The 144,179-nt window shown below is 43.9% G+C and overlaps 1 protein-coding gene across 1 annotated transcript; it reads right to left on the reverse strand.

Moving 5' to 3' along the window:
* Nucleotides 1-28,926: 28,926 nt before the first annotated feature.
* NOD2 (nucleotide binding oligomerization domain containing 2) lies at nucleotides 28,927-114,844 on the reverse strand. Its single transcript, XM_088471951.1, is given in 13 exon segments — nucleotides 28,927-29,626; nucleotides 42,278-42,361; nucleotides 45,540-45,623; nucleotides 48,573-48,656; nucleotides 49,964-50,047; nucleotides 50,133-50,216; nucleotides 50,588-50,671; nucleotides 56,392-56,475; nucleotides 72,366-72,504; nucleotides 72,507-74,156; nucleotides 95,892-96,000; nucleotides 97,101-97,617; nucleotides 114,760-114,844. Coding segments are annotated over 12 exon segments (3,021 nt in total). The 5' UTR covers nucleotides 97,560-97,617; nucleotides 114,760-114,844; the 3' UTR covers nucleotides 28,927-29,550.
* Nucleotides 114,845-144,179: the final 29,335 nt, after the last annotated feature.

Here is a 144,179-nt window from a genome sequence, read left to right on the forward strand (position 1 = left end):
GATGCATACTGGTAACAATGTGCACCTGGTAGGCTGTAGATGACACTGGAGACTGGTAACAATGTGCACCTGGTAGGCTGTAGATGAGACCGCAGACTGGTAACAATGTGCACCTGGTAGGCTGTAGATGAGACCGCAGACTGGTAACAATGTGCACCTGGTAGGCTGTAGATGACAAAGCAGACTGGTAACAACGTGCACCTGGTAGGCTGTAGATGAGACTGCAGATTGGTAACAATGTGCACCTGGTAGGCTATAGATGAGACTGCAGACTGGTAACAGTGTGCACCTGGTAGGCTGTAGATGAGATGCATACCGTTAACGATGTGCACCTGGTAGGCTGTAGATGAGATGCAGATTGGTAACAGTGTGCACCTGGTAGGCTGTAGATAAGACCGCAGACTGGTAAGAATGTGCACCTGATAGGCTATAGATGAGATGCTACTAGTAGCAATGTGCACCTGGCAGGCTGTAGATGAGACTGCAGACTGGTAACAGTGTGAACCTCATAGGCTATAGATGAGACTGCAGATTGGTAACAATGTGCACCTGGCAGGCTGTAGATAAGACTGCAGACTGGTAACAATTTGCACCTTGTAGGCTGTTGATGAGACCACAGACTGGTAACAATGTGCACATGGTAGGCTATAGATGAGATGCATACTGGTAACAATGTGCACCTGGTAGGCTGTAGATGAGATGCATACCGGTAACAATGTGCACCTGGTAGGCTGTAGATGAGACTACAGACTGGAAACAATGTGCACCTGGTAGGTTGTAGATGAGACCGCAGACTGGAAACAATGTGCACCTGGTAGGCTGTAGATGAGATGCAGATTGGTAACTGTGTGCACCTGGTAGGTTGTAGATGAGACTGCAGATTGGTAACAGTGTGCACCTGGTAGGCTGTAGATGAGACTGCAGACTGGTAACAATGTGCACCTGGTAGGCTGTAAATGAGACCGCAGACTGGTAACAGTGTGCACCTGGTAGGCTATAGATGAGATGCATACTGGTAGCAATGTGCACCTGGTAGGCTGTAGATGAGACTGCAGACTGGTAACAGTGTGCACCTTGTAGGTTGTAGATGAGACTGCAGACTGGTAACAATGTGCACCTAGTAGGCTGTAGATGAGACTGCAGATTGGTAACAATGTGCACCTGGTAGGCTGTAGATGAGACTGCAGACTGGTAACAATGTGCACCTAGTAGGCTATAGATGAGACTGCAGACTGTTAACAGTGTGCACCTGGTAGGCTGTAAATGAGACTGCAGACTGGTAACAATGTGCACCTGGTAGGCTGTAGATGAGATGCATACTGGTAACAATGTGCACTTGGTAGGCTGTAGATGAGACTGCAGATTGGTAACAATGTGCACCTGGTAGGCTGTAGATGACATGCATACCGGTAACAATATGCACCTGGTAGGCTGTAGATGAGTTGCATACCGTTAACAGTGTGCACCTGGTAGGCTGTAGATAAGACCGCAGACTGGTAACAATATGCACCTGATAGGCTATAGATGAGATGCTACTAGTAGCAATGTGCATCTGGTAGGCTGTAGATGAGACTGCAGACTGGTAACATTGTGAACCTGATAGGCTATAGATGAGACTGCAGATTGGTAACAATTTGCACCTGGTAGACTGTAGATAAGACTGCAGACTTGTAACAATGTGCACCTTGTAGGCTGTAGATGAGACCACAGACTGGAAACAATGTGCACATGGTACGCTATAGATGAGATGCATACTGGTAACAATGTGCACCTGGTAGGCTGTAGATGACACTGGAGACTGGTAACAATGTGCACCTGGTAGGCTGTAGATGAGACCGCAGACTGGTAACAATGTGCACCTGGTAGGCTGTAGATGAGACCGCAGACTGGTAACAATGTGCACCTGGTAGGCTGTAGATGACAAAGCAGACTGGTAACAACGTGCACCTGGTAGGCTGTAGATGAGACTGCAGATTGGTAACAGTGTGCACCTGGTAGGCTATAGATGAGACTGCAGACTGGTAACAGTGTGCACCTGGTAGGCTGTAGATGAGACTGCAGACTGGTAACAATGTGCACCTGGTAGGCTGTAAATGAGACCGCAGACTGGTAGCAATGTGCACCTGGTAGGCTGTAGATAAGACCGCACACTGGTATTAATGTGCACCTGGTAGGCTATAGATGAGATGCTACTAGTAGCAATGTGCACCTGGTAGGCTGTAGATGAGACTGCAGACTGGTAACAGTGTGAACCTGATAGGCTATAGATGAGACTGCAGATTGGTAACAATGTACACCTGGTAGGCTGTAGATAAGACTGCAGACTTGTAACAATTTGCACCTTGTAGGCTGTTGATGATACCACAGACTGGTAACAATGTGCACATGGTAGGCTATAGATATGATGCATACTGGTAACAATGTGCACCTGGTAGGCTGTAGATGAGATGCATACCGGTAACAATGTGCACCTGGTAGGCTGTAGATGAGACTACAGACTGGTAACAATGTGCACCTGGTAGGTTGTAGATGAGACCGCAGACTGGAAACAATGTGCACCTGGTAGGCTGTAGATGAGATGCAGATTGGTAACTGTGTGCACCTGGTAGGTTGTAGATGAGACTGCAGATTGGTAACAGTGTGCACCTGGTAGGCTGTAGATGAGACTGAAGACTGGTAACAGTGTGCACCTGGTAGGCTGTAGATGAGACTGCAGACGGGTAACAATGTGCACCTGGTAGGCTGTAAATGAGACCGCAGACTGGTAACAATGTGCACCTGGTAGGCTATAGATGAGATGCATACTGGTAGCAATGTGCACCTGGTAGGCTGTAGATGAGACTGCAGACTGGTAACAGTGTGCACCTGGTAGGTTGTAGATGAGACTGCAGACTGGTAACAATGTGCACCTAGTAGGCTGTAGATGAGACTGCAGATTGGTAACAATGTGCACCTGGTAGGCTGTAGATGAGACTGCAGACTGGTAACAATGTGCACCTGGTAGGCTGTAGATGAGACTGCAGACTGGTAACAATGTGCACCTGGTAGGCTGTACATGAGACTGCAGATTGGTAACAGTGTGCACCTGGTAGGCTATAGATGAGACTGCAGACTGGTAACAGTGTGCACCAGGTAGGCTATAGATGAGACTGCAGACTGGTAACAATGTGCACCTGGTAGGCTGTAGATAAGACCGCAGACTGGTAACAATATGCACCTGATAGGCTATAGATGAGATGCTACTAGTAGCAATGTGCACCTGGTAGGCTGAAGATGAGACTGCAGACTGGTAACAATGTGCACCTGGTAGGCTGTAAATGAGACCGCAGACTGGTAACAATGTGCACCGGGTAGGCTTTAGATGAGATGCATACTGGTAGCAATGTGCACCTGGTAGGCTGTAGATGAGACTGCAGACTGGTAACAGTGTGCACCTGATAGGCTATAGATGAGACTGCAGACTGGTAACAATGTGCACCTAGTAGGCTGTAGATAAGACTGCAGACTGGTAACAATGTGCACCTTGTAGGCTGTAGATGAGACCACAGACTGGTAACAATGTGCACATGGTAGGCTATAGATGAGATGCATACTGGTAACAATGTGCACCTGATAGGCTGTAGATGAGACTGTAGACTTGTAACAATGTGCACCTGGTAGGCTGTAGATGAGATGCATACTGGTAACAATGTGCACCTGGTAGGCTGTAGATGAGACCGCAGACTGGTAACAATGTGCACCTGGTAGGCTGTAGATGAGATGCATACTGGTAACAATGTGCACTTGGTAGGCTGTAGATGAGACTGCAGATTGGTAACAATGTGCACCTGGTAGGCTGTAGATGACATGCATACCGGTAACAATATGCACCTGGTAGGCTGTAGATGAGTTGCATACCGTTAACAGTGTGCACCTGGTAGGCTGTAGATAAGACCGCAGACTGGTAACAATATGCACTTGATAGGCTATAGATGAGATGCTACTAGTAGCAATGTGCATCTGGTAGGCTGTAGATGAGACTGCAGACTGGTAACATTGTGAACCTGATAGGCTATAGATGAGACTGCAGATTGGTAACAATTTGCACCTGGTAGACTGTAGATAAGACTGCAGACTTGTAACAATGTGCACCTTGTAGGCTGTAGATGAGACCACAGACTGGAAACAATGTGCACATGGTACGCTATAGATGAGATGCATACTGGTAACAATGTGCACCTGGTAGGCTGTAGATGACACTGGAGACTGGTAACAATGTGCACCTGGTAGGCTGTAGATGAGACCGCAGACTGGTAACAATGTGCACCTGGTAGGCTGTAGATGAGACCGCAGACTGGTAACAATGTGCACCTGGTAGGCTGTAGATGACAAAGCAGACTGGTAACAACGTGCACCTGGTAGGCTGTAGATGAGACTGCAGATTGGTAACAATGTGCACCTGGTAGGCTATAGATGAGACTGCAGACTGGTAACAGTGTGCACCTGGTAGGCTGTAGATGAGATGCATACCGTTAACGATGTGCACCTGGTAGGCTGTAGATGAGATGCAGATTGGTAACAGTGTGCACCTGGTAGGCTGTAGATAAGACCGCAGACTGGTAAGAATGTGCACCTGATAGGCTATAGATGAGATGCTACTAGTAGCAATGTGCACCTGGCAGGCTGTAGATGAGACTGCAGACTGGTAACAGTGTGAACCTCATAGGCTATAGATGAGACTGCAGATTGGTAACAATGTGCACCTGGCAGGCTGTAGATAAGACTGCAGACTGGTAACAATTTGCACCTTGTAGGCTGTTGATGAGACCACAGACTGGTAACAATGTGCACATGGTAGGCTATAGATGAGATGCATACTGGTAACAATGTGCACCTGGTAGGCTGTAGATGAGATGCATACCGGTAACAATGTGCACCTGGTAGGCTGTAGATGAGACTACAGACTGGAAACAATGTGCACCTGGTAGGTTGTAGATGAGACCGCAGACTGGAAACAATGTGCACCTGGTAGGCTGTAGATGAGATGCAGATTGGTAACTGTGTGCACCTGGTAGGTTGTAGATGAGACTGCAGATTGGTAACAGTGTGCACCTGGTAGGCTGTAGATGAGACTGCAGACTGGTAACAATGTGCACCTGGTAGGCTGTAAATGAGACCGCAGACTGGTAACAGTGTGCACCTGGTAGGCTATAGATGAGATGCATACTGGTAGCAATGTGCACCTGGTAGGCTGTAGATGAGACTGCAGACTGGTAACAGTGTGCACCTTGTAGGTTGTAGATGAGACTGCAGACTGGTAACAATGTGCACCTAGTAGGCTGTAGATGAGACTGCAGATTGGTAACAATGTGCACCTGGTAGGCTGTAGATGAGACTGCAGACTGGTAACAATGTGCACCTAGTAGGCTATAGATGAGACTGCAGACTGTTAACAGTGTGCACCTGGTAGGCTGTAAATGAGACTGCAGACTGGTAACAATGTGCACCTGGTAGGCTGTAGATGAGATGCATACTGGTAACAATGTGCACTTGGTAGGCTGTAGATGAGACTGCAGATTGGTAACAATGTGCACCTGGTAGGCTGTAGATGACATGCATACCGGTAACAATATGCACCTGGTAGGCTGTAGATGAGTTGCATACCGTTAACAGTGTGCACCTGGTAGGCTGTAGATAAGACCGCAGACTGGTAACAATATGCACCTGATAGGCTATAGATGAGATGCTACTAGTAGCAATGTGCATCTGGTAGGCTGTAGATGAGACTGCAGACTGGTAACATTGTGAACCTGATAGGCTATAGATGAGACTGCAGATTGGTAACAATTTGCACCTGGTAGACTGTAGATAAGACTGCAGACTTGTAACAATGTGCACCTTGTAGGCTGTAGATGAGACCACAGACTGGAAACAATGTGCACATGGTACGCTATAGATGAGATGCATACTGGTAACAATGTGCACCTGGTAGGCTGTAGATGACACTGGAGACTGGTAACAATGTGCACCTGGTAGGCTGTAGATGAGACCGCAGACTGGTAACAATGTGCACCTGGTAGGCTGTAGATGAGACCGCAGACTGGTAACAATGTGCACCTGGTAGGCTGTAGATGACAAAGCAGACTGGTAACAACGTGCACCTGGTAGGCTGTAGATGAGACTGCAGATTGGTAACAGTGTGCACCTGGTAGGCTATAGATGAGACTGCAGACTGGTAACAGTGTGCACCTGGTAGGCTGTAGATGAGACTGCAGACTGGTAACAATGTGCACCTGGTAGGCTGTAAATGAGACCGCAGACTGGTAGCAATGTGCACCTGGTAGGCTGTAGATAAGACCGCACACTGGTATTAATGTGCACCTGGTAGGCTATAGATGAGATGCTACTAGTAGCAATGTGCACCTGGTAGGCTGTAGATGAGACTGCAGACTGGTAACAGTGTGAACCTGATAGGCTATAGATGAGACTGCAGATTGGTAACAATGTACACCTGGTAGGCTGTAGATAAGACTGCAGACTTGTAACAATTTGCACCTTGTAGGCTGTTGATGATACCACAGACTGGTAACAATGTGCACATGGTAGGCTATAGATATGATGCATACTGGTAACAATGTGCACCTGGTAGGCTGTAGATGAGATGCATACCGGTAACAATGTGCACCTGGTAGGCTGTAGATGAGACTACAGACTGGTAACAATGTGCACCTGGTAGGTTGTAGATGAGACCGCAGACTGGAAACAATGTGCACCTGGTAGGCTGTAGATGAGATGCAGATTGGTAACTGTGTGCACCTGGTAGGTTGTAGATGAGACTGCAGATTGGTAACAGTGTGCACCTGGTAGGCTGTAGATGAGACTGAAGACTGGTAACAGTGTGCACCTGGTAGGCTGTAGATGAGACTGCAGACGGGTAACAATGTGCACCTGGTAGGCTGTAAATGAGACCGCAGACTGGTAACAATGTGCACCTGGTAGGCTATAGATGAGATGCATACTGGTAGCAATGTGCACCTGGTAGGCTGTAGATGAGACTGCAGACTGGTAACAGTGTGCACCTGGTAGGTTGTAGATGAGACTGCAGACTGGTAACAATGTGCACCTAGTAGGCTGTAGATGAGACTGCAGATTGGTAACAATGTGCACCTGGTAGGCTGTAGATGAGACTGCAGACTGGTAACAATGTGCACCTGGTAGGCTGTAGATGAGACTGCAGACTGGTAACAATGTGCACCTGGTAGGCTGTACATGAGACTGCAGATTGGTAACAGTGTGCACCTGGTAGGCTATAGATGAGACTGCAGACTGGTAACAGTGTGCACCAGGTAGGCTATAGATGAGACTGCAGACTGGTAACAATGTGCACCTGGTAGGCTGTAGATAAGACCGCAGACTGGTAACAATATGCACCTGATAGGCTATAGATGAGATGCTACTAGTAGCAATGTGCACCTGGTAGGCTGAAGATGAGACTGCAGACTGGTAACAATGTGCACCTGGTAGGCTGTAAATGAGACCGCAGACTGGTAACAATGTGCACCGGGTAGGCTTTAGATGAGATGCATACTGGTAGCAATGTGCACCTGGTAGGCTGTAGATGAGACTGCAGACTGGTAACAGTGTGCACCTGATAGGCTATAGATGAGACTGCAGACTGGTAACAATGTGCACCTAGTAGGCTGTAGATAAGACTGCAGACTGGTAACAATGTGCACCTTGTAGGCTGTAGATGAGACCACAGACTGGTAACAATGTGCACATGGTAGGCTATAGATGAGATGCATACTGGTAACAATGTGCACCTGATAGGCTGTAGATGAGACTGTAGACTTGTAACAATGTGCACCTGGTAGGCTGTAGATGAGATGCATACTGGTAACAATGTGCACCTGGTAGGCTGTAGATGAGACCGCAGACTGGTAACAATGTGCACCTGGTAGGCTGTAGATGAGACCGCAGACTGGTAACAATGTGCACCTGGTAGGCTGTAGATGACACTACAGACTGGTAACAACGTGCACCTGGTAGGCTGTAGATGAGACTGCAGATTGGTAACAGTGTGCACCTGGTAGGCTATAGATGAGACTGCAGACTGGTAACAGTGTGCACCTGGTAGGCTGTAGATGAGACTGCAGACTGGTAACAATGTGCACCTGGTAGGCTGTAAATGAGACCGCAGACTGGTAGCAATGTGCACCTGGTAGGCTGTAGATAAGACCACACACTGGTAATAATGTGCACCTGATAGGCTATAGATGAGATGCTACTAGTAGCAATGTGCACCTGGTAGGCTGTAGATGAGACTGCAGACTGGTAACAGTGTGAACCTGATAAGCTATAGATGAGACTGCAGATTGGTAACAATGTACACCTGGTAGGCTGTAGATAAGACTGCAGACTTGTAACAATTTGCACCTTGTAGGCTGTTGATGAGACCACAGACTGGTAACAATGTGCACATGGTAGGCTATAGATGAGATGCATACTGGTAACAATGTGCACCTGATAGGCTGTAGATGAGACTGCAGACTTGTAACAATGTGCACCTGGTAGGCTGTAGATGAGATGCATACCGGTAACAATGTGCACCTGGTAGGCTGTAGATGAGACCGCAGACTGGTAACAATTTGCACCTGGTATGTTGTAGATGAGACCGCAGACTGGTAACAATGTGCACCTGGTAGGCTGTAGATGAGATGCAGATTGGTAACTGTGTGCACCTGGTAGGTTGTAGATGAGACTGCAGATTGGTAATAGTGTGCACCTGGTAGGCTGTAGATGAGACTGCAGACTGGTAACAGTGTGCACCTGGTAGGCTGTAGATGAGACTGCAGACTGGTAACAATGTGCACCTGGTAGGCTGTAAATGAGACCGCAGACTGGTAACAATGTGCACCTGGTAGGCTATAGATGAGATGCATACTGGTAGCAATGTGCACCTGGTAGGCTGTAGATGAGACTGCAGACTGTTAACAGTGTGCAGCTGGTAGGTTGTAGATGAGACTGCAGACTGGTAACAATGTGCACCTAGTAGGCTGTAGATGAGACTGCAGATTGGTAACAATGTGCACCTGGTACGCTGTAGATGAGACTGCAGACTGGTAACAATGTGCACCTGGTAGGCAGTAGATGAAACTGCAGACTGGTAACAATGTGCACCTGGTAGGCTGTAGATGAGACTGCAGATTGGTAACAGTGTGCACCTGGTAGGCTATAGATAAGACTGCAGACTGGTAACAGTGTGCACCAGGTAGGCTGTAAATGAGACTGCAGACTGGTAACAATGTGCACCTGGTAGGCTGTAAAAGAGACCACAGACTGGTAACAATCTGCACCTGGTAGGCTGTAGATAAGACCACAGACTGGTAACAATATGCACCTGATAGGCTATAGATGAGATGCTACTAGTAGCAATGTGCACCTGGTAGGCTGAAGATGAGACTGCAGACTGGTAACAATGTGCACCTGGTAGGCTGTAAATGAGACCGCAGACTGGTAACAATGTACACCGGGTAGGCTTTAGATGAGATGCATACTGGTAGCAATGTGCACCTGGTAGGCTGTAGATGAGACTGCAGACTGGTAACAGTGTGCACCTGATAGGCTATAGATGAGACTGCAGACTGGTAACAATGTGCACCTAGTAGGCTGTAGATAAGACTGCAGACTGGTAACAATGTGCACCTTGTAGGCTGTAGATGAGACCACAGACTGGTAACAATGTGCACATGGTAGGCTATAGATGAGATGCATACTGGTAACAATGTGCACCTGATAGGCTGTAGATGAGACTGTAGACTGGTAACAATGTGCACCTGGTAGGCAGTAGATGAAACTGCAGACTGGTAACAATGTGCACCTGGTAGGCTGTAGATGAGACTGCAGATTGGTAACAGTGTGCACCTGGTAGGCTATAGATAAGACTGCAGACTGGTAACAGTGTGCACCAGGTAGGCTGTAAATGAGACTGCAGACTGGTAACAATGTGCACCTGGTAGGCTGTAAAAGAGACCACAGACTGGTAACAATCTGCACCTGGTAGGCTGTAGATAAGACCACAGACTGGTAACAATATGCACCTGATAGGCTATAGATGAGATGCTACTAGTAGCAGTGTGCACCTGGTAGGCTGAAGATGAGACTGCAGACTGGTAACAATGTGCACCTGGTAGGCTGTAAATGAGACCGCAGACTGGTAACAATGTGCACCGGGTAGGCTTTAGATGAGATGCATACTGGTAGCAATGTGCACCTGGTAGGCTGTAGATGAGACTGCAGACTGGTAACAGTGTGCACCTGATAGGCTATAGATGAGACTGCAGACTGGTAACAATGTGCACCTAGTAGGCTGTAGATAAGACTGCAGACTGGTAACAATGTGCACCTTGTAGGCTGTAGATGAGACCACAGACTGGTAACAATGTGCACATGGTAGGCTATAGATGAGATGCATACTGGTAACAATGTGCACCTGATAGGCTGTAGATGAGACTGTAGACTTGTAACAATGTGCACCTGGTAGGCTATAGATGAGATGCATACTGGTAACAATGTGCACCTGATAGGCTGTAGATGAGACTGTAGACTTGTAACAATGTGCACCTGGTAGGCTGTAGATGAGATGCATACTGGTAACAATGTACACCTGGTAGGCTGTAGATGAGACCGCAGACTGGTAACAATGTGCACCTGGTAGGCTGTAGATGAGACCGCAGACTGGTAACAATGTGCACCTGGTAGGCTGTAGATGACACTGCAGACTGGTAACAACGTGCACCTGGTAGGCTGTAGATGAGACTGCAGATTCGTAACAGTGTGCACCTGGTAGGCTATAGATGAGACTGCAGACTGGTAACAGTGTGCACCTGGTAGGCTGTAGATGAGACTGCAGACTGGTAACAATGTGCACCTGGTAGGCTGTAAATGAGACCGCAGACTGGTAGCAATGTGCACCTGGTAGGCTGTAGATAAGACCGCACACTGGTAATAATGTGCACCTGATAGGCTATAGATGAGATGCTACTAGTAGAAATGTGCACCTGGTAGGCTGTAGATGAGACTGCAGACTGGTAACAGTGTGAACCTGATAGGCTATAGATGAGACTGCAGATTGGTAACAATGTACACCTGGTAGGCTGTAGATAAGACTGCAGACTTGTAACAATTTGCACCTTGTAGGCTGTTGATGAGACCACAGACTGGTAACAATGTGCATATGGTAGGCTATAGATGAGATGCATACTGGTAACAATGTGCACCTGATAGGCTGTAGATGAGACTGCAGACTTGTAACAATGTGCACCTGGTAGGCTGTAGATGAGATGCATACCGGTAACAATGTGCACCTGGTAGGCTGTAGATGAGACCGCAGACTGGTAACAATGTGCACCTGGTAGGTTGTCGATGAGACCGCAGACTGGTAACAATGTGCACCTGGTAGGCTGTAGATGAGATGCAGATTGGTAACTGTGTGCACCTGGTAGGTTGTAGATGAGACTGCAGATTGGTAACAGTGTGCACCTGGTAGGCTGTAGATGAGACTGCAGACTGGTAACAGTGTGCACCTGGTAGGCTGTAGATGAGACTGCAGACTGGTAACAATGTGCACCTGGTAGGCTGTAAATGAGACCGCAGACTGGTAACAATGTGCACCTGGTAGGCTATAGATGAGATGCATACTGGTAGCAATGTGCACCTGGTAGGCTGTAGATGAGACTGCAGACTGTTAACAGTGTGCAGCTGGTAGGTTGTAGATGAGACTGCAGACTGGTAACAATGTGCACCTAGTAGGCTGTAGATGAGACTGCAGATTGGTAACAATGTGCACCTGGTACGCTGTAGATGAGACTGCAGACTGGTAACAATGTGCACCTGGTAGGCTGTAGATGAAACTGCAGACTGGTAACAATGTGCACCTGGTAGGCTGTAGATGAGACTGCAGATTGGTAACAGTGTGCACCAGGTAGGCTGTAAATGAGACTGCAGACAGGTAACAATGTGCACCTGGTAGGGTGTAAAAGAGACCACAGACTGGTAACAATCTGCACCTGGTATTCTGTAGATAAGACCACAGACTGGTAACAATATGCACCTGATAGGCTATAGATGAGATGCTACTAGTAGCAATGTGCATCTGGTAGGCTGAAGATGAGACTGCAGGCTGGTAACATTGTGAACCTGATAGGCTATAGATGATACTGCAGATTGGTAACAATTTGCACCTGGTAGGCTGTAGATAAGACTGCAGACTTGTAACAATGTGCACCTTGTAGGCTGTAGATGAGACCACAGACTGGTAACAATGTGCACATGGTAGGCTATAGATGAGATGCATACTGGTAACAATGTGCACCTGATATGCTGTAGATGAGACTGCAGACTGGTAACAATGTGCACCTGGTAGGCTGTAAATGAGACTGCAGACTGGTAACAATGTGCACCAGGTAGGCTGTAAATGAGACCACAGACTGGTAACAATGTGCACCTGGTAGACTAAAGATGAGATGCATACTGGTAGCAATGTGCACCTGGTAGGCTGTAGATGAGACTGCAGACTGGTAACAGTGTGCACCTGATAGGCTATAGATGAGACTGCAGACAGGTAACAATGTGCACCTAGTAGGCTGTAGATGAGACTGCAGATTGGTAACAATGTGCACCTGGTAGGCTGTAGATGAGACCACAGACTGGTAACAATGTGCACATGGTAGGCTATAGATGAGATGCATACTGGTAAAAATGTGCACCTGATAGGCTGTAGATGAGACTGCAGACTTGTAACAATGTGCACCTGGTAGGCTGTAGATGAGATGCATACTGGTAACAATGTGCACCTGGTAGGCTGTAGATGAGACCGCAGACCGGTAACAATGTGCACCTGGTAGGCTGTAGATGAGACCGCAGACCGGTAACAATGTGCACCTGGTAGGCTGTAGATGAGATGCAGATTGGTAACAGTGTGCACCTGGTAGGTTGTAGATGAGACTGCAGATTGGTAACAGTGTGCACCTGGTAGGCTGTAGATGAGACTGCAGACTGGTAACAGTGTGCACCTGGTAGGCTGTAGATGAGACTGCAGACTGGTAACAATGTGCATCTGGTAGGCTGTAAATGAGACCGCAGACTGGTAACAATGTGCACCGGGTAGGCTATAGATGAGATGCATACTGGTAGCAATGTGCACCGGGTAGGCTGTAGATGAGACTGCAGACTGGTAACAGTGTGCACCTGATAGGCTATAGATGAGACTGCAGACTGGTAACAATGTGCACCTAGTAGGCTGTAGATGAGACTGCAGATTGGTAACAATGTGCACCTGGTAGGCTGTAGATGACACTGCAGACTGGTAACAATGTGCACCTGGTAGGCTGTAGATGAGACTGCAGATTGGTAACAGTGTGCACCTGGTAGGCTATAGATGAAACTGCAGACTGGTAACAGTGTGCACCTGGTAGGCTGTAAATGAGACTGCAGACTGGTAACAATGTGCACCTGGTAGGCTGTAAATGAGACCACAGACTGGTAACAATGTGCACCTGGTAGGCTGTAGATAAGACCGTAGTCTGGTAACAATATGCACCTGATAGGCTATAGATGAGATGCTACTAGTAGCAATGTGCACCTGGTAGGCTGTAGATGAGACTGCAGTCTTGTAACAATGTGCACCTTGTAGGCTGTAGATGAGACCACAGACTGGTAACAATGTGCACATGGTAGGCTATAGATGAGATGCATACTGGTAACAATGTGCACCTGATAGGCTGTACATGAGACTGCAGACTTGTAACAATGTGCACCTGGTAGGCTGTAGATGAGATGCATACTGGTAACAATGTGCACCTGGTAGGCAGTAGATGACACTGCAGACTGGTAACAATGTGCACCTGGTAGGCTGTAGATGAGACCGCAGACAGGTAACAATGTGCACCTGGTAGGCTGTAGATGAGATGCAGATTGGTAACAGTGTGCACCTGGTAGGCTGTAGATGAGACTGCAGATTGGTAACAGTGTGCACCTGGTAGGCTGTAGATGAGACTGCAGACTGGTAACAGTGTGCACTTGGTAGGCTGTAGATGAGACTACAGACTGGTAACAATGTGCACCTGGTAGGCTGTAAATGAGACCGCAGACTGGTAACAATGTGCACCTGGTAGGCTGTAGATGAGATGCATACTGGTAGCAATGTGCACCTGGTAGGCTGTAGATGAGACTGCAGACTGGTAACAATGTGCACCTAGTAGGCTGTAGATGAGACTGCAGATTGGTAACAATGTGCACCTGGTAGGCTGTAGATAAGACTGCAGACTGGTAACAATGTGCACCTGGTAGGCTGTAGATGAGACTGCAGACTGGTAAAAATGTGCACCTGGTAGGCTGTAGATGAGATGCATACTGGTAACAATGTGCACTTGGTAGGCTGTAGATGAGACTGCAGATTGGTAACAATGTGCTCCTAGTAGGCTGTAGATGAGATCCAAACCGGTAACAATGTGCACCTGGTAGGCTGTAGATGAGATGCATACCGGTAACAATGTGCGCCTGGTACGCTGTAGATGAGATACAGATTGGTAACAGTGTGCATCTGGTAGGCTCTAGATGAGACTGCAGATTGGTAACAGTGTGCACCTGGTAGGCTGTAGATGAGACTGCAGACTGGTAACAGTGTGCACCTGGTAGGTTGTAGATGAGACTGCAGACTGGTAACAATGTGCACCTGGTAGGCTGTAGATGAGACTGCAGACTGGTAACAATGTGCACCTGGTAGGCTGTAGATGAGACTGCAGACTGGTAACATTGTGCACCTGGTAGGCTGTAGATGAGACTGCAGACTGGTAACAATGTGCACCTGGTAGGCTGTAGATGAGACTGCAGACTGGTAACAATGTGCACCTGGTAGGCTGTTGATGAGAACGCAGACTGGTAACAATGTGCGCCTGGTAGGCTGTAGATGAGACCGCAGACTGGTAACAATGTGCACTTTCTAGGCTGTAGATGAGACTGCAGATTGGTAACAGTGTGCACTTGGTAGGCTATAGATGAGAATACAGACTGGTAACAGTGTGCATCTGGTAGGCTCTAGATGAGACTGCAGATTGGTAACAGTGTGCACCTGGTAGGCTGTAGATAAGACTGCAGACTGGTAACAATGTGCACCTGATAGGCTGTAGCAGGGAAGCTCCGAATACAGAGAGTTAATGCAGGGAATTGGAATTCAGAGGAATCAGTTACACTGATGTGCACAGTAAATTGTGCCTTGGGCAGACAGCAGTAACTTTAGATGGAGCAAACTGCTGAGCTGGAGAGTACAGTTAGGAGGATATAAAATGGAAATTACATCCAGGAGGTGCAGCAGTCTGGGAGCAAACTACTGACACAGTAACCAGGAACTCCCTGAAGACAAGTTGAACTGGAACTGAGCAAATGAGAGGTGTATATAGGGCACTCTAAGTGTTCATAGGCTGACCGGGTCATGTGAGCAGTGCAGCTGTAGTGTGATTTTGGTGAGACGATTTAGGTTACCTCATGGATGAGGATTGGAAAACGACGCTGCAGTTAGGCACCCTGCGCATGCTTCTATGTCTGTGCTGTTTCAGCAGATACAGATTTGTGTTTTACATATACATTGTCACTCCCTCTAGGATGGCTACATTTGGAGGTGGACAGACTCCAGCTTGCAATCTAATGTGCTGGCATGGCGGGCATCTTGTCTGGGTGGTTCCTCTGGTACAGACCTTTTGGGACAGGGTGAGATTATGTATTTACAGAACAGGTATCTCATCTCCACACTTGTCTCTAGCTTCTTTATTTGGTCTGAATCACTCTGTTCAAGAGAGAAAAACACCTATATATTACTGATTTGATTTGGATTGCCTTTGTTAGCCCATTGGGAATGTGTTTCCTTAGTAAAGGACACAGTTGGGCATGTGAGCTTTTGTCTATGCGAGAATGATCTTCCAGGGGTGCCAAGAGGGATTGAGATCGGGTACAGATTACTTCTGTAGGGGCCCAGGAGTGCGGCAAAGGGGTAATCAGGCCCCTGTTTGTGATGCCGCAATTATGCCCCCGATGCGAGCACCATCATTTATTTATTTTATTATTTATTAACAGTTTCTTATATAGCGCAGCAAATTCCATTGCGCTTTACAATTTGAATCAACATTAACATTATATTGGGTTGTAAAAGACATACATACATACATACATACATACATACATAAAGACATACATAAGGGTAAGAGGGCCCTGCTTGCAAGCTTACAATCTATAGGGAAAATGGTGTTGATACACAAGGATAGTTGCTACATATTACAAATTGGTCCAGCCCGATTGCAGATGTTCTTGGTGGGCTGTATAATCCAATCACACTGGAAAGTTGGCCTAGGGTTAGGAGGATGTTAAATTGAAGAAAGAGAAGATGTGATCGGTGTTTACTATAAGAAGAGAGTTAGATAGGGAGCTATAAAAGGTTAGGTGGGCGGTCCTGGAATCTGATAAGCTTGTCTAAAGAGGTGAGTTTTCAGAGAACGCTTGAATGTTTGGAAACTGGTGGAAAGTCTTATTGTACATGGGAGGGCATTCCACAGGGTGAGCGCAGCCCAAAAAAAGTCCTGTAACCATGCATGGGAACAAGTAATGCACAGGGATAAGAGACTCAGATCTTGTGCAGAGCGGAGATGTCGGGTTGGAAGATATTTTGAGATAAGTGAAGAGATCTATGTTGGTGTGGTTTGGTTAATAGCTTTATGTGTGAGTGTATGTATTTTAAATTAAATACGGTAGAAGACCGGCAGCCAATGGAGGGACTGACAAAGCGGATCAGCAGACACTGAATGTTTGGTGAGAAAGATCAACCTCGCAGCTGCATTCAAAATGGATTGTAGTGGGGAGAGCCTGTTTTTGGGAAGACCAATAAGGAGACTATTGCAGCACTGAGGTCGTTGGTTCGATACCCACTATGGCCCTAACTGTGTGGAGTTTGTATATTCTCCCTGTGCTTGCGTGGGTTTCCCCCGGGTACTCCGGTTTCCTCCCACACTCCAAAAATATACTGGTAGGTTAATTGGCTCCTAACAAAATTACCCATAGTGTGTATGTGTGTGCACATGTGGTAGGGAATAGAATGTAAGCTCCACTGGGGCAGGGACTGATGTGAATGGCCAAATATTCTCTGTAAAGCGCTGCGGAATATGTGTGCGCTATATAAATAACTGGTAATAATAATAATAATAATAATAATATTGCAATAGTCAATGCGGGAAATAATGAGTGTGTGCATTAGAGTTTTTGCAGTGTCTTGCGTAAGATATATGGTCGAATTTTGGCTATGTTTTTTAGATGGGGCAGGGATTGATGTGAATGACTGAGGTACTGTATTCTCTGTAAAGCACTGCAGAATATGTGTGCGTTACATAAAAAACTGTTAATATATAACTCCTGAAATTACAATACCATTATTTCTCCCATCTTCAACAGTTACAATATGTAGTTAAGTAGTTCATTGGTTATAGGTTATTATTTTTATACAGAGCACAAAAATTAAGTGCATAAAAGGTTATTCTTCTATAGTACATCTGCAAATGACTGAGGCCAGGAATGCCCTTCCTCAAATGGAAGAGCAAATGGAGACAGAATATCTGATATAAATGTGGGTGAAAACCTGGGATCCAGTGATCATCAAGCAGTATGGTTCAGAATAAAGACAGATACTGACTCACCGCATACAAAAGCAAAGGTGTTAGATTTTAGGAAGGCTGTGCAGGGATGGGAAGATGTGTAAGCAAATCTTTGGCAAAGTGGCGGAACTTGAAAGGAGTGTAGGAGAGGTGGGAAAATGTAAAGTGCAATATTAAAGGCAACAGACCTTTGTATCAAAAGAGGTAGGAAAACCACACGGAAAAGGAAGCCAGTGTGGTTTGGGAAAGAGGTAGCAAGTATTGTGAATGCAAAAAAGATGGCCATTAGGAAATACAAGCAGACGCACAATAATGAAGACAAAGAGGAGTATCTTGTAAAACAGAAGGAGGCTAAGAAAGTAATCAGATGTGCAAATGCAAAAGCTGAGGAGAAAATGGCACAGTCAGTGGGTAAAGGGGACAAAACTTTATTTAAGTATATAAACGAAAGGAGAAAAACAAATGGTGGAATAAAAAGACTAAAGACAGAAAGAGGGAATCTTGTTGAGGGAGACAATGTAATAGCTGATCATCTTAATAATTATTTTTGTTCAGTATTCACTACTGAGAGAGAGGGCAAGGGGGCACAGTTAAGTTGCAGGTGTAATCAGAAAAATGAGGTAGGAACAAGCACATTTACAGAGGAGAAGATCCTAACAGAACTCTCAAAACTGAAAGTGGATAAATAAATGGGGCCTGATGGGATACATCTAAGGATACTAAATGAGCTTAAAGGGGTGCTGGTAACACCATTAACAGAATTATTCAACCAGTCACTAGCTACTGGAGTAATTCCAGAGGACTGGAAAAAAGCAAACGTTGTCCCACTGCACAAAAGTGGAAGCAAGGAAGAGGCAAGCAACTACCGACCAGTGAGCCTTACATCAGTAGTAGGGAAATTGATGGAAGCACTTTTAAAAGAAAGAGTCATAGATTATCTCAAAGCCAGCAATTTGCAGGATCCCGAATGGCATGGATTTACTGGGGGGAGATCATGTCAAACAAATCTTATTGACTTTTTTGACTGGGTGACTAAGGAAATAGATAAAGGGGGGGGGGCATAAATATAGCAGACTGTTAAATAAACTGGAAAGCATGGGATTGGATACAAAGATAGTTGAATGGATAAGATCATGACTGCAGGATAGGAAACAGAGAGTTGTAGTAAACTGAGTGCAGTCTCAAGAGAGAAATATTACCAGTGGTGTACCTCAGGGATCTGTACTTGGACCGGTGCTTTTTAATATCTTTATTTGTGACATTGCAAATGGTATTGAAGGGAAACTATGCCTTTTTGCAGATGACACAAAGGTATGCAACAGGGTAGACACACCAGGAGAGGTAAAACAAATGATTGATGATCTAGGTAGACTAGAGGAATGGTCAAGAACGTGGCAACTACAGTTTAATGCCAAAAAATGCAAGATCATGCACTTGGGTCTCAAAAATCCAAAGGCTAAATATAGTATTAATGGTACTATACTGGAAACTACTGAAGAGGAACGGGATCTAGGAGTCACTATGTCAGGTGACTTAAAGGCAAGCAAACATTGTAACAAAGCAATGAGGAAGGCAAGTCAGATGCTTGGTTGCATAGGGAGAGGAATCAGTAGTAGAAAGAAAGTAGTGATAATACCACAGTATAAGTCATTGGTACATCCTCATCTCGAATACTGTGTTCAGTTCTGGAGGCCATATCTCCAGAAGGATATTAATACATTAGAGACTGTTCAAAGAAGGGCAACTAAAATGGTGCAAGGTCTACACCACAAAACGTACCAGGAAAGACTAAAAGATCTTAATATGTATAGTTTGGAGCAGAGAAAGGAAAGGGGGGACATGATAGAAACATTCAAATATATAAAGGGTTTTAAAAAGGTAAAGGAGGGAGACATTCTTCAAAGAAAGATAAGTATTAGAACAAGAGGACATATTCTGAAACTGAAGGGTGGTAGGTTCAGGGATAATTTGAGGAAAAATAACTTCACAGAAAGGGTAGTGGACAAGTGGAATAGCCTCCCACCAGCGGTGGTAGAGGCTAAGACAGTAGAGCAATTTAAACATGCATGGGATAGACATAAAGATATCCTTCAGAAGAATTAGGGATCAGTAAGGGTTGAGGTAACAATATGTTTAAAAATGGGGCAGACTAGATGGGCCAAGTGGTTCTTATCTGCCATCAAATTCTATGTTTCTATGTAGATTAGTTTGTCAGTTCATAGTAATTCAGAATGCAATATGAGTTTACACCAGTAGGTGGTGGTGTTGCTTCACATATAAGATTATGACAGGGTTGATATATGCATTAAAGTTCCCCAGCACACAAACAGCAGCAGAATTACATGAGAAAGCAGGCAGCACATGGATATTGCTATTTTTAGAACCTTGAGCAAATATGGGTGTTTCAGAGTTGTACAAATCTCAGCTGCCTCTCCAATTGCAACTGAGTGGACTGGGCAGAATCGGTATGTAATGCCGCCGGATCTATTCCCAGCAGACCAAATACCAACACCGTAAGCCCAAACAGTGAAGATCCTGACTAGGGATGGTAAGTACCCTAACCTCCCTCTGTCCCCCCTTAACCCTCCCTTAGTGGTGCCTAACCCTAACCTCCCCGGGGTGTGCCTAACCCTAACCACCACCCAGTGGTGACTAGCCCTAACCCCCGGTTTCCGCATCCTAAACCTAACCCTCCCCGGAGGTGCCTAGCAACAACCTCCCCCCAGTGGTGCCTATCCCTAACCCTCTCTTCCCCTAGCCTAACCCTCCATGGGGAGGGTACCAAACCCTAGGTTTCCCCGGGGGTGCCTAAAACTAACCCCCCCTCCCACGGCTAACAGCTAGAAAGCCCCAGCTTACCTTCGTTTGGAATGCCGGGCATCGGGATTTCGGCATCGGGCTAAAGATAGGCGTCGGGATTTAGATGCCTATCTTTAGTCCCTGGTCGAGCTCTCAGCATCAGGATTCTGATGGGTGGCATTCCGGGAGCGGTATCTTAACCGCATCCTGGCTGGACAGCATCCATATGTCCAGGGCCAGTGCTAGGGTGTTTGGCGCCCCCTGCAAGCAATACATTTTCACCATCCTACAAATGTGTACTCTTGACATCAACTCTTTACGATATTTCATATTTTGAAATATAACACTTTGGCCTGGGCCAAATACACAGGCTTACTCACAATGGTTATGGGTCCTGTGGTCGCCTATCTGGGGTCCTTTACTTTAAATAGCCTGGCCTAATACCCAGGCTATTACCAGTGGGCATGGGCCTAGTGCCCACCTGACCTTTTACACAGTGTCCTGGGCCTACTGCCCAGTGTCACTTTATTTAATGACCTAGTTTTAACAAGTCACTTGAGCCTAATGCACAGGGTTACTAACAGGGGGCTTAGACCTAGCACCTGCCTAATTGCTGTACAAACTAAGTTACCTGGGCCTAATGGCCAGAGTCACGTCATCAACGTGCTCAGACCTTGGGCCTGCTTAAATATAAATAAAGTGACCTGCCCATAATCACTTACCCCTGTGGCTCAGACCTGAGGTCTGCTTAATTGCTACACAAGCCTGGGGCCAGACTGGTGCCCCCAGGCCTAACGCCTGACTACCCTGGTGGTCTAGGGGTTAATAATACTGGTGGCCCAAGGTCCCCTACCTGTATGATGGAAGGTGCTACATTGGGGAGCTTTTCTAGCTCTTTTACTTTCCTCCACTGCAGCACTCTCTGGTCCTCAGCGTCTTGGCCAGCCATGCCGCCTCTTCTTTGCCACGTCCAGCTGGCCCTGGGCATCTTTCTTCTTGACCACAGCATCTTCTGACCTCTTCTGCAGCTCAACACAGCATCCATCTTTGCTTCACCGAAGTCCCCAAGCTGGAATTTTTCATTGTCATTGGAGTATAAGACAATGCACACCAAACTAGTCTTACTTTTCTTTCTAAGGCCCATTTGCACCAGATTTGTTCCTTCTAATTCACATACACGAACATGCCAACAGTCACATATGGAAACTAGGGACAAACTTCTCCCCAAATCAACCAATCTACACTATTATGCTCCCAAATTAGGCCCATTTACTATAAGACCACACAATATGTCTGGCAAACCACGACCATACTTGCCAACTCTCCCCGATTGTCAGGGAGACTCTCTGAAATAGTAGCAATCTCCCTGACTCCCTGAATAGTCTAGCAATCTCCCTGATTGCACCTTACCCCATTAGGAAGCTGTTATATACTTAGAAAAAAATAATTCCAAGACATATACATTCAAATGGGCTCGTCAGTGCCATTTCCCTGCATTGATTTTATAAGGCACAATGCTCCCTATGGCTACATGCATTTTCATTAGAGATGTGCGGTTCGGTTTTCCAGAAATCCAGATCCACCCAAATCGCCTGAATCCGGGTAAATCCATGTCACGGTTCTGAACTTTTAGTGGCTCAGATTTCAAATTTTAAATCCGAATTTTGTGTTTTGGATTGCGTAAATTACATGATTTTAGCTGTTTTTAAAAACTTTTTATCTATTTTTTTTGTTAAATCCACATCCAAAACCAAAACCAAAACCAACACATTTAAAGGTGGTTTTGCAAATCCAAAACCAAAGCACAATGATGAATTCAGCTCCAAATCAAAACACAGGGGTCAGTGAACATCGCTAATTTTAATATAAGGGGCCTCATTCAGACCCACTCGTGAGCGGCTGTCCACTCGCAAGTGGGTCGATGGTGTGCACTGCGCATGCGCATGATGGAGGGAGCTCCGTCGTGCGCATGCGCGAGACGCGACGAGCGAAGGACTTTCCTTCGCTCGTTGTGTCTGATCAAAGGGGGCGTGCTGTGTTGATTGACAGCACGCCCCCTTTGGTGGGCGTGCCGGGGGCGTGCCTGCCAGACGGAGGCGTTCCCAAGGGAACGCCTACCGTCAGAAGCCGGCCCCACTGACATCACTAGTGATGTCAGTGGGAGTGATTTTGGCTCTGATAGAGCCAAAATCACTCCTGGCCTTGCGGTTGAGAAACTCAACCGCAGGCTTCTGGTCGCACTGGCGATGGTCGCGATGGTCAAGACCATCGCGACCATCATCCTGCACGCTCGTATAGGCTGTGGGTAGTGACCCACAGCTATACGAGCGTCCAGGAGGACGCTCCATATTAATGGAGGTGGGCCCTGATTCAGAGCGAGCGCTCTGGTCAGAGCGTCCGGCTCTGAATCAGGGCCAAGGTTTCTTTCGGCCACTTATATGGAACCCTTTGTAAAACACAATACATGAGCAAGCACTGAAAAGTTTCATTGTGATTTCATTAACAAGTAGAACTTACAAATTTCTTTGGGGCTTGTTTACATGTGGATGGAAGTCACTTTTATAGCACGCCTCCCAGATGTAGCTGTACACGTCTACTTTACCACCGTGCTCATAGGTGCTGCTTTCACAATCTCCCTGAAATGCTTTGGCAAAAGTATGACCACAACCCTATTGATCACTAAAAATCAGGACTGGTACGCAAATTTCAGGACTGTTTTCTGGCAATCATGCATATTTTGTGGTCATTCTATTTAGTCTAGGTTAATAAACTAAATTAAATATGTGGAGTTATATCTTTAACTAACTCTGAACTCATAATCTAATTATCATAGATTCCATAATTGAGTGACTAAAACAAAGCTAGCAATACTAATATGTAACGAAACATGTTACGCTAAGACATACTGAAAAATGAATAGTAACTTAATTTTTTTAAAATATTATAAAAATGCATCACTTACAGCTTGATTACATGACCACCTGGTCTCCATCATTTACCGGTGAAGAGACGTATGTCGAAACACATCTCTTCAGTGTCCAAGTGGTCCTGGCTCAGTCAAGTTGTTAGTTTGCCAAGGCTGGGACTCTACTGGAGAAGAGATCCGACCTGCGCCAGGAGGTTGGTGATTATTTAATTATATTTTGTTAGGGAAACCCTCGGATCACTAATGGAGGGGGACCTATCAATAGGGAGATGGTAAGTATGTGTGAGTGTACTTACTGTTTAATAAAATGTTACTATCTACGGTGTGTGTGAACTGTGGTATTTTTACAATTTTTTTTTTTTACAGTGTGGGTATGGGTGCTGGCCCCCTGCTGGCACTTGTAGTTCCACAAGTGCTAAAGGGCAGGCATGCTGGCACCTTTAGTCCTACTGTAAAAAGCAATAGTAAACATCTATGATTCTTCCCTGCAGGAAAGAGCCCCAGGCTTCAGCCTAGGCCTGGGATGCTTTGGAGAGGGGGGACCCTTTTATTGGGGAGGGGTCCCCACCTCCCCTGAAATCCCTGGCCTGGGCTGACTAGCTAGGGGTGTTAATGATTTGGCCAGGGTGACCCATTGAAATGGTACCCTGGCTGCGGTGTAACACCCCGACTAGTTTGAGTCCGGTGCTGGTTTTAAAAATATGAGGGCGCCCATGCTGTTTTTTCCCCGTGTTTTTAAAACCAAGACTGGCTCACAGAGCCCAGTGCTGGTTCATAAAATATGGGGGAACCCTACACATTTTGTCCTCTATAGTGTTAGAACCAGGACTGGCTCAGGAGCCCATGGCTGGTTATGCTTTGGGGGGAGGGAACCTCACGTCTTTTTTTTTTTTTTCATTTATCCCTTTTTAGGTTAATTACAGGCAGAAACATTCACAAATCATACTGATCTGTGTCTGTTTCTGCCAAACACGCAGCTCAGGAGGTAGTCTCTTTGAAACTTCTATTTAGGGCAGAGTTTGCTAAAATTACACCCATGATTATAATCACGATTCTTGGTAAATTCCCGAGTTGTAAAAGTACCTGCGAGTTTGGACGATGGTGTATTTATTTCTATTTCTCTTTTCACCCCTGTTTTAAAAAGAGTTTTTTATGATTTCTCACCCGAGTTTGCCTTCAGTAAATTTACGAGTTTTAAACAATGGCCAAACACACCCGTGATTGCAATCACGACCAGACACGGAGCTTAGTAAATTTACCCCTAACTGTCATTTTTCAAACATAGCCTGTAAACTGACATTTAGGAGCTGATTGGTTGGTACTTTATCACACTCCATTTATCACTCTCCAAGGTTTAGGGGGTCAATCCAATTAGGTGCGAATTGCGAGTAGCGAGTTTGTTTCTTGAAACTCGCAGACTTCGCACTAATGCGCACTCCCGAGAAGTCTTCAATCCAATTAAAAATGCCTATTTGCAGTACTCGCAACGGATGGGTGCGAATTGACTGCTAAATGAAGTGAGAGAAGTGAATAAAAAAGTGGGGAGACCAACCTGGACCCCTTAAAATTGATCATTTCATTAGCAGGACCGTATAAAAGGCTGTTTGTGGGCATTAGGAAGGTACTGCAGATTTTTAAATGGTGTCAAATGGCTGATTTGTGCTTTTTTTAAGAAATGCCAAAAAATTATAAAAAGCAAACTCTTTTCTTTTAATCTCAAACGAATTAAATGAAAAATGCAAAAAAAAATACGAAAAAAGGTGATTTTGGGGTATTTTGAGGGCGTCTTGAAAAATTGTAATAAAATTATAAAAAAAACAATTATTTTTCCATTAAAAAAATATTGTAATTAAATTTGGGGTGCCTAAACTAATGAAAAAGTTGATTTTGGGGTAATTTGAGGACATTTTTTTTCACCCTCAAAAAATGACATGTAATTATTGGACTAATTAAGCTAATAGGAAGTTTCCAGTTGCCTAATTAGTCATTAGGGGGGGGTGTCCAAGGGGTTCAGCACAGTGGGCTTCATTCAGAGGCGGCCGTACGGTCTACGACTGCCTCGATGTTTGTCCAGTGAGCATGCGCACGAGGGAGCCGGCTCCTTCGTGCGCATGCGTGAGACCCGCTACGACCGGCGCTGTCAGTCGTAGCGGGTCTCTTTCCAAAGGGGGCGAGCTGTCGATGTTGATTGACAGCTCGCCCCGTTTGGGAGGTGGGCCGTGGGGTGGCAGCCCAAACGGAGGCGTTCCCATGGGAACGCCTGCCGTTTGGGGGAGGCCCCACTGACATCACTAGTGATGTCAGTGGAGAGCTTCCGGCTCTGACAGAGCCAGAAGCTCTCCGGGGCTTACGACAAGTGAGACCCTACCCTAGGGTCTCGTCGTAAGCCCCGATGGTCGCGATGGTCTATGACCATCGCGACCATCACCCTATCGGTCGTTAGAGCTGTGGGTGTAAACCCACAGCCTAACGACCGAAACAGAGGCGGCCGGTCAGGATGCAAGCGGCCGCCCAGTTTCTGTGCGACCGCTTGCGTCCTCCGACGGCCTCGGAATGAGGGCCAGTTTCCCGACATTTTAACCATAGAATAAAGATTTTCCTTTCCATCTCACCCTCAGAGATGCAAATGGAATAATGCAAATTCTGTCTCACTGGTTCAGTGCGAGTTGCTAATTGGATTGCAAAATGAATTCGCTGTGTGAAAATAGCAACTCACACCTCGCAATTCGCACCTAATTGGACTGACCCATTAGTGAATCACGGAATGATGATGATGATAATAATAATAACAATAATAATAATAAGCATTGTGGTGAGTTAGAAATCACAATCATTAAATACAATACATGATTGCAAGAAAACTCAGATAACAGTATGAACTAGCAGCTGAATATTAAATGGCTGTGTATAAAGAATTGTCCATGACTGATGAAAGCCTTAAGCTGGGTACACACCTAACAGATATATCTGCAGATGATGGTTTTCACACTGAACAACCATCATTCCCTCCCCGTGGCCTTCACTGCATGTGTACGGATGGACGGCTGATCGCCTGTATACACGGCATGATGGACAGATATATTTGCAGATGTATATGCCATCAGCTGAGCAGCACAGCCAACGTGATATGTTTGTGAATGATGTCGTTCACAGACATCTCGCTGGTACACTGGCCAACGGGTACACAATATATTGGTTGATCAATTGATTAGCCAATGTACCTGCCAGTGTGTACCCAGCATCTCACTTCTTTGTGGACTACTACAGCTTTAGTAATGTCTTGTATATGGTTGATGAGTTTGTTTGTTTTGTATTTATATTCAAAGTTTTTGTATTATTGTCCCATAGTACTATATTTTGCTTTTTCATCAGGTTTTATATTTTAGATCTTAAATAAAATGGAATTACACTGCAGAAAGTGGAAACTAAATTCAGATTTGTTATTTTGCCTTTTATTTTAGAAAATAATACACATATATAATTCATTTTGCAAACCAATACAATACATATATATAAAAAAAACCTAATTGCAATTTCAAAAGTTCTTCAAACTAAACTATCTAATACACTGGATATCAGATGGATTGTGCTGAGAAAAAGTCAATAGGACATATTCTTCAAAACAGCTGGTACATGCTACATGGCATTTCCTGGTATATAAGGGAAGTCACTGCCCCATGGCCCTTGCTGAGGTCTAGCAGGGTGTCTGGAACAGCACCCTGCCGCCAGTATTGCAGCTGCAGTGCCGCCCAGAGCGTTCTTTGGACCCTACGTTCTGTACGGAACCGTGGCCGGCGGTTCGATTCCCGGCAGCCCGACAGGAGCAGAGTGCGACGTAGCGGAAGCCCGACAGCGCTGGAAATCCTGATCGTGGATAGGTAAGTATCCACTAACCTAACCTAACCCCCCTAACCCTCCTTAGGGGTGCCTAAACCTAACTCCCCCCCCAAGTGCCTAACCCTAATCCCCCCTCTAAGTGCCTAACCCTAACCACCCCCTTCCCCGCTACCTAAACCTAAGTCCCCCGGGGGGGTGCCTAACCCTAAGTCCCCCCCGGGGGTGCTTAACCCTAACCCTCCCTCCCCCTAGCCTAACCCTAACCCTCCCAGGGGGGTGCCTATCCCTAAGTCCCCCCCGGGAGCCCTAAACCCAACCCCCCCAGCAGCTGTCCGCTCGCGGCGCCCGGCAACACTACGATCGTGATGCTGGGCGCCGGTTTCCCAGCGTCGGGGAAATGCGGGCGTCTACATCTAGACGCCCGGCATTTCACCCATGCCGGGATAAGACAGTCGGGAAGCCGGCTGCCGGTATATAGGCAGTCGGCTTCCCGATTGCTTCCCTTCTGTACAGTCGCTCAGGATGCTCTGGGTAGTGCTGCCGGCCCACCCCCTCTGCATGACATCATGTGCTCACGGGAGTGACATAGGGCACACTGCAGCCATGTTACGCCAAGGTATGTAGAGGCTGTTTAATCATCTCAACCATGGAAAGCATGTTTGTGTTTTAATATGTTCAACAGTACGTTGTACATCTAAGGACAGGTGAAAAGTTTTTGATAAAACAAAACTTTAAGACTAGACTTACAAGAAGCAGGCTCAGAGTTATAGGAAACAGGCAAACTATCATGAAAAAGCTACTTCTCTGTAGCAAAACTGTTTTATCATGTTGTTCATTATGTATAATAACTACTTTTCTCTATTGATTGTGCCCTTCCAGTGAGCAAAGGGGGCAATAGGAAATTCCTTCTGAAAAAAGAAGAATCTGTATTGACAGGCCAGATATGACATACCCAAAGCATAGTAATAAATTATCATTTTATTCTAGTTGTTTTCAAACTGCCAATGGTTTGTTATACAATTGAATTCCTCCCCTGCTGTTTTTGACCGCACTTTAATTGACCTGTCCCCAGTTCCTCCCTGTCTGCACTCTGAGCCTGATTCAGAGCCGGACACTCTGACCAGAGCGCTCGCTCTGAATCAGGGCCCTCCTCCATGAAAATGGAGCGGCCTCCTGGCCGCTCGTATAGCTGTGGGTGACCACCCACAGCATATGCGAGCGGCCAAAAAGATGGTCACGATGGTCTTGACCATCGGACTTGCGACGGAGACCCTGCGGTAGAGTCTCCCTGCCACAAGCCCTGGAGTGATTTTGGCTCTATCAGAGCCAAAATCACTCCCACTGACATCACTAGTGATGTCAGTGGGGCCGGCTTCAGACGGTAGGCGTTCCCATGGGAACGCCTCTGTCTGGCAGGCACGCCCCCGGCATGCCCACCAAAGGGGGCGTGCTGTCAATCAACATCCACAGCACGCCCCCTTTGGTGCGAGACCCGGAGCGATGGAAAGCCCGTCGCTCCCCGGGTCTCGCGCATGCGCATGACGGAGCTCCCTCCGTCGTGCGCATGCGCAGTGGGGTACATCGACCCGCTTGCGAGCGTACTGCTGCTCGCGAGCAGGTCTGAATGACCCTCTCTATCCGATGTAACGCCCCACACTCTGCTGCTCCATCCACCCACCCCCGCTCCCCTCCACTGCCCATACTTACCATAGTCCTCCATCTAAGTTAGGTGTGTCCCATCTCCTTTGCAGGGTGATCCATTGGGGCAAGCACCCTGGCTCCCACTGCGCATGCATATTGGAGACGAGACAGACCTTAGTAAATTGTTATATATATTCCGGTCTGGCTTCTCACAATATGGCACCAGATATTCCCACCTTCTTCTAATACATCCGATATGCCGTGCCGCTACAATTCTTGCACGTTGGGTGAACTCAGATTGTAAAATAGTCTTCTACAATAAGAACCTTGTGTGATCTGTGTAATTTATGTGAGTCAATGTAATTGCTCCACTGCAAGTCACAAACTAGCAATATGCTTTCTGTAAATGTTATGAAAAAGGCCTAACAGTATTATAAATAAAATATATATATATTCATAGGACACAATTTAAAAGTTATAAAAGTTCTTTCACAATTACTTTTTGTGACGGTTACGCAAAATCAGTACACATTTCTCTTCTGGGCTATAAAAACAACAAGAGCAATATCTGAGCCATTAGTTGGCTAAAACTGATCTGTAGTTTTTCTTGTAGTCAGTCACATTTTTGTTATAGGCTGGGTCAGTAGGATTGTTACAGAACAGTTGATGATTTCTTCAACCCTTTACAAATAGGCGATCAAACTTGTCAAATGTCTCCATCTCGTCCAATGTGAGGTTAGTTCCTTTGAGCCTAGTGAGTGAAGATAATGACACATAAGAGACAACATATTTTACAAGTTGACAAACTGACTCTACCGCCTCCAACACAGACATAGAGGGGGATTATTCTTTTTTTAAACAGATTAATCTTTCACATCCTAATCATTGCAAAAGAGACACTAACATGCACATACGGGAATAATTATGACATGAAAGATTCATTTATTCCGGTTACAAAATAACGACTACAGTTGTTGTAAAAAATGTAGCCAGCAGATGCTTGGTACATTTTTGGCCTCTAGTATGATTTGTTTAAAGATGTTATTAAGAAACATCCATCATATATGGAATTTATTTGATATCTGCTTACAGTATATTCCTTTAATAAGTATTTAGTTCCTGGAACTAAACATCACAGACCACTGAAACAGGATCCTAGGACTGTAGCAGACATATTTCTGATAACAATTCACAGTAATCTGACTAAACTATTACATCTGCACAGTAAACGGGAAGTTTGCATTAGCTCTTCAACCACATGAAAAATTGGGTAACTCTGTAATACCAATGTTTATGGCTTGTTCAATGAGGCTGAGGTCAAGGAGGACACAGAGTACTGTGACCGGTCTATTGGAGACATGAAGCTTATGTTATAGCCGATCAGTGACATCTCTGAAACAGATTGCAAAAACATGTATTTGTTTTACTTCACAGTGAACCAATCTTATCTGCAAACCTGTATTTGTTCATCCAATGCCTGAGTGTTTGCTCGGCTCAATGTATAAATAAAGTATAATACAATAACTTTAAAGTGACAAGGGCCTAATTCAGCACGGATCGCAATTGCAACCATGTACTTAGATCAGCCGATTGTTGCGTAATGCGCATGCGTATGCACGGCGATTACGCACACAGACAGGAATCCATCGCAGAGTGAGTGACAGGCCATAAGCATTTGTGAGTGGTGAAGGGGTAGAAGCAGGGCCGGCCCTAGCCCAAATTTTTTGGTAAGCGAGTATTTTTCTGGCGCCCCCCCTATGCAGCGCCCTCGGTAGTGGTCCCCCCAGTGCAGTGCCCTTTGTGTCCCCCGTAGTAAGCCCCTTATATAGTGCCCCAGTAGTACTCCTCCCCCCCATGCAGTGCCCCCAATAGTGGTACCCCCCTATGCAGTGCCCATTATATAGTGCCCCTAGTAATAGTCCCCCCTCTTGTAGTGCCCCCTGTAGTAGCCCCCCTTGTAGTGCCCCAGTAGTATTCCCCCCTTGTAGTGCCCCCAGTAGTATTTCCCCCCCTTGTAGTGCCCCCAGTAGTATTCCTCCCTTGTAGTGCCCCCAGTAGTATTCCCCCCCCTTGTAGTGCCTCCAGTAGTATTCCCCCCCTTGTAGTGCCCCCAGTAGTATTCCCCCCTGTAGTGCTCCCAGTAGTCCCCCCCTTGTAGTGCCCCCAGTAGTATCCCCCCTGTAGTGCTCCCAGTAGTCCCCCCCCTGTAGTGCCCTCAGTAGTATTCCCCCCTTGTAGTGCTCCCAGTAGTCCCCCCCATGTAGTGCCCCCATTAGTATTCCCCCCCTTGTAGTGCCCCCAGTAGTATTCCCCCCCGTAGTGCTCCCAGTAGTCCTCCCCCTTGTAGTGCCCCCAGTAGTATTCCCCCCTGTAGTTCTCCCAGTAGTCCCCCCCTTGTAGTGCCCCCAGTAGTAATCAACCTCCCCCCGCAGTAGAGACATAATAAAAAAAAAACACTTATCTGACACCCGCTCCTGCTCCCGCCGCCGAGATCAGCTCCTCCGTCCGCCGCTTTGCATTATGGGAGTGACGCGTCTGTCTGACTCATCAGCTGCTAAAGCAAACACACAGCTGCCGGCGCCGTTGTGTTTGTGCTGTGTAGCGCTGACCGAACTCCGTCCGGTCAGCGCTACACACGCGGTGCAGCTGTGTCACAGAGACACAGTCTGCACCGCGGCCCGCATGGTACGCAGCTGAGGCGCCCTTCACTATGTGGCGCCTTACGCAGCTGCGTACCATGCGTAACGGGAGAACCGGCCCTGGGTAGAAGTTGCTGAAACGTAGGCGTGCCTGTCCGCTTGAACGCCGTTGCATGGGCGTGAATAAATTAGCCACTGCGGTTGCCTACACAGTACTCACTGCGTGCGACCAGACTTGCAATTTCTGAGACAGGTCAGACCTGCTGTAATTGTACGTGACGGGCCCATGTTCTCCGATGTCACCGATGTATACGCAGGACTGCGAGGCATTACGGATGTGAGGAGGCAGTAGTGGGTGTCTCTATGCTGGCTTTGCGGTGGCAGACAACATATTTTTGTAGCTTCATTGCGTGCGATTACACAGTTGCGATCCATGCTGAATCAGGCCCCAAGGCTCCATGAATGCTGGGGATGCTGAACTGCCCTGTTTGCCTGTAATTATGGTTAGCTTGGAGATCTCCATGATTTTGGAAGAGGGGAGATTGTGTAGGGGCATTTTACAGAAGTGTCAGTGTCCAATACAGCTCAGCTTGCTATTGATTCACGAGGAAGTGTCTAATGTGATGTCAGCATAGAACTCAAAGTTAAAACATAAGCAGTAATGGGTAATAGTGGCCAGTAGTCATCAACAGAGCAGGGATCCCTGGCGTCATGTGCTGCCCCCGCCCCCAAACAGCTGACATCACATATGGGGATAGGGCTGCCGGCAGGAGAAAGTGTAAATGCTCTGGGTGTTCCTATACCCTGCATGGCGTGTGCCTGGAGCATCCTTTGGATGATCAGAGCAGCACTGCAGCGGCTCTACGTGCTACAGGGTGCTGTTCCAAGCACACTACTAGCCAGATGCAGGTGCTTTGGGGCAGTGATGGTGCCGCCCTGTTTTGCATACTTACATGAGTTTAAAACATGACATTTCCTTTCTTAAGGTATCCATACACGGTGTGATAAAGCAGCCGATCCGATGGATTGGTACGATTTGGCTGCTCTATTGTACCGTGTATGGGGATATCGGACAGAGTGCACACCCGTGGGGTTGTACATCGCACCCCCAGACTTGACTACAGGTTCAGTTGATCTGGGGATGCGATGTGCAATCCCATGCAGCGCTATGCATGTGGGGGAGGGGGGAGCCGGCATATCGGGCGGTCAGCCACCCGATCGCACCGCGTGTGGGGACAGTCCGATATGTCGGATCCCCTGTCGCGTAGCATGCTACATATCGCACAGTGTATGGCCAGCTTTAATGTAGATATATGTTGAGCCTTGGTAAAATGTGTTTAGTCATTGTTTCTATTGGACAGTACAGCCCAGAGATCAATGTTTCATAAAAAAGTGCGCAAAACCTATATTCAATTGTAAATGATTAACTATAAAGTCACATTTATCACATCTTGTTTTACGTAGTCAAATTATATATATACTCAAAAAAGCAATAAAATTCCAATCATAAAGGCTGACGCCTTAATGGACGTGTTCCTTGTGCAGTACAGATAAGGTATGCCATCACACCCTGTGATTAACTGCAGATTCAGCACTCTCACAAAGTGAGATTGTTGTCACTCACAAAATTGTGGAGCTGCTAATTCATAGAATTGTGTGCTCATTGGAATACACACATGCAGTCTATGCAACTGAGGTCTGAGCAGTTACAGTATGTGGCACCCACATCCCACTCAGTGCCCACAATCATCCCATTCGGGTTACCACAACAATCCCACTGAATTCCAACATCCTTCTCACTCCATACATCCATCTCATTCAGAATACACATTCAGCTCCCTAATTTCTAAAACTATCATACTCTGTCTATGCATGTACACTATCTGTGCCTCCATGCTGCTCTATCTTCCCCAATCCCTACAGCTGTGTAGTCTCCTAACTGTGCTATTCTTTATTCTCTCATCCACACAAATCTGTCTTTCTACATCCACGCTGCCCTGTCTTCTTGCATCTGTGCCACTATGTTTCTTTCCACCTGCACACTACCTTCCCCCCAGCCACACCACTTTGTATTCCCCCCACCCGCACCAATCTGCCTTCCCCAATTCCTAATGATGAGTGTTCTCCCATTGTGCTAGTTTGTATTCCCTCATCCTACCAATCTGTTTTTACCCATTGGCGCTGTTCTCTCTTACCGCATCCATGCCACTCTGTACCCCCATCAACATTGCTTTATTCCCCGAAAACATGCCACTCTGTCTCCCCTGCATCTGCACCACTGTTTTTAACCCATCTGCATCACTTTGTCCCCCTCATCTGCACCACTGATTTCCACCCATCTGCATCACTTTGTCCCCCCTCATCTGCACCACTGATTTCCACCCATCTGCATCACTTTGGATCCCCTCCATCTGTGCTGCTTAATCTTCTCCCCCTCTCCACGCCTTTCTGTCTCCCCCATGTACACCACTCTGTCTCTTCCCCCATCCACCCCATTCTTAGTCCATCTGTGCAGCTCTATCTTCTGCTCAGACCTAAGTTGCATAGACTGCATGTGTGTATTCCAATGAGCACACAGTTCTATGAATTAGCAGCTCCACCATTTTGTGAGTGATAGCAATTTCACTATGCAGTTAACCACAGGGTGTGATGGCATACCATATCTGTATTGCACAAGGAACACGTCAATTAAGACATCAGCCTTAATCATCGGAATTTCATTGCTTTTTTGAGTTTGAGTGGCTGAAATTCAGTAGGTTTTGTGACTTGTTATAGCCGGCACTCTCTTGCTGTAATTAAACAACTGCGTCCGGTGCCTTCCTCATCTATACCACTCTGGGTAACACAATAGGTAAGATCTAAAGGAAAGAGGCGGCTCCCAGGCGACTTTCAATAAATCACAACACATCCCAGTTGTATATCAACGTTTCAGAACTTAAATTTCTAGTTCTTTCATCAGAATAACTCACAGATTACAAAAAACACCTTTTACACATAACACCATGTGACTTCCACTGACATTTTTGTAATATGTGAATTATCCTGACGAAAGAACTAGAAATCTAAGTTCTGAAATGCAGATATACAACTGTGTCATGTTGTGATTTATTGAAAGTTGCTTGAGTGCTGCCTCTTTCCTTTGGATCATATCTATATATATATCTATCTCTATATATCTATCTCTATATATATATATATATATATATATATATATATATATATTAGGGGTGTGCACCGGCCACTTTTCGTGTTTTGTGTTTTGGTTTTGGATCTGGATCTTTCTTCGTGTTTTGGATCTGGATTGGTTTTGCCAAAACCACCCTTCCGTGTTTTGGGTTCTGGGTTTTGGATCTGTATTTTTTTGAAAAAAAGCATAAAAACAGCTAAAATCACAGAATTTGTAGGTTTTTCAGCTCCTATGCTATTATTAACCTCAATAACCTTAATTTCCACTCATTTCCAGTCTATTCTGAACACCTCACACCTCACAATAGTGTTTTTATGTCCAAAAGGTTGCACCGAGGTAGGTGGATGACTATGCTAAGCGACACGAGTGGGCGGCACAAACACGTGACCCATCTAGGCGTGATACTGCAGTGGCAGACAGGATGGCAGTTTGAAAAACTAGGCCCCAAACTGTACATAATGCAAAGAAAAAAAAGAGGTGCAAGATGGAATTGTCCTTGGGCCCTCCCACCCACCCTTATGTTGTATAAACAGGACATGCACACTTTAACAAACCAATCATTTCAGCGCCAGGGTCTGCCACACAACTGTGGCTGAACTGATTGGTTCGTTTGGGCCCCCACAAAACAAGCTGGCAATTAATGTGTCCCTGCACAAACTGGCTCTACGGAGGCAAGATGTCATCCTCATCCTCCTCATCCACCGATTCCTCACCCTCTTCAGTGTGTACATCCTCATCCTCACAAAGTATTAACTCGTCCCCACTGGAATCCACCACCACAGGTCCCTCTGTACGTTCTGGAGGCTGGTCTCCCTGGAAGAGCTGATAATTCATTTTGATGAACATCATCTTCTCCACATTCTGTGGAAGCAACCTCCTACGCCTTTCGCTGACAAAGTTCCCGGCTGCACTAAACACTCTTTCGGAGTACACACTGGAGGGGGGGCAACTCAGGTAAAATAGAGCCAGTTTGTACAGGGGCCTCCAAATTGCCTCTTTTTCCTGCCAGTACAGGTATGGACTGTCTGACATGCCTACTTGGATGCTGTCACCGATGTAATCCTCCACCATTCTGTCAATGGTGACAGTATCATATGCAGTGACAGTAGACATGTCAGAAATTGTTGCCAGGTCCTTCAGTCCGGACCAGATGTCCAAACTTGGTCCTGCCTGCCCTGCATCACCGCCAGCGGGTTGCTTAGAATACCTAAGTTTTTTCCTGGCAGCCCCAGTTGCGGGAGAAAATGAAGAACGAGCTGTTGACGTGTCACGTTCCGCTTCAGCTGACAGTGTGTTCACCAGCAGGTCATTGCACCTCTGCAGGCTTGTGTCGGCCGGAAAGTGAGACACCACATAGGCTTTAAACCTAGGATCGAGCACGGTGGCCAAAATGTAGTGGTCTGATTTCAACAGATTGACCACCCTGGAATCCTGGCAAAGCGAATGAAGGGCTTCATCCACAAGTCCCACATGCCGAGCGGAATCGCTCCGTCTTAGCTCCTCCTTCACTTTCTCCAGCTGCTTCTGCAAAAGCCTGATGAGGGGAATGACCTGACTCAAGCTGGCAGTGTCTGAACTGACTTCACGTGTGGCAAGTTCGAAGGGCTGGAGAACCTTGCACAACACGGAAATCATTCTCCATTGCGCTTGAGTCAGGTGCATACCCCCTCCTTTGCCTATGTCATAGGTGGATGTATAGGCTTGAATGGCCTTTTGTTGCTCCTCCATCCTCTGAAGCATATAGAGGGTTGAGTTCCACCGCGTCACAACCTCTTGCTTCAGGTGATGGCGGGGCTGGTTCAAGAGTGTTTGCTGGCGCTCCAGTCTTCGGCACGCAGTCGCTGAATGGCGAAAGTGGGCAGAAATTTTTCGGGCCACCCAAAGCATCTCCTGCACGCCCCTGTCGCTTTTCAGAAAATTCTGCACCACCAAGTTTATTGTGTGAGCAAAACATGGGACGTGCTGGAATTTGCCCAGATGTAATGCCCGCACAATATTGGTGGCGTTGTCAGATATCACAAATCCCCAGGAAAGTCTAAGTGGGGTAAGCCACTGGGCGATGATTTCCCTCAGTTTCTCTAAGAGGTTGTCGGCGGTGTGCCTCTTACTGAAACCGGTGATACACAGCGTAGCCTGCCTTGGAACGAGCTGGCGTTTCTGAGATGCTGCAACTGGTGACGCTGCTGCTGTTGCTGCGTAAGGTGATACATCTACCCAGTGGGCTGTCACAGTCATATAGTCCTTAGTCTGCCCTGTTCCACTTGTCCACATGTCCGTGGTTAAGTTCACATTGGGTATAACCACATTTTTTGGGACACTGAGGACATTTTTTCTGACGTTTCTGTACAGTCTCGGTATTGCCTGCCTAGTGAAGTGGAATCTAGACGGGATTTGGAACCGGGGACACACTACCTCCAGCAATTGTCTAAATCCCACTGCACTAATGGTGGATACCGGACGCACGTCTAACACCAACATAGCAGTCAAGGCCTCAGTTATACGTTTTGCTTCAGGATGACTGCTGTCGTACTTCATCCTCCTCGCTAAGGACTGTTGGAGGGTCAATTGTTTAGTAAAAGTAGTGGTGTTCCTACTTCCTCTCTGGGATGATGAACGACTCCCAGCAGCAGCAACAGCAGCAGCGGCAGCAGGAGGCGTAGCAATGCAGGATCCTCCGGAGGAATCCGGGATAGGAGAGTCAGTCATGCCTGTGACATGGCCTGCAGGACTACTTCCGATCCTGACTAAGGAGGAAATTGACGAGGAGGGAGTTGACGGTGTGGTTTGCAGGCGCTTGGATACAACAGGACAACGGGATTTAGGTGTCCCTGGACTGCTTACGGTCTTAGCCAAAGTTTCTGAACTTGACAGTAACTTATTATGAACGCGCTGCAGGTGCCGTATAAGGGAGGATGTTCCTAGGTGGTTAACGTCCCTACCCCTACTTATTCCACCTTTACATAAGGTACATATGGCAAGACAGTTGTTGTCCGGATTTGGATAGAAATATTGCCAGACCAAAGAGGTGGAATGTTTGGTCTTCTGCCCAGGCATGACCGTGATGGGCTTTTTCATCCCACGGACAACAACTGTCTCCCCCGGAGCCTGATTTAAACAAACCACATCACCATCAGAATTCTCCTCGCCAACTTCCTCCTCAGCGCCAGCTACACCAGTATCCTCATCCTGTTGTACTTCAACAGTGACATCTTCAATTTGCATATCAGCAAGTGGACTGTGGGTGCTCCTTTCAGCACTTGCAGGGGGCGTGCAAATGGTGGAAAGAGCCACCTCTTCCCGTCCAGTGCTGGGAAGGTCAGGCATCGCAACCACCACCACACTTGGACTCTCCTTGGGGATTTGTGATATCATCTTAGAAAGCACAGTTCTTCGCTGTGCTTTTGCCAGCTTAACTCTTTTGATTTTTTTTAGTGGGAGGAGGGCTTCCATCGTCATGTGAAGCTGAACCACTAGTCATGATCATACTAGGGATCGACCTTAGCCGTTCCTTGCCACTCCGTGTCGTAAATGGCATATTGGCAAGTTTACGTTTCTCTTCAGCTGATTTAAATGTTTTTTTCAAGGTCATTTTCCTGAACTTTGTCATTTGGGATTGTATGTGCCCTCTATTATGACATTGGGCATCGGCCTTGGCAGACGACGTTGATGGCATGTTATCGTCTATGTCATGACTAGTGGCAGCAGCTTCAGCACTAGGAGGAAGTGGTTCTTGATCTTTCTCTATTTTATTTTTATCGGAGAAAGTTTGGTCCTCCATTTATGTTATATCGATTTGATATATACGTGCGGCTAAACACAGAAAATATTTCTTTATTTTTGCTGGAGAGTAGTGCACTTTGTGGGTTACACCAGCCTTTAAGAAATGAGCCAGCCGGCTCATTACTTACGGGACACAGGCGCACGCTTGGCGCTGCTCCTTTGTTGATGCACGTGCGGCTACTGCGCACACAATTCACAAACACAGAAAATAATTTTTTTTTTGGTTTGGACTGGAGTGTACTTTGGGGGTTACAGCACCCTTTAACGGTCAAGCCAGCCGGCCCTTTACTTATGACACAGGCGCACGCTTGGCACTACTTTGTTGATGCACGTGCGGCTACTGCGCACACAATTCACAAACACTGAAAATATAATTTTTTTTGGTTTGGACTGGAGTGTACTTTGGGGGTTACAGCACCCTTTAACGGTCAAGCCAGCCGGCCCTTTACTTATGACACAGGCGCACGCTTGGCACTACTTTGTTGATGCAAGTGCGGCTACTGCGCACACAATTCACAAACACACAAAAAATATTATTTTTTTAGCACTTGGGGGGAGCACCCCTGATGGACAGAGCACCCCCTGGACAACACTACAGCACCCCTTTAGGACTGGGACACTGCACAGGACTTTGGAGTGGACACAGCCCCTATGGAGAACTGACTGCACAACACAGTCCAGCCAGCCCCTATGGACTTTGAAGTAGTGGACACAGCCCCTATTAACAACAGCAGCACAGCACAACACAGCCAGCCCCTATGGACTTTGAAGTAGTGGACAACAGCAGCACAGCGCAGCACAGCACAGCAAAACACTACTCTGCACTACACTACACTACACTAACAGCCCAGCCAGCCCTAACTCCCACCCTCCCTCTTCACTGTCCACAGCCGAGTGAGAAAATGGCGCCGACGCGGGTACCTTATATAGGTTCCAAAACCCGCGAGACTCGGAAGGCGGGATGATGACGTTTTGCCTCGATTTCAGATCCGAGTCAGGCGGGAAAAGTCGAGCCTGACTCGGATCTGCCTCGGATCGGGGGGGCTCGGGGGGGTTCGGATTTCAGAAATCCGAACCCGCTCACCCCTAATATATATATATATATACATATATATATTGTGGCAAGAACAGGATAGATAGATAGATAGATAGATAGATAGATAGATAGATAGATAGATAGATAGGGGTGGCTATTCAAATCAACCGTTCGCTCTTTGCGGTCTGCTCACGCCTCTAGGTCTGAACGAGCGAACCAAACTTGCGGTCCTTGGCCGCTCGCATCCACTGTCATGTCCACTATTTATTAGATTAATCGAGTACATCGACCAGGGCATGAACTGCTCGCTATTCTTGGGGTTGGTTTTTCCTACCACAATTTTGCGAGCAGTTCTGACTATAAAATAACCCAGTGACGTGGTCAATGACGCTGCTGTTTTAATTATGCACACCCATAAAACGCCCGTTTTGACCTTTAAGCACGCCTGCGTTCGGATCTCCACTCCCCATTTTCAAGCACCTTCCCCCGTTACCACCCACATACGCCTCTTTCTGTCACTCAAATTATCAGGCATTCGCTATTTTGCGAGCACATGAATTTCGACCGCACTGACTGGTTCGCGCATGCGTATAACGATCCGTACGCATGCGCAGTTGGGCAAACATCGCTCGGAGCGAACGAGCGTCCGCTTACGAGCAGCTCTGAATCAGGCCCAAAATTCACAACATAGCTGAAAAAAGTTGCAAAGAGCAGTGTGATTATATGTTTTTGCAAAAGAAGCTCTAATAATGTTCTAGTAAAAATACAGAGTAGTCATATTTTCAAAAAGAAAATAGGTGCTGAGGATATTTAGCATACAAATCATAAGAAAAAAATTGGTTACGTGGAACAGTGCACTCTGGTTCTACTATTTAAAAAGTGTTCACTCTATTACTTAAATTTGTTGATATAATTAAAAAATATATGTTTCTTTTAAATAGGACCAGGGTGCACTGTTCCACGTGACCGGTCTTTTTCATGTGATATGTGTTATCATACAAGTTACTATAGTAGCACTCAGGGGCGCTGAGAGGGGGGGAGCGGGTACAAATTACCCGGGCCTGGGCTTGCTGGAGGGGCCCGGTGGGGTCCTGGGTCCGGCACCGCCTCCCTCCCTTCTACAACACAGCAGCCTGGGGCAGTCTCCTATGCCTATGGGGGGAGCGATCATGCTGATCGCACCCCCCATTGGCCGTGTGCCGGGCTCAGGGGCTCACGGCACCCCGCTCCCAGCGAAGTGGCACTGCTAAAATGTTTTTTCCTGTGTTTTTTCCTAAGGGGGCATGGCCACACCTCCAGCGATTAGGCTACGCCCCCTGTCACCTGAGCTCGGCTCTTGGCGGCCCTGGTAGCACCATATCCTCCTCCATACTGAATAAAAGATAGATATGGAGCTTGGGTCTTAAACATTTTGGTCTAGAATAAGTTGACATAAGGAGATCTGCAGTAAAATAATGATAGCTGTGTTGAGAATACAATTTTCTAAAGTGGGACACCTAAGGGCCTGATTCAGCAAAGATCGCTATTCTGCTTATACGCACGCAACGCAGTTGCTAATATCAGAGGTGATATGTAAATGTTTACAATCACATTGCGAGCACAGCCTAACATAAGGACGCCCACTTCCCATTACCCACATGGCCAACATAGTGAAACAATCGGTAACATAGAGTGACATTGGACCCATACGCACAGTTAAGGCAGGTCAGCCCTCATTCCATTCAGGAATTGCTTACTTCAGCGCACGCTATGAGGCCTAAAGCTGGGTATGGTAACGCTGTGGATAATTTATGCACGCCCCTGCAATGCCATCCCAACTCACTGGCACGCCTGCGTTCACCCGATCACACCCCTGTTACCGCCCACAAACGCCACTTCCTGTCAATCACTCTGCCATGGTTCTGCGTAGCTTCTGCTATCGCAGTCCCTATCACAGTGGCTAGTTTGCGCACACGCGCTGCGATGCTTACTCATGCACAGTACACAACAATCAGCCAATTGCATATGTATAAGCAACTGCATTTCTTGCTGAATCAGGCCCAAAATCTTTCTGCTGATATTTAGCAAATGTATGCTGCACCCAAGCCTATACTTGCTGATAACTGCTCATGTTTGCATTTAATTTGTACATTGCCTTTTAAAATACCATCATAGTATTTATGTATACGTTCATTATTTTATATAGAGATTAACTTTCACTTTTTAAAACAGGACATCATCTTGCAATGTAACTGTGTTTTGCATGCACAGAACAAGAATTTCCACTTACAGGTAAATCAATAAATATAAGTGATAAGTGTTTAGTAGGAGCCATGAAATAATAATTCACATCATGATTAGCTAAGGCGACTATAGAAACACATGTCGGAGTCATCTCACTGCCATTTTGTGGTATTAAGGTTCGTACACACGGAACAATATATTTCAACGATATGACCGATAACAATATTGTTCACATCGTTCCTTGTGTTTGCAATGAACGACCAACGGTGTGCGCTCCCGCTGGATGATAACGATATCGACCAGGCCAACCTGGACGATATCGTTATCTCTCCATAGGGTCCATGATCATTGATCGTGGGTCGTTGGTGGTTTTTTGGTGTGTGGATGAACGTTCATCCAGCACACCAGGATTTTCAAAAGGGAGATCGTTCAGCGATATCGTTATCGCTGACAATCGTTCCGTGTGTACCCAGCATTAGGGGTACTGTTATGCAAGTTTAAATTAATCATTTAACTGATGAGTGAATTAATAGTTACCAGACTTCAGTAAGAATGTGGTTGTGCTTCAGAGTTTCAGCCAGGGCAGATACACCAATTTTACTGAAATTGTTGTTAGAAAGCCTATGGAAATGAGACAAAATAAGGCACACTGTTGAGGTGTCTGCTAACAGAGAGTGACATTTTCAAAATGGTTCTCCAAAATATTTGCTCAATTATGCATTTTAATGACAAATTCTGCACAATTTGCAGTCAGAACAACACACTCTGGGCCTGATACAGCAGTGCACGTCAAGTGACGGAGAATTCCTGGGCTCTTCCTCTAAACCATGGCGGCCGGCTGCGGGACCCCATGGGTCACCGCAGCTGGCTGATGGTACGCATATTAACCAAAGCTGCGGTGGGCAACGCAGCTCGGTTAAGTAATGCACAGGAGGCGTGATGCCACCTGCTGCATTACCATATCTGCCTGCGTGCACCTTTGCAATTACAATCCTTACAGAATCAGGCCCTCTATACGATCATCTACATTAAGCTACATATTATGTGCTGTGATGTCTGTCTCTATAATGAGGTACACTAAGCACCTCAGGCAGCAATATGTAGTAAATACATTGAAATATGATAATATTAGTGCTGCAATAATGTAAAGTAAATGTTTTATCCATCTTTGATAACCATAATAAACTCACAATACAGATGGAGTATACAGTATTTGCCTTTCTAACACAGCACTTTCCTAAGTAATATCTATATAACAAGCGGGAAAGCATGTTTGTCTGATTGTCCTTTAAGCATGGCCAGAGTTTTGGACCTAGCTCCACCAAATTGGGCATGGTGGTGTAGTTAGGGTAATACACTGTCACACAATCCCTTAAATGTGGGACACCCTTCAATTACACAGGTTCTAGGGCTGACTCAAGTGGAAATTGGCAGTCTGACAAAAACCTGTGTGAAAGCTTCAAAAGTATCCTTTTAACCTCACCATCTAATGCCGCGTATCCACTAGCCGACAGTGAAGGACTGTACGATAACGATATTGTTATTGTGCAGTCGTTCATTGTACTGTGCAGTGCCCACACTGAACAATATGTCGTTCAGTGCAGGCACCCTCCCTCATCCCTGAACATGGCCAACCTGATGATATCATCAGGTTGACCGTCATGTTCGGGTGATGAGCAGTCGAAAACGACCAGTGGGAGCATGCATTGCAGGTCGTTTACAACATTTTAGTGAACGATTAATGAGCGATTGAGTCATAACGATATCGCTATCGTTCAATCACTCATTCTAATCGGTAAGTGGATACGCGGCTTTAAGCTGCATACACACTTGCCGATATTATGAATGATTCAACGATAACGATATTGTTGTATGATTTCCCTTGAACTTCCCAGTGCGAATGACGAATGATATTGGGCATACAAAGTGAACGATTTTACAAACGTTGAACGATACGATATGCAGTATAACTTCAACGACATTGGAGAAATTGGGCTGCAAGTACGGGCGATGAAAACTATCATCAATGAGCAGTGGGGGTGCGCATCGCTGGTCGTTGATGGCGTACAAACTGGCCGCTATAGTGAACGATTGAACGATAATATCGTTATCGTTCAAAATATCGACAAGTGTGTACGCAGCTTAAGCAAGTGTCAAACTTTATGATTCATGTAAGTTCATATTAAATCCAGAGTTATTTCTTTTTAAAGTGACCATATATATTAGTCAGCCCTAGGTGCTTGCATGAAAAGGCACAACTAGAACTTTGGGGACCACATAGCAAGATCTTAAAAGGCACCCCCACACAGAGCCCATTCATGTTATATGCAGCAGAGCCCACTTAGGTTCTCCCACACAGTGGTACCCCTTATACACATTATGCCACGCAGTAGTAGTGCCCCTTATACATTATGCAGCCAGCAGGTGTGGATTTGGAGCTGGGCCACCAACTAATTACAGCTTCTGCTCCGGCAGGCAGCTGCAGATATGGGCAGACAGCGCTGGCTCAATATGAATCTGGAGACAGTTGCTAGCCAATCGGAGCTCGCGGACTGGCATCCAATCAGGAGCCGCCACTGCTGATTGGCTGCTGGTCCGCCAGCTCTGACTGCCTCGTGACCGGAGGTGCTGTCTCTCCATGTTTGCCTGCCAGTGCGTCAGCTGTAATTAGGCACCAAATCAACATCGCTACCACCCGGGTCCCCCTCGACGGCCCTGACTGGACCGGTCCACCTTGTGTGCATGACTGAGTGCAGGGGGAGCAGCAGGCCACAGAGGCAGCTCGGGCACCATAGCAGCTACACCTCTTGCACCCACAGTAGTTAAGCCACTGTTTGCATGCATGTTAGCAAACAGTGGGGTCCTTTTCAGGATCAATGGGATGGGGTTATAGGTGAGCACAATGTAAGCAAATAAAGGCTTCAGGTGTACTTCAGGGTCCAGTCTTCAACCCGGGCAATGCCGGGTATCCCAGCTAGTATATAATAATGATGGATTTCTTTCCATATGAATGGAAAATGCAGATGTAAAATGCTTTATAAAACAAAAAGATGCAACTATGCATATAATGTAAGTTGCATGTATCAGCAGATGTGTGCGACTCCGCATTGTATGTCAAATGCGTCTGAATGATGAAAGCATGAGATATGCTATAAGTGATTCATTCTGCTGTTGCGATAACAATCATTATCAACCTGATATAGACAGGTATTTTATATAGAATTGAAAACTAAATAAAAAGAAGTTGTGACACTCTCCCTATAAAAAAGTAATAATATTAAGAGTCATGGGTGTGCTTGCACTTATAGTTCTACAAGCGCTAGCATACCCAAACATAATCATCAGCACAGAATTTAGCAGTAGTTATCAAGCACACACGTAAAAGTATGCCACCTGTCAGATCTGCTGCTTCCCAAAGTAAAGCAAATGTGCTGGATAACAAGGGTATGTAAATAGCAGGTGGTACAATCTGTATAAAAAAATTGCGCAATCTGCATTTATGTTATGCTATACCTATGCAGTGTTTATTGTAGATTATATAATTTATAATACCATGAGGAAGCAGAGTGGTTAAGATATCTCTTGTGTTGGCAGTATCCAGTTTTCAGTTGTACAAAGCATGTTCTGGCTGACCAGGAATCCATTCTACAAGGCCTCTGCTTCATTGTAAGTAACAACAGCATTTATAGGTAGTAATATCAGTAGTAATAACAATAGGCTGCAGCCACTGTGTTATAGAATAAGAGTGGCGGGTTAATTAATAACACTTCAAAGATGCATGTACCAAAGTTATATATACTTTAAAATCTTCAAGGTGCGGTTTATCGTAAGACTTTCTGCTAACAGCATGGCGTCGCTATCCTGGAGTTTGTTTTCATCAAGCCTGCAGGAGACAACAGTTTGGCCATAATTAAACGATTCTCAATAATTTTATTAAACATCTATAAAGGATCATCTAGAGTGTCCTGAGGTATACTAGAGACACTTGTGATAGGCACATTGGCTCAAATGTTCAAAAAAAACCACAATAAATTCTCCACATATACACAGTCTATGAATTCCTAAACTAAATTTCAATAAGTTTAATCTTGTTTGAATGTAAATGGCTACATTGTGTAGTATTTTTAAAATGTAATCCATAAGAACTGCAAACTCGAAGGATGCAATCTTATTCTGGGTACACATTGTACCATATATAATTGATATAGCTTACAAACGATACATTGTCCAGTGCATCAGTTCATGTGTACACACAATATATCTGTGAATGACATAATTCACAGATATATTGTGTTGGCCCTGAGGCACAGCAGATGCCATGGGGTCTATGTACTAAGCATTGGCAAGCAATAAAGTGGATGGTGATAAAGTACCAACCAATAATCTCCTGTCACTTTACAGGCTGTGTTTGAAAATTACAGTTAGAAGCTGATTGGTTGGTACTTTATCGCCATTAAGTTTATCTCTCTCACAGGTTTAGTACATATAGACCCCCAAGTATCTTTCTGATCTATTGTGAGCATTTGTTGTTGTGTACTGCTGACCGACCGACCAATCCATTATGCTGGCCGCAGGAACCGCTGAAATTGACATCACAACTGAGTGGGCAAATCCAAATTCCCGTCCAGTTGTGATCTATCCAGACATGTAGAGTGGCCGATTGGTAAGTATGTATGCTTACCAAATCGGTCGTTCGGTCAGCCAGCCCCTGGGTGATTAACTGTAAAATCATCCCACAATCAGTGACCTCAGCTGAGGTATTTGATCCCCAAATATGAGTAAAAGTTTCAGGCCCTGCAAAGACCAAATTTTAAGTTCAACAGGTTCTAATAATTTTACCATCTAGAGCAGGGGTGTCAAACATACAGCCCTCCAGCTGCAGTAGAACTACACATCCCAGCATGCACTGCCATGGTTTTGCTATTAGGGCATGCTAAAACTGTGGCAGGGAATGCTGGTTAAATTATTCAAACTTTTTGAAATTCAATAAAATTTGGCCTTTGCAGGGCCTTAAACTTTTACTCATATTTGGGGACGACCCTGATCTAGAGTATATAATTGTTGTGTATGAAGACATACAGTCAGGTCCATAAATATTGGGACATTGACAGAATTTTCATATTTTGGCCTCTATTCACCACCACAATGGCTTTGAAATGAAACAAACAAGATGTGCTTTAACTGCAGACTTTCAGATTTAATTTGTGGGTAATTACATCCAAATCAGGTGAAAGGTGTAGGAATTACAACGGTTTCTATATGTGCACTTTTTAAGGGGCCAAAAGTAATGGGACAAACTAAACAATCCTAAATCTAACTTTCACTTTTTAATACTTTGTTGCAAATCCTTTGCAGGCAATTACAGCCTGAAGTCTGGAACACATAGACATCACCAGACGCTGGGTTTCATCCCTGGTGATTCTCTGCCATGCCTCTACTGCAAATGTCTTCAGTTCCTGCTTGTTCTTGGGGCATTTTCCCTTCAGTTTTGTCTTCATCAAGTGAAATGCATGCTCAATCGGATTCAGGTCAGGGGACTGACTTGGCCATTGCATAACATTCCACTTTTTATGCTTAAAAAACTCTTAGGTTGCTTTTGAAGTATGCTTCGGGTCATTGTCCATCTGCACTGTGAAGCGCCGTCCAATGAGTTCTGAAGCATTTGACTGAATATGAGCATATAATATTGCCCGAAACACTTCAGAATTCATTCTGCTGCTTTTGTCAGCAGTCACATCATCAATAAATACAAGAGAACCAGTTCCATTGGCAGACATACATGCCCACGCCATGACACTACCACCTCCATGCTTCACTGATGACGTGGTATGTTTTGGATCGTGAGCAGTTCCTTCCCTTCTCCATACTCTTCTCTTCCCATCACTCTGGTACAAGTTGATCTTTGTCTCATCTGTCCATAGGATGTTGTTCCAGAACTGTAGTGGCTTTTTTAGATGTTGTTTGGCAAACTCTAATCTGGTCTTCCTGTTTTTGTGGCTCTTCAATGGTTTACATCTTGTGGTGAACCCTCTATATTCACTCTTGTGAAGTCTTCTCTTGATTGTTGACTTTGACACATATACACCTACCTCCTGGAGAGTGTTCTTGATTTGGCCAACTGTTGTGAAGGGGTTTTTCTTCAAGAGGAAAATAATTATTTTGTCATCCACCACAGTTGTTTTCCGTTCTCATCCGGGTCTTTTGGTGTTGCTAAGCTCTCCGGTGCATTCTTTCTTTTTAAGAATGTTCCAAATAGTTGATTTGGCCACACCTATTGTTTTTGCTATCTCTCTGATGGGTTTGTTTTGATTTTTCAGCCTACTGATGGCTTGCTTCACTGATAGTGACAGCTCTTTGGATCTCATATTGAGAGTCGACAGCAACTGATTCCAAATGCAAATGTCACACCTAGGATGAACTCCAGACCTTTTACCTGCTTAATTGATAATGAAATAACGAGGGAATAGCCCACACCTGTCCATGAAATAGCTTTTGAGTTGATAGTCCCATTACTTTTGGCCCCCTAAAAAGTGGGAGGCACATATAGAAACCGTTGTAATTCCTACACCGGTCACCTGATTTGGATGTAATTACCCTCAAATTAAATCTGAAAGTCTGCAGTTAAAACACATCTTGTTTGTTTCATTTCAAAGTCATTGTGGTGGTGAATAGACGTCAAAATATGAAAATTCTGTCAATGTCCCAATATTTATGCACCTGACTGTATATAATGGAAAACATTGTATATAACAATAATTACAGAGGATGATAGGCAGCCATTTCCTTATGTTATTTTGTTAGTGAAATTCCATTTGCTCAGAAAAATACTTACCAAAGTTCCTCTAATACAGTATTTTTCTCCAACATGCCAGCCAGTGCCTGTCCTCCCACACTTCCAATGTTGTTGCCCACCAAGCTGGAAATCAGCATAAAGAATAAAGTTAAAATATTGTAAACAGTATTGTGACAGCACATGGATGAAAGAAAAGGCAACAGGCAGGAGTGAGTACATATGGGATTTATTAAACACTTTAATGAATGTTATAGTACTATATTAGCTATTGCACAAATTAATCACAAGTTCTAATACTAGATGGCTAAACAGCCTGTAGAAAACACATCTTATGTCTGAGAAATACTGTAAGTAACCTTGCTAACCTCGTAGCTAGACGGGCGACATAGCAGGGAAATGTTACGGAAATCGAGTATCAATATGGAACAGGCTGTTTTGTAAAGATGTAAATTTAGATAATACAAGCTTGAAGACTCATTATCCATTGCCCTTACTGGAAATTCCATTCTGCACTTTATATGTAAATTAACATTTCATAGAATTAATAGAGTGCGACAATGACCAATTTGATCTGTGTGGTATGGTCGGGATTTCGGTGCCGGTATGAAGACCGTCAGCATCCAGCACGATGGAATGCCAACTACATACAGGTTGGGTTACTACTCTGAAAATGTAAGGCTAAATTTCATGGTCAAATGAGGAAAGAGACAAATCATTTGCTTAACAGTTTTGAAAAATGAATTAACCTCTATTTGTACTCCTTCACGATAGCACCGATTTTTGTAACTCTTGGTAAATGAATACCATTGTTACTACTGATATAATAATAAAAATAATAAGACAAGAAACGGTAGGAAATAAAAAACATTAAGGTCTCATTCATACAGTTCTGCTGAAGTGAGCTGTGCATGCCGTATGACTCTACAATGCTGATCGCATTCACAGTGCAATGAAAGTAAAGCAGGTTCTGAAATCTTCGTCCCATATCCCAGGGCAAACCGCAGATCAGAGCTCTCTCTGGGGCCCATTTATCAAAGTATATTTGAGGTATAATCCCTGAAAACACCCGTGACCTCAGGGCTTGTAAGTCAGCAATGCTAATTACTTTGTCACTCTGCTGCCCACATGGAAGGATTGTACTGTTCTAAATGCAGACAAAAAACAGCATACAATATCAAATATTTTAAAATCGGTCACAGTATGGAACTTTGCAAGCTCCTTTTATTGGGTCAGATGGCTCTTTTTAGGCTTTTGCCTTTTAAATGTAGTGGTAAGGACATGCAGACTGCACTAGTTCTTCTGTGGGGAAAGTTTGTCAGATGAAGTGATACAAATGTGGTCATTTCCCTCAATGTAAAAACTGTAACATCATCTGCTTTTCTACAATGTATAAAAATACAACTATGATACAAGTCTCTACTTTACTGTACCTGAGCCATACCATACTCTTGTTGTTTTGTAACACATCTGCAATAGCTTTTGCCCCGAGATCGCCCACTCGATTACCCCAGAGCCTGAAAATGAAGCAGTTTATTAGCAACAAGGTATATAATCTACATAAAAAAATCTCCATTTGGTTTCATGATTTCTCTTCCTTACCCTAGGTATTTTATTGATTTATGTTCACTTAGCCCTTCTGCTAATATCTGTCCACCAAATTCATTGATAAAGTTATTCCCCAGCCTAAGGAAACAAAAAGTGCATAACTAATACCACATTATATATTACCAAACTGGGACGAGCTTGTACAACATAGATGGCTATCTTTCCAATGTGCTAGAATCATTGTATGCAGAAATGAAGAGAAAAGATGTTGAAACATGAATTGAAAGAAGACGTTTATTAAATTGTTATAATGGAACAAAGATGGAATTCCAAACCTATCAAATGCAATTGTCATTTCTCTAGTGTGGTCTAGAACAAGAAGCATAAAACACAAAGGCTATAGAAGTACAAAGTGGGAGCGGTAGAGAAGACAGGGAGAGAATTGCCTTAGTAATGTCTATGGAGTACATAAAAAAATTAAATCATACAGTATATTTTTTTTTTTTTACCTCAATGACAAAAAGCTTTGATTGTGCTTCAATAGGTTTGCAATAGAATTCATGCTTTCACTAGTCAGTTCATTGTTGAATAAACTAGAAAAATCAGAAGCAGTGATTACAAATTGTAAATACTGATTACTAAAGAGCTTTGTTATACATCACATTGAATAAATAATGGTATATTTACAAAGTGTGCAACAAGTCCAACATACATGTACAGTAGCATTTTTATAGGTGCTCTATCTGCATAGCAGTCTAATTTCCAAATGTTTGTCCAAGGTAATGCCCTTAAGGTTTTAATACATACCAAATGCTTAGTATGAACCTATTTATTCTGTATATTTCAATTCTGACACAGCGAGGAGGATTTTAAAAACAAATGTAACATTTTTGTTAAACATTTTTTTTCATGCAAAAAATACATTATTATTAAAATCGGTTATCATGTATTGATGGGGATTAGAGTGTAACCATGGTCAATCTAGGCAAAACCAAGCAAGTGCATTATACAGAATAATTCACACCCTATTGTAAATTATTAATATTAGAATTCCCCTTACATTTTTGTGAACGCCATAAAAGTACTCAATCCCCAACAAAATGTTTTAATATTTTCCCAGAATTAGACTGTGACTTCTCACATCATTATAAAAGTAGTAGGCACATTATACCATATGCATTGCGTATATTAAAATATATGGAACTGCAAGATTTTGCCCTGCACCTACCCAGAACAGGAGGTGGGCACGTATGCTCCCATGCAGTTTTTCTTGATTCTGCCATTTATACTTGCTGGCTCCTGGATGGGTGGTAACCGTATGGGGTTGTTCTAATGTAAATACATGTTCTTGCAACTGCGAACACACGCAGACCGGAACAAAGAGAAAGCCGTATTATTTGCTGGTGGTCTGAGCAAAAGCAATAATGACTATGGTCGTCAGCACTAGCAAACCACTGTGATTGGCTGATTGCGTATGCTCGGGAACAGAATATGCTTTTGTTTGTGTAGTTTTTTATTATCCAAAGCAGAGAGTTGTTTCTGATGTTTTATCCAGGCTTTTTTTTCAGTTTTATTGCTGCCTAGTGGAAAATGTGCATAAGTGTAAGTGCTGTATGCCTATCTACAGATTGTAAGCTTGCGAGCAGGGCCCTCTTACCTTTATGTATGTTTTTTATGTATGTATGTCTTTTACAACCCAGTAAAATATTAATGTTGATTCAAATTGTAAAGCGCAACAGAATTTGCTGCACTAAAAATAAACTGATAATAAATAAATAAATATGCCTGCTACATATGATGCTCATTCACATCACTGCATATGGGTGGTAATATGCTTTTTTTGCATGCACTTTTTGTGTAGCATCATATTTGTAACAAATTGTGCAAGAGTCCCAATTCACTTAATTAATCTATAACGAGTACAAAGAACCCCTTTAACTAGCACCCCACTAAAGACGCTGCCTAATATTACCTTCAGTGCCCAAAGTAGAAAACTAATGACAAAACAAAATAGGCACTGCTGCTTCCACATATAAATAAATATAAAATAATGGGTAGTTGGGTACTATATTGATTAATGTAGGTAGCAACTGTAGTGGATATTTTTATTCTTCCAATCTGATTTGTATATGCTGGGTCATTTATGAATGCTTTTTTCAGTATGGGTTTAACAAGAACTAATGTTTTATTTGAGGAGTCTAGAGCTAGACTTTTTACCATTTTCACAATTTGTTGCTGATTTTACTCAACCGATGTTGGTGCTCATATAGATTTCACCCTTCGCCATGACAACTTCCTCTTTGTGTTCCAAGGCTACAGTACTTCCGGCTTGAGTTTCAAGACCAGTATGGTGGGAAACAAATGACACATACTAAGCAACTAAGAAGTTGATTTTTATTTGTGAGCTATTTTGTAGTTTGGAAGACACAATGGGCGAGGCGCACTCAAGAGTTGTCAGTGTTTCATTCTACATAGAAAGACTATAGTCCAATTGGATTGTACAACCATAGACATAAATAGTCACTTTTCTAGGATGCTTTCCACCGCCTTGAAAAATAACTATTTGAAAACACGTTGGTGGATGTGACAGAAGGCAGTAAGTCCCACTAACAGGAGGCATTAGACAACTGAGATTAAGCTACAGACTTTCAAGGAGACTTAACTACAGTATCTTTAAAGACTGATGATTGACAGTCCTGTAATACTGGCATTCTAGTAGAAGGTTTGTTACTCCCTTTTACATGCTCTTTGTCATTCTATGTTTTGTAGGCGCAATGGTTGAATATTTCATATGCAAGTTTGATTAAATACAACACAATGGCTGCATCCTGTGTTTCTACTTGTATTTCAAAGCAACCAGTACAGGAAACAGAACAAAGAAAAGAAAAATTCCAGCATTTGTACATTACAGAATCATAGGAGGTCGGATGCTCTAGAACACATTCTTATGGCGTTAATCATGATGTCAGTGCAATAACACCTCAAAAAAGCTTTCCAAAAATCGCAGAGCTCCACTATAGTAGCTTTCCTTCTATTCTTCATTGTTGCTATATTTTATGATTTATTCAACAATATTCTGACATGTTACTTTCTGGTTCTTGGTTCTGAGCCAAGGGGGCTGATTCTGAGTCAGTTAAAATCTCGGCTTTCGGGATGCCGGCTTTCAGAATGTCGGCACCAGAATCCAGACACCAGTCAGAATCCCGGCACTGGCATTCTGACGGTAAGTACTGGGGTTAGGGGGAGGGTTAGGGCTAGGCACTAGGGGAGGGTTAAGGTTAGGCACTAGGAGGGTTAGGTTTAGGTGCTAGGGGGGAGGTTAGGTTTAGGGTGCAGGGACGGAGGGTTAGGTGTAGTGTGAGGGGTAGGGCTAGTATACTTACCAACAGGTGTCGGTATGTTAACCCTGTCCGATGCCAGCATCGGAATTCTGACCGCCGGGATCCCGAGCATCGGCATCCCGTACCCAACCCGCTGCTGCGACCATGTTAGTGTCTTTTACCATAGTCATGTCTGCGACTTTATGCTAATACTAGTATCAGCCCTTCCCTGGAGTACAGCTGTGCGTCTGAATTGGGAAGGGCTGGGATCCCCACTTTGAGCGGCTGCAGTGACAACCATGAGTAGCAGAATCCAGGCATGCGCCAGCCCCATGCTAGATGCAGAATCTCTGTCAGGATATGGCCTCCAATGTACGCAATAAAGGGTCTGATTCAGAGGTGCATGCAGTGTTGAGTGGTTTTCACTCAGTTACCAAAGGAAGTCACAGAATGAATTTTGGATGCAGAGAGAAGCAATTTCTGTGGGTGTTTCTGGGAGGTAACTGACACCGGCGGCCATGTTCAGATGGATAATCTGCGCCTCAATAGGGCTGGTGCAATGTTCGATGGTGCGACAGATGGTGTGTCTTAATGCGCTGAGTGTCGGATTAGCACCACAGTGAGTTGGTGTCTCTTTATTATGTCCATCGGCCACAGCATTAGCATAAAGTTGGAGTCACGATGTGGTAAAAGGCACCTGCATTAGCATCCACCTCTGAATCTGGCCTAAGCATCTGAGTGTGAGACCATTGCTGCGTCATGCCTGCGACCCCTCATTACACGCCCATCGGACGGATTCCTTTTTCCAATAGCAGATTTCAGCCCTTCCATAGATTTTTATTTAGATTGAGATCAGGGGATGCATTTACTATGTGTCAGTTTTTTTTTTTTTTGGCAGAAACTGATGGAAAGCCGACCAAATGACCGACTTTAGAACATCAGACCAACTATTGATGACTTTACATAGACAAGTATACAAACAGGCTCGGACTGGTCCTCCAGGGAGATCCCCGATGGGCCCCTGGGATTCATAGCCACACCCACTATAGCACTGACTGTTCTCAGTAGCTACCCCCCCATGCTAAGCCACCAATGAGCTATGTTTATCTCTCCTAGAGCCACTACCTCCTCTCCATGGACTGCAGTAGGGATGGCCATCGGTATGGTTACCATCGATGGTTACAATCAATGACCAAATAGCAAATGACCATCAATAATAACCAAATATGCAATGGATGACCATCGATGGTTTCTCCAGCCGATGGTCATCCCTGTTTCTTGACTGATTGGCCCGTGGGCCAATCATAACCAGGTGGTGGGGCTTCCTAGGCATTGGGAGCGGAGCTTTGCTCCTTGTTCCGCCACGTTGTTAAAAAATATATTCAGTTATCCTGTTCCATCGATGGAAGGAAACCATCTGGTTCTCCCTCATTGATGGTAAAAACATTTGACATCAGCCATAAACCATAGATGATTATGAATCACCGATGGTCAATGGCCATCCTTATCCTGCAGTGATTTCCCTTCCCTGCACAGCTACCTACTCTCTGACACTGTGGACCTCATTCACAGTCGGTCGCAAGAGCTGATGCGCTTGCAACCGACTCGATGGTTAGTCCTGCGCATGCCCAGCGACCGCACTGCACGTGCACAAGCCCCGGAGCGACAGAGAAACTCTCGCTCCGGAGCTCGCTACCAAAGGGGCGGCTGTCGATGTTGATCGACAGCTCGCCCGTGTAGTAGGCGGGCCGGGGGGTGGTTCCCAAAATGGAGGCATTCCTTAACGAACGCCTACCGTTTTGTGGGCCGCTGCACTGACATCATCAGTGATATCAGTGGGGAGCTTCCTGCTCCATCAGAGTAGAAAGCTCTCGGGGCTTGCGGTTGCCGAGACCCAACCTTAGGGTCTCGTCGCAAGCCCCGATGGTCGCGATGGTGATCACCATCGCGACCATCAACCTTGTTGGTCGTTAAGCTGTGGGTGGTAACCCACAGCTTACTAACGGCCAGGAGGTCGCACTTCAAAAATGAAGCTGCCGCCCACATTCAGAGAGAGTGATCGCTTCTTGCGACCGCCTCTGAATGAGGGCCTGTGTGTGTGAGTCTGGCTGGCAGCTGTTGTATATCATGCTTTATCTCTCCTTCCAGTATGGACTGGAGAACAATACTCCAAATCTGCCTGTTATGGACAAGCCTAAATAGCGTCTTTTTCATCCCATTTATTTATTTTACACAGCATGTAAAAGTGGGGAGTGGGGCAGTAACCTGCTGTCAGCGGTGTTAGGACTAGGCTGTACTAATGGTAATGCTGGTGTCTGTTTAGCACACTTCCATAGGTCACTGTTACTAGCGAACTAGCACATCATTATCTTACCTTTTATAACCACTAGTTACCTATTAGACCAGCTACATGTTTCCACAGATGTGTGACTATTTCATAAAAATGCAAGAGTAGCAAAACCTCCAGAAAGATAAGACAAGTAGCTGACGAAAGTGCGTTGTAGTTAAGTGTTACACAGTGATTAAAAAAATACATTAGTTTAATGTCAATAAAATTATGGGGCAAGAACAATGGCTGTATGGCTTATCCTAGCAAAAGTTAAGTGGATAATGAAAAATTGGAAGGCAGCTCACAATGGGTTGGGTATGGGATCCCGACAGTCAGGATGCAGTCGGTCAGAATATCGACAGATTTAGGTAAGTATTCCAACCCTTACCCTCACCCTTTTTTATGGTCTACAAATTAAAGCAGGATTATAGTACAGTAACAGGAGTCACCCATGACATAGGTGCACAAAGTTACTGGTTACAAACATGAATAAATCTTTCTGTAAAACAATTACTGTAAATAACTAGCAATTAACAATGGGACATTTGGTGTCATGCATAAATACAATAGTGACTCATACATTTAATTTAAAGAAGCTGACAAATGAATAGGCCGATGAGTTATATGAATGCTGTCATGTTTCATTTAAGTCATAAGTACTTACGCAATCTTCTGGAAGTGCGGCCAGTGTAAAGCATGCTCCATAAGGCTGCCAAGACCTTTGTCAGAGATGTTATTATCTCTCAGACTGTAATGAGAGAAAGCTTTCTGTTAATTTGATTGGGCAATAACCCAGCAGTTTATCAACATAGTCAACGTTTATTTATAAATCGCTACCAAACTCTATAATGCAGAAAAGTCAGTATTACAAATCATACATAGACAAAGAAGAAGGACATATAGGGATTGCTGAGAAGATGCAGATATGTTACAGAAACCCAGCTTGTGAGAGCTTAGAATCCACAAGGAAAGGGCAGAGGTGCTGAGAGTGGTGGGGGGGATGATACTAATTACACAGGCCCAGGTTTGGTGGAGGGGGCAGTTGCCTAGGTGCCATCACACACTGGGGCCCCCCACACATGGCTACATCATTAGAACTGTGGCATATGTGAACTGGGGTTTGTTTGTGGCACACTGTGAACTGGGAACACTACAGTGCATTTAACACATTTGTAGTGCTGGGAGTATTTACACAATATACTTTTTAGTAACATCACCAGCCTACTGTATCTTATTGACAATTTTATTTGTAAAGGGCCCCCACAAGTTAGTTGCCTTGGGGCCCCCACATACGTTAACCTGGCTCTGAAAAAGAGTATTGCCAGGAAGGGGTAGTAGAAGCCATAGTAAAGAGGTGGGTTATGGGAAAGATGGTGGAAGTGGTTATTCCATATGAGAGGAGCAGCACCTGGAGAAGTTTTGGAGGGGGGTAGTGAGAAGTGGTAATCAGAGAGGAGGAGAAGCAAAGGTCAAGTGCAGATTTAAGGGCAATGTTGGGAAGAGCTACTCAAAATGAGGTCAGAGATGTATGAGGGGGAGGTGTATGGGAGGACCGAAAGTGAGAGGAGTAGCTTTACTTTTATAATGAAAGTCAGGAGCCAGCATAGGGAGGGGCAGTAAGTATGGAGGACCAGGGTGAGTAGACATGATGGAGAGTAAGACCAGATAGACATGGGGGACTGGGAAGATCTAAGGACTCTCTGGGATGCTATACTGGCTACACGGTGTCTGGGATGCTCCAGGCGGCTCTGTGGTAGCGCTAATGTCTGCAAGCTACATGCAGGTGCCATGGGGCAGTGACGGCGCTTCCCTCAAGGCCATGTGTAACAGCACAGGTTGCACACACCTAGTTACAGGCCTGGTCCCAATGTTAATGCAGAGGTGTCCAGTATAATCTCTTTGTGCAAAATCAGTCTCTAGGCTGGTGCTGATACTAGTAAAAACTTTGCCACAGTCAGTGGAATATACAGGATATCTCTCTCCCACTCAGTATCTGTGCTGTATTCACCAAAGGATCAGCCTCTCTCAGGATGGGTCTTTTTCTCAGGATGTCTCTTAGTCTATAGCTGCTGTCTCAATCAAGGTATCTCTGTTGATCTCTCGGGTAGTCTTTCTCTCTCTGGATGCCTCTCGGTCTATCCCACAGAAGGGCTCTGTCAGTATACCCACTGTGCTGTTAGCCCCTCTCTGACAGATCTCCCTTAGAAGGGCTCTCAGTCTTAGGGATAAATTTACTATTGGTTGATTTGCAGGTCGATTTGAGGAGTTACTTAATACTTCTCAAATCGACTCAAATTGAATTTTTGTAAACCAGTGATTTTGCCAAATTTACTAATATTCGATTTGAAGGTCGATTTGGAAAAAAAAATCGATGTGAGTCGGTTTTGAAGAGTAATTTGCAGTTCGATTTGACATGCTCATGTCCGAATCGAACGGCAAATCATCCTTCGAAACGACCTGCAAATCCCCAACACACGAACTGCTTCATGCTTTCACTTTCAGCATGAGCAGTTCTTGGTCACACAGGTACATGCAGACATCAGTGAGATGCCTGCATGTATCTGGCTGTAAAAAGTGTTGTAAAGAGTTAAAATAAAATAAAAACCATGAGGTCCCCCCCCTAAATCAGATCTAGCCCCGGACTGCTGAAACCCAGTTCTGGTTGACTAAGTACAGGGAAAATATGACATAGGGTCTCCCTGTAATTAGTACGACTAGCACTGGGCTATGGGAAGCAGGGCTGGTCCTGGATTTACAGGCTGGGAGCCCGGTGAGAGGGCTCCCCTGGCTGTGTCATCAGTGCCCCGTTAGAAAGGGTCCAGGGCTGGTTCTGGATCTTACAAGGGTACCCTACGCAATTTTTTCCCTGTAAATACAGAACCAGTTCTGCTTCCTATAGCCCAGTGCTAGTTGTACTAAGTACAGGGAGACCCCACGTCATTTTTTCCCTGTACTTAGTCAACCAGAACTGGGTTTCAGCAGTCCGGGGCTGGTTATGATTGGGGGGGGACCCACACGTAAATTTTTTTTCTAATTTTAACTATTTTGTTGCTTTTTACAGCCAGATACATGCAGGCATCTCACAGATGTCTGCATGTGTCTGTGTCATTCCGACCTGCTCATGCTCAAATCGAAAGCATGAAGCAGGTCTATTGTACTGGGGATTTGAAGAGTGATTTGAAGTCCAATTTTGAGGTCGATTTCAAATCGAATGATAGTAAAAAAGGGTTTTGTGTGTTGGGCTATGTAAAAGTACCAATGTTTTTCCGATGGCCGATTTGAGGACGATTTGAGTCCAAATTCGATTTGAAGTCAGATTTTACATGCGATTTGGTCTTTAGTAAATACTCAAAACCCAAATCGAAGCCAAATCGAATGAAAATCGCACCTCAAATCACTCAAAATGCCAAATCGACCTTTAGTAAATTTACCCCTCAGTCTCTTCCTCAGGACACCATCCCCTCTGCAGGCTTGTCCAACCATCTGCCCCCATTCATGCTCTACTTCCCCTTCTCATTCTGACTGCGGGTGTTGCCGGAAAATATAGTATCTCCTCCTGAGACAGTCACTAATGGTAACAGCATTGGAGCAGGGGTTACATTAAAAAGAAAAAAAAAAAATTGGAGAAAAAAATATCCTGAATTTCATTGGGGAGTCCACGCTACCTCCCAGCCTTGCACCGTGCAAGCTGGACCCAATTACCTGGCATGACGCATATAATCCGCCAGCCATATATTGTCCATCTCTGTTTTAACTTGTCTGCTTGTGTGTTGGAGACCTCAGCTGGAGTGTCAGAAGATCATTCAGCTCACAACACCCTATTGATGCCTATGTTTTATAACCTGCTGATGTTGACCCACTAAGCTGTAGAGGCTTCCATAAAAGCTACTGTTACATATTTTCTGCTGGACTCATGACACATTTTGGGTGTATTATACAAACATAAGGGGAAAAGATGGACTCATCCTTTGATGCTGAACATAATCTTATAAACTTAAATGTGTTTTTAAGGCAAAAGGCTGGGAGAAGATGGGTCTTTACAAGTTGTCCACCTGAATGCATGTGGAACATACATGTTATTATTACAAAGGTGCTTGATGTATTTTGAAACTGTTGGGGTATATGTACTAAGCATTGGAGAGTGATAAAGTCAAGAGATATAAAGTACCAGCCAATCAGCTCCTAACTCAAGTTACAGGCTGTGTTTGAAAAATGATAGTTAGGAGCTGATTGGTTAGTAGTTTATCACTCTTCACTTTATCACTCTCCAAGACTTAGTACATCTGCCCCTGTATGTTAATTTAATCCATTGGAATTAATTATTAATACATAAGGTATTTTATCTAGAGTCCATGACCATTTTCCCATAGAGATTAAGTTGCAATGTCTTTGTCTTCTCAAAAGTGTGTGAAATTAAATTCTGTGCACATCGCCTACGGCAGCAGAAATGTGAATAACAGTTCCTACAATTCATCTTAATCATATAATCATTTTAATATTATAAAACAGAAGGAAAGTGTAAAAACCCAGTTTTGGGCACTGCTGAGCCTGTCATTGGCAGACAAATGCAGTAGGCTACCAAAGCAGTCAAGTCGTTATAATTCATGTGCTTTATCTACCACCATGCCAAGCTGCTCAAACAGTGTCTATTTAAGGCAGTGGTACCCACTGCCTTCTGGAGTGACGGAGACCTAAAATATATATTTTCACAGCACCCCTAGGCCAAAGATTTCTTATTGAGATACTCAGCAAAAAATATTAAATTAGGTAAATAGTGCTTACCTGCCATTCTTTGGGATAAATTTACTAAGTTGGGAGTTCTGTTAAGAAGTGATGTTGCCCAAAGCAAGCATCCAGATTCCAAGTATTATCTTGTGGAAGGTGCTACATAAATGAGAAGTAGAATCTGATTGGTTGCTATGGGCAACATCACTTCTTAGATAGAACTCCCATCTTAGTAAATTTACCCCTTTGTCTTTGGTTCAGTTATGTGGTTATAGACAGGGTGGAAATATCTATTTGTCCACATTTGATATGATTGGCAGCCAGCAGCACCAGTTTTGCCTATCACATTAACCATAAATAATTGAATGGACTTACCATCCCCTGGCACCCCTGCACGTGCCCTGTGGCACCCAGTTTGGGAACCACTGATGACTGCTAAGCATAATTACTGTGATTAATCGATAAATTACTTAGAATTTACTTATTTTTAATATCCTCTATATACATTTATGTGTGATATGAATTAGGCACATACTGATCATACACAATTATTTAGTTACAGTATATCATATATGTGTCCATTACATGAAATATTGATCTGCACACACAGGATGCTTTATATATAAATGCTAGGCCTCAAATAATAAGGAAATGCTGAAAAAGAAAATCTACAACGTTAGGATACTAAAATGTTCAAAAAACCAGTATCTGATATTTCCTATTTCTGTAGGTCACACATTTTTAAAACCTAAAATACATATTGAAAAGACTACTTACTAATTACCAGGCACAGATTTAAATGTTGAACCCCCTTGCATAGTCTATTAAAAATAAAAATAATCTGATATTTTGTGCCTTGGCACATATCTTCCAGCACAGACAGCATAACAACAAGTGGTATCCGGATTATAGATAGACAGTTAAAAGTTTGACAATGTCTAGATACAGTAGACACCAGATATTAGACAGATGTTAGGTCGACAGGGACAAAAGGTCGACACAGTAAAGGTCGATGTGGAAGAAGGTTGACAGGTACAAATGGTCGACAGGGTCAAAAGTTTGGTACTAAAATGGTCAACATTTTTTCTTTTTTTTTATGATTAGGTTTAGGGGTAGGCACTTACCGGATGATTAGGGAGAGGCATTTACCCCAACGGTTAGGGTTAGGCACCAGGAGGAAGGGTTAGGGTTAACCAATTACTGGATGGTTAGGCACTAGAAGGAACCCTAACCCTACCTACCTGGTGCCTAACCCTACCTGTCCAGACAGTTAGGGTTAGGCACCAAGAGGAGGATTAGGGTGAAGGGAAAAAAATATGTGTCGACCATTTGTGTGTCGACCAATTTTACAGCGACCCTTTGACCATGTCGATATTGTTTCATGTCGACCTTTAGTATGTCGACCTTTTGTCCTTGTCGACATTGTCTACCTTTTAACTTTATATCTTTTATACCACACCCCAACAAATACGAGTAAAAAAAGAAGAAAAATAAAATAATAATATTAATAACAATAAAACAGGGATGCAATGGCACTCAATTACATAAACTGTTCACTGGACTATGGGGCTGATTCAGCAGGATGCAGACGGTGATACTCATGCAGGTTTCCGATTATCGAGAATCTGCACATGCACAGGAACAGTTCTGCGCAGGGGCTGATGGGGTCCAAGATCACACGCAGGCCTACCTATGCTTTTACCTGACAGGCAGAGGCGTTTGCGGAGTGGTGACGGCCTGCGTTCCCGGAAACAGGTGTGTCGCTCCTGTTTTTTGGGAGGGACGTAGCCAGGGTCTGTGATGTTGATCGCAGACTGCAACCTCGGTCGCAGCGTTGGGATAGCAGATGCTGACAGAAGGCATCTCTTCAATTCAGACGCCTCCTGCAGCATTTGAATTTTAGCAGGATGGTATTGCAAAGCCGCTCGTGTGTTGCTCTCCAATTCCGTCCACTGCTGAATCACCCCCTGTGTACGGTTATACAATGCTGATAGGAGGAATCACTGTATTCAGGAAACCAGTACATAAAGTAGTTAAGAAATTGTGGAAATAAACTTTACTGATATATAGTTAAGGTCAACTCTGCGACAAAGGGCCTGATTCATTACAGATCGCTATTGCGATCGCAGCTGCGATTATGCACAGTCTCACTGCCAAAATATGCTAATGACTGCAATCACTATGCCGTTGCAGCCTAATATAAGGATGCCCACTTTACCTTACACACGTCCATAATACTTAGCAACTCTCCAAAACCATCATTAACATCAAGTACAATTGGAGCCTCACGTACACTTGCACAAGGTCTGACCTGACTCAGGAATTGCAAACATCATCGCACGCAGTGAAAGCACACACTTGCAACAGCGTTCAAACGCACTGACATGCCTGCGTTTTGCCAACCACCCCCCGTCACCACCCCTAAACGGCCACTTCCTGTCAATCACTGAGCGACGGGTCTGCGTAGTCACTTTGATCACAATCCTTTTGCACTGAAGTCTTCGCGCACGCACACTGCGATGCATACGCATGTGCAAAACGCAACAATCGGCCAATTGCATGTGTAATCACAGTTGCGATCGGTAATGAATCATGCCCAAAGTCTCTATTTTTTGTGTTAGTTTCCTGTATACAGTGCTTTGTTTCTTAATTTATAGTTACATAATATACTGTACATAATTTTATTCATTTAAAAATATTTTTTATTGCTTTTTAATCGACATATAACATGTGGCCTTCAATGTGGTTGAATAACCACCCAGGGGACTCACCTCCATAAGGTGCCCTATGTTCCCGTAGAAGTTTCTTTCATTCCTTTCACCATAAATAACCGTTTCTCCACTGGATAATATACAAATCCTCCCCGTAGGGAATTAACTCACCTGGGACCAGGTATCGACGTTCCCCAAAGGTTTTTTTATATACCTCTGTACACCATGCACAGACGTTTTTATGGATAGCCAGGAATCCTTTATTCAGAGTCCATTTTCCATTAAAAACATTTATTCAGGATAAAAGTCAAAATAATATGACATACGCTTCTCAGCATGTACTAGAATTCACCAATATAGTCTGGAGTCACTTCATCCGGATGGAAGCACAACAACACCGCTCCTCAGACCTTGTTTAAAGGTAAATCCAGTACAGCTGCAAAAAGTCTTAATAAAACACCAACGCGTTACTGACCATATAGGTCCTTCCTCAGGGTGAATGCATCCATAAAAACATCTGTGCATGAGGGATCTAAAGAAACCTTTTGGGGAACGTCGATACCTGGTCCCAGGTGAGTTAATTCCCTATGGGGAGGATTTGTAAATTATCCAGTGGAGAAACGGTTATTTATGGTGAAAGGAATAAAATAAACTTCTACAGGAACATAGGGCACCTTATGTAGGTGGTCCCCTGGGTGGTTATCCCAGCACATTGAAGGCCCCTTGTTCTGATTGGGGCTTAATTATTTATCTTTTTCCTTACTTGAGAAACCCTACACCAAGAAAGGAAGAGAGAAATTGGATGGTGTGACAGCGCCTGTAGAACGCTTCATTTTTATCTTTCTGTATATCTGGAGGAGTGGTGCTCCTTAGCGTGTACTGGGCTGCAGTCACAGGGCGCAGTCGGTTTGGACCACTGTTATTTACTTTTAGACATATAACATGTGTTAATAAAAAAAAAACACATCACATCATGTATCACATTTACATATGGAAGTTTTTTTTCCCAACAATATTTTAGAATTACATAGATTTTGTTTTTAGTGGTGAAAAATAACCATTTTTAACAAAATGAGTTGCCAGCCATCAACATTTTAGAGATTAAATTCCACATTCCTATGCAGCCATTTTCTAATGTAGAGCCAGGGGTGAAGCTAAACTTTCTGTAACCCGATGCAAAGGCTCAGCTTGAGTAGATAGTAGTCATCCATGGCTTGCTTGAATGCAGATGTCAACATTGTAAAGATTGAAATGTTTGTAGTGTGAGGTCAAAACCCATTACATTAAGGTGACAGCACCTGCTGCATTTATTCTGTGTTTCTGCTGTGTCTTCACTTTCAAATGGAGCATGCAGGCTCCACTGTCTCAAAACTCAAATGAAGTATTGCTACCTGTAATACACTACCCCAGCCACCACAGAGCATTGCAGTGACTGCCATATAATGCAGAGTACATCACAGTGATCGCCATATAATTCAGAGAGCTTCAGTGACCACCGTATACTGCAGAGAGCATCACAGTGACTACTGTATAATTGAGAGTGCTTAACAGTGATTGCAATATAATTGCAATATAACACAGAGAGCATCAGTGACCGCCCAACAATACAGAGAGTAGTTGTGACCAACATACAATACAGAGACCATCAGTGCCCACCATATACTCCAGAAGGCATCAGTGACTACCATAAAATACTGAGAGCATCAGTGATCACCATACAATACAGAGAGCATCAGTGACCACCAGGGGTTAAAGTGGGCCCGAATGGGGCGAAACTGTGTTCCATCACTTCTATTTGGAGATGGAACCAGTTCCGCCTCCTCCGACCCACCTAACCCCGGTGCCATTTGCCGGGAGCCAGCTGCATCAAAGGTTATTCGTCTGGCCGGATATTGGCTCAAAAGTATTCTAAACCATTCACCCATCCCAGCTCAATCCTACTACCCAGGACCCAGATCACAGCTCTGGTTTCCCGGTTCTGTAACCTGGGTTACGTGCCCCGCCTGCCTCTCCCTAGCTATTTCCCTGTGTAGAGACTATTCTAATGGCCACATACCGATATGAGTAAAATTAGAGAGTGAAATATAAGAATGAACTATACAGTGCAAGCTCCTTGCTATTTAACCATTTGAACTATTATGCTGGGTACACACTAGACAATATGTTGTCCGATCCAGTGGATTGGAGTGGGTGTGGATTGAAAGATCTACAGTAAAAAGGTAGACAATGTCTAGATAGACACCAGATGTTAGACAGTCAATAGGTCAACAGGGACAAAATGTCGACATGGTCAAAAGGTCAACACACAAATGGTTGCCAGGGTAGGTGCCTGACCCTAACTGTCCCTTCTAGTGCCTAAGCCTAACCCTCCCTCCAGGTGCCTAACGCTAACCATCAGGGTAAGTGCCTAACCCTAACCATCAGGGTAAGTGCCTAATCCTTCGGTAAATGCCTAACCCTAACCAAAAAAAATGCATCAACCATTTTTGTGCCGACCTTTTGACCCTGTCGACTATTTGTACATGACGACCTTGTTACATGTTGACATTTAGTGTGTCGACGTTTTGTCGCTGTTGACCTATTGACTGTCTAACATCTGGTGTCTATCTAAACATTGTCAACCTTTTTACTGTAGATCTTTAGACTGGATCTCATCGGAGCGATATGTCGGGCACATCGTCTTGTGTGTACCCACTATGTTGCAGATGATGCGTGCTCCCGCGCGTCATCAGTGACATCCACTGTCGGCCCTGTATGCACTTGCCGATGCTGGCTCCCCCGCTGGGTCCTGTTGCTAAAGATGTTTTTACATCACTAACATCACTACAAGTTGAATTTGGTTTATGGTGGAGAGATAAAGGGGGAGATGTTTCAAGCCTTGGAGAGAGATAAAGTGGAGAAGTTACCCAAAGCAACTAATCAGCTTCTAACTGTCATTTCATAGTCTGTGCTAGATAAAAGACAGTTAGGAGATGACTGGTTGCTGTGGGCAACTCTCCACTCTATCTCTCTTCGAGAGGGGTATTCATGAAAGCTTGGACAGAGATAAAACTGTGAAAGATACTGTACCAACCAATCGGCACAGCCAGTAACATGGCAGTTAGGAGCAGATTGGTTGGTACTTATCTCTCACAATTTTATCTCTCTCCAAGCTTTCATGAATACCCCCCAAGGCTTGATACAGTTCCCCACAAGTATTTTCACATTTAAGACTCAGGGGCCTATTCATCAACACTAAAATAATTCTTTTAAGGACATTTTCCTTAATTAACATTATTTTAGTATTCAGGAACACACTTAGCCCAGGAGATATCACTGATATCTCCTTGCTAAGTCCCCCTGCGTTAATTTCCACACTCCCCATACATTAGTATGGGGATATGGAAATTATAGTATTCATCAAATTCCGAAAATTATGTATTTTCGGAATTTGATGGTGTTACTATCCGCCACTTTGAGGTGGCGTATAGTAGGTAACACGTACCTGCTTCCAGCTGGGCAGGTCCCCTGGCATCTCCCTCCTGCACTCTGGTCTCTTCTCTGGCTCCGTCTGCTATGCTGTCAAGTGTTCTCCCGAGCAGAACACAATAAAGTTTAGAAAAAAAAAACTTTTTTTTTTTTCTAAATAATACTGTGCTCTGCTGGGAGAATACGTGACAGCAAGCAGACAGAGCTGGAGGCTGCTGCGCAGACAGGTAAGTGCTGAACATAGAGGAGGTGAGCAGAGGAGGGACACAAACTTATTGCATCTGTAGGCAGTGCTGCGCATGCGCTGGTTTTACAGATGTAACAGCGCATGCACAGCACAGATTGCAGCTGCGGTAAGGTAGAGTAGAGAAGGATAACTATCTATTTCAAGAAAAGCTGTCATTGCAAAAATAACATCTTTTCGCAATAGATAGTTATGGGGAGGAGGAATGATGAATTCCTCTGGTAATTAGGTAGAACTCCATGCGAGTTCTAAACCTAATTACCTCCAGAGAAACTTTAGGTATGATGAATAGGCCCCATAGGGGAAGATTTACTTAAGCTTCTTAAACAGACAAGTTGTGGTGTTACCCATAGCAAACATTTAGATTATGTCTATCATTTTCTAGAATACAATAGAGCAGCGGTTTCTAAAGTGGCATGTCAATCACGCTGCTGCTAGGGAGGTCTGCCAGCAAGATCGCAGGACCTGTTCTGCACATGCGTCTGTGCTGAGCATTGGCACCTTTGAGCAGCTATGAGAGATGCAGAGTCATACATATCTCAGTCACATTTCCACATGAGACTTAATGGGTGTACCTGGGCAGCAACAGGGAATTTGCACATTTGGCCAAGTGGTCCAAAGGCACGTAGTTGGTGTGTAGGTGGAAATTCAGGTTATTTAGAGTAACTGTAGGTGTGCGCAGAAACCTTGCTGATCTCAGACTCAGCTCTTACACCAAGGATAGGGCTATTGCAAATGTGTACTGACTGTCAATACAGCTACTTCCACAAACGAATGGATGGGGGCCGTGCATAGATGCAATCAACTCTGAATACAGGCAAATATCCACAGTCTTCAATTTCACCAAGCTCATTATAACATTTGGCATATGCCCTCATTAAACTACAACACCACCTCCCCCTTTCCCCCATTATACTATACTGCACCTCTGAACCTCATTCATGTTTCACATATGTTTTGGAAGTTGGGAGATTGTCTCAGCCTTTACTGCTAAAATGTTTTCCAGTTTGTGACTTCACAAATAATCCAAGTAAAATGTCCTTCAACACAGTTTTGTGATGTCAGATCGGCACTTGTGCTGTGCAAGAGTGATACTGATGTGCCCAGCTATAACGTGGCATCACAGCGCTATCTCTCTCGCCACGCATGGCGTGCCACACACCACGCCATGAGTCGCGCCACAAAGAAAGTTTATTAGTGAAAAAAGTCATTACGTGTAATACAACATTTTGCCCACCAGATGTCACTTTTCCTAAACTACATAGCGCATGCGTCAGATTTCATTACGTGTAATACAACATTTTGCCCACCAGGTGTCACTTTTCCTAAACTACATAGCGCATGCATGTGATTTCATTACGTGTAATACAACATTTTGCCCACCAGGTGTCACTTTCCAATGTACTGTACGGTATGTTCTGTATCACCGGCCGATGATTGTTTGACAGAAGCTTAGACATTAGACTTTACAAACTACAGAACTCTAGTAATGGGTGAAGCGTGTGGCCTAGCAATCTAATGCCTAGTCTCACTGCTTCTCCTCTCTTCTTGTTCCGTGGGTTCGAGACCTTGAAAATACAGTATGTTTTTTTAATTTATTTTTAATATCTTCACTTAAAATATTAAGTATTCAGTACAGTACATGTGGAGCGCATGTCTGCCCAGTGCTTCGGGAGTCAAACAGCGAAACTAGGATTTTTATTATTGTACATACAGTACTGTACCTTAGAACGCAAACTTGCGTCAATGCCGGCGCTGACATGAACGCGGACATTATAGCGATTTATTATGACCATCAAGTGGCAATGGGCCCTGTTAAAGAGACTGGTTTCTGTATATCAAACTGACTGCGCGTTTAAACCGCAAAATTGCGTCAATGTCTGCGTGTGCCCAGTGGTCGGACTTTAATCACAATGGAATGTGTGCCCCATGTCCAGTGGAGCCAAGCCATACATTAAGTAGCGCTATTTTATGGCGCATGCCCAGTTGTCTGTATTGCTAACAGTACTGTTGAATTTTCACACTAGTGCCATTCTGCACTGTCCGAGACTTACAGTACTGCACAGTATACACAATAGTAAATTCATTACTACATAAGGTGCTCCAGTAGTGGACTAACAGCAGTTTGTAGGGCAGATGCAGAGCGCTAACTTGCATCAATGAAAATGCTGTCCTAGACTTGGTAACATTAGTAATTTAATATGTTTAGTAACTGATAGTTGACTGTGTATAAGAGAGGGGTCTCTATAGTACAAACTGACTCTGCATTTAAACCGCAAAATTCCGTCAATGTCAGCACAGTTTGCGTTGTGGTAACTTATAGCCAGTTCTGATGGGTTACGGTACAAATAGGATCTCTGGCTTGTGCCCAGTGGCGGGGTTGCAATGCATTGCCAGTGGTGCTGCGCCATAGCCATACCCTTGTAGCACTATGGCTATGTACTGTACGCCATGGCATACAGTATGGAATATCATACTGTACAGTACCGGGTCATGATTCACACACAGTGAAAGTGTGTTATTATTACACTGACTGTTTAATAATAATATTAAAAATAAAAAGTGTAACCTTGACTGTCTAATAATAATGAAAAGCTTCATTATTAAGCTTCCTGGTTTCGAACCCGGGTTGTACAGACGTCTGCAATGTAGAAGTACGATTTCTTACCTCTACGCTACAGACGCCTGAGTACTGTACTTCATCGTATGGTACTGTAGATGTCACATAAAGTACTGTAGAGGACTAGGAGAGACTTGTGAGCAAGGGCTTAGGTGATCCGTCTTGCTTACACTTCTCTCCTTATGTTCGAGACCTTGATAATTTAATTTATTTTTTTAATGTTCACTATAGTACTGTAGTTCAGTCTTGTTATCCAACCCTTACAAAAATCAATCTATTGTACTGTAGATGTGCCCAGCTACAGTACTGTAGTTTGTTGTTCCATACGGTACGCCATACAGTATACCGCATTGCTAGTTGCGCGCTACACTGTGGTGTATTGAGTCTCATAGCACTGCGCATGCCCAGTTGTCTGTATTATACGGTACTTATAACTGTAGTTGTAAGTACAATACGGTAGACATTGTAGTGATTCCCTGACTCTAGGAACTACAGTACAGTAGATGCAGTAGTCTAGGGGGCTAATGCCTAGCCCTACTGCATCTACCATTTTCTTGTCCCGCTGGTTCGAGACCTTTAAAGTACATACTGTATACGGTAATTTTATTTTGTTTTAAATCTTCACTAATACAGTACATTATCCAGAAATTCTGGTATTTCTATGCCACAGTACTTTGACCAAAAAGTCTAACCTTGTTAATAAAAAATAAAAAGTGAAACCTTTCAAGCTTCGAACCCGCAAAAGGGTTGTACAGGCAGCGTAATGTATTGGTTTGATTATTTACCATTACACTACAGCCGCCTGCAATACCAAGTTTGCACCTGGCTTGAGTGTTTCCTACAATACTGTACGTCATCGTATCTCAGGCGCATGCCCAGATCTACTGCATACCCATTTAGCACTTTTTTTTTTTTACTAAACTCAGTACATTTTATATATTAGGGGGTAAATGTACTAAGATGGTAGTGACAATTCGTAGCATTTTTCAGGACACTAGGGCAGAGCTGACTGCTTACAGTAAATGGATTAACAAAGCTGCCTTTATTATGGTAATGTGAGGCTCTTGGCTTGCTTTGGGGGAAGGGACCTGATGCACTGTGTATGACTCTCGGCTCACTGGGCATGCGCCAGAAATCCCATCGCAACCCTCCTACTGGGCATGCGCCCACCAGAGATGGAAATGCAATAGCATAGAGTACAAATACTGTACCGACTGCAGTAATACAGCCAACTGCGCATGCTCAGTGATAGCATAGCGCTACATGGCGTATGGCTTGGCGCCACAGATCCCATTGTACCCCCCTCCATTTCTAATCCATCGCAGATGGCTGACAGCCACCATAGCGCCAACCGTGTAATACAGAGAGCTCTCTCTCATACAGATCCCACTACTACCATACTTAGGTTGGAGCAGCATCACCAATGTCATCAGTTTGCGATGCAACGTTATTTTGCGCAGCAAACGCACAGTCAGCTTTGAACACAGAGCACTCTCTCACAGACGGAAACCACTCTCAGACACAGTCCAAGGGACATAGCCATAGTGCACAAGGCTGAGACCGCATATGCGTTGTCGCATGTTTGCGTTTTGCGGTTTTTGGGCGCACAGTATGTGATGCAGAGCCCTGTCTCACATTCTAGACAGTAGATTCACTAGCAGTTTCTGCAGTTATGAAATCACTATTCTGTGGTGCTAAATTGTATGGCACCGTCAGTTTGCAGATGCAGAGCCCTGTCAGCCACCATAGCCACAGTATGAAATCACTATTCAGTGAAATACAGAGCCCTCTCTGGGCACTACAGATCCCACTGTAAGCCCTCCACTGGGCATGCGCATGAAATCCGATTGACGAAAGCGCAGACATTGACGAAAGTTTTGCACTATTGAAACACACAATCTGTTTGTAATGTCTTACTTTTAAGCAGCCTTTTAAACAACAACACTATAGCCTTTTAAACAAGTTTCACTATAGTGTCCAGAGCAGACAGTGACAAAAAAAAAAATACAGTACGGTACGGTATATTCTTTTCCAGGGATCGAACCCCGGACCATAATTCTACCAAAGTGATCACCTAACCACTAGCCCACACGACAGCTACAGTGAACCACAGAGAGTGGCCTCATCCTTGTGCACTCCTCCCGCTGCTGTTTTTTAATAAAAAAAATAAAAATTGTCATACTGTAATGCATCCCATATCAGTGAAAGCTGTGCGTGCATCTCATTAATCTACAGTATCGGTTATACCGTGACAACAACTCCGGCAACTTCTCTACTATTCAGTTACTGCACCGTACCGTATGTACAATACAGTATGTGCAGTGATTTGCATCCTGTTATAAGATGTTACGTACAGTACGGTACAGTACTATATACTGTATATGTATATTATGCGACATTAAAAATACAGTATGGGTTGTGCGTTCATGAAAATGCTGTGAATATGATATCCACCCAATTTACTGTAAGTTTAACATTATGGCATTCTGCACAAGACATTCAGTACAGTGGAACACTCGCCACCCAGCGGTTAAGCACTATATTACATGCAATTACAAAAGTGGAGCACTCGCCACCCAGCGGTTAAGCACTGTATTACATGCCATAGCATTATCCTTCGTTGAAGAATACCACGGTATTCCACAAGTCCATGGCGCGACTCAGAGGCCTGCACGCCACGCCACAAGTACATGGCGCGACTCACGCCACGCCATGAGCAACAAAATAGCTGGGCAGATCTGTACCTAAATTACCCCCTCAGAGTTGAACAAAAGGTTTACTCATTATAGTTTTCACCACAAGCTTGCAAGGTAGTGTAACTTGAAAACAGACATTTATATTAAGGTATGAAAAAAAAAGCACATACTTACTACAGAGCGTGACATTTGTGAAGGCAGGGTATCAACTGCCCAATTCCACTGTCACCAACAGAATTGTGATCCAACTGTATGCCAACTGGGTTCTTTAAATGCTTCAACACATATGCCAATGCTGTGCATTCAGCAGGTCGATCCCACAGTAAGTCATCTTCAAGTGATCGACCGCAAGACCTTCCACTGCTCTCTCGGACAATGGTATGTTTTGCATTTCATAGATACACTTTATAAGCCAGACAAATTCCGGCATAGCATGCATGCTTTTATTTTCATCCCGCACGGCAGGTGGAATTGACTTAAAGTGTTTCTGGATACCTTTGGCCAAACATCTTTTAATGGTTTTATGTTTCCTAGACAGTTTACTTGGCTTCCATGAATCAAGCAAAGCATCATAAAGTACAGAAGAGAACTGACCAGCGACAAATGTTGCTGTGATCTGGAGATTTCTAATCTCCATATTCTGTATCATAGGTTTATTTGGTCTCTGCTGGATTTGGTGTAAACATGGAAGAAGTCTTTCTAAGAGCGGCTCTCTTGTTGACTTTCGGTTCCATTTAAATAACTGATATAGAGAAGTAGAATCCACATCGTCACTCCATGCAATGTACAGTGCCGCAAAAAAGCACTGGAAAGTGATATGAAGGAATTCATAATATTGATTAGAAATTAGTTCCTTGTTTGAAAAGATTTTGGAAGAGACCAGAAACCCTAACGATTTATCTTCTTCCGTAATCTCTGCATTAACAAGATCTTGATCAGAAAATACATACAGCCCTTGGCAGAGACCACTGAGAGATATTTTACCAAGGTGCCTGATTGAATTCAGTCTTTCGGACAGAATGTCCTTATTTAGAGTTGACTTTGGTGAAGAATGAAGCAAAAAATGTTTTAGAGTTAGAAAGTACATATCAGTCATGGTCTGCGGTGCCTTATCACCACAATCAAAGAGTTGCTTATGACACTTTGAAACTATCCAGCAGAAAACAGGAATGTGACATAGTCCATGAAGAGAGGAATTGGTTTTTACCAAACTGATGATGTCACCCGACATGTCTGGGTGATGCTTCTTCATAAAAAACTCAATCCCTTCATCTGAAAATCCCTTCAAATTAAATTCTTTTTTAACGTATTTCCGCAAATCAGCCGTCACAGTATCGGGTCTGCTGGTTACTACTTTCATACAGTCCTTAAGCAAATTTCCTTGAATCAGGTTAAAGACAACGCTTTCTACATTTGTAGGTTCAATAGGAGAGCAATGCTTTATATGATCTGTGAAAGCAAACTTGAGCTCATCAAATCCATCAAAAGAGATGAGCACTTGGCCAGGATTGTCTAGAATGAACTGGAATATTCCATCCTGAAGTTGTTCTGATGGCCAACAACAATGCTCGAAGAGAAGTGTTTTTAGAGAAATCGGCTTGTAGATACAGCACAACCTTCTACAACTAAATGGGAAGATGAAGCTGAATTTTTTAAATGCTCGACCTTCAGCCCAAAGATGTTGGATTTGCTGTAGCAAGGTACTTTTACCACTCCCAGCATCTCCAAGTATGAGAACAGTGTCTGCCTTTTCATTAATAAGTCCTTGAGAGTTAAAAATGTCAAGAAGTCCTTGGCTCTGGGAACCTTGAATATGTTCTGACATGTTTGAAGTTTTTGGTATCTCCAGAACATTCTCTGTATAGATATCCTCCAAGCACATGTTCTCAGATCCATCATAGGTGCTAAGGAACTTTGTCTGGGCAGAAACAGTGTTTTTCAATTTCTTCTGATATGCCAGGCAAACTAAAAAAAAAACATACAAATCAAAAGAAATGATAGTGTTATACAAAATTATTCTTAACTTATTGGTAGTATATCAACATATTTAAAAATTTTTAAAAAATAAAAGAGCACACTATCTTCTTAGTCAGCTGGGTGAAAAAAAAACCTTTCAAAAGTTAATATTGAGAAACACAGAAATATGATGACTAACTAAAATAAATTATTGAATCTAAAGTATATTTATATACTACTAGCTGGAGTACCTGGTGTTGCCTGGGATTTTAAGAATGTTTGTTTACACATCATCCTCCAACCAACCTCTCCTTGGGCAGGCCTCACGAAAAGTGTGACAAACTTCCCCATCAACAGTCCTAAGGTCTTCAAAGAAAGTAGGCCTGTAACGGTGTAAAGCAAATTTCGGAGATAGAAGCATTCAAAATTTGTCGGATGTACAGTGAAAACATGGCCTAGAGCTTCTGTTGCTCTGATACCAGGATGACCATCTACAGCGACTCCCTGTTTTCTGTGCATAAAAACTTTTCGAGAAACATTCCATGTGTAATATTTTGGCAGCTCACAGTACAGCAGGGTCCTTGCAAAGTCATTCTATTGACACAGTTGGAAGAAAAAAGTGAATGTTGTTGCGTAATGTGGTATAGTCAGATAGCTGAGAATGCTGGCAAAGCCTGCTAAAGCTCTCTTCGATAATAAACATTAAGATCATGACAAAACATGACAACACAAAACGCTTGCTCCGAGGCCCTACCCCCATATGCCATGAGGCCCCACAATGAGCGTCCAGCAAAAATTGTGTTTTTTAATTAATTAAAAATGAACAGTAATTAATTTAAATTGTGGATTTGTATAGAAATACAAAAAGGACAAATTTTCGCTTTTATATTGTAGAGAAGATAGAAAAGAAAAAATAGTAGATAAGCTAAATCCTTTTTCGAATTCTGTACCTGACCTGTAAAGGGCGAATACTTTGCAAAAATTGTGTTTTTTCATTATTTAAAAATTAACAGTCATTAATTTTGCTTTCAAATTTTTTTAGTTGCCTCCACCGTGTTTTAATACGAAAGTATGTAAAATTTCACTACCGTGGCTTGTAAACTGTGGATTTGTATAGAAAGACAGAAGGACAATTTTTCGCTTTTATATAGTAGGTGATATGCAGGTTGTAGTCCTAGATAAACGTAATTATGGTTTGCATGGAAAAGATATGAAAAGCAAAGGGCAGGGAATCAGTATGAAATACCGACAGTTGGGATCCTGGCAGCCAGAATTCCGATGCCAGGATCCCGACAGGGTTAACATACCAACACTTGTTGGTTGGTGTGCTAACCCTCCCCCTCTCCCCATCTCCCTACCCAGCCCTCCCTCTTTGGTGCCTAACCCTAACCTCCCCCTCCCCACACCGTAAACTTAACCCTCCCCCCTTAGTGCCTAACCCTAACCCACTCCCTAGTGCCTAACACTAACCTTCCCCCCCACCCCTCTACTTACCTTCGGCATTCCAGCGGTCTGGATGCTGGCGCTGGGATTCTGACCGACATCGGTATTCTGGCACCGGTAATGTAAGCATCGGCATTCCGATTGCCAAACGCATCCCAAGGGCAGTAGTGGTTGTATAAGCATAGGGTTGGGATTTATGTGCATTTATTTCAAGTGCAAGGTAAGACTGGTAAGCTGATTAGAGTTAAACCCTTCCTATTAGCAAAAGTGCCTTGTAACTAGTGACTGGGGGCCTATTCTTGATCACGAATAGGCCCATTACACATGCAGAAATGCCAGTTTCCCCGTGTTTTTAGTAACGGGCCCATTCATAATTAGGGGCCTAATGGAGCTGCCTAATATTCAGCAAACTCTTAAAGCTGAAAGTTTCAGATGGCGTTGGTTCCCGGAGTTCATGCCACTTCTATGGGAGGGAGCACCGGTGTCACAACTCTTGGATGGAATGTGGATGCGGCCCGTATTTAGGGAATTGGCTAGACCTATACCTAAGGCGTGGAGTCTAATGTGCTGGTGGTATTCACCAGGGACCCTCGCAAGAAGGTATGGGCTCGGCTGTGTCCGACACACAGGTCGCAGCCCTCAGGCTCGGTTCCCTTATACAGGTGCTGGTAGACACAGGATCAGGTGCAGAAGAATAAACGTAGTCAACAGGCTGGGTCAGAACCAAACAGACGAGACAGAACCAGGGAGCAGACGTAAACGGGTCACAGGAAGCAGCCGAGGTCAGAACCAGTTATCAGGAGCAGTAAAAGGGGTCAGACGAAATTGGAGTCACAAACAAGCCAAGGCCAAGATCAGGATAACAGGTAAGTACTATGAACGCTGGAGTATGAAATGGAGCCTATACTCTGGCACCTGTCTGGTGCCAGAGACTTCCTCTAATAGAGGAAGTTCAAATCTCGCGCCAAACGTGACTTCATGTTTAACGCACCTATGCCTTTAAATGACTTTGCAGGACAGCGCGCACGCACTCCTAGGAGAGCCGCGGCCACCTGCAGTTCCAGCCGGTATGCGGGGGACTTGGGGGAGATGTCAAGGCAGCAGGCGCCGGAGACTCCCCGCCCGCCGTAGGTTCAAGTGCTGCCGGACCCGGTAAGTGGAAGCCGAGGTCCGGCGCACTGTGACAACCGGGTTGTGAAGAGGGATCCAATCAGCTGTCTCTGGCTCCTCCATACTGCATGCCCTGCGGCCATGCACATGTGTGAGCTCGGGTCACGCATACGCAATGGGCAGGATCAGCAGGAATAAGTATCACTGTGTCGAAGCTGGATAATTGGCTGAGATAAGATCAGCTTAAAATTAGATCGTACAGATGCCATCTTGCGACTGGCCGGAAGACGCCATTTTAGAAAATGAGATCGCATTTGCGAATGGCCGCCCAAGCGCCATTTTAGGTAGACTCACACTTAAGTACATATGGCGATATTACTATTAGCATCATGCGATTGCATCTTTCACCATTTCTCATACACACATTAATACGCACAATTGCGCTGTTAACTAGTCGCATATTAGTGAATGCATAAGATCCTGTATGAAAACGCTGTTTATTAGCTGCATGCGCACGCATCTGCCCCAAGTTAACTAGCGTCTTTATATCAAACCCCAAATACTTACACAGTACATATTCACCTAAAAGGTCTCATAAGCTTTAAAGTATAAGATTCAAGTTTGTTCATTTATTATAATTGCTGTCAAATAAAGGTTATTTGGTAGCTAAGGTTTAATACATAATAAGTAAGTCATGTTTGATATTATACTGATCTGCACTCTTTCAACAGCATTCTGATATCGTCAGTGTGAAGATCGCAACATGCATTCTCAACTTATGGACCGCAGAGACTTAAAGCACCGAAATGTACATTATATGACCAACTGTTAGGATGAGCATGAGGCAGGAAACCAGAGACAACCAGTTGTTAGAGGCTGGACTGTGTCTATTTGAATCAACCGTTAAATGCTCTGCAAAAGATGCATCCTCCTGGGAACCAATGGCATCAGCGACAAGCCTCTCTATTGTGTTGTCTGTTTCTGTGAGAGTATAAACATGTGTGTTGTGACCCCAGTCTGAGTCTTCTTGCTGAATGCTGATTGACGGGGGTTTCTTGCTGGATCCTACATCTGGTCCAGAAGGCCTGCGTATGTATAACTGTACTTGGGTCTGTATAATTCTTTGCGCTAAATTGTACTTAGATCATAGCATGTACCTGACTGTACTTTTACTTGAAATATCACTTTGTGCTTTGGAACCACAGGTAAAAGGTCTGGAGTCTTTATTTACTATATGACTGCGTACGCAAAATAGCGTCATCCTTAGAGGTTTATAGGCAGGATGTTAGAAGGTATAGGCAGGATAGTAGAAGGTATAGGCAGGAGTGTATAGAGGTTCTAATTCAATATCCTTAATTGGGGGCTCATAGTGAAGTCACTTACCTACTCACATGATACATACGGTTATCGATATCTCACCAAAGGGTGGAGTGGCCACATGCAGGGTTTACCTGCAACCGCTCGGTGCTGAGAAATCGCTACCCATTTTCGTGTGAGCCAGGGACGCTGACTAGAATCCAGGGACAAGAGAGGAAAAAGTTTGTTTTCCTTTGTTGATAGAACCTTATGTTTAGAGGGGTGCCGCAGTATTGAGCACGCGGCTGAGTCGCAGTTTTGCACACAGTCAAGACGCACTTTTGTGTACGCAGCTAATGGTTGTCATATGGTTGTGTGGTAGTCGCATTGTTGTGTATGCGACTGGTCGCACAATAGTGTATACATACTTCCGGTTGTGCTGCCACGTGTTTAACAAAGCCGTTGAGGTTTACATTCTTTTCAATTGTTGTCAATATCTGGGTTAACATGTATTTTTCTGCGCAGGAAAAAAGTGTGTAACAGTGAGTATTTGTTGGTAGGGGTAACTTGTTCCCTAAAGTTAGAGGTACCGTATGACCTTTAAGGGCTAAGTGCTAGCCGCTCGGTAAGCAGCTTACCGTTGTATACACAGTAGCAGGTGTACATGTTGTCTTTATTGTAGAGAGGTGCGTGGAAGTTGCCTTCTTAAATCTTATCCGGGTGTGTGGAGTACCCTTCTTCAAATCTTCACAGGTGTGTGGGCGCTGCCGTTTAAATCATCCACAGGTAAGTGAAAGTATCTTGACTGTCTTTCACCAGTTTAAATCTTTATTGAAAAACGTAGGAGTTGTCTCAGAATGGGAGCCATGCAAACAATAGAGATGTTAGACAATGATGTGCTGCTAATGGAAGCGCCGCTTGGACCGTCCTGTCATATTATGCATACTAAGTATGGTACTTATGCAATAAGGTATTGTGATGTATGGTTTAAAATGACGATGAAGAGTGTTAGACCGTTTCCCAGAATTGGTAGTTTTGATAAAGATGTATTAGATAATGTCTAATATAATAATGTCACATCAGTCTGATGCGCTCCCGAGAGAAAAAGGTCAAATATTATGAATGTTTAAAGTTGTGGCAGCATGAAGGGTATGCGTGGCTTAAAAATGCGCAAGCGACGCAAACTAGCATTGCGAGCGCATTGCCAGAGAATACATTCGCGACGCAATATTGCAATGCGGGTGAGCCGCAAAATGGCGCGCACGTGCAGCAAGGTAGCATTGTGGAAAGTATTGCCAGCAGTTCACGCACTCCACCTTATGTGGATGGAGGTGCAAGTACAGTTATCAAAAATACCCATAAAAATGTAACAAGCAATTTGTACCCTCTCTTAAGCAACCATAAAGAAAATGTTCATGATGTGGATGATGAGCTTATTGTAATGTCTGCCATTTCCCATGCTGTGCAGATGATAGATGCTGCACCACAACAATCACGAGTGGTGCCGCCATCTCCATCGGTAACAGTAAGGGAAGTTCTAGCCCCCTCTGCACCCGTAGAGGAAGTCGTTAATACCATACGTAACAGCAGCAGATTAATCCCCCAGCCAGGTAACAAAGTCAAAGTTAGCAGCGCTACCGGTCTGCATCCCATTCGGACAATAACTGCTCCGAATGGAAATGCAGATGCGAACGTTGTAGTGCCCACGAGGGAAGTGGTAATGCATTGTCCTTGGACAAGAGCAGAACTGAATTCCATCATAAATAATAATAATTTGGGTAGTTCTCATGAGCCAACTAATAAAGATTGGCGTGTGGTGTTAAGGGCCTGTCTACCACGCAATACCGACGTGACAAAGTTTATCACGGATTGTGTATTGGATAATGACGTTCCCTTAACAGACCAAGTAAACCAAGGTAACATTTCCCGCATTGTAACTTAATTGGGTATATATTTTCTGGTAGTAGTTAACTGGAACAAAATTTTCACTATAACGCAAAAGGAGAGTGAATCTGCAGAAGATTATTGCGACCGGGCTCTGCAGGCTATCACCCAGTACACTGGGATAGAAGATATTAAAGATAGCACTCACCACAGGGGAATGATAGTCACGGTACTCATGGACAGTCTTAAAGAAAACTTAAAGACTCGGGTTCAGACCTCACAACCTGGCTGGAGGGGAGTCACAATACATACCCTCATAGAATCTGCCATAGAACATGATAAGTACATCTCAAAGAAGAGAGAGATCCAGAGCGAAAAACTAATGGCTGTCAGTATCCAGGCTCAGGAAGGAATGACGATAACATCACAGCCAGCAGACACACTTGCATCTACACACACACTTACACCTGAACAGTTATATGCCCTCACTAATCCCATGCAACAGCAAACACAGCTCTATTCTACTAATCCTACACATCCACAGGTCCCATACTACTCACAAACTTCATACCCCCCACAATACCCTTATCCTCCATATCCCTACCCATATCCATCCCCTTTTCCCCCTGCGCAAACCTCACAACAATCCGTGTCTTCATCCGATCCACGAACATGTTTTAATTGTAACCAGCAAGGACATTTAATTAGAAACTGCAGAGTAAAAAGGGTAGGACCCTCAAATCAGGGAAAACCTGCATATCACCATAAGGGATATGCACAGAGGCCAGCAAATATCCAGCAAGCACCAGCTCCAATTGTGGCTGTTAATGCTTTATTGGAGAATGGTAGCCAACGCTAGGGGTCAGGTCATACCTGTAGTCTACAGATAGTCAGGTTAACGGGAAGTACTAGGGAAGAACCGGTCATGATGGTTGATGTAGCTGGTATTGAATATCCTTTTCTTGTAGACAAAGGGGTGACCAGGTCAGTGATAAAATCTCCCGTTAATTTACAGGTGACCAACGAGACAGTACCAACAATGGGTGTAACAGGTAAAGTGCAACATTATCCTTTAACAAAGTCCACAGAGGTTACTATTGGACCGTTGCATACCAGGCATTCTTTCCTTCTGGCTGCTGCGTCTCCTACTAACCTGCTGGGTAGAGATTTGTTATGTAAGATGGGATGTGTCATATATTGCACCCCTGATGGTGTATTTCTAGATATCCCAGAAAGAGTTGCGCACGAGGTGCGGGATATGTTAGACACTCCCCAAAGGATAATGTATCACTCTACCAGTTTAAATGAAAATCCATCTCAGGTAGATCAAATGTTGTCCCAAATTCCAGATTCCCTTTGGACTAAGGATGGACAGGACACTGGATTAATGGCAAACGTAAGTCCTGTAATGGTAAATTTAAAAAGCGGTAGGCAAGCTCCAAAAATTCCCCAGTACCCACTAAAACAGGAGGTAGAATTAGGGGTTTTTCTAATAATTGAGCGATTATTACAACAGGGAATTTTAATTCATACAGCTAGTGTAGCCAACAGTCCCATCTTCCCGGTGAAGAAGAGTGGTGGGAGGGGTTATAGGCTGGTACAAGACCTTAGAGGTGTTAATAAAGTAGTAGAGAGCCAATTCCCCGTAGTGCCAAATACAGCTGTCATTCTTATGCAGATCCCTCCAAACGCAACCCATTTCACTGTCATTGACCTCTGTTCTGCTTTCTTCTCTGTGCCTTTCCACCCTGTCAGTATTTATTCGCATTTACATACAGAGGTGTACAATATACATGGACACGGTTGCCTCAAGGTTTCATAGACAGCCCCAGTATCTTCTCCCAGGCCTTGCACGACTGTTTATAATCTTTTCAACCTGCCAATGGATCTGTTCTAATTCAATATGTGGATGATTTATTGCTATGTTTTGATTCGTTTATGTCATGTTTGAATGATACTAAACTTTTGTTGCTTCATCTCTTGCATACAGGACACAAGGTTGCTAAGGACAAACTACAGCCGTGCCAATCCAGAGTAAAATATTTGGGACACTGCCTAACCCAGGGGTTACGACATCTCACAAATGATAGAATCCAGGCCATACAGAACATGACACTGCCGCAGAATCAACAGCAAATTCATACCTTCTTGGGAATGTGTGGATACTGTAGAATGTGGATCCCAGGTTTTTCTATTTTGGCCTTGCCTTTGCAGGACTTAGGGCCTCATTCAGAGGCGGTCGTAGGATGCAAGCGGTCGCTCAGAAACAGGGAGGCTGCTTGCATCCTGAACGGCCGCCTCCATGTCGGTCATTAACACCCACAGCTCTAACGACTGCTAAGGGAGATGGTCACGATGGTCAAGACCATCGTGACCATCGGGGCTTACGACGAGACCCTAGGGTAGGGTCTCATCAACCTTAAGCCCCAGGGAGCTTCCTGCTCTGTTTGAGCAGGAAGCTCCCCACTGACATCACTGATGATGTCAGTGGGGATGCCCACAAAATGGCAAGCGTTCCGAAAGGAACGCCTCCGTTTGGCTGGTCACACCCCCTGCCCGCCCAGCAAATGGAGCGAGCTGTCAATCAACATCGACAGCTCGCTCCGTCTGCTTCGAGCCCGCTAACGACGGGTGATCCGTCGTTAGCGGGGGCTCGCGCATGCGCACGATGGAGCAGTCTCCATTGTGCACATGCCCTGTGGACCAACATCAAGTCAGTTGCGAGTGCTCAGCGCTCACGACCGACTCTGAATAAGGTCCTTAGTCTCTTCCTCAAAGCCCGATCGTGTCATACACACAGAGGAATCAGAGCAGGCTTTCCTTAATCTTAAGGATAGTCTGACAAAAGCACCTGCATTGGGAATACCTGATTATGAAAAACCTTTTGATTTGTATTGTACGGAAGCCGATGGTTGTGCTGCAGGTGTCCTCACACAAAAACATGGTGATGCCAGTAGGCCCGTAGCATACTAGAGTGCCCAATTGGACACTGTGGTAAGATCACTCCCTACCTGTTTGAGAAGTGTAGCAGCTACCGCTCTATTGGTGAGTAAAAGTGAGGACATAGTATTGGGTCATGATATGATTGTCTATACTCCCCATGCTGTATCTGCTCTGCTGAACTCAGCTCAAACCAGACACGTCTCTTCAGCTAGGTTTACCAAATGGGACCTATCTCTAATCGCACCTGCAAACATCACTGTTAAACGTTGCAGCACGCTGAACCCAGCAACGTATTTACCATATGTAAAACATGATGTACAAAGGGTGGAAGGAGACGAGTTGCTGGCGGGAGGTGAGTTCAGCGGACATAATGATGCACACGATTGTATGGAATATCCGAATCAGACCTTTACTGCTAGACCTGACATACATGACACACCTTTAGAGAATGTAGATGTAACTTTTTACACGGATGGGAGTTGTCATAGACAAACAGACACAGGTGAATTATGTACAGGTTATGTTGTAAATGACACAGAAATCATAGAAGCTAAACCTCTTGGTCCTCCTCACTCAACCCAGGTGGCAGAGTTAGTAGCACTAACTAGAGTGTGTGAACTGGCAGCAGGCAAGTCTGCTAACATTTACACTGACTCGAGGTACGCGTTCAGGGTGGTGCATGATTTCGGGGTTCTATGGTGTCTGAGAAATTTTATGACAGCAGCAGGCACACCAGTTGCACATTCCCGACACATAAAACATCTTTTAGAAGCAATGCAACTGCCCAAAGCGGTGGCAGTAATTAAGTGTAAAGCCCATACATGTGAGGATGATCCGGTGTCACTGGGAAGCTGCAAAATGGGCAGCAGGGTTAAAAATGTTTTCTCCAACTGAACAAATTATGTCTTTCCAAACAATTGATATGCTGAAATTAATTGAGATGCAAAATTTGTGTTCAATCCAGGAAAGGTCCATCTGGAAGTCTAAGGGATGTGGGCAAGAGTCCTCCGGGCTCTGGAGGGATGGACAAGGTAAACCAGTAGCCCCCAAGGCATATTACCCCAGCCTGGCTGAGGCAGCACACGGTCTGACTTATCTGGGAAAGCAAGGTATGTGCAAATTGGTAAGAGCATACTGGTGTGCACCAGGTTTTTCTTCACAAGCAGAAAAGAGAGCAATGTCCTGTCTGACCTGCTTGAGGAAGAACATAGGGAAAGCGATCCCTACCGAACTGTCCCACATTCCACCGACTAATGGACCTTTCCAGGTTATACAAATTGATTTCATCCAATTACCACCCTGCAGGAATCTCAAGTATGTATTGGTGTGCACTGACATATTTTCTAATTGGGTTGAGGCCTACCCAGCAGCTTCTAATACTGCTGCATTTACTGCCGAGAAAATAGTTCAGGAATTTGTATCCAGATACGGTATCCCTAAAATCATCGAGAGTGACAGGGGTACTCATTTCACAGGTAATGTTTTCCAAAATATGTGTAAGCTGATGGGTATTAATAGCCGACTTCACACCCCCTACCGAATGCAAGCCAGTGCCAAGGTAGAGAGGATGAGCGGGACTATTAAAAATAAGTTAAGTAAAATCATGACAGAGACTGAATAGGATGGCCAGAAGCATTACCGTTGGTCCTGCATAGCATAAGAACCACTCCTAGACCCCCTCTAAATCTGTCCCCATTTGAAATACTGTTCGGTAGACAACCTCATTTGATTGTAAGTCCACAGGAAGACTTGAATGGTAACAACGAGGTAACTGTAAAGTATCTTATATCAATGAGTAAGCAATTAAAACAGCAACAGCAGAAACTGAAATTGTTGTCCCATGATATGCCTGAAACTAACTGTCATGATGTTGAACCAGGAGAATATGTTATGATCAGAAATTTCTTGCGTTCAGGTTGTTTGACTGATTGGTGGGAAGGTCCATACCAGGTACTGCTGACAAGTACTACATCTTTGAAGGTGGCTGAGAGAGATACCTGGGTGCATTCCACTCACTGCAAAAAGGTCAATAAACCGGTGGAGAAACAAGTCAGAGACAAGGCTGATAGCGTGGACCTGTCGATCGCGAACTTGTTCTGGGAGGATTGAAAAGGTCGTAGTGAGATACCTGAACTAAAAGAAATTTGCAGGTCTTGTTGTGGCAATGGACAGGCCTGCTGTGTTCATTTTCATATTCTCTTTTAGAGTGTTCACCATTCTGGTTGGTTCTGGGATATCCGATTTCTGTGATGAGGAGATGGGAGCTGATGGCAGAAATGATGGAGTGGAATCAGGAGGAGTGCTATGCGAATCAGGGGAGTGTCTGACCAATCTTAGTACTGCTATTGTTAAGAGAGCTGTTATTCCGGATATTCGGGGACGGTGTGGAAGTTTATCGTCTGAAGATTCCTGTGTTTGTGAGCTTTGTGGGTCCGTAGTTGATGAGAACTGTATTCAACGGTGCCAGCCTAAATATAACCCGTACTGGGGTGGATATCCTTTAGAGGATTATCATAGCATGGCAGGCAAAATATTAAATCAAACTGATTGCTGGGTGAGTTCACATGTGCCACAGGGACAGCATAATGTAGGATTGGTGCCATTTCCACTAAATATCACGGAAATTTTACAATTGCAAAAAGGGAAAACATTGGATGGAAAATTCCTCTCATCCAAACCACCTCATTTTAAACTCTATCAATTCCAAGTAGATAGATCACTTTTGTGTTTGAACATAACCAACCCCAATAAACCGGGGAGTTGGGAAGTGACAGGGAATAATCAGACGATGACCTTTTCACAGAGAGCTGATAATGAGTCCATAAATCATGATCTGTTACGTTCAATTAAATCTAGTGGGAAACATTTTAGGTACCGGTATACATTGAGTTCCACCAAAGAAATTATTGGTAAGGTACCAGATGGTTATTGTGCTAAAATAATACAACCAGAAACTTGCATATACCAGATGGAAGAGCCTGAGATAGGATTGTTTGCAAGGGAAATGTGTTTAATGATAATGATGCATACCATCCCTTATGTTCTCCCCAATAACCCAATAATGTGTATTTTATATGTGGAAGAAAGGCGTATAAGTGGCTCTCCCCGAGTTCCGAAGGTTTGTGTTACCTGGGAAGGGTAGTCCCAGAAGTTATGACCCTCACACATGTTGAAATGCTTGGTATCCATAAAAACACACCATCACCATACCTTCACACGCAATATGAACATAGAAACAAATGAAATATGATACCTGGTGACGTGCATAAAGCCACTCAGTTAATTAGTGAGACAACTGGCTTCCAAGTTTTAGTCGCACTGAATCCCACGAGGATTGCTTGGGGTACATTGAATTTTAGATATATTCAGGAACTTGCTAAATTGATAGATAATATCACCGACATGTATGGTATACAGGGAGAGAATTGCAAGCGTACAAGAAAGAACTGGTGCAACACAGGCTTGTGTTAAATTATTTAACTGCTGTTACTGGAGGGAACTGTATAACTTTGGCCACCCAATTTGGAGTAAAATGTTGCACCTATGTCACCAATGATACCAGCGACACCAAGGAGGTGATAGACCGGAAGATGGATGAAATTCTGCAGCTAAAATGGGAGTTTCGTAAGAACCATACTGCTTCAGTGGCTGAAGTAGGGGAGAAGCTAGAAGGATGGGTTTCATGGCTGAACCCAGTGAAATGGTTCTCAGGTCTAGGGGAATGGGTCCAGAAAGTAATCGCCAGCATAGGCAAATTCTTAATCCTTATACTGATTGTCATCATAATAATTGGCATATGTGTCTGGTGTGTTCCTATTGTGTTGAAGTGTGGAAAATGTAAAAATAAAGTAATACGAAAGAACAAAATTATGATGGTGGTCAGTAATGACAATATGAATACCGAGGTAAATATAGAACTGCATTACAACCCTGAACTAGGAAATACCATCATTTAATGTATTATATTTAGACCTGCATGGAATGTATTATTGAAATGTTATTTTTAAAACACCTCAGATAATGTAAAGTCTCAAATTCTCCTTCAAGACTGCCTTTATAGGACTGGTGTATCCCCACACCTTTCACATGATCTTCCAAGATCCACAGTGTGCGTATAATAGTAGTTTTATGACCCCACTCAGAGACACATTATTGATGGATTAAGAACCACCTTGTGCCATCCCATAATAACACTAAATAATATATAAATGTAAAGCTAAATTATTTTTTAAAATCAGATTGTGATAGCATGTTGTTCGCTATCAAAGGGTGGACTGTCGAAGCTGGATAATTGGCTGAGACAAGATCACCTTAAAATTAGATCGTAAAGACGCCATCTTGCGACTGGCCGCAAGACGCCATTTTAGAAAATGAGATCGCAAGATGCCATTTTGGGTAAACTCACACTTAAGTACATATGGCGATATTACTATTAGCATCATGCGATTGCATCTTTCACCATTTCTCATACACACATTAATACACACAATTGCACTTTTAACTAGTCGCATATTAGCGAATGCATAAGATCCTGTATGAAAACGCTGTTTATTAGCTTCATGTGCACGCATCTGCCCCAAGTTAACTAGCGTCATTATATCAAACCCCAAATACTTACACAGTACAAATTCACATAAAAGGTCTCATAAGCTTTAAAGTATAAGATTCAAGTTTGTTCATTTATTATAATTGCTGTGAAATAAACGTTATTTGGTAGCTAAGGTTTAATACATGATAAGTAAGTCATGTTTGATATTATACTGATCTTCACTCTTTCAACAGCATTCTGATATCGTCAGTGTGAAGATCGCAACATGCATTCTCAACTTATGGACCGCAGAGACTTAAAGCACCGAAATGTACATTATATGGCCAACTGTTAGGATGAGCATGAGGCAGGAAACCAGAGACAACCAGTTGTTAGAGGCTGGACTGTGTCTATTTGAATCAACCTGTTAAATGCTCTGCAACAGATGCATCCTCCTGGGAACCAATGGCATCAGCGACAAGCCTCTCTATTGTGTTGTCTGTTTCTGTGAGAGTATAAACGTGTGTGTTGTGACCCCAGTCTGAGTCTTCTTGCTGAATGCTGATTGACGGGGGTTTCTTGCTGATGCCTACATCTGGTCCAGAAGCGCTGCGTATGTATAACTGTACTTGGGTCTGTATAATTCTTTGCGCTAAATTGTACTTAGATCATAGCGTGTAACTGACTGTACTTTTACTTGAAATATCACTTTGTGCTTTGGAACCACAGGTTCAAGGTCTGGAGTCTTTATTTACTGTATAACTGCGTTCGCAAAATAGCGTCATCCTTAGAGGTTTATAGGCAGGATATTATAAGGTATAGGCAGGATATTAGAAGGTATAGGCAAGAGTGTATAGAGGTTCTAATTCAATATCCTTAACTGCTACTTGCACTGGAGCAATACTATATTGTTAGGTATCCACAGCCACAACTCGGGCATAATGTATAGGCTCCTGGGTTATTCACTGGTGTATCGATAATGGGTGAAGGGTGTGTGGGCACCTACACCAAGATGGTATGCCTGCAGCAGGTTACTCTACTACTAATATTCTGTGTGATATATTTGGAAAGATAGCGCAAGAGCAGACAGTAGTAAATAATACTCTGCTAAGGTACCAGAGCCTTTCCTATCTTCTGCACATACTCCACCTCCCGAAAATATCACACAGAAGAGGACACTGACAGCACAATGGACCTCATTCAGAGGCGGTCGCAAGAAGCGATCTCTCTCTCTGAATGAGGGCTGGCGCTTCATTTTTTTTGGTGCGGCCTCCTGGTCACAAGCTAAGCTGTGGGTTACCACCCAGAGCTTAGCTTGCGACCAGGATGATGGTCGCGATGGTGATTACGACCAGGGCTTGCGACCAGACCCTAAGGTTCGGTCTGGGCACTCGCAAGCCCCAGGGAGCTTTCTGCTCTGATGGGGCAGGAAGCTCCCCACTGATATCACTGATGATGTCATTGCTGCCGCCCACAAAACGGTAGGCGTTCCTCCGTTTTGGAAACCCCCCCGGCCCACCTACAAAAAGGGGCGAGCTGTCGATCAACATCGACAGCCGCCCCTTTTATAGTGAGCTTCGGCGCGAGAGAATTTCTCTCTCGCTCCGGGGCTTGCGCACGCACAGTGCGGCCGCTGCACGTGCGCAGGGCTACCCATCGACCCAGTTGCGAGCACATCGGTGCTTGCGACTGGGTCTGAATGACCCCCCATGTGTGTATGTGTGGGGGGTAGGGGGCTGCACATGGCGCCTCTAGGGTTATGGTTCTTGGTTTAATTACTGGAGGGACGAGTAGCTAAGTATCTAATTAACATTTTATATCCATCTGCCAATGAGAGTCTCAGTAGGAAGATCATGGGTCGCACCATCAGCATAAAGACACAGCTGTGGCATAGGATGCAACTGCCTTCACCAGTGTCTCACACATATACTCAGTAGGTATAATCTATCATTCCGTGTGTACACACTGCAAATTCTCATTCACATTTTCTGAAAACTCTCTTACAGCAGAGCGATCACTATTTCACTCTCTATTTCCTCGTATCTCTTTTCAGTCCTCTACCCCCAACTCTCTCTCTCTCTCTGGGCCTGATTCAGAGATTGATGGAATTTCAGAGCTGCACGCAAGCAGCTGTGCAATTCCATCTATCTCCAATGCAAATGAGGGAGGAGGTGTCTTTAGGAAACAGACACTTCCTTGCTGCATCTGCGATCCCAGCGCTGCGACCAAGGTCGCAGCCTGGGATCACAATCATGACCATTGGTCGCAGTGGTTGCTCCTTTGGTCAGGCTGCGGTAGCTGATGCTTAACACAGCTTGACTGGGTCCTGGCGGCTTGCAAGGTCAGGCAGTCGTAGACCCTGGCCTCTACACTCCCATAAAAGGGGGGGTGACATGGGAATGCAGGCCGTCCCCGCCCCAAATGCTTCTACCTGTCAATCAGGCAGAGGCTTGGGGGAACTGTTTGCGAGATTGCAGGACCCTTTCTCCACAAGCGCAGAACGGGTCCTGTGCAAGCGCAGGCTCTAAAGCACCCAATGGTTAGCGCACATCACTGAATCAGGCCCTCAGTCTCTCTCCTCTCCTTCCACATCTGTCTGTTTGTCCATCTGACACTGTTCCCTTTTTTATATTCCCCTGCAGTGAGTGCAATGTTTGTGCTTGTGTATAAATTGCATTAAAGCAAACTATAGTTGAAAACTTATAAAGAGACTTTTAAAATACTTTAAATATGTTTGAGTGCAAAAGAAACAAACATATACACAGTAAATCCAGCATGTGGGAAGCATGTTTGGCGTAGTGGTTAGCATTTCTACCTCACAGCCCTGAGATTGTGAGTTCAATTACTGACCAAGACATAACAGGCCCGATTCAGAGCTGTCCGCTCTTGCGTCTGTTGCCATAGGTGCGGCTGCGATAATATGCAAATGGTAGTATCACTCTTCTCCTGGTGTAAAAATGTGCATCTGAATATGCTATGACTGAGGCGCCTACTGTCAGTGTCTCTGCACCACTTTAATGCCACCGGTAATTCTTTAGAGGGTTCACCATTGATTACACCATCGACACGCACCAGCTCTATGGCAGGTTGCAGTTACTCCATCTGACTGTTGCCTCCTATGGCTGCGTCTGGAATGCAGCTGCTTCTGCCGACAATCCCATAACATGCCCATGGCGTTCCCTTCTAGTCAGCGCCCAGGAACGCCCATCACTTTGCTGCCCCATTCCTTATACGATCTGTCCTGATCACAACAGCACCTTTGTGCGTACTCTGTTTCAAGCATGTGACATAGGGCTTTTCAGAAATCTTCGTGCATGCGCAGTTGCTAAAAATCGCTCAATTATGTGAACATCGTGTGCGACTCAGAACCAGTCTGTACGTAATATGTAATAGATTTCACAAGCTGAACCAGCAGGTAAGGTTACATGAGGGACAAATACCCGGATGCTCTTTCTATTTGCAGGTATCTGACTTTGTGAGCATGTGAGAAATACTGTGCGAACAGTAACAGATGCTACTTCCAGTTGCATAACGTTGAAAATACAGGAAGTGAAATGTGAATTGAAACTCGTTTCTTAGTATAAGGAATCTGAGGAAGGTCAGCTCCAAGAATCACAAGTCAAATGGAAATTTATTTGAAGTTACTCTTGCTCTATATAAATTATTATAGAATTAAAACAATTCTACCCACATTTTCCTGCTATTGTCAAGAAAAACCATGGTGGAAATGTCAATGACGAGTATTGTAGTACATCAGCAAAAGTATATACAATGTTCTAACATTTATACCACACTATTGGGCATACCTCCCAACTGTCCCGCATTTAGCTGGACAGTCCCATTTTCTCACGTGTCCCGCGGTGGGTGGGGGGAAGTTGGGGGAAGCATATACGCTGCACTGCTATGCAGAGCAGCATGTATGCAGAGGTAGAATAGATGCTGTGCGCATGCGCACAGCATCTATTGAGAGTACGGAGGGGGAAGCCCGGGGGCTGCCCACCATCTCAGAGATGCTGGGCACGCCCCATTAGTGATGTAAACGGGGGCGTGTCATCTGACCATGCCCCCTTTACGATTAGGCCATGCCCCCTTTTCGAACGGTCCCAACTCCCTCCCAGCAAATGTTGGGAGGTATGCTATTGGGTCTAGTAACTAACTGAGCCTTGGAGAGAGATAAAGTGGATGGATATAAAGTACCAACCAATTAGCTCCTAACTGTCACTTTACAGGATGAAAAAAAATTACAGGAGTTGATTAGTTGGTACTTTCTCTCCCTCCACTTTATCTCCTTCCAAGCTTAGTACAAAGGGCCTGATTAACTATGGATCGCAATATAGCATACGCACACAGTTCAACTGCCATAGTATACTAATCCACAACGATCACAATGCCGCCGCATCACTGCATAAGGACGCCACTTCACCTACACGCACATCCGTAATGGTTAGTAAGACTGAGAAAACATCGGTACAATCGAGTACCATGGGACCCATACGCACAGTTAAGGTAGGTCAGACCTCACTCAGGAATTGCTTACTTCAGCGCACGCTATGAGGCCTCACACGGCGTCTGGTATCATAGTGGCTAATTTATGCACGCCCATGCTACGGCGTTAAAACACACAGGCACGCCTGCGTTCGGCTGTCCACCCCGCCGCCCACCCCCCACATTTGGTACTTCCTGTCAATCATTCTGCGATGGATCTGCATAGCCTCTGCGATTGCAGTCCCGATCACAGTGGCCAGTTTGCGCACGTGCACTGCAATGCATGCACAGTATACAATAATCACCTGATTGCGTTCGTCTTAGCCACTGCGATCCTTGCTGAATCAGGCCCATAGACCCCTATGTTCCATTTTGCATTTTAGAAAATTAAGAGTTCCTCTTCCCTTAAATTAATCTGAACATTAAAAACAAAAGCTGAGAAACCAATGTTTAGGTGTCTACATATAAATAATTACCTCTCTCTCGAAAAACAAATTCGCACTGAAAAGTTAATTGCTGATTGGTCGCTATAGTTTATTAATCCTGTACAGGTTATGCAGCATACACACGGTCAGATAACCTGTCAGATTTTAACAATAATGATAACGATCCTATCATTAAAATCTGACAGTTTCTGCCCCCTGCAAACAACCAAACGATGGTCGATGCACGGGCACGAATGGTCGTTATCGACCATCATCCGTAGTCCGTGCATGCAGGGTCGATATTGACCAGGTTAGACTGTTTACTATAGGGACCATAGTCGTTAGGGGGTTAATGCATGTGTTGGATGCTTGATAACGATCATCCAACACATGCAGGACGATCAGATAATGATCGTTATCTGATCGTCCCCCGTCTGACCGTGTGTATGCAGTGTGCACCATTAGAAAGTGAAACCAAATGTGTTTGTTGCAATTAATTTAGGTTCAGATTTGCACCTTCAATCAATGTTAATAAATAACCACCACTGACTTTCAAGGTGGTGTATTTTCTACACTATATTAAAAGAGTGAAAATTGTATTTGGCATTTTTAACAAAAGTGGATTTGTGTTAATCTGTAACTAAAATCTCTAAGTTAATACTTTTTATTGCATAGTAATAAGCAGTCCATACAGAATTGATATATAAGATTTACTGCGTACTCTGGAATAAATAGGGATCTTCACCTGTACTTAGAGTTAGCCGTATCGGTGTGGCTACGCTGCCTTTATCCATCTGCTTGTGGAACTAAACACCATCACAATCAGCGTGCATTTGCATATATCCTATACCTGGTGCAAGAGATCTGTCTGAAATCAAATAGAGCTCTGTGTACCCTCACCTCTGTATAGTCCCCAATTCCAGCTACATGCACTCAAGCACTTTATCTATTGTATGTGCGGAACACCCAGTTTCCGCCCCATTACACCCTGTCAGGGACCACTGATCTGGCTGCAGACTTCTGGTCTGGAGTAATCATGTGGCACCACCAGCATCTAAGGAGAAATTATTTATGCAAGTCTCTGTTCTCAGCATTGTCTACCTCTGAATACAGCATCTTCAGTCTCAGCCGCATACTACAACCAGCACTCAGTGTGGGTGCTGACACTAGTCACCAGCTGTGCTTCATCAATTCCTCAGGCAGGACACAGCTTATGTTATACTTAACATGTCAGAGCATTGCTGACTTCACATACTGACACCCTGTATCTTCTTATGGTCACTGTCAATACTTTACCCGCAGCTGGCAGACTTGAAATCAGCTCCGCTATCTCAGCAGCGCAGTGCTGAGAAAGTCACGTGACTGCATCTCGTCACGCTCCAGATACTTCTATAATTTGCTCAAAAGGCCCCCATATATCTGCGATGGATTGGGCCAATTCCCCTATCCCCAGATGCCGGTGTCGGGCACGGATTGTCGATCATGATCAAAATAGGATTTTTAACATGAAGAATTTCACAAATTCCCCAGCAGATTGGCAATCATTAACGGCCAATCTGGTCAGAGTGGGGAATCAGTGAAAAGGCTGTATGGGGCCTTTAAGGCACTGTTTCCCATCCTCAACTCTCAATTTTTCTACCTGTGGAAGCAAGTGGGATAATTGCTGACCCAGCAAAATAGGTGAACCCACCTGTGCATGATTAAAAAAATCCACAAAATGTCCTGTTGGTACTTGAGGACTGGAATTGAGAACCACTGCTCTAAGGCAGTGGTTCTCAAACTTGGTCCTCGGGACCCCACACTATTCATGTTTTCCAGGTCACCCAGCAGGTGCACAGGTGTATTAATTAGTCACTGATACATTTTAAAAGATCCACAGGTGGAGCTAATTATTTCACTTGTGTTGCTGTGAGGAGACCTGGTAAACATGCACTTTTTGGGGTCCTGATGACTGAGTTTGAGAATCTGTGCTCTAAGGAATCTGCATATGTGTTTCCCAAGATGGGATCAGACCAGAGATTCCCAAACGCGGTCCTCAAGGCTCCCCAACAGTTCAGGTTTTAGAGATAGCTATGGTTGAGCACAGGTGGTTAAATCAAATTGACTGAGGTACTAATAAAGTCACCTGTGCTCAACCATGGATATCTCTAAAATCTGCACTGTTGGGGAGCCTTGAGGACCGCATTTGGGAATCTCTGGATCAGACTGTTTTGCATTTGTTTCTTTCCATCCTGCACAGCAGAACTAACCTGAAAGAATAACTTATGTAAAACTAGTTGTGTTCACATATCATATCCATGGACCATATCACAAGCACTCGGCACTGACGCTGCTCGCTTTGTGCAAGAGAACAAGAGCATTTAACCACTGAATTCCTAAGGCCTGAAATACCATTGAGGCAGAAAGCAACATTAACCTAACCTAAACTGTAGGTTCAAATATGTCCAGGCACAATTTTCTCATGGACGATACACATATACAAAACTATAAGTCATTACTCACCTGTATCTGACAATCTATGTATTTGCATTTTGCTGTACTCTAGGCCTGATTCATCATGGATTGCAACTACAACAGTGTACGCAGATCAGCCGATGGTGTGTACTGCGCATGCGTATGCACCGCAGTGTACGTGTGTGAGTTGGCCTTGCAATCACACTGTGATCAAGTACGCAGATACATAGCCATCGCAGATCAAGGGACATCAGCATTTGGGGATGGTAATGGGGGAGTGGTAGGAGAAACGCAGACATGCCTGTCCATTTGAACGCCATTTCCTGGGCGTGCATAAATTAGCCACTGCGACGGCATACACAGGTTGAGTACTCACTGCTTGCAACGACAGTTGCAATTTCTGAGACAGGTCAGACCTGCTGTAATTCTGCATGAGGTTCCCATATTACTCGATGTTACCAATGTAACCGATTGTGAGGTCTTGCAGATGTGCAAAGTGGTAGTGGGCATCTCTATGGTGGATGAGCAGTTGCAGACATTAGCATATTTTCGCAGCAGAACTGCGTGCCTAATGGCAGCTGTGATCACAATAGCGATCCATAGTGAATCAGACACTCTGGGCCTGATTCAGACCCGCTCGCGAGCGCTATGCGCTCGCAAGCGGGTCGATGGTGGCCCAGTGCGCATGATGCAGCCGGCTCCATCGTGCGCATGCGCGAGACCCGGATAACAACGGGCAAGCTGTCGCTCCGGGTCTCGTACCAAAGGGGGCGTGCTGTCGATGTTGAGTGACATCACGCCCCCTTTAGTGGGTGGGCCGGGGGAGTGGCTGTCCAAACAGAGGCGTTCCCATGTGAATGCCTCCGTTTAGGGCCGTCCCCACTGACATCACTCGTTTTGAGCCACAATCTCTCTGGGGCTTGCGGCAACGAGACCCTACCACAAGGGTCTCATCGCAAGCCCGATGGTCGCGATGGCCTTGACCATCGCGACCATCTTCCTGGCCGCTCACTATAGCTGTGGGTGGTCACCCACAGTTAGGAGGCCACTCTAAAAAACAAGAAGGCTGGCCCTGATTCAGAGCGAGCGCTCTGTCAGAGCATCCAGCTCTGAATCAGGGCCTCTGTTCTTACTGCACCCTGAGAAAATAGAAATAAGAAAATAAATGTCACTTACCATCTGTAACTTGTGCTACGCCCCCTTGCTCTATGCTAGAGAGAAATGCTATCAGATACTGGGCAGGCTCCTTTCCCTTTAGCCTGATGAGATCAAGGAGTCTTCTTGCCTGATCAAAACATGGAAGTACCAATATTATGTACAGGTGATTGTGTATTATTGATAGTGAGACACACACAATTTGCTCTTTAGCTTTCCTGCAATATATATTAACCCTTTTTGCCATTGTTCTGAGCCTATTTTGGCACTGTTTTGGGCTGGTCACATTCCAATTCCTCTCTTTCAAATCCGAGTACACATGAGTCTGTGGGTTCCAGGACTGAGAAAATATAGGCAGATTTAGGTACCCACACCCATCCCCTTTGTCTGTAGTACAGTGACATGGAGGAAGCAGGGCTTCATGACACTGAACTAGTCCTTTGCACTGAAGGAATTAAATATCTAGATAACATTGCAACTACCCATGCCTTAGACATTACAGATTTGGACACACCTGTATAATGACCTAAACAAGGTGGTAATGATATATACTTCAACTCTGCAGCTAAAAATGAGTACTGTATGTATTTTTTGAATGGTCTGTTCTAATTGGGGACATGGCCACATTGCATAGGACGTGTCACAGTGGAGTTGCCTCATGGCAGGGTCGGCACTAGGTTTCTCGGCACCCAGTGCCATCCTGTGCTACATTCCTACTGTCCTCCCTCACTTCCTCCCCCTGACTTATATACCAATAACTCCAGCGTGTGGGTGGAGGGTGGAGTTCCCCTGGAGCCAGCCAGGTTGCGGTCCTGGTGCCTGGCAGAATGTGCTTCGAGCCGGTCCTGCCTCATGACATGCCCCAATCTAAGCATGCCAATGTAGCAGAGTGCCAAGAAGCAGACCTGCTTGGCCAGGCATTCTCAGAGCCGGACCAGCCCATCTGGCCAACGCCCTATCTGGCATTTGCCAAAAGTGCCAGACTGCGAAGATGGCCTTGTCTTACATAACATCAGTGATGACATACTGAATGTCGACATGGTTGAAATCAACATTATGAACATATCAGCATTATGACCATGTCAACACTCTCATGTCAACATAATGAATGTCGACATTGTGAATGTCTATAAATTATACAACACCCTTAGGAAAACTGAAAAACTTGTATTTTTGGCTACAGTGACCTTGAGGGCATACATTATAAAGCAAGTAGACATCAAAAGTTACCTTCTGTGGATTTGAAAATATAAGTAGTTGTATTTCTTCAATTTCGAATTTTGAGACAAAGCCATGCTCCAAAAGTTGCTGTGAAATAGCATTTATGTAGTTACACAATAATCGTACAATCTTTGGCCGTTGACTTTGTAGATACTGAGAAGGATGAGAAAAGTCCTCAGGAGCCTGCAAACAGAGTTCGTCCTCATGGGATGCATTTTCAACTTTATGAAAAGCGTCTAAAAAGTGTTTACAATCAGTTTCACCTTTGCAGGTGATAACATCGAGCAGATCTCTGACCAAATTGGACAAGGGTGAGCCTACAAAACTGACTGCTGCGTAGTCTTCCCAGTTGAGTACATTCCATGAGAGAAGATGATCAAGCAGATATTCATAATTTTCCCTAGAGCCTTCAGCCAATGTAGATACCAAGTGATCTCTCTTAGTTTGGACAGTTTGCAGTGAGCTCATCCCACATTCTGGTCATGGAGGCGCATCAAACATTCCATACAGGAGAGATTAAAAACTTCTAAAAAACAAAACAATAACAAATGTCAAATGGGAGCAACAAGTTATAACTAACACAAAATATTTTTATCTATGAAAAAATGTACCGCTACTCAGAAAAAACCTATAAGTTCTCCACTAAAGTAAAAAGATGATAAGTAGCTTTCATACTCTAAACAAGTCTTCATACAGTATGTGTCTTTTATTCATTTTTGAAGCTTTTAGAAATTATATCACTGGTTTCCTCCTGTATCCATAGCTAGTTATAAGCACTAAAATTATACAAAATGGTTGTAAGGCCCTCTTGTTTTCCACAGTGAAGGGATTAATTTATCTGCAAAGTTTCCATTTTTCCCCTCTGCAGCTCATCATGAATCCCCCAAGGTCACAGCCCTCTAATGGTGCGTACACACTGGGCGATAAAGTGGACGACTGAACGATAACGATATCGTCATCGTTCAGTCGTCCACTTTGTCATCCATTTTTAACCCCAAAAAGATGAACGATGACGACGACGTGCGTTCCCGCGGGTCGTTCGCCATCATCGTTCATCGGGCTGACATGCAGGCCAACCTGACGATCTCGTCAGGTTGCTGCATGTCAGGGAATGGGGGAGAGAGCCCGGCGCTGAACGATATCGTTCAGCGGCTGTGCTCAATGTCAGTAATGACATTGAGCACAGCCTGCCGGGGACACACTACACGATATCGCTCATGGAGCATATCGTGTAGTGTGTTCCCCCCGTCATAACATGACTAGCTGGGCCTGGGACATTAGATAGTAATTTGGTGAGGTACCAAATCGTATTACTAAAATTAAGAACGGATTTGTAAATGGTTTAGTAGGCAGAGGTCAGGGTCACTGGCTCAGATATGTATACAGTTGTACAGCTTGAGTCTTCCATATCCAAATATTCCGAAATATTTTTAGCATGACTGAGATAGTGACACATTTGCTTTTTGATGGTTTAATGTACACAAACTTTATTTAAGGCACAGATGTATTAACATATGGTATAAAATTAACTTCAGGCATTATGTATAAGGTGTATATGAAACAAATTAATTTTACGGTAGGTACACAAATTGTGTTTGAGCCACAAAATTATTGTAAATATTGTATAAGACTATCTGCAGGCTGTGTGTATAAGGTGTATATAATACATAAATGCATTCTGTGTTTAAATTTGGGTCCTATTCCCAAGATATTTCATAATGGTATGCAAATATTCCAAAATACGGAATATTCCAATATCCAAATTACCCCTGGTCCCAAGCATTTTGGATATGGGAAACTCAACCTGTAAAATGTTGAAACTTTGTCAAAACTGGGTTCCTATCTTCTATCAGTTAATATATAACGTAATTGAATAAAGACACACATAATCAGGTTTATAAGATTATATAAATGAACAGCAGTTTATTGATAATCAATATATATCAACGTATAATAGATATATATATATATATATAAGGTTTATATACGCAGAAGATATAAAAAAGATACTCGGCTCATAATCAGTTATATTCAGCTGTAGGTTCAAGAATGGTCTCTGGGGAGCCTCTTCTCTCTAAGATAGACACTCAGATTGGAGAAATACTGGACTCCATCTGTGTTGGATCAAGTCACAAAGGCCAACATGTGTCACATCTTAAAACCTTTTATACCATTGAGATTAGGGGCGGAATCTCCCAAGAATACATACATTAATATTGTACTTTTATTAGCAATAGGAGCAGTGTTGCCTCAATTGTGAATAATACATATTAATTGGGGTATTTACAAGGGATGTGCACCGGCCACTTTTCGTTTTTTGTGTTTTGGTTTTGGATCTGGATCTTTCTTTCTTTCTTTGTGTTTTTTTTGGGAAAAAAAGCATAAAACAGTTAAAATCACAGAATTTGTTTTTTTTGTTCCTACGCTATTATTAACCTCAATAACAGTAATTTCCACTAATTTCCAGTCTATTCTGAACACCTCACACCTCACAATATTGTTTTTAGGACAAAAGGTTGCACCAAGGTAGCAGAATGACTATGCTAAGCGACACAAGTGGGCGGCACAAACACGTGGCCCATCTAGGAGTGGCACTGCAGTGGCAGACAGGATGACAGTTAGAAAAACTAGGCCCCAAAGATTACATAATGCAAAGAAAAAAAGAGGTGCAAGATGGAATTGTCCTTGGATTATGTTGTATAAACAGGACATGCACACTTTAACAAACCAATCATTTCAGCGCCAGGGTCTGCCACACAACTGTTGCAGAAATTATTGGTTCATTTGGGCCCCCACAAAACAAGCTGGCAATTAATCTGTCCCTGCACAAACTGGCTCTACAGAGGCAAGATGTCATCCTCATCCACCGATTCCTCACCCTTTTCAGTGTTGTGAACATCCTCATCCTCACAGAGTATTAATTCGTCCCAACTGGAATCCACCACCACAGGTCCCTCTGTACTTTCTGGAGGCTGGTCTTCCTGGAAGAATTGATAATTCATTTTGATGAACAACATCTTCTCCACATTTTGTGGAAGCAACCTCCTACGCCTTTCGCTGACAAGGTTCCCGGCTGCACTAAACACTCTTTCAAGTACACACTGGAGGGGCAACTAGAGCCAGTTAGTACTGGGGCCTCCAAATTGCCTCTTTTTCCTGCCAGTACAGGTACGGACTGTCTGACATGCCTACTTGGATGTTGTCACCGATGTAATCCTCCACCATTCTTTTAATGGTGTCAGCATTATATGCAGAGACAGTAGACATGTCAAAAATTGTTAACAGGTCCTTCAGTCTGGACCAGATGTCTGTACTTGGTCCTGTCTGCCCTGCATCACCACCAGCGTGTTGGTTAGGATATCTAAGTTGTTTCCTGGCAGCCCCAGTTGCGGGAGAAAATGAAGAAAGAGCTGTTGATGTGTCACGTTCCGCTTCAGCTGACAGTGTTCTCACCAGCAGGTCTTTGCACCTCTGCAGGCTTGTGTCGGACTGAAAGAGAGACACAACGTAGGCTTTAAACCTAGGATCGAGCACGGTGGCCAAAATGTAGTGGTCTGATTTCAACAGACTGACCACCCTCGAATCCTGGCAAAGTGAATGAAGGGCTTCATCCACAAGTCCCACATGCCGAGCTGAATCGCTCTGTTTTAGCTCATCCTTCACTTTCTCCAGCTGCTTCTGCAAAAGCCTGATGAGGGGAATGACCTGACTCAAGCTGGCAGTGTCTGAACTGACTTCACTTGTGACATGTTCGAAGGGCTGGAGAACCTTGCACAACACGAAAATCATTCTCCACTGCACTTGAGTCAGTTGCATACCCCCTCCTTTGCCTATGTCATAGGTGGCTGTATAGGCTTGAATGGCCTTTTGCTGCTCCTCCATCCTCTGAAGCGTATAGAGGGTTGAGTTCCACCACATTACAACTTCTTGCTTCAGGTGATGGCAGGGCAGGTTCATGTGTTTGCTTGCGCTCCAGTCTTTGGCACGCAGTCGCTGAATGGCAAAAGTGGCCAGAAATTTTTTGGGCCCCCAAAAGTATCTTCTGCACGGCCCTGTCGTTTTTAAAAAAATTCTGCACCACCAAATTTATTGTGTGAGTAAAACATGGGACGTGCTGGAATTTGCCCAGATGTAATGCCCGCACAATATTGGTGGAGTTGTAAGATATAACAAATCCCCAGGAGAGTCTAACTGGGGTAAACCATTGATTTCCCTCAATTTCTCTAAGAGGTTGTCGGCGGTGTCCCTCTTACTGAAACCGGTGAGACACAGTGTAGCCTACCTTGGAACGAGCCGGCATTTCTGAGATGCTGCTACTGGTGACACTGCTGTTGTTGCTGCATAAGGTGATACATCTACTCAGTGGGCTATCACAGTTATATAGTCCTTAGTCTGCCCTGTTCCACTTGTCCACATGTCCGTGGTTAAGTTCACATTGGGTATAACCACATTTTTTGGGACACTGAGGACATTTTTTCTGACGTCTCTGTACATTCACGGTATCTCCTGCCTAGTCAAGTGGAATCTAGATGGGATTTGGTACCGGAGACACACTACCTCCATTGATTGTCTAAATCACACTGCACTAATTGTGGATACCGAACGCATGTCTAACACCAACATAGCTGTCGAGGCCTCAGTTATCTGCTTTGCAACAGGATGATTGCTGTCATACTTCATCCTCCTCGCAAAGGACTGTTGGATGGTCAATTGCTTAGTAAAAGAAGTATTGGTGTTCCAATTTCCTCTCTGGGATGATGAACGACTCCCAGCAACAGCAGCAGCAGTGGCAGCAGTAGGTGTAGCAATGCAGAATCCTCCGGAGGAATCCTGGATAGGAGAGGAGTCACTCATGCCAGTGACATGGCCTGCAGGACTACTTCCGATCCTGATTGAGGAGGAAATTGATGAGGAGGGAGATGCTGGTGTGGTTTGCAGGTGCTTGGATACAACAGGACAAAGGGATTTAGGTGTCCCTGGACTGCCTATGGTTTTAGCCACAGTTTCTGAACTTGACAGTGACTTTTTATGAACGTTCTGCAGGTGACGTATAAGGGAGAATGTTCCTAGGTGGTAAACTTCCTGACCCCATACTTATTAAAACTTTACATAAGCTACATATAGCAAGATAGTTGTTGTCCGGATTTGGATAAAAATATTTCCAGACCAAAGAGATGGATTTTTTGGTCTTCTGCCCAGGCATGACGATGTGCTTCTTCATCCCACGGACAACAACTGTCTCCCCCGGTGCCTGATTTAAACAAACCACATCACCATCAGAATTCTCCTCATCAACTTCCTCCTCAACGCCAGCTACACCAATATCCTCATCCTGTTGTACTTCAACAGTGACATCTTCAATTTGAACTATGGGTGCTCCTTCCCTTGCAGAGGACATGCAAATGATGGAAGGAGCCACCTCTTCCTGTCCAGTGTTGGGAAGGTCAGGCATCACAACAGCAAACACGCTTGGACTCTCCTTGGGGATTTGTGATATCTTCATAGAACGCACAGTTCTTTGCTGTGCTTTTGCCAGCTTAACTCTTTTAATTTTTTTAGTGGGAGAATCGCCATGTGAAGCTGAACCACTAATCATGAACATAGGCCAGGGCTTTAGCCGTTCCTTGCCACTCCGTGTTGTAAATGGCATATTGGCAAGTTTACATTTCTACTCAGACGATTTAAATTTATTTTATTGAACTTTGGCTTTTTGGATTTTACATGCCCTCTACTATGACATTGGACATCGGCCTTGGCATACGACGTTGATGACATTTCATCATCTATGTCATGACTAGTGGCAGCAGCTTCAGCACTAGGAGGAAGTGGTTCTTCATCTTTCCCTATTTTATCCTCCAAATTTTTGTCCTCCATTATTTTTATGGAATGCATTATTAAATCACCCCTTTTTATTTGGAGACTGGAGTGAATACACAGCACAGGGCAGCGTACACCTACACCACACAGAGCAGCCCCTGTAAAAATTATTTGGATTAATTAAATAACCCCTTTTTATTTTGAGACTGGAGTGAAAACACAGCACAGGGCAACATACCAGTACACCACACAGGGCAGCCCCTGTAAAAATGATTTGGACGAATTAAATCACCCCTTTTTATTTGTAGACTGGAGTGAATACACAACACAGGACAGCACCACTGGACTGGACTGATACAGCAGAGCAGGTCACCCCCAGACTAATACAGCAGCACAGCACCACTGGATTGGACTGATACAGCAGAGCAGGTCACCCCCAGACTGATACAGCAGCACAGCACCACTGGATTGGACTGATACAGCAGAGCAGGTCACCCCCAGACTGATACAGCAGCACAGCACCACTGGATTGGTCTGATACAGCAGAGCAGGTCACCCCCAGACTGATACAGCAGCACAGCACCACTGGACTGGACTGATACAGCAGAGCAGGTCACCCCCAGACTGATATAGCTGCACAGCACCACTGGACTGGACTGATACAGCAGAGCAGGTCACCTCCAGAGTGATATAGCTGCACAGCACCACTGAACTGGACTGATACAGCAGAGCAGGTCACCCCCCGACTAATACAGCAGCACAGCACCACTGGACTGGACTGATACAGCAGAGCAGGTCACCCCCAGACTAATACAGCAGCACAGCACCACTGGACTGGACTTATACAGCAGAGCAGGTCACCCCCAGACTGATATAGCAGCACAGCACCACTGGACTGGACTTATACAGCAGAGCAGGTCACCCCCAGACTGATATAGCAGCACAGCACCACTGGACTGGACTTATACAGCAGAGCAGGTCACCCCCAGACTGATATAGCAGCACAGCACCACTGGACTGGACTTATACAGCAGAGCAGGTACCCCCACACTGATACAGCAGAGCAGGTCACCGCGCCACTTTCCCACAGACACTAGAGATTGAGACACGTCCTATCACTATCCTCTCCAGGACTGGAGTGAAGATGGCGGGGCTGGAAGTGCAAAATGTTCAAAGTCCGGTTCTTGCGAGAATCCAACACTAGGATGATGATGTTTTGCCACGTTCCGGGAATCGAGTCTGGCGGGAAAACCCGAGCCGGACCAGGTTCCTGGCTCAGATCAGGGGGTTCGGATCTCGAAAATCCGAACCCGCTCATCCCTAGTGTTTACCTTTCTGAAATATTCCAAGGCCATGGGGTTTTGTGAATCACATTACTGACATTTTTACTGTACATAGAGTTAAACAACAACATCTTAGCATAAGATAGTCTTGTTCTAACAACAAAATTGTCTGCAAAGATTACATCAGCAGGTGAGTATGGGACAAGGGTCACAATACAACTATCATAAACCCTACCAGTTACTACAGTTAAACAAGCAGTTGTTACTGTCCCAGGCTCAGATTCATAAAAGTTCAAGCAAGCAGGGTCTGGTACACAGAGCAATAAGGCAGAACTTATGGAAAGCTGGTGCAAGATATGGCCCTGAATTCTTTGGCACCAGATGGTGCACAGAGCAGGCTTTAAATAGGATTCCAAATTCATAAACTGGCACCAGAGTGATGTCAGTAATTGTACGGCTGTTTTCTAATAATGCCATGCACCCAACCATAGAGAAAGCGCTGCAACAGCAGAGAGACTAATGAGGATGAAGTCATCTGCTTGGGAAGGAGTCTAAGCCACCAGACACTATAATACAAATTTGTGACAACATCTAACCCCCTTCTTTGTGACTAAACCCTTTTGATTCACAGCATTAACAAAGCTCAGTCCATCACATACTTTCAGACGTTGAAAAGTTCTAAAATACTTATTCGCTTCTGTTTCTCCAAACGGTACAGAAAACAAAATTAAAAAACTACATGTCTAATATCAGTAACCCATTTTCAAAGGATAAAACATACTTAATGACTTTCCAAAAGCCCCCCCAGAGGGCAACTATATCCGAGGTGCAGGGCAATCGTTTCATCACATCTCCTCCCCCACTGTTCAATTCCATGATTTGTAGCATTTTACAGCAGGGGTGGGGGCCAAGATAATGCAAACCTTAATATGTCTATTGCTCACGTAAGTTTTGTTTGTAAATGTGATTTGGTTAAGAAGACAAAAGACACGGGAGCTCAAAAATGTACAGTATTACTGTTTAGATTGTGAATCAACATACATTAGACTTATGTTACTATACATACAAAACTTATTTCTAGATAACCAGAATGAAAGTTGTTAAAGTACAATATGAATGACTTTTTTGTTTTTCAGTAACTGTGTATGATTCACCAATCATCCCAGCAGTTCCCATGTGTTGTAATGCAAATTACAGCTCAGAGTTGAATCAAATGCATAATTAATTCATAATTGTGTGAATTTATGGCATTTCAGAATGACCCGTGGTTTCTAATGTTGCATTTTATGAAGCATGCAACACCGGCGTGATTAATCCTAAGCATGAGGCACTTCTGTAAAACACTCCACTGAAAATCCACAAAAATATGCCCAGGGTACAAATGGGCACTTGTTTAGCACCTGGGTTTGTCTCCTTCAAACTGTGGTTCCTGCCCATTGGACAGCTGTGAATATAGAGATTATAGTATCCTTGACTTTTTGACTGTGCTGATGTGCTATTCATAGTAAAGGACCATGCCTCCAGTCTGCGGACACAATAGCTTGGACTCACTCTACATAAAAAGCAAAAAATTACTTATTCTGAATATTTTTGCCATTCTCCTCTGACACTTCTACTATAGCACAGGTGTGCAAGTACCAGGAACAATTATCACAAATACTTACAAATCAAACATAATTCCCTCTGTAGCAAAATAAACAAGTATGTACAGTATGTGTAAGCTTGTTTATTCTGCAGAAAAAAAATGCTGAGAGGTACAGAAGCACACGTAGAGGCCAGCACACTTCAGACTGTAGATATAATTTGGGGGATGTAGTTACATTACCTATCATCTGGATGTAGGCTGACAACATCCCGGCGCTGGAATCCAGAACCGCAGACAGAAGACCGGCGCCGGAATCCGGACATAAGTGGAGATGCCGACGCCAGGATCACAACAGTCGGCATCCCGATCATAAGTATAGCGAGCGCCCTTAGCTGTTAGCCGAGGTGGGGGAGGGTTAGGTTTAGGTACCCTGGGAGTTAGGGTTAGGCTGCAGGAGGGGGGAGGATAGGGTTAGGCGGCAGACAGGGGGGGTTAGGGATAGGCACCACTGGGGGGGGGTTAGGGTTAGGCACTAAGGGGGAAAGGTTAAGGTTAGGCACTAAGGGGGATGGTTAGGTTTAGGCACTAACTAGGAGTGTTAGGGTGCGGATGGGGAGGGTTAGAGTTAGGGTGCAGAAAAGGAGGGTTAGGGTTAGACGGTGAAGGGGCCGCAAAAAAATGTTCACTTACTTAAAAATTCAAAATATGTGGAATTCTAGAAAAAAATAGCCACCCATGGTGAGGTCTGTTGAATGCAGCAGGCAGTAATAGTAAAATTTATTTTCACCCGCAACACACAGTGGTCTATTTATGTAAAATCTCTTATTGCCACTATATTCAGTGATAAGAGATAAATGACCGGACCAGGTCAATTTATTATCATACTCACATTGGGACAGCGTCTCCGATAATCATCTGTTACATTAGTAACGAGAGCAAGGGGAGGAGTCTGCAGCCTGCCGGGGGAGTGATCAGGACACCCTCTCCAGCTGAAATTTAAATAGCCAACGACATACAAAAAAGCAGCAACAAGAATCTGGGCAGGGAGGGTGGGGATGATTCACAAAATCAAAGAGACTTTGGAGTAAATTTACTAAGGTGAGAGTTTTTAGAAGTGGAGATGTTGCCCATAGCAACCAATCAGATTTTAGTTATCTTCTAGAAGGTGCTAGTTGAATGTTAAGTAGATTCTCATTGGTTGCTATGGGCAACATCTCCAATTCTAAAAACTCTCACTTTAGTAAATATACCTCTTTGATCAAACGGATTGCTATCAGGCCTTGATAAAGAGAGCCTAATCTCGAAACGCGTTTGATGAAAGGTGGTACTGTTTGGGGGGTCCTTGCATTGGAATAAGGTATGTCTCTTTTCTTAATTTTTGGAAAATTTGACCAACCTCTTCCAAAGTTTTAGCAGTACAGTAACCAGACGTGTGCTGTTTTGTGACACACCTATTTCCAGTGCTATATATTTGTCCTCCTTTACAATGTTATCGTTTTTTTTTTAATTTTCATTTATCTTCATTTTTTATTGTGTTACTTTACATATCATTTAAATAAATACCTGCTATTATAAGTTTCATTATAGCAGTTTGTTCACCTGGACTAAAAGATACCTTTACACATTTGATCACATTGTTTTACACCATGAGTACAGGTACGCACCAACACTCATTCTTTCTAAAGAAACAGCTATATGCTCCACTCGCATTTTAATAGTGTAAGTGAGGAACGCTACCTCAAACTGCATTCATTGTGATATGATATAAGGATAATATTTCTGCACAAGAAGAGGAGCAATCCAAGAACAAACCCTAGGGGGACACCTACCATTTGTGGAAATGGGAAAAGGAGTCATGAGAGGAGACAGAGAAGGAACAGTCAGAGAGGGCAGTATCACATCATAGACCAAGGGAGTGAAGGACTTGCAGGAGGAGAGGGTGGTCCACAGTGTTAAAAACAGCAGAGAGATCAAGGAGAATGAGCATAGAGTAGTGGTCCTTGGGTTGCTGACTTTCGTGAGGGCAGTTTCAGTGGAGCGGAGAGGATGGAAGCCAGACTGAAATGGGTCAAGAAAGGAGTGGGAGGAAAGAAAGGCGGTAAGGTGAGAAATGGGTCCATAGTTGGAGAGAGTGTTAGGATCAAGGGTAGGTTTTTTAAGAATCGTGAGACAAATGCATGCTTGAATGCAGAAAGAACAGTGCCTGATAAGAGTTAGAGATTGAAATGATGGGAACAGGCAGAAGAAGAAAGGTAGTGAAGGTGGTGGAAAGGGATAGGGTCAAGGGGGGAGGTGGAAGTGAGGGATGACCATATGAGGGCCATGACTTCCTCTCCAGATACAAGGAAGAAAGATCTCAGAGTTGGTAAGATGAATGGGGAAGGGTGGTCTGGGAAAGGAAGGGATGGAGTGCTGAGGGTCTGGTGGAATGCAATGTCCTGACGTATGGAATTAATTTTAAATTTAAAGTAGGTGGCAAAGTCAAGGGCAGATAATGGCAAAGAGGGGGTGAGCAGAGGAGGGAGTTGAAAGTGGCAAAGAGACGCTGGGGGTTTGAAGACTGGGAGGAGATGAGGTTCTTGAAATATGACTGTTTAGAGAGGGAGAGGGCAGCACTATAGGATGAGAGCATAAATTTGAAATGGAAGAAGTCTGCTTTGTGATTTCCTCCACTTTCGCTTAGCAGTTCGTGAACACTTTTGCAGGTATCTGGTGCATTTGAAATGCCAGGGTTAAGGTGTGTATCTGTGAGGCATTGTATAGGGCATTGTATAGGAAAGTGGCTAGTTCAAGACAGGAGAGAGAGAAAAGGGAAGAGAAGTGAATATGGCAGGGAGGATAAAGATATGGTGTTGATAGCCTCAATGTGGCTAATCCAAGTTTTGGTGAAAGCTAGGATATTGTAGAAGTTGGAGATGAAAGTTTGTGGGTGGAGACCAGTCTGTTACAGACAGATCTGGCAATCCAGGGGACACAGGAGAGGAGGACCGAGTTTGCGGGAGAGATGTGGATGAGCTTATCAGGGTTGCTGTAGTGTGGAAGTGAGATTAATTTGGAGGAAAGTGATGAAGTGAGTGTAGTGATGGTGCAGACTCCTAGGCTAGGAAGGGTAACTGCAGGTGGAGGGCAGGGAGTGTGTTTTGTGTGAGGTAGATAAGGAGAGGAGAGGAGACAGGAAGAGAAGGGAGGAAGCATGTGTTAATGGGTGGCTAGCAAGACCATGGTGGGGAAGAAGTGAATGAAAATGAAGTAATGGGAGCAGTGGGGGAGGGATGCAGAGGGAATCGGTATGATTTACCGCTGGACGGATGTCCGGCGGTTGGAATCCCAACACCAGCATCCCGGCAGCAGTGGAAATCCCGATCGTCCTCAGGTAAGTATTAGCTAACCTAACTCTACCCCCTAACCCTAACCCTCCCTTAGGGGTGCCTAACCCTAACCTACTCCCCAGTACCTAACCCTAATCCCCCCTCTAAGTGCCTAAACCTAAACCCCCCTTCCCCGCTGCCTAAACCTAGGTCCCCTGGGAGGGTGCCTATCCCTAACCTCCCCCGGGGGTGCCTAACCCTAACCCTAATAACTATAGGTGATACTAAAATAATGTGAAAAGGGTGTGAAAACACCCTTTTTCACTTTATTTTAGTCAAAATAATGTTAATAAATAGAACCCTTTATGAGATGCAGACAGTGCTGTAAGTTTGCAGAAATGCTGGTGAAAGTAAAGTGGTGGTAAGTGTGTGTGCACAAGACAGATAGCTGTTATTATTATTAAGCAAAATAAATAAGGAGATTTTTACGGGGTGGAAAGTACATTCTAAAGGAGACAATGTTAGAAGTGAAAAGATATGGGGCAAGACCCTCAAAATGAATAATCATACAGTTGGAGGGGTTTAAATATCATAGTTTGTCCAATAAATACATGTCAGTTTTCAGGTAAATTTCTCTAGAAAGGACAGGTATGAAGAGGTGTAAATTATATAGGATAGGTATTTGGAGGTGTAAATGATGTGGGACAGGTATATGGAGGTGTAAATGATGTAGTATAGGCATGTGGAGGTGTAAATGATGTAGTATAGGTATGTGGAGGTGTAAATGATGTGGGACAGGTATATGGAGGTGTAAATGATGTAGTATAGGTATGTGGAGGTGTAAATGATGTAGGACAGGTACGTGGAGGTGTAAATGATGTGAGGCAGGTATGTGGAGATGTAAATGATGTGAGACCGCTATGTGGAGGTGTAAATGATGTAGGACAGGTATGTGGAGGTGTAAATGATGTGGGACCACTATGTGGAGGTGTAAATGATGTGGGACCGCTATGTGGAGGTGTAAATGATGTAGGACAGGTATGTGGAGGTGTAAATGATGTGAGACAGGAGTGTGGAGGTGTAAATGATGTTGGATATATATGTGGAGGTGTAAATGATGTGGGACAGGTATGTGGAGGTGTAAATAATGTGGGACAGGCATGGGGAGGTATAAATTATGTATGACAGGCATGTGGAGGTGTAAATAATGTGGGACAGGTATGGGGAGGTGTAAATGATGTGGGAAAGGTATGTGGAGGTGTAAATGATGTAGGACAGGTATGTGGAGGTGTAAATGATGTAGGACAGGTATGTGGATGTGTAAATGATGTAGAACAGGTATGTGGAGGTGTAAATGATGTGAGGCAGGTATGTGGAGGTGTAAATGATGTGGGACGGGTATGTGGAGATGTAAATGATGCGGGACAAGTATATGGAGGTGTAATGATGTGGGAAGGGTATGTGTAGGTGTGAATTATGTGGGGCAGGTACAGTATGTGGAGGTGTAAATGATGTGGGACAGGTATGTGGAGGTGTAAATGATGTGGCACAGGTTTGTGGAGGTGGAAATGATGTGGAACAGGTATGGAGAGGTGTAAATTATGTGGGACTGGTATGTGGAGCTGTGAATTATGTGGGAAAGGTATGTGGAAGTGTAAATGATGTGGCACAGTTATAAATGATGTATTACAGGTATGTGGATGAAGGGCCACCATCAGGGGGGGGACTGCAGGAACTGGAGTCCCGGGCCCGAACAATCAGACAGTGAGGGAAGGGCCCACCGCCTGCCACCTGCTCCTACACCTTCCCTCTTTGCCGGGCCCATCAGTTGTCTGCCATGCTGCAACAGACACAGGCTGTCTCTCACTGCCTGGTCTGATACAAATACTGGATGCCGGGCTACAGAGCTCTGTTCGGGCCACGTTTAGCCAATATAAGCATGTGCATAAGCAGGGCACTAGCGAGGACGCTCCAGCCCTGCTTCCCTGCCTAACTGCCTTCAGGTGCCGGGCAACTTACAAATACATGAGTAGCAGCGCCGGCACCTGGCTGTCCCTGCTACCTCCCTCCTCCGGCAATGATGACAGCACCGCACCACCTTGGGACCCTAAGAAGACAACGAGCCGAACCCAGACCACCCCTTAGTGTAAGTGCGGAAATCATTAAATATATTATTGAAGGAGTGGAGTGATGGTGGAGAAACTAATTAAATATATTTTATAAGGGGAGGGGGTAAGGGAGGACAGAAACATTAAACATATAAGGGGTGAGGGTAAGGGTGAAGTGTTGTTCGGATGAGGCCATATCAATATATATATATATATTTTTTTTTATTTTTTATTATTATTTATTTTTTTTGACTGTCACTCACAGGAACATATTCCCAGGTGCTAAACACCTTAATAAATCACGCTATAAGCGGCTCCTTTACCCTGACATTTTCAGTTATAATCCAAAGCTTGATATTTGTTGTCGGAGCCATTTCTAGTGTGATTTATTGATGTGAATAAGTCCTAAGATTGCCGCCTGTCCTGATATATATTGTATATTGACAGGATTAACAACCCTGCTCAATGAGGGAGTTTGCCTTCCCCTCCACAGACCCCGATCCTCAACAGACAGACTCGCCCCCATTAGGGCTACTTCCAGACATTTCCCGGCGGGGGGATTATTTCAGTCCCGGGCCCCACAATTTCTGATGGCAGCCCTGTGTGGAGGTGTAAATGTGTGACAGGTATGTGGAGGTGTAAATTATGTGGGACAGGTATGTGGAGGTGTATATGATGTGGGACAGGTATGTAGAGGTGTATATGATGTGGGACAGGTATGTGGAGGTATAAATGATGTATAACAGGTATGTGGAGGTGTAAACAGTGGTGTAACTAGGGTATTTGGAGCCCAGGGCAAATTTGAAAAGGGAGCCCCCTCCCCCCATGTGCGCGCGGCGAAGGCGCGCGCAACAAAAAAATGGGCGTGGTCACTTCAAAATGGGGCGTGTCAACATGACACACCCCTTTATTTTCAAACTGAACATTCCTATCCATATGTACCTTAACCCCAGTAGTACCCCTTATACAGTACCCCCAGTATGCAGTTGTGGTCCCTCTCATGCAGGCCCATAGTAGTGCCCCTTATACAGTATCCCCAGTAGTGGTCCCTCTTATACAGCCCCCAATTAGTTCCCCTTACTCAGTACCCCCAGTAGTGGCCCCCCCAAATGCAGTGCCCCATGTAGTGTTCCCCCTTATGCAGTGCCCCCAGTAGCAGTCCCCACAATGCAGTGCGCCCAGTAGCGGTATCCCCTTATGCAGTGCCCTTTATATGGTGCCCCCAGTAGTAGTCCCCCCCTATGCAGTGCCCTTTTATATAGTGCCCCCAGCAGTAGTCCCCCCCATGCAGTTTTCCCAGTAGTGGTCCCCTTATGCAGGCACCCTGTAGTGATCCCCCCTATCTAGTGCCCCCTGTAGTGGTCCCCGCAGTGCCCCTAGCAGTAAGCCCCTTATATAGTGCCCCCAGCAGTAGTGTCCCCCCCTCCCATGCAGTGCCCCCAGTAGTGGTCCCCCTGATGCAGGCTCCCAGTAGTGACCCCCCCCCTATCCAGTGGTCCCTGTAGTGGCCCTTCCTATTATTGCCCCCAGTAGTGGTCCCCCGAGTACAGTGCCTGTAGCAATAGGCCCCTTTTAGAATGCCTCCAGTGGTAGTCCCCCCCCCAAGTAGTAGTCCCCAGTAGAGTAGCCCCCCCCAGTAGAGGTCCTCCCAATGGCACCCCCAGTAGTAGCCACACCTCCCCCAGTAGAGGTCCCCCCAGTAGTAGCCAACCCCTCCCCCATTGTGCAGATAGGTTAAAAAATAAATAAATATATATAAAAATATACTTACCTGATTCCACGCTGCTCCTGCTCCTGTCCGCGATGCCGCTCCCGCCCGCCAGTCCGCCCGGGCTGGCGCACTCAGCATTATGGGACTGACGTCACGACGTCAGTCCCATTACCCACTGCAGGAGCCGGACGGAAGTCTGGCTCTTGCAGTGGGTGCTGCAGCAGTCAATGAGAGTCTATCTGACTAAATAATGCTGGACAGGTATGTGGAGGTGTAAATTATGTAGGACAGGTATGTGGAGGCATAAATAATGCTGGACAGGTATGTGAAGGTGTATATTATGTAGGACAGGTATGTGGAGGTGTAAATAATGCTGGACAGATATGCGGAGGTGTAAATGATGTAGGACAGGTATGTGGAGGCGTAAATGATGTAGGACAGGTATGTGGAGGTGTAAATAATGCTGGACAGGTATGTGAAGGTGTAAATAATGCTGGACAGGTATGTGGAGGTGTAAATGATGTAGGATAGGTATGTGGAGGTGTAAATGATGTAGGACAGGTATGTGGGGGTGTAAATAATGCTGGACAGGTATGTGGAGGTGTAAATAATGCTGGACAGGTATGTGGAGGTGTAAATGATGTAGGACAGGTATGTGGAGGTGTAAATAATTCTGGACAGGTATGTGAAGGTGTAAATGATGTAGGACAGGTATGTGGAGGTGCAAATATTGCTGGACAGGTATGTAGAGGTGTAAATAATGCTGGACAGGTATGTGGAGGTGTAAATGATGTAGGACAGGTATGTGGAGGTGTAAATGATGTAGGACAGGTATGTGGAGGTGTAAATAATGCTGGACAGGTATGTGGAGGTGTAAATAATGCTGGACAGGTATGTGGAGGTGTAAATGATGTAGGACAGGTATGTGGAGGTGTAAATGATGTAGGACAGGTATGTGGAGGTGTAAGTGATGTAGGACAGGTATGTGGAGGTGTAAATAATGCTGGACAGGTATGTGAAGGTGTAAATAATGCTGGACAGGTATGTGGAGGTGTAAATGATGTAGGACAGGTATGTGGAGGTGTAAATGATGTAGGACAGGTATGTGGAGGTGTAAATGATGTAGGACAGGTATGTGGAGGTGTAAATGATGTAGGACAGGTATGTGGAGGTGTAAATAATGCTGGACTGGTATGTGAAGCTGTAAATAATGTTGGACAGGTATGTGAAGGTGTAAATAATGCTGGACAGGTACATTATGTGGAGGTGTGTTGATGGGAGAGGGGTGTTAGAATGTGGAGATGAGAGCTAAGAGTGTTTATTCCAACTTTTTACAAACTTGTATAAAAACATTGAAAAATTACTATACATACATTTTTCTAAAACCCAAAATGCTGGAAAAACTTTAAATAGCTGAAAAACACTTGATTGCTATAATTTTTCAACCATTAATAAAAAGAGCAAAAATCAGCCATTTGACACATTTTAATAACATTCCTTATGGCCACTAACAGCCTCTTATATCCTGCTTTTTTCAGTTGCCAATTTTGTGGTGTCCAAGACGAAACGCTAAACACGTGGTTGCAAAAGTGATTCATGAACAAATAAATAAAAAAGTGTATTAGAAAACAATAAAGTCCTATCGCTTAAGAATTGACAATTTAATAAGAAACTTTTTTTTGTGTTACCTCCACATCAGTGTGTCGTGTCGGCACAGATATTAGTATGGCAGCAGCAGGACAGGTGTCACCTAATACCATCACATACAGTAATAGCACTACAAAAAACATCCTCTCATGCACCGAATCATGGCATTGGCAATCTCTATACATAGCATATATCAAAAAATGACTTACCAGCAATTTGCACAAAGATCCAGCTTGAACCCCATATTGGGCACCAATAAAACATTAGACCAGAAAGGAACCAGAGAGAAAAGACATGTAGCACACGGAGCGTGCACACTGTACAGTATAACAGGCAATTGCTGCACCATCCTCTCTCCTGAGTCAGAGACTCCTCCTACAGTATTAATACACTTCCTTCTTACATTACCTCACAACCCTACACTCAACCTCCTCCTATTGTCATCATTACACAATTGTTTCTGGAAGTGCCTGCTACTACTGTGTGTTTACAGATAAGAAGCTGATTTTACTATGGAAAAAAAACAGAGTAAACAAAATAAAGGCTTTTCGCTGGCATTTTTGCTGGAGAAAATCTTTAATTTAGTTTGTCACTATTTAGAAAAAAGAAAAGTGCAGAGAAATTTCTCCACCTTCTCTTTTCTCTAATAACAGTGCTGCAGCCCCCACTGGTTTCAGTCTGTTTTTAATAAAATGAGAGAAGCGAAACTTCTCATAACACATAATGCTATCTGAGGATGGTGTTATGTGCATTCTCAGGGCAGATATACAGGAAAGTATTTGATAAAATGAGAGAAATTAAGCTTCACTCTAAAGGATCTTCAGTGCATCCGGAAAGTATTCACAGCGCTTCACTTTTTCCACATTTTGTTATGTTACAGCCTTATTCCATAATGGAATAAATTCATTTTTGTCCTCAACATTCTACACACAATACCCCATAATGACAATGTGTAAAAAGTCTTTTTGAGTTTTTTGAAAATGTAATAAAAAAAAACAAACTAAGAAATCACATGTATATAAGTGTTCACAGCCTTTGCTGAATACTTTGTTGATGCACCTTTGGTAGCAATTACAGCCTCAAGTGTTTTTGAATATGATGTCACAAGCTTGGCACACCTATCTTTGGGCAGTTTCACCCATTCCTTTTTGCAGCACCTTTCAATCTCCATCAGGTTGGATGGGAAGCGTTGGTGCACAGCCATTTTCAGATCTCTCCAGAGATGTTTAATTGGATTCAAGTCTGGGCTCTGGCTGGGAAACTCAAGGACATTCACAGAGTTGTCCTGAAGCCACTCTTTTGATATATTGGCTGTGTGATTAGGGTCCCACAGCATGATACTGCCACCACCATGCTTCACTGTGGGGATGGTATTGGCCTGGTGATGAACGGTGCCTGGTTTCCTCCAAACATAATGCCTAGCATTCATGCCAAAGAGTTCAATCTTTGTCTCATCAGACAAGAGAATTTTGTTTCTCATGGTCTGAGAGTAGCTCAGGTGCATTTTGGCAAACTCCAGGTGGGCTGCCATGTGATTTTTACTAAGGAGTGGCTTCTGACTGGCCACTCTACCATACAGGCCTGATTGGTGGATTGCTGCACAGATGGTTGTCCTTCTGGAAGGTTCTCCTCTCTCCACAGAGGAATGCTGTAGCTTTGACAGAGTGACCATCGGGTTCTTGGTCACCTCCCTGACTAGGGCCCTTCTCCCCCAATCGCTCAGTTTAGATGGCTGCCAACTCTAGGAAGAGTCCTGGTGATTCCGAACTTCTTCCATTTATGGATGATGTAGGCCACTGTGCTCATTGGGGCCTTCAAAGCAGCAGATATTTTTCTGTACCCTTCCCCAGATTTGTGCCTCGAGACAATCCTGTCTCGGAGGTCTACAGACAATTCCTTGGACTTCATGCTTGGTTTGTGATCTGACATGCACTGTCATGTGTGGGACCTTATATAGATAGGTGTATTCGGGTAAGTATAATTATATATGTGTCTGTGTGTTTTATGTGTACAGGGCACTATTATTAGAGGCACTGTGTAAAGGGCACTATTGGGGGCACTGCATAAAAGGCACTGCTGGAGGCACTGTATAAGGGGCACTATTGGGGGCACTCCATTAAAGGCACTACTGAAATGATCCCCCAATTGTGATGTGACTTTCCTTCTTTTTGCTGGAAAGGAGGACTGATTCGGGTCCTGAGGGGGCAGGGAAGAGAGCAAATTATTTTCTTATCTATTATTGCTTTAATCCTTGTATTTATACTCTTTGTATTTTTGTTTATATATGTACGTAATGCTATTTCCATGCATATCTATTTCCTGTGGAAATTTTATGGATGTATATATTATTTCATCTATGTATAATTTTTTTGTATCAAACGATTGTGATGATATAATGTATGGAACTCCTCATTGAATGTATGTTGGATAGCATCCCAAATGATTTCCAGTTTATTTAAGTTAAGCAAGAAAAAAAAAAAGAGAAATGGACTATTTGTCGAATCGTTTGAATCCTCTTTATTGTAGTGCTATTTGCTTCAATAAAAAGATAATATAAAAAGGCACTACTGGGGGCACTGTATAAGAGGCACTGCATAAAAGACACTATGGGGGGCACTGAATAAGGAGCACTACTGGGGGCCCTGCATAAAAATAGCTATTTTGTAGATTGTAAGCTCCACTGGGGCAAGGACAGATGGGAATGGTAAGATATTCTCTGTAAAGCGCTGCGGAATATGTGTGCTTTATATAAATAACTGGTAATAAATAAATAAAATAAATAAATAAAAAGCACTACTAGGGGCACTGCATAAAGAGCACTGAAGAAAAGGCAATACTGGGGGCACTGTATAACGGGCACTGTATAAGGAGCACTGCATAAAAGGCACTCCTGGGGGCACTGTATAAGGAGCACTACAGTGGGCATTGTATGAGGGGCACTACTACTAGAGGCATTGCATAAGGTGCACTACTACTGAGGGTATTTAGGTGCATATGGAATGGAAAGGAATGTTCCCAGAGTGATGAGGAATGGTGGTGTGTCATGTTGACATGCCCCATTTTTCAGTGGCCACGCCCCACTTTTTCAGCAAATAGTTGGGGCTCCATTTTTCATCATGCCTTGGACTCCAAATACCCTAGTTGTGCCACTGGCTGTATGAACCAATCACACAGGAATGCTGGCCTACGGTTACCATAATGTCAAAGTGAAGGTAGAGAAAATATGTAAAGTTATGTGTGCGGGCTGTATAGAGGGGATGCAATTAGGTATGATAGCTTATGATGGTTATGTGGTTGGTTTTGGAATTTGACAAGCTTACCTGAAAAGATGGGTTTTCAGGGAATGTTTGCAAGTTTGGAGACTAAAGGAAAGTCTTATTGTGTGTGATGGCATTCCACAGAGACGCTGATTTTGTGCAGAGCAGAGAGGTCGGTTTGGGAGATATTTTCAGATAAGCAAAGAGATGTATGTTAGTGTAATTTGGTTGTAATTATATGTAAGTAAATGTATTTTATATTGAATTGGGTAGAATACATGTAACCAGTGGACTCACTGACAGAAAGAAACAGCAGATGATTAACTTTTAGCAAGGAATATCAGCTTTACAGCTGCATTCAAAATGGGTTGTAGTGGTGAAAGTCTGTTTTGGGGAAGACCATTAATTTGCAATAATCAATGGGGGAGATAATGAGTGCATTAATTAGAGTTTTTGCAGTGTCTTGTGCCAGATATGGGCATATTCTGCATATATTTTATATATGCATGTAACAGAATTTGAAAACAGATCGAATGTGGGGAACAAAGGACAGTACAGAGTCAAGGATGACACCTAGACAACAAGCTTGTGGGGTAGGGTTGATTGTCAAATTATCAACAGTGATAGAGATATCAGGTTAGTAAGTAATTTTAGCCAGTGGGAAAACTATTAATTCTGTTTTAGAAAGATTAAGTTTGAGGTGAACCCATTGTAAGTGATCATGAAGCCTCCCATGCCTGTAAACTTTTACCAAAGCCATTGGAGGATTTACATAGGTTTATATATACAGATCAGCCGGAGTTTAGCCACCAGGAGAACTTGCTTGTATTTCAAGTTTTTGTTGATACACCAATCCACAAAATGTTAAAAAGTGGTCAGACTCGGTGGCTTTCACTGAAAGAATGTGTAGACAGAGTACTGGCACAGTGGGACACATTATGACTGTATTTTCCAGAACTTGTATTTGAGGATCCTAGCCATACAACAGAGCAGGGGGCATATTTACCAAAGTGTTTGTTTTTAGAAGTGGAGTTGTTGTCCATAGTAACCAATCAGATTCTAGCTATTATCTTCTAGAAGGTGCTAAATAAATGATAAGTAGAATCTAATTGGTTGCTATGGGCAACAAATCCACTTCTAAAAACCAGCACTTTAGTAAATTTACCTCCAGGTCTTGAAATCTTTGTCATGCCCTATTATTTGGGATTTTTTTGCGTTTGTGTTTTAATGCTCTTGGATTGATCACTGAATACAATTTGATGTTTTTGGCAGATAAACAAATGTTTCACAGGCTGCAAAGAGAACCTGAAAGTCTAATCAAAAACATAGCATTTCATTATATGCAGCATGACTATGTTAAGAAAACTGCTGCAGTGAAAAATGATCCTATGCTAAAAGAGAAAAGGGTTTCTCTCAACAAAGTGTATTTAGGGCCAGCTGCACATTCCTCCTGTGCTGCTCTGAAGTATAATGGTATTGTACCTGACCAAGAATTTTATGATGTGTTCTACTGGGCCTCCTGTTTTTATTCTTTGGCTGTTTGTCAGTTTCTGTGACAATTTGACTTTAAGGCAAACATATATAAGCACTTAGAAATTTTAGATCCTGTGTATTCACAATCACTACAACCCATAATTACCGACTTTGGGCCTGATTCAGAGCCGGACGCAATTAGCGCTTGCTCGTCCAGAAAATAGGGGTGGCTATTTAAATGAACCGTTCGCTCTTTGCGGTCTGTTCACGCCTCTAGGTCTGAACGAGCGAACAAAACTTGCGGTCGTTTTTTTGAAAAATACGCCCCCTGGCCGCTCGCATCCTACGTCATGTCCGCTATTTATTAGATTAATCGAGTACATCGACCAGCTTATGAACTGCTCGCAATTCTTGTGGTTGGTTTTTGCTACCACAATCTTGCGAGCAGTTCTGGCTATAAAATAACCCAGTGACGTGGTCAATGACGCTGCTGTTTTAATTATGCACACCCATAAAATGCCCGTTTTGACCTTTAAGCACGCCTGCGTTCAGATCTCTACTCCCCGTTTTCAAGCACCTTCCCCTGTTACCACCCACATACGCCTCATTCTGTCACTCAAAATAGCAGGCATTCGCTATTTAGCGAACAAACGAATTTCGTCCGCACTGACTGGTTTGCACATGCGTATAACGATCCGTACGCATGCACAGTTGGGCAAACATCGCTCGAAGCGAACGAGCGGCCACTTACGAGCGGCTCTGAATCAGGCCCTTTGTATTAATCCTTTCCAGGAGCAGCCCAGAAAGGAGAGCTGCTCTCAGCTTCAGGGGGCGGGACCAGACTATAGCCATCATTAGACCCCACCCCCTTTACAGGAAAAGCCTGCGATTCACAAGATTTGCTCCATTTAGCTCATCCCTCTCTCTATGGACCATACTTGCCTACCTTTTCATTTCTCTTCCCGGGAGAAGCCTGGGCAAGAGAAGCAGGAGGGGGGCAACAGGGGCGGGGCATGATGATTCGCTTCATTAAGCCCCACCCCCTCACGGTTTAATTGCCGCGATTGGCTAGAATTTGCATAGGGGCCAAATGAGGTGATCCCTGTAGAATCACGTCTTAAGCCCGCCCCCTACACGGAGACCACGCGTCTAGGAAGTGGGCAGAATGCAGGAGAAATGCCTACCCTACCGGGGGTGGGAGGGGTTACCCGAAAAATCGTGAGCCTCCCGCGAAAACCGGGAGGGTAGGCATGTATGCTATGGACCCACAAATTTCTTGTAATATCTCCCCATCCTGCCCTCGGAAGTGGGCAGGATGCGGGAGATCTGCCTACTCTTTCTGGAGTACAAGAGCCTCCCATGCCTCTCCGGAGAGAAGGCAAGTATGCTACAACCATCCTCACTGTTAGATTTCATCAGACAGCTTAATAGAAAAGATTGATTAGTCATTGTAGCTGACATATATGCAGAATGGTGAAAGCAAATTCTTGTGAATGTTCCTGGTTTGGCGCCAATGACTGTGCTGCAGTATTGTAGGCATGTGGACAAGAGTCATGGAGCCTCATTTATCAACGAGTTTTGTCACTCAAAACAAGTGAAAAAAACTTGCTGTGTATGATAAATGGTGCTCCAGCCAATCAGCTCCAGATGAACGTAAACCTCTGAAGCAGGCCCACTGTTTCATCCCTATATTACCAACTATAAGCTGAGAGAACTAAAAGGCTACATTTATGACTTTATGGGGTAAATTTACTAAGATTTGAGATAGGTCAAGATGACCATCTCAGGTGATTAATTCATTTTTTTCCTGTTTGTAAATTTACTAAAGGTAAAGTCTGGTGAGTTAGAGAGAGATTGCTCTCATTTCAGTTGTAAAACTCAGGTGAGACAGCAATCTCGAATCAAATCACCATCGGGCCAAATCAGAAGTACTTTTCACCTAAAACATACATCTCTCAAATTTACCAAGAATCGGGATGACAAGCTCGGGTGAGATAGGAGCAAACTCTCGGTCAATATCACTTTTCAAACTCTCAACCCCCTGAGCTGCGAGATGATCTGAAACATACACAAATCATTGTGATTTGTGTATGTTTCTTTCTGTAAGTGGTAAAAATAGGGTTAATTTTTTTTTAAAATGACATGAGGTTCCCCCCCAAAACACTAACCAGCCTCGGGCTTGCCAGCTAGTCCTGGTTCTTAACATTACAGGGAAAAAAATGTGTAGGGTACCACTGTAATTTATGAACCAGCACCAGGCAGCAGGGACAGACCTGGTTTTAAATATATGGAGAAAAAAAAATTGATGTGAGGTACCCCGTATATTTAAAACCAGCCCTGGACCCTTCCTATCGGGGACTGATGCCACAGTAATCAGCCCAGGCCAGGGATCCCTGTGGAGTTGGGGACCCCCCCCAATAAAGTGGTAACCGTCTCCAGGGCACCCCTGGCCTAGGCTGCTAGCCCGGGGTCCCTGGGCGGTGGGTGGTGGGTTGATAGTGTCTGTGTATTGTGTAAAAATTGTAATATTTCACATTGTCTATACAGTGGAACTACAGGTCCCAGCAAGCCTTCCCCGCATGCTGGTACTTGGAGAACCACAAGTACCAGCATGCAGGGCATTAAGGGCTCAATGGTACGTGTAGTTCACCTGTAAAGAAATATGTAAATAAAACACAACACACACCGTCAAAATAAAATTTTATTACATACATACACACACATACATACTCACCTGGTACCAGATGTTCACCTGGTACTTGTGGTTCTCCAAGTACCAGCATGCAGGGGAGGCACTAACACTATCAGCTGTCAAGTCCGGGGCTGGTTAGTGTTTTGGAGTGGGACCTCACGTCATTTTTTTGTTACAGTTAATTAACCCGTTTATTACATGCACAACACAAGCAGCTTACACATATCTCACTGATATGTGCAGGCTGCTTGCTAGGGAGAGTGGTGCTGAGAGAAATCACTGCAATCTCGGGTGATATAACTCACTCGAGCTTGCTTTAAAATCACCCGAGAATCTCGATCTACACCACCATCAGCAAACTCTTTTTTCTACAAATCGCCTGTTAATAAATGTGGTAAAAAAAAAGTGAAAATATCACCCGAGTTCAGGCGAGTTATGCCGAGATGAATCACTTTGAAAATTGGGTCAATCCCGATTCTTTGTAAATGTACCCCTATGTATCACAGTAGCAGAAGTGAATATGTAACTTATTGCAGCTGCTGCCAGATTGTAGGAGACTATGATAATCTATAATATAACTGGCATGTGTGTACAGGACTTTTTAACTTAAAGCAAGGCTGCATACAGCACAATATTCAACATTTCTCACATAGGAGTGTATTTACTAAAGTGCAGGCTTTTAGAAGTGGAGATGTTGCCCATAGCAACCAATCCGATTCTAGCTATTATCTTCTAGAAGGTTCTAAATTAATGAGAAGTAGAATCTGATTGGCTGCTATGGGCAACAACTCCACTTTGAAAAATCAGCACTTTAGTAAATATACTCTATAGATATATTTACAGGCTTCAAATCTTTCCAGTAACATTATATGGAGTAAATGTTCGAAGACATTACTTGTTTAGTAATAATCAGGGGCACGGAGAGGGGTGGGGAGCAAACACTGATTACCCAGGCTCAGGCTTACTGGAGGGGCCTGGTGGGGGCCTGTGTCTTTTACCGCTCCTCTTCCCTTTTAGTCCTGTCAGTGGAACCAGCACCCAGCACACACTGCTGTATGCTGGGCTGCAGTGAGTAGAATGAGGCTGCTACTGCTGAGCTCAGCAGCAGTCTCTTCTGCCTACACCTGATAGAGGGGATAGAGAAATCACACTGATTAAGCCCCACTAGATCTGCCTCTGGCTAATGGACCCAAAAGTGCTCCCAAGCTGTTTTTTTTGTGGTATGTTGGTTATGCCTTCTTACATTAAGTCATGCCCTTGCCAGTACTTGGGCCCAGCCAGACTCTTTGTACCCAGGAATAATATGGACCAGTTTACATTAGACTTTTCAGAGCATTATGCAACATTTTGCTCTATAAATTTCCTCAGGCATTTATGGATATATCCAGCGGCATCTAGTGGAGGCTTAAACTATTTCCATCTCATGGTTATTCCTAGACAACTGTGAGTGAATAATTCTTGTCACCTTTGCTATAGTTGGATAATAGGGTCCAAGTTTATAAAGGAGCAACACTCATACCAATGATATGGCAGTATAAAGGATTGTACAAGAGCATAGGATACTCCTCATAGAGATTTGGGTTACTTCATGGTTTAATGAACTGTATTGTGTAATGTGTATAATGAATGTTTATATGTTAATAAACCAAAGTATTATTATTCAAGAAAAGTACAACCTCCTATATGTTAAAAGTGGTATAGAATAATAGTATGTATAATTAATTACCCTTAAAAAGTGGGAGGCAAATATAGAAACCGTTGTAATTCCTACACCGTTCACCTGATTTGGATGTAATTACCCTCAAATTAAATCTGAAAGTCTGCAGTTAAAGCACATCTTGTTTGTTTCATTGCAAAGCCATTGTGGTGGTGAATAGAGGCCAAAATATGAAAAATCTGTCAATGTCCCAATATTTATGCACCTGACTGTATATATATATATATATATATATATATTAACTGTAATGAATCTCTGAGAAGTATATAAAGAAAAAAAGAATATATAATCCAAGTGTATACTTGGTGATGCATTGTATTTCATTTTAGTTTAAAATCACCCAAGTAGGCCAATTTAACATATTAAAACATATTAGAAAGTAGCTTGGGTGGAAGCACTTTAATTCTATTTACCCTAGAAAAAAACTGTGATACATAGGGGTACATTTACATTTGGAGGCACTGCCGAGATCTAAGGTAATATTACTTCAGATTTAAATAAGAGATGGTGACCTTTATGGATGAGGATTTGCTTGCTTGGAGTAAATGGAAATGAAAAGCCTAAAGGAAATGCATGGGAGTAGGTGGGAACTTTTCTGCGTTTTTAGGTGAAGGACTAATTAGACAAGTAAGGATGTTCCATGGGGGTTGTTTGACATTGTGTTGTAGACAAGTGGAGGGGAGAGTTGGGAATGCTATGTGCAAAATTAATAGAGACAGAAAGGGATTTACATCCAAGTTTAATTCCTTTAAAATTAGGAAATTGGGAGACATTGGAATATTATATGGTCTAGTATAGTAGAGTAGAAGGCCACAGAAACACTATATTGCACACATAAATCTCTGACTTCAAAAGCCAATAATTATATACCTACTTTTTCAAGATTAAACCCAGGAAGAAGTGGAGGAAGTAATTGGTCAGATGTTTCCCCAAATAGTGAGAGGTTAGGCATCCGATTTGATACAATAATACATACAGTGGTCACTCAATTGGAGATATGACACTATGAAGGAAGTTATAGACATTTAAGAATTTTTTCTGGTATTTTACCTCTACCTTTATGGGATGAAATTAGGTCTTGAAGGAGGCTGCTAAATAGCAGGCTGAAGTGGCAAGAGATAGAGAGTTGTAGAAACTTTGTAAGGTCTAGCTATGGACATTATTCACACTGCAATACGTAGTGACCACAATGCTATTTTAAAAACATATTTTGAGGCATTAGACTATGCATATGATACATTAGAAGATGTAGCTGATCTGATCTTATGGTTACACCATACATTTCAAGTATCATGGGAGAAATTGAGCACTTACTTATTTAGATTGACCCAGATTTTGTATAAAATTATTGAAAAGGGAGGATCAATGAGGGTCTCCTAAGAGATGCTTTAACAGCAGATCCTGAGGCACAGAAGTTAAGATGTTCAGAGGTATGAAGAACACCACCCCCACATTTAATGACCTATTAAAAGAAGTTACACAAGAGGCAGTGAATTACAAATTATTTTTGTTGCCTTAATTTATCCTGGGATCCATGAAGGGAGTGAAGAGCTTCTCATTATTGTAGGAACAAATACCAAATTATTCAAACCAGGGTTGGAAAAAAAAACTTACAAAAAAAAGTGTTCAATGCTATGTATTAGAAACATTGATCAACCATGTTTCAATGCTTTCTAACATTAGCAATCCAAAGTTATTAGGATTTTTTATCACATCAAAAGTCTTTCTTCCTTCAACTCATTTCAGTAAGACTGAAGGTTTTGAATTGAAATAAACATGAAGGAGATTAAACCATGTGTTTTTTCTCTGTGTATTGCCTCTTTAAAATGTTGAAGTTGTTTACCCTTTAAGATTGCAAATGTTAATTGTGGATTTCTCCTGTCCTATAGGATTGTTAGGGGAGAAGTTTTTGGAGTCTTAAGTGATGCCAGTCAGATTTAATACCTCTCTGATCTGGTTCACCCTCCCTATTTCTCTTTTGTGTGTGCATTTACTGTATTGGTTCTGCTCACTCAAGCAACAAGAATGTGGAATGTGGAATGTGGAATAATACCAGAGATATTCCCGGCTTTTTTTTAAGAAGTCATGGCACCGTGACTCTGGTTTAAACATTGGTTTAAATAATGGTTTAAACAAATGTCGTTGAAACCAGCCAACCCTGATTCAAACACAGAAAAAAAGAAAAAATGGAGTCATATCAAAAAGGTGCACTTCATCACATATATTCCTGGATATTTTCAAAACACATTTTATTGGGTATGCTTTAAAAAAAATTGTATTGGTAACAGACATAAGCCCTTAAGCCATTTCAAAAGATAAAGAAAAAAATATATATTGACGTGCGTTTTGCTTAGCAGTTTTCTCAATGCGAATAAGCCGGAGCCCAGGAGAAGCCTGGGACTTTTGTAACACCTGCCCACCAATATGTATGGTGATGAGGAGGTGGTTGCCCACCAATCATACAAGGAGGATCACAGACAGGGACAAATTTATAATGGGTGCAGGGTGTGCGGTGCACATCTTGTACCAATATTATACTTACCTCTTCAGATTCCCACAATGGTGATGGTGTTCGAGCTGTAAAAATGCTTGGAAAATGTCCACCACGGCCATTTTCTCGTTGATTTGCACATGTGTAGTACTGGGAAAATTTTCCCGGTGACCTGCACATGCGCTATAAACTCTGGGCACACCCTAGTGCCCAGAGTCTATCAGTGGGGTGCTGGCCGAGCTGCATTGCTGGCCGCTGGACTGAGAGAAGGGGGCCCATGATGGAGACTGAACATGGGCCCCCTCCTCTCTTGAAATGCCTCTGATCACGGAGGATGTTTATACCGCCCGCTCTTACTTTGGTGACCTGATAAAAGTAATCCAACAACAGTTGGAAGTTGTTTAAAGAATAAGAATATTGTGCAGGTGAATCAATGTCTGAAACAAAGGTCCAATGTTGAGGATATATTGTTTTTCCTGGATTTTTTGACAATAAGCTTTAATAGTAATACCAAGGGTTTTTCACTGCATAGTTTCCTGGTTAGCTAGAATATATCAATTATAACCCTTTCAAACAATATGTCAGGATAAAGTTAATAAGCTTTAAATTAATTAAATGTATTCTATGTTGACATACCAAAACAATTAATGCAATTGTGAAATATCTCTTCTTCAATAAGTGTATTGATATATTTCATGTTTGCATTTATTGTTTTATCACACTGTGGTCGGTTTATTCATTACATCTACATTTATGTAGACGCACACATTTTTTATTTTTTTTTATTAATACATATCTTTCCATATATGTATTTTTTGGTGTATCAATTTTTTTAAGCACTGTTTAAAGTCAACATAATCTTGAACCCACTCAACAAACTTTTACGAAAATATATGTTTGATAATATACACACTTGTTAATCACTATTCAATTCACATGTTTTTCAATACACATCAGTAATTTATATCATAATAATCAATATACTTATTGAAGAAGATATATTTCACATTTGCATTTATTGTTTTATCATGTTTATCATGTTTTTTAATTTTTTGGTTGGTTTGCGGTTTTAATATCTATCTTACACTTACATATGTCACTCAATACGCACAAAATACTAAAGATTAATTTATAAACTATATGACCAACACTTATGTTTGGTATACCTACATAGAATAAGTTCAATTTATTTAAATCTTATTAACTTAATCCTTACACATTGTTTGGAGGGTTATTATTAATCCCCTCTAGCTAACCAGGAAACTATGCAGTGAATAAACCTTTGTATTACTATTAATGCTTATTGTCATAAAATGCAGTAGAAACAATAAATTCTTAACAATGGATCTTTGTTTCAGACATTGATTCACCTGCACAAAGATCCTTATTCTTCAAATCACTCGCTTTTGTTGTTGGATTACTTGTATCAGGCCACCAAAGTAAGAGCCACCTCCATGTCTCTATACAAACCCCCAGTTTGATTGGTGGATGGATGTTACAAAAGTCCAAGGCTTTTCCTGGCTCCGGCTTACTTGCCTTGAGAAAGCAGCTAAGCGAAATGTGTGTCTATTTATATTTTCTTTATCTTTTGAATTGACTGAAGAGCTTATGTCTGATATCATTACAGTTTTTGTAAAGCATACCCAATTAATGTTTTTAATATACCCAGGAAATATATGTGATGAAGTGCACCTTCTTGGTATGACTCCTTTTTTTTAATATACATCATAGTCATAGGGTAGAACCACCAAATTTCCATTTATAGCTCAAAGAAGAGTGAGATAGTAAATAGGAAGACAGTGGTGAGATAATAAATAGAAAGGCAGTAGCACATCTAAGTAAATTTTGTATATTACTCATCATCCCTGGTGCGAATACCAAATTATAACATGTCCTGGCAGAACAATGTGGGATTGAGGATGAATAGATTAATACCCATAATTTAGTAGTACTGGCTGCACAAGGAATATGAGTGACACTCTCACCATACAATCTAAAGAAGCCCCTTGCTCTGGAGAGAGATTTGATATTTGCATGCAAGAAGTGACATTTCTGAAGAAAGTAAGAAGCAATTAATAGACAAAATCGAGCAAATACATCAGGCTTTCTCTTCAGGGAGTGGAATTTAGGTTTGGCAAAAGGGGTGGAACACCACATAAAATTAACTGAGACCCCCTTTCATGAGTGCTCCCACAGAATAGCCCCAGTTGATTTCAATGATGTCGGACAACATCTCAAATGATTACTAGAGAACCAAGTCATAATAGCGTCTCAGAGTCCCTATGCCTCAGCAATTGTGGTGGCACATAATTAAAATTGGGACATACGCATCAAAGAACAGAGCCGGATCAATACACCAAGAATAGACAAGGCACTTGACTGCTTTTCAAAATTTTAATGATGCCACAACGGATAAAGGGGGTCCCTGCTACCTTTCAAAGAACAATGGATATAGTAGTAGGTGAAATGAATTACCACAAAGTCATTATTTATCTAGATGACGTAATTGTCTTTGGGAGCACTCTGGAAGAACGTAACACATATCTTCTTAAAATATCAGATTAGTGGAAGGAATTTTAAAGTTGTCATTGGATAAATGCAAAATGTGCCAATCATCTGTGACATACCTTGGTCACATTGTTGGTCAAGATAGAGTGGCCATGTATTTATCCAAAGTAGAAGTTGTGAACAAGTGGCCCCGTTCTTCTAAGTTGAAATATTTGAAATCCTCCTTGGGATTCTGCGGTTACTATCACCAATTTGTACTGCATTATTATAAACTAGCTTAACCACTAACAGATTTAACAAAGGGATATCCCCCTACCAATGGTAGAAATATCCTAAACATTTTGTAATAAGTCAAGTGAACCATTTGGAGATCGGTGGAATTCTGAATGTGGGAGAGCATTTATAAGGGTTAAAAGATAGCCTTACTAATGCTCCTGTTATAGTTTACGATAACTCTGAATTACCTTACATATTGCATATCAATGCATCACAAGAAGGACTTGGAGGAGTATTGTATCAGAAGCATCAGGAAAAGTTGAGGCCAGTGTCTTTCAATAGTAGGGGATTAATCAAAAGTGATAAAGTATACCTAGTAGCCCAACCCATAAGCTAAAGTGGTTTGTTGTGGAGAAATTCCATGACTACTTATATAGAGTTCTTTTTGAAGTGAACACGGATAATAATCTATTATCATATGTACATACCACTGTACGTTTAGTTGCAACAGGGCATGGTTGGTTAGTGGCATTAGCAAGCTATGATGCTGATTCGCTATCCAAAATTTCAAACCAACTAGCTGACAAATTCTATTGGGCATTCATAAAAAGTGAAGTACAGTAGAAGAATATTGCCAAACTTGTGGGAATTAGGCAGTGCAAAAATCTATACCTGCAAGGAGAATCCCACTAGTTACATTTAAAAGCAATGATCCCATGGACCTGGTGTGTATGGACTATTTAACCTTGGAAGTAGCTCCTTTTAAAGAAATGTGATATTTTGATAGAGACAGATCACTTTATTAGACATGCACCGACTTATGGTATGTTATGCCCAATCAAAAGGCTTCCACACTTTATGGGATAATTTTTTTTAACATTCATTATGGCTTACCTACAATAATAGACTGCATTCTGGGCAAGGGAGAGATTTATTAAGCCTTGGAGAGAGGAGAGAGACAAAGTACCAACCAATCAGCTCCTAACTGTCATTTTTCGAACACAACCTGTACATCTAGCCCTATGGGAGAAATTTGGAGAGCAAATTTATAAAAAAACAACAACTATGCTCTAGCTGCAGAATAACAAATTCTAGAACTATACCATATCACTTCCAATGTGACCCTCAGCCTGAAAGTTTTATTAGAACACTGCTTAATACAGACTCTCAAACTTGGTCATCAGGACCCCACACAGGTCACGTTTATGCAGCTCACCCAGCAGTTGCACAGGTGTATTCATTACTCACTGACACATTTTAAAAAATCCACAGATGGAGCTAATTATTTCACCTGTGATTCTGTGAGAAGACCTGGAAAGCACGCACTGTTTGGGGTCCTGAGGAGAGAGTTTGAGAACCTGTGGCTTAATATGATGGGGACATTGAATCTGCTGGATAATCACCACTGGAAAATGCATATTGACTGATTTAATTAGTGCATGAATATAATTGCAACCGATACAAAGCTACAGGACTGTCTCCATAGGCTAGTTTCACACCTGCTGGTTTTGGCCGGCCGGGCATGAAACAGGCGGTAGCCGGCCGGGTGCCTTTCTCAGGGCACTCTGTGCTTTTCATAAGCAGTGGCTTTGAGCTGCTTTTAATGTGTGTTTTTTTTAAATCTATTGGGCATGTGCAGCAGCTGCTGCACTAGCCCGGCCGGCACAAGACCATATGTGTGAAAGGAAACATTGTTTCCTTTACATTCCTGGCATGCAGGGACGGCACGGGAATGGCACACCAGCCGTCCCGCACAGTGGATACTCCCGGCTCTTACACGGCAACCGTGCCGTGCCCGGCCTGTCTGAAACAATACCACCTCTTCCCTGTTCTCTGTTTTTCACACAAATGCAAAAAAACGGGCGTCAAAACCGGCAAGTGTGAAACTAGCTATACTCTCTGATGTTTGGGAGAGAAGCTAAACTTCCCATTGATGTTTGTATAGGAATTTCCTCTAATAATAAAAAATTTACCTCACATTCAAAATGTGTCTAAAATTCAAGGGACGAGCTAATGATGGCCTATGATTTAGATAAGAAAGCTGCTAAGAGTATTGCTTAGACAGCTGGTATTGCCTAAAAAGTTTAAAATAGCTAACAGATGGAAAGAAGGTCCTCATGTGGTAGTGGAGAAATTTCCAAATCTGCCCATGTACAAGATTAAACCAGAATCAGGGCCAGATATAGTATTAACATATCATAGGCAAAAAACATTTGGATAATTTTAGAGATGATATTCAGTTTCCTCCTTACCAGTTAAAGTAAAAAGAGAAAATAAAACAGGGGGAAGAACAAGATCAGTATCAGGTGCTATATGATATAGAACAGGGTTGGCCAACCAGTCAGAGGCAAAGAGCCAAAACATACCTGTGCAAAAAATGGGGCGTGGCCAGCTGTCACAAGGCCACACCCCCTTTTTGTACGCACGCCTTTGGTATAACATTTGCAGGAGCATGACCTTGTGTCACACCCCCATTTTTAGTCACACTGGGGGTGAGCCCAGTACTTTGAAAATACTGTATTTGTGCCCCTTAAAGTAGTGCCCCTTAAGCAGTGTTCCCTGTAGTTTTGCCACTTATACAGTGCCCCCTGTATTTGTGCCCCTTATGCAGTGCCCCCTGTAGTTTTGTCCCTTTCTTCTTTAGCCTCTGACCGCTTCAGAGACCAGTGTTCACAGTTCTAATGGGGGGAGCCGCATCGCGAAACCTAAAGAGCCGCATGAGGCTCAAGAGCCACGGGTTGGCAACCCCTGATATAGAAGAATAGGAGGAAGAATATGGTAGAAAAGGCTACTATTGTTTAGATAATTCATCCAGAAAAGAGATTACTCCTGAAATTGCAATTGAGGTTAATGGGGAATGTTCCAAATATTCTGTTGAAGAATCTGTTGAACGTACAAACAGAACCTTACATGGAGACTGTAGAGAAATTAAGGAAGGTCATAGTACTTATCTTATAACCATTGAAGAAAAGGAAGAAGGAGAAATTCAGGATAGACCCAAAAGACAGTATAAACCCGTCATGATCCTTACCTATGAGATGAGCCTAGAATTGTACACCCTCACATTGTACTTACATGGTCTCTATTTTGGATATTCTTGGATAAGATAATTGTTACGAATCCTGATGCCTACTCGTTAGACCACTAGAACCCACCTAGCGAGATCTTCACAAATAACAGCCGCCCGTTGTTCCCTTAGAACTGGGAAACATTCAGCGGTACTTAGGCAGCTGCCTGGATTTATGCTCGGGGTAGTAGCGGCTCACATGGAGGTACAGTACAAGGGAATTCAATAGATAAAATGTTCACTTAGAATTGATACCAATTATGATGATAAGAATATCGATGGAGCGGCTATAGTGCCGATGGTGCGGCAGTAGCCGTTAGTAAACCATATAGGTTTAAACAATGGCTTGTGAGCCAATGGTACGGCAGTTGTGTCAATGGTGCGGCAGTTGAGCCAATGGTGCGGCAGTAGCCATTAGCATACAGTTTGGTTTTGTCAATGGCTTGGAAGCTGACGGTGCAACAATAATGCCAATGGTGCGGCAAAAGTGCTGATAGTGTGGCGATTGTCGTTAGGAAGCTGATGAACTGATGGCAGCACGGGAGCTGCTTGGTTCGGCTGAGAAGCCGTATGGAGGCTTGATGAACAGATGGCAGAATGGGGACTGCTTGGTGCAGTTGGGAAGCTGTATGGAAGAAGTATCACAAAGAAAAAACAGGAACAACCTGACTATGCAGCCAAGCCGAGGGAACTCACAGATACTCTATAGTCAGCATAGGTGCAATAGTCCAGTGAGTATAAATAGGCTGAAGTCCCAATCAGGTTTGCACTTGTAGAATACATCACTTCCTGAGGCTTGCCAATTGCCTAGCAACAGGAACAACTGAAGTAACCCCATCCTGTCTGGGCAACCTGTTAGAAGGATTCAAGTTGTGACCATGACTTGTAACAGTACCTCCCCCTTGACACAGGGTTGAAGAACCCCCAGAATCTGGTTTGTCCAGAAAATCATGAAAGAAACATCTTCTCAACCTGGGAGCATGTAATGCAAAATCAGGAACCCAGGAATGTTCCTCCGGACCATAGCCCTTCCAGTGGACTAAGAATTGCAGATGACCCCTGGAAATTCTAGAGTCCAATATTCTCTCCACTATGAACTTGTGCTAACCGCGGATCATAACTGAAGCAGGCCTGGATGAAAACCTGGGTTTGAACTTGACTGAAGAGAAAACCAGTTTGAGCAAGGAACAATGGAAGGTATTATTGATACAGAGAGAGTTGGGTAATTGAAGTCTGAAGGCTACTGGTTTCACCTGTGAAATAATTCAGAATGGGCCAATAAACCTGGGACCCAACTTCTGCGTGGGTTGATGGAGCTTGATGTTTTTGGTGGAGAGCAAAACCAAATCACCCTCCTTAAAACCACATGATCTCCGATGTTTGTCAATAGACCTTTTTGAGCGGAGAGATACCTTCCGGAGGCTTTGATGAACCTTACTCCAAATATGTCGGAGCAGAGAGACAGAAGAAGAGGCTGATGATCCAGAGTCGAAGGCATTAGACCTCGAATGTTGCCCTGTAACACAGAAGAATGGGGATACTGAAGATACAGAATGGCATGAATTATTAAAGGTGAACTCAGCAAGCAGCACATGAGATACACAGTCATTATGACACTTGGAAACATAACAGCATAGATATTGTTCCAGACACTGATTAACACGCTCTGTTTGTCCATTGGACTGTGGATGATAACCTGAAGAAAGACTACGGTTAATGCCTAGAAAAGAACAGAACACTCTCCAGAATTGTGCCACAAATTGTGATCCTTGATCCGAAACGATATCCATCGGTAAGCCATGTACCTGAAAAGTGTGTTGAAGAAACAGACAGGAAAGTTCCTTTAGCAGAAGGAAGTTTTTGTAATGGTATGAAGTGTGCCATTTTACTAAACCGGTCCACCTCTGTCCAGATAACGGAACATCGAGTAGATATTGGGAGGTCAACGATGAAATCCATGGCAATGTGGGTCTCCTGGGTATGGAAAGTGGAAGTAACCGACCAGAAGAAGCTGTCCAAGGTGTCTTATTACGGGCACATACCTCACATGCCAAGACAAATTCACGCACATCTTTGGTCAAAGACAGCCACCAAACAGAGCAGGAGAGTAATTCTAAGGTCTTGCTGATGCCTGGGTGACCAGAAACTCGACAAGCATGAAAATCCAGAAGAACTGCTCTTCTAAACTTCTCTGGAACAAACAATCGACCAGAAGGCTTCTCCGGAGGTGATTCTGATTGACATGACCGAATAAGATCTGCCAGATTTCGGGTGAGGGCACAATGGAAAAAAAGAGTCAGGAATGATAGCTCCCTCTGACCTGGATGTCTGTTGAATTGGTCCAAAACTCCTGGATAGGGCACCAGCCTTGATGTTCTTGGAACCAGGATGGAAGAAGATGAGGAAGTTGAACCAGGTAAAAAATAATACCCAACATGCTTGTCGGGCATTCAGCCTCTTTGCGGACTGAATGTAGGACAGGTTCTTGTGGTCAGTAAGAACCAATATTCTGTGTTTGGCCCCTTCCAGCCAGGGTCTCCAGTCCTCAAAAGCCCATTTAATAGCTAGTAATTCTAGATTTCCCACATCATAATTGCATTCAGCGGAGGAGAATTTCTGAGAAAAGAATGCACACGGGTGCAACTTACTATCTGCCCAGTCTTTCTGTGACAAAATGTCTCCAGCTCCTACTTCAGAGGCATCTACCTCTAGCATAAAAGGGAGGTCAGGATCAGGATGTCAAAGGACAGGTGCTTGAGTGAAAGCGACTTTGAGAGTTTTAAAAGACTGGATCGCCTCGATTGGTCAATTTAAAGTATCCGCTCCTTTTTGGTCAGATTTACAATGGGTGCCACAATGCTGGAATCGGTGATAATAATTTGAAAAGCTGAGGAACCTCTGGATGGCTTTAAGAGAAGTTGGTTGTTCCCACTTAAGTATCACCTCGACTTTTCCCTGATTGATTGAAACTCCCTGGGGTGAAATGGTATATCCCAGAAAAGAAACTTGAGTGACATCAAAGTCACATTTTTCCAACTTGGTGTACAGATGGTTCTCCTGCAATTTTTGAAGAACCTGACGTACGTGCTGATGATGGACAGATGAATCCTTTAGCCAAGGCATTTTTGATGTACTCTCTCATAGCTTTTTCCTCCAGTACTGAAAGGGAATACAACCGGCCTTTGGGTAATTTGGCATCTGGAATGAAATTGATAGCACAGTCATAAGACCTATGTGGAGGAAGAACATCCACAAGTTTTTTGGAGAAAACATCAGCGTAATCCGGGTACTGAAGTGGAATGGCTGGAGATGTCTCAGCAACTGTAGGAAGTACGGAACAAATAGGCATGGTCAAGCAATGATTCTGACAGATCTGACTCCATTTGATTATCTCACCAGTTTGCCAATTAATCATGGGATTGTGACCCCTAAGCCATGGAAGACCAATAATGACTGGGGCCAAGGGACAATGAAGAAGATAAAAAGACAGAGGGCCTGATTCAGAGCCAGACACTCTTTCAGAGCGCTTGCTCTATATCAGTGCCAGCCTATTGTAGTTTTAGAGCGGCCTCCTGACCACCCACAGCTAGTGCGAGCGGCCAGGATGATGGTCGCAATGGTCAAGACCATTGCGACCATCGGTCTTGCGACAAGACCCTTGTGGTAGGGTCTCGTTGCCGCAAGTCCCAGTGGACTTCTTGCTCTTACAGAGCAAGAAGTCCACCCACTGACATCACTTGTGATGTCAGTGAGGCCGGCCCTAGATGGTAGGTGTTCCCATGGGAATGCCTCCATCTGGGCAGCCACGCCCCCAGCACGCCCACCAAAGGGGGCGTGCTGTCACTCAACATCGACAGCATGCCCCCTTTGTAGCGAGACCCGGAGCAACGGCTTGCCCATCGCTATCCGGGTCTCGCGCATGCGCACGATGGAGCCACCTGCTCAGCGCTCGCGAGCAGGTCTGAATCAGGCCCAGAGTCTCCGAGTGTAAAAATCATACCAAAAAATGGAGAGGATGCGTCTTAAACTGTACATGACCTGATGAAATCAAAGCTCCATCCAGATAGACATTTCTTGTTCCAAAGGGACAGCTGGTACTCCCAGAGTGCGAAAGAAAAGAAAATCCATAAAATTGCCTGCCGTCCCGCTATCAAGGAAGGCTGAAGTAGACAAAGTGGAATTAACGAGTTGGATGACTGCTGCGACTAGAATAGAATTCTTGGAGGAAATGGATGCCAGGCCTAAGTGTAAATCCTCCTGAACACTTAGGCTTTGTCTTTTACCGGTCTGAGCGGACAGTTATTCACAGTGTGCCCCTTGTCACTGCAATACATACAGAGTTTAAGAGACCGTTTCTCTTCTGATGACAGGCGAGAGGCACCAATCTGCATTGGTTACTCTGTGACCGAAGATGGAACCCAAGCCAGAGAACGAGGCGATTTGATGGGAAGGTTTTGTTCACGTTTATGTTCCCGAAGCCGCTGGTCAATCCTAATGGATTGTTGTATAAGATCATCCAAGGACTCACAAGGTGAATATTGAACAAGGATATCCTTGATAGCCTCAGAAAGACCCAGACGATATTGGCTACGTAAAGCTGGATCGTTCCAAACAGAGTCAGTTGCCCATCTGCAGTCCATCTGATGAGTAATCCTCTGCTGCCTTCTGACTCTGTTTGAGGGTACGCAATTTGGACTCAGCCAAAGCAGCACGGTCCGGGTCATCATGCAATAGGCCCAAGGCCATAAAGAAAGCCTCAATGGTCTGTAATACCACATGAGTTGAAGACAGTCCGAAGGCCCAAGTCTGTGGATCCCCCTGGAGGAGAGAGATTACCAGTCCCACTTGTTGCAACTGTGTCCCTGAAGAGACCGGACGAAGTTGGAAATAGAGCTTGCAACTTTCATGAAAGTTTAAAAACTGCCAGCGATCCCCAGAAAACTGCTCTGGTAAATTCATCTTTGGTTCAAGATGAGGAGCTGCATGCACAGAAGAACGGTTCTCTTCAACTCGAATAGTGAGTTCCTGGACCTTCTGTGTGAGAGTTTGGATCTGGGCTGTAAGCACCTGGGCGAGATTCTGTCCCTGCTCCATGATAGCAGAAGCTATAAGTCCGAAATGACTCTTCCTGTATCTAATTCCAAGTGTGCCTGTGTTTTGGGCGACTATAATGTTATGAATCCCAATGCCTACTCCATGTGAGACCACTAGAACCCAGCTAGCGAGATCTTCACCAATAACAGCCGCCTGGATTTATGCTCGGGGTTGTAGCGACTCACATGGAAGTACAAGGGAATTCAATAGATAAAATGTTCACTTAGAATTGATACCGATGATGATGATAAGAATATCAATGGTGCGGCTATAGTGCCGATGGTGCTGCAATAGCCGTTAGTAAACCGTATAGGTTTAAACAATGGCTTGTGAGCCGATGGTACGGCAGTTGTGTCGATGGTGCGGAAGTTGAGCCAATGGTGCGGCAATAGCCATTTGTATACAGTTTGGTTTTGTCAATGGCTTGGAAGTCGATGGTGAGGCAGTAGTACCGATGGTGCGGCATAAGCCTTTAGTATAAAGTTTAGTTTCGACAATGGCTTGGGAGCCGATAGTGCGGCAGTTGTGCCGATGGTGCGGCAATAGCCGGTAGAATACTGTTTGGTTTTGACAATGGTTTGGGAGCCGATGGTGCGGCAATTATGCCGATGGTGCGGCAATAGCCATTAGAATACTGTTTGGTTTTGACAACGGTTTGGGAGCTGATGGCGCAGCAATTATGCCGATGGTGCGGCAATTGTGCTGATGGTGCTGCAATTGTGCCAATGGTGTGGCAATAGCCGTTAGAATACTGTTTGGTTTTGACAGCGGTTTGGGAGCCAATGGTGCGGCAATTATGCCAATGGTGCGGCAATAGTGCAGATGGTGTGGCAATTGCCGTTAGGAAGCTGATGAACTGATGGCAGCATGGGAGCTGCTTGGTGTGGCTGAGAAGCCGTAAGGAGGCTGGATGAACAGATGGCAGAATGGGGACTGCTTGGTGCGGTTGGGAAGCTGTATGGAGGTTTGATGAACAGATGGCAGCACAGGGGCTGCTTCATGCATCTGGGAAGCTGTATGGAGGTCTGATGAACAGATGGCAGCACATGGGCTGCTTGGTGTGGCTGGGAAGCCATATGGAAGAAGTATCACGAAGAAAAAACAGGAACAACCTGACTATGCAGCCAAGCCGAGGGAACTCACAGATACTCTATAATCGGCACAGCTGCAATAGACCAGTGAGTATAAATAGGCTGAAGTCCGAATCAGGTTTGCACTTGTGGAATACATCACTTCCTCAGGCATGTCAATCGCCTAGCAACACGAACAACTGAAGTAACCCCGTCCTGTCTGGGCTACCTGTTAGAAGGATTGAAGTTGTGACCGCTACCTGTAGCAATAATAAAACTAAGATTTAGTTGACATTTAATATAGACTGTATAAAGAGGTTTATGGTGATCTAATTTGGAAGAGAAATTGAGGTTTTAGATCACCAGGGGGAGAGTGTAGCTCTTATCTCAGGTATTAGTTATTGGGCATTGAGTCATTGTGTAGATAACATATTTATTTTGGGTATAAATGTATATTAATAGTGGAAATTCATATATGTATATATAAGGAAAATATAAAGTGTTATATTTGTATATAGCAGAGTCTTAAAATATATATGTTATGTGTTTGATAAAAAAAGATTGTTCATATATAAGATTTTATATGTAATAACTTTGTGTTTATGATATTTTTTGTATTTACACTAGCCTGCCTATGGAAAATGCTAGAAAGGCACAAGCTGCAAGTGGGGAAAGTACTATAAGGATAGCTCAGCATGAGGTAGGGCTCGAGCCAGGAGGGGTAAAGTGTATGTCATGTGGCTGGGGTCTTGCGGCGATGGTGCCAAAGAGTATATACAGAGCAGTGGTAGCAATATGCAGGCAGACTCAATTTCCCCCTCCAGAGTTCACTTCCATGACTCACCTGCACCGGCCACCATTAGAGCGGTGGTATCAAATGGCGCAAGGTGACAGGGAGAGAGCCAGTGTGGGCTTGATTGTAATGGCGGCCGATAGGAGGAGTAGCTGTGAACCAGCAGTATCAGCAGAGATAGAGACCAGGTAACAGAGGTTCCCTGTTGTAGAAAAGAGGCAGAATGGGCTGTCAAAGTGGCCTCTGTGTAGCATGCAGTCAGGAAGCCGACGGTCGAAATGCAGACCGCAGGCTTCTGTGTATAGCTGTGTGAACCTTTCATGTGCAATAAAAGCAGCTAGAAAGTAGAGCTGAGGGAGTAAGGAAAGTGCAGCAAGAGTGGAAACTTAGGGCCTGATTCAGAGCCGGATGCTATTTGCGCTCGCTCGTTCAGAAAATAGGGGTGGCTATTCAAATGAACCGTTCGCTCTTTGCGGTCTGTTCACGCCTCTATGTCTGAATGAGCGAACAAAACTTGCGGTTGATTTTTGAAAAAATACGACCCTGGCCGCTCGCATCATACGTCATGTCCGCTATTTATTAGATTAATCGAGTTCATCGACCAGGGTATGAACTGCTTGCTATTCTTGTGGTTGGTTTTTGCTACCACAATTTTGTGAGCAGTTCTGGCTATAAAATAACCCAGTGACGTGGTCAATGACGCTGCTGTATTAATTATGCACACCCTTAAAAGCCCGTTTTGACCTTTAAGCACGCCTGCGTTCGGATCTGCACTCCCCGTTTTCAAGCACCTTCCCCTGTTACCACCCACCTACGCCTCATTCTGTCACTCAAAATAGCAGGCATTCGCTATTTAGAGAACAAACGATTTTCGGCCGCACTGACTGGTTCGCGCATGTGTATTACGATCCGTATGCATGCGCAGTTGGGCAAACATCGCTCGGAGCGAACGAGCGGCCGCTTACGAGCGGCTCTGAATCAGGCCCTTAGTATGGAAGACAGATGGGAGGCCTGTACTAGAGCACAGCACCTCCACAGCAACACTCAGTCCAACAGAAAATAGTATAAAATGGTGCAGCCATGGTGATATTTAATTGCCTAAGCAAATAGTCAAGAGCAGTGACAGAATTTAATAGATGCTACACTTCTCCAGGCTATTTGTGCAACAGTAAAAGATAGCTATTAGAAGACTACAGTATTCTCAGCCAAGTGGGCAAGAGACAATGGGCCTGATCCAAAGATGGATGGATTTGCAGAGCTACACAAAAGTTGCTCTGCAAATCCACCCATCTCTGAAGCAAATGCAGAAGGAGGTGTCAGACACCTCATTGCTGCATTTGCAATTCCAGCAGCAGCGTAACTAGTTCAGGTCAGCCAGTGCACATGCCCTGGGTGCCGTTGGACCGGCAGCATGGGGGAGAGCACTGCCGGCCACGGTCCAGGACAATGGTTTCAAGTCAGTGTAGTGCGGACGACACCTGGTGGTAGTGTGTTTGTTTTATCAGCCAATGAGAGTCAGACAGACTCACATTGGCTGCTGCACCCATGGCCAGAGCCAGGCTGGAGCTCACTCATGAGCTCTGCCTTCCAGCTCCCACAGTGGGTGATAGGAGAGAACTCATGCTGTCAGAGCAGAAGGATGGAGCAGCGGATGGCGGCGGGTGCAGGAACGGGGATTCAGGTAATTGTTGTATTTTTTTGTGTGTGTCTTTGTTCTATATATGTAAGGGGCACTGCATAGGGAGGACTACTGCTTGGAGCACTGTGTAAGGGGCACTGCATAGGTGGGATCACTACTTGGGCACTGTATAAGGAGCACTACTGGGGCACTGCATAGGTGGGATCACTACTTAGGCACTGTATAAGGAGCACTACTGGGGGCACTGCATAGGTGGGATCACTACTTGGGCACTGTATAAGGATCACTACTGGGGGCACTCCATAGGGGGACTACTACTGGGGGCATTGTATCAGGGGGCACTGTATGAGGGAGACTACTGGGAGTACTGCATAGGGGGGACCACTACTGGGGGCACTGTATAAGGGGCACTACTGGGGGCACTGTATAAGTGGAACTACTGGGGGCACTGTATAAGGGGCACTACTGGGGGCACTGTTTATGGGGCAGTGCATAAGGGGCACTTTTTGGAGGACTACATAAGGTGCACTACTGGGGCCAGTGTATAAGGGTGCACTACTGGGGGAACATGCAGTAAGATCTGGAGGTGCAATGTATAATTACTTACCTGTAAAATATAATATATAAATATATACCTATATATATATATATATATATATATATACAGTCAGGTGCATAAATATTGGGACATTGACAGAATTTTCAGATTTTTGCCTCTATTCACCACCACAATGGCTTTGAAATTAAACAAACAAGATTTGCTTTAACTGCAGACTTTCAGATTTAATTTGAGGGTAATTACATCCAAATCGGGTGAACGGTGTAGGAATTACAACGGTTTCTATATGTGCCTCCCACTTTTTAAGGGGCCAAAAGTAATGGGACTATCAACTCAAAAGCTATTTCATGGACAGGTGTGGGCTATTCCCTCGTTATTTCATTATCAATTAAGCAGGTAAAAGGTCTGGAGTTGATTCTAGGTGTGACATTTGCATTTGGAATCAGTTGCTGTCGACTCTCAATCTGAGATCCAAAGAGCTGTCACTATCAGTGAAGCAAGCCATCAGTAGGCTGAAAAATCAAAACAAACCCATCAGAGAGATAGCAAAAACATTAGGTGTGGCCAAATCAACTGTTTGGAACATTCTTAAAAAGAAAGAATGCACCGGAGAGCTCAGCAACACCAAAAGACCCGGAAGACCACGGAAAACAACTGTGGTGGATGACAGAAGAATTATTTCCCTGGTGAAGGAAAACCCTTTCACAACAGTTGGCAAAATCAAGAACACTCTCCAGGAGGTAGGTGTATATGTGTCAAAGTCAACAATCAAAAGAAGACTTCACAAGAGTGAATATAGAGGGTTCACCGCAAGATGTAAACCATTGGTGAGTCACAAAAACAGGAAGACCAGATTAGAGTTTGCCAAACAACATCTAAAAAAGCCATTACAGTTCTGGAACAACATCCTACGGACAGATGAGACGAAGATCAACTTGTACCAGAGTGATGGGAAGAAAAGCGTATGGAGAAGGAAAGGAACTGCTCATAATCCAAAACATACCACTTCACCAGTGAAGCATGGTGGTGGTAGTGTCATGGCGTGGGCATGTATGGCTGCCAATGGAACTAGTTCCCTTGTATTTATTGATGATGTGACTGCTGACAAAAGAAGCAGAATGAATTCTGAAGTGCGTTGGGCAATATTATATGCTCATATTCAGTCAAATGCTTCAGAACTCATTGGATGGAGCTTCACAGTGCAGATGGACAATGACCTGAAGCATACTGCAAAAGCAACCCAAGAGTTTTTTAAGGCTAAAACGTGGAATTTTATGCAATGGCCAAGTCAGTCCCCTGACCTGAATCCGATTGAGCATGCATTTCACTTGATGAAGACAAAACTGAAGGGAAAATGCCCCAAGAACAAGCAGGAACTGAAGACATTTGCTGGCAGAGCATCACCAGGGATGAAACCCAGCGTCTGGTGATGTCTATGCGTTCCAGACTTCAGGCTGTAATTGCCTGCAAAGGATTTGCAACAAAGTATTAAAAAGTGAAAGTTAGATTTAGGATTGTTTAGTTTGTCCCATTACTTTTGGCCCCTTAAAAAGTGGGAGGCGCATATAGAAACCATTGTAATTCCTACACCGTTCACCTGATTTGGATGTAATTACCCTCAAATTAAATCTGAAAGTCTGCAGTTAAAGCACATCTTGTTGGTTTCATTGCAAAGCCATTGTGGTGGTGAATAGAGGCCAAAATATGAAAATTCTGTCAATGTCCCAATATTTATGCACCTGTATGTGTATATATATATATATATATATATATATATCAATTGTAATGAATACCTGTGGGGGAAAATAAAAAAAAAGAATATATAATACAAGTTCCAAGTGTGTACTTGGTGGTCATTATATTGCATTTTAGTTTAAAATAACTACAACAGTCATACAGAATATTTATATATTAGATTTGGTTAACCCAAGCAGGCCCAATTAACCAGGGTCGCCTCAATTTCCACTGAACCCATGTAAGCCCAGCAAAACCTGTGAATATCATTAATAATGGTATTTATTCAGGTTCACAAAGATGAGGTCACAGAAAGGGAAAAAAAGGGAGGGTGGGGACTGCTCACTGCATTGTAGCAATGATGGCCTACATGTTACCAGTCTGTAGCCTGGAGTTCCTGAATGTTTGCAGCTTTCTGCTGTTTTACACAGCTACTGAGAGCATGATTCAGCTTGTGACACTGTGCTGCCTAGTGCAGTGTCATTTAAGGAGGAAGAGAGTGTAATTTCTGATGGAGAGGGCTAATTCTCGACTCAACATCAGTATTTGTGCAGGTGGAGAGCCCTGATTTCATCAACCACAGCAACCATACTGAGAATAAGCACAGCAAAACAACCTAGAATGTGGATCAGAGAACGCAGGCACAGAGAGGCTCTCATGACGATTGTGGAAGCCTTTCAGGATGAGCAGTGGATGGCACACTTCTGGATGTCGCATGCTACATTTCGGTATATACTGGACCCACTCACAATGCAGACAACCAATTTCAGAAAACCCATTGAGCCAAGAAGGGGACTAGCAATTGCTCTCTTGTGTTATGCTACCCTTGGGGAGTACCGCACAATCTTCTGCTTGTTTGGAGTTGGTATTGGCAGTGTGTGCAAGATTGTGCATCAGGACATGCAGGAAATACTGGATAACCTCTACTACCACTTCATCTGCTTGCCTGAATGTGAACGCATAGATGATACCATACAAGACTTCTGAGATGCAGTTATCCCCAGGGTGCGGGTGCCATCGATGGGACTCATATCCCTATCGTCGCCCCCCCACCCCTGACAACCTGGTGGATTACTACAACCGCAAAGGATGGTATTATTATATTGTACTACAAGTACTGGTGAGCATTTTTTAACAAAATGTGTTTGATATCCACTTCACTTTTTTTGTGGTTTGGGATACGTAATCTGATAAACATTATTTTTTAGCTTCACAGATTGTGGGATGGTCTGAGTTCTGGCCAACTCCGATCTCTATAGCCTCGCGGAGGAGAAGCAGGATGGCTGGCTGTTTCCTAAGGATGTTCGAATATCTGGTCT

The sequence above is a fragment of the Taudactylus pleione genome, unplaced genomic scaffold (genome assembly GCF_031769625.1).
Source record: "Taudactylus pleione unplaced genomic scaffold, aTauple2 ptg000117l, whole genome shotgun sequence".
Lineage (NCBI taxonomy): Eukaryota > Metazoa > Chordata > Amphibia > Anura > Myobatrachidae > Taudactylus > Taudactylus pleione.